Raw genomic sequence first — 144,179 nt, forward strand, 5'->3', positions numbered from 1 at the left:
TGAGTTAGTCACCGATCGGTTTAATTTGTTAGATGCCTCCAGACATCTAAAACATGAGACTTCCACCTTTGGCTACTTAATACCTAGCCAGGAAAACTCAACTATTAGTTTACAACATAAGGATATTTCAGTAACTGCCACATCACTAACAAACTCAACTTTGGCGAGTTCGTCTGTGTCTGTAAATACAAAACTCTATTCCCAGAATTCCAAACCCTCTTTATCTGACCTACACACTGATTTATCTGATGTCTATGCATCATTCTACCTAAGAGAAGAAGATAATTGGGACTTGGAATTTACTACTCCACAGGCTTTGGACATTGTTCGCCTGACTTCATCAAGCACTGAAACTGACACTGTTGATACATCTGACATGCATATGCAAAGAATAGAAAATTCATCTGTAGCGGACGGCACTTGGGTTGGTACTTTCTTTGCTTCATCTAATTTGATTGGACATGCAGAACAGGATTCTTTTTCAGCACAAACTACTCCTCACGCATCAGAAATTGATCAAACATCAGACCATAATAGAAGTTTAGATCAGCAAGGGGGCACATCTAGGACCTTTTCTACATACATTTTGCTACCTCAAAATATGAGCACTGCAAAGATGGGTGACTCTACCAGTTGGCAGCCTACTGTTAACACAGACTTTAATACTTTTTCAAGTGTTACTCAATCACCTTATCAGGTAAAGGATAAGGCATGTGTTCTGCAAATCCATGATCCAGCAAACACCCAAATGCCTAAATCATCAGAAACATTAAGTTTGCCCACTGTATACAAATCAATTGAGAATGAAAGCGATGCAACTGAACCATCGGCCAGCATTTCTGTAACTCCAAATGATGGAAGCACACGTGTAGAGACTACGTCTACAGATGCATACTCTGAGTTAGCTTACCAGAGCACAATGACTCCATTTGAGCATGATGTGTTTAATGATGTGATGAATGGAAATGATATAATAAACCAAAGTACCTTCAACCTGACAAGTAAACAAAATGCTACAATGTTGTCTACATGGGCCAAGAAATTTTTGACCACTGTCCCTTCTCTGTGGAAATCTAGAACTGCTCAGCTGTTAACTTCTACAGTTGAGCATGTGCAAAAAGTACACACCTCTCAGAGCACACTTTACAGTACAGATGTGCACAACGTGTCTAAAAGTCCTAATGCTACAGGAGGACAAGTTCATACTTTTCACAAACTCTCTAATGTATCACTGCCAGGTGGTACAAGAGCTTTATTTGATTCCACAACCATGCCAACTACATTGCAATGGAATATTTCAATCAAATCTGTGGCTGACATGGCGGTTGCATTGGTTAAAACATCTACTTATAAACCCTCAACAAATTTGGTCAGCAAATCTCTTAGCGATCGCAATTTTCAAAGGACCTATAATGGTACCAGGCAACCACAAACTGTAACAGCCACAATTACCAATCCTTATCCTAATCAAAATACTGTCACTAGTTCTTCTTATAGTACCCATCTGAAGACCCAAACTGCTTCCAACACAACTAAGAAACCGTTAATTACTTCTACTCCTACTTCTAGGCTGACATTATCCCAGTCAAGTAAAATCACTCCGACAAATACCCTTTCAACTAGTATTGTGACTCCTGCCCCAAAAGTTTGGATTCCCCAAGCAATTTTCCCTCTTAAACCTACTATTACAACACCTATAAAATACAGCAATGGCCAAAGCATCAGTTCAGCACCAACCACCACTGAGGCTGTGGTAACCATGCCACTAAATTTTCATCTTATTGGTGTCTCATTTAGTGAGCAACTTCTTAACCGCACAAGTGAAGAGTACAGAAAACTGCAAAGGGAAATAAAACTTGTGGTAAGTGTTGTATGAATATGTTGGCATTCTATACATAATGTGCGATTTGCTTTGATAGCATTAAAAAGATTTTCCTATGAATAAATATAAATTTACTTTGGTAGACCACAGAGCAGAATTTTTAATATGCTCCCATGTTTAGAAACTGTTCTATACTTGTTATGGCACCTTCCTGGTGGCTTGATTTCCTATTAATAATGTGCTCAGCATGGTGGTCACACTTGCTCAGCCAATAAGAATTGGTGCACTAGAAGCAGCTTCTCACCAGTGTTGGATACATTGGGTGGCTTTTCAGCAAGTGGCTCAAAAGAATACCAGGGGTGTCCTAACAAGTGTGTAACAGCAATATCCAGATACAATAACTCCATTAAAAAAAAAAAATCTTTGCTCAATTGAGATGTAATATTGTGGGACACGCTTTGAGTCTAGCTCCACTTTTCATAAAGCTCAGTAAGTGTCGTCAACGTTCTAGGTACGTGTTTGGGTTTGATATGGTAATCTGGAGTTTCTTTTATACTTTACTGAGAAGTAGGAGTTGGCCACTAAATACGTAAAGCTTAATTTAACTTTGATTTTAAGTATCAGTGATATAAACATGAATATAAAAATATGGCCGTAAGATTGGAGCTCTGACTACTAAAAAAAAAAAAAAAAATTCTGTATCTAAACCTGCTGCTAATTATAGGAAAAGGCTTATTTTTCTTTTTTGTCTTACAGATGGGCAAAATATTCTTTGCCAAATACCAGAGTGATTATCTTGAAACAGAGATAAAGGCGTTTTTGTGAGTTGTGTATTTTTTATAATGGTGATTTTATTATTTATTTATTTTTTTTTAAACCACCTCAATACATCAGCACCAGGCCAGTAGACTTTCTTCCACTAGGTGAAGAAACCTGTGGTTCTCAAGCACTGCTTCAGTGTTCTTTTGCCTCTTACATAATTGGGAAAAGATCAAGGTAGCTAATGTCAAAGATCAGCAGCAGGTGCTAGGTTTACTTAGGGCTAATTAGCTTGGCCAACTTGGAGATTGGCAGTTGGGACTCATGTATTATTGCAGTATCTTAATGCCCTTGGATATACAGAATGGGAGGAATTGATCTTAGTAGCACATGTGAAAGACTGGTTATACAAATAGATCATAGACTGAACATGAGTCAGTGTGGTGCAGTAGCAAAAAGGCAAATACAATTTTGGGATGTATTAAGAGAAGCATAGTCTAGATAACATGAGGTAGTTTTCACTCTACTCTTAGTCAGACCTCATCTGGAATACTGTCCCCCGTTCTGGACACCCCAATTTAAGACATCGGCATACTGGCGAAAGCTGGAGAAGAGTTACCAAGATGGTGAGCGGTCTGTAAATCATGTCCTTTGAGGAACAGTTAAAGGATCTGGGAATGTTTAGCTTGCAAAAAAGACTGAGGAGACTTAATAGCTGTCTGAAAATTTCTGAAGGGCTGTCACTGTGCAGAGGGATCAGCCTTATTCTTTGCACAAGGAAAGACTAAAAACAATGGGATAAATCTGAAAGGCAGGAGACAGACTAGATATTAGAGAAACATTTCTGACAGTGAGGGTGATCAATGAGTGGAACAGGCTGGCACAGGAGGTGGTGAGTTCTTTTAATGAAAGTCTTCAGAGGCTGGACAGACATTTGTCTGGGATAATTTAGTGAATCCTGCACTGAGCAGGGCGTTGGACCCGATGACCCTGGAGGTCCCTTCCAACTCTACCAGTCGACTGATTCTAAGTATTTTCAACTTTGTATATGAAAGCAGTCTGCTGGGCTTTTTCTACAAAGGGCCACCGTAAAAGTATACTGTACAACATGCTTAATTTTTAATTTATTTGTAAGTCTTAATGCGTACATATGAGACGGTAATACATTGTCTGGTGCTTGTCATATAACTACTTAAAGTATAACTTGTCTAACTTTGGTTGAAAACTATGCAAAATCTTGGCACCTCTTTATTTCCCTACAGTTTGTGCCTATAGCAATGTAGTGGTTATCTAGTGCTATGCTAGCAATGAAGCTATTGATTAGTGAGTGGGCACAATTTTTTTTATGCTATGAATTTAGAGACATTCATAGTTAAATTCCTCCCCCCCCCCCCCCCCCAAACACCAACACTAAACTCTTAAAATGTTTGTATATCTTTAGGTTTTCTATAAACTTTCTTTTCTCTTCTTAGGAAGGGCTCTGTAATGGTTAAGAGTGACATTGTGTTCCAGAGCAATAGCAACGTGCCAAGTGAATCAGACCTTATCCGAACTGTCCTGACTGATGGAACGAAAACCAATTATTTTGGGTGGTCTATTAATGGCTCAACGGTGGAATTAAATGGTTTGTTTCACTTTCTGCTGCTTAATCAAACTCATAGGTTATCTTCAACTGTGTTTGTAATGTAGTCTGAACCAGAAAGTTGTGTTTTATTCACCATAAATTTGAGATGCTGATGCATAAATGACTCTTAGTCAGGATCCATCATGGCATCTGCTTTTCTTAGGGTTTAGCCCATGCTACTTACTGTGTGACAGTTGTTGTCTGGCTTGCACAATAGCAGAAATCACTGCCACTGTGTACCAGAGGATCTGGATGGTGGGACTGAGGTACTGGTCATGTTTGTCTACACACTACCAAACATATTAGAATTCTGAGGGGGAGGGGGACACACAAAACGTAGCGAGTGCCATAACTAGTATGTAAGTGCAATATCTATTCATAGGCGCGTTAGTTAGCAAGTTCCTGATTGCCCATACACTAAATGGTCATGTGGCCCATGCCTGGTAAAGAACAGGGGAAGACTTCCTTTCAGGAAGTGGTTAAATGGCAATTGAGAAATTTTTGCTTGATCACCTAAAATGTGATATTTGAGACTATACTTAGTTATGACATCAGTTAATCTATGACTACTTGGGGTAATGTGACTATACTTATTCTAGTGTTTTTTTGTGTTTGGGGTGTTAGGCCAGAGTAAGGTTTGAAGCAGCGTCTTCAATAACATGATGGGCTATATGTAGAAAAACACTTTATCCTATGCTTAGAGGTTTTGTTTTTGGGTGTTACCTCAGTGTGTTCAACTAGCCACACAGTAATGTAGTAATTCTAGATCTGATAGAAATAAAGCCGTTCTACCAATATTTTTATTTTTTTTTTTTCTTATAGGATACACAAAGTCTAATTTAGAGTTGGAGATTCTACCAATATCCTTTTTGGTTCTGCATGTTGGGTATATTGCAGTAAGCCAGAAAAATCAGGAAAAGCAAGGTTTCTTAAACAATTTGCAGAAAGAGGTAGGTTGAAATGCACAATGGCCCAATTTACAGGTTCTATAATTTTAATAATGCGTGCGTTGGTTGACTTCGCCAACGTTTTTTGTACAGTGGTTTCTCAAATGTCAGTATTCCAGAATAGCCATTGTAAAGTGAAAATATTACTTGAGACTTGTGCTATGGCAAACTTTAAAATGGCTTCTGAAGCCCTCAGTGTCAACCAAAATGAGAAAAGATGAGACTTAAAAATGAGAACTGATAAAGCAAGTCCTCTTAAGTAAAAATCAGAAAGCTGCCACAAGCTAGAGAATCATTCTATATTGACAATCGCTTTATCAGCATCTGATACATTAATGGCTATCGAAAAAATTAATTGGAGCCTCCCTAACAGGATGTCCAAAGAACCAGCTGGTGCTGCTCTACATGGTACTGTAGATGTGCCACAATATAGCCAGTGCACATACCTCAGTAATGAGTCTTACCAGTAGTAATCACTTTTTTCATTGGATGGATCTGATTTATATAGGTGTACCATGTGCATGACCTGTTATGACAAGTCTAAACTGGAATATATTATGTATAATAATCAGCAGTATCTTTCATGTGGCACCCCCTTAAAATGCTTTATCATCTGTTTTTCTCACAGGTGTTTTATGCTGTTAATAAATCATTCCCAATTACAAACGTCTCAATTTTAGAAATTCGGTAAGATTTTACTGGTTATGGACATAAGTATACGAACACACTTGGGTGACTTTAGATTTAAAGCCATAAAATAGTTTTTTAAAAATACATTTTGCATGATTTGTTTTGCTGCTTGTCTGTGTGGTGGCTCAATTCTTTGAACATGGCTTATAAAATCCTGTTCACTAATACATGTCTGCCCATAAGCAGTAATTACTTCTGTGGTGCCCCATGTAAACCAAGACTAGGCCCACACCGAGGAACTGGCAGGGTAGAGTTGGCAATTGGCTGGGTAGAGTGGCTCTACCAGACTCCTCCCCGGAGGGATGCACGGAACCTCAGCCAAGGCACCACTAGGCCTCTTCCAGGCAATGCCGGGGTGATGGTTACCTGTATACATGTGGTAGACTTTAGATTGTCATGCATGACGCCACTGTTCCTTCACACCATAGCTTGTACCTGGTGGTTAAATTGGGAGTTTAAACCCAGTTGAACCTTGATAACTCGGTCACTGGGAACGGGCAATGACCGGTGAACTTGACAGGAAGCTTTACACAGCAGTGCAGGCAAGACAGAGGATGTGAGTTCAGGGAGGAGACACAGCATGATGCCGGTCCCATAAGTCAACTTATCTGTAAGGTATTGCTCCTGGAACGGAAACACTCTGGAGGAGTATGGAGGGTAGGAACACTGCAGACACTCACTTAGTATTTGAAGACTGCTCTGCATGTCAGACTCCTCGTTTCACTTGTTCTTAGAGGCAGTTCCTAACATGGAAGACCTCAGGAAACCTCTCCTTCCATCACTTCACCACATGAGGGTTGAAAGTACCCCCACGTGGCTGGCACTCCCACTCCTTTCACTACCATTGAAGCTGACAGAAGACCACAAAACAGATATCATACAACATCACATGACTACACAAACTTGTTAGTTTCCAGACATGTCCCAGCCACTTTCAGGCATTAACCTCTTGCATGCTGCAGCTGTGTAATATACATAATGGCAGACAAGACACTTTGCACAGTGCATCCACCTACAAGACCTGATATGTATGACCGTTATGGAGGGGCCAAAAATTGGTGTCTCGGGCCACTACACTAAAACACCCAAACTGTTTATAAACCCTAATGATGTAGACTCATTTTGGGTTGCAAAATCTATAATTTTTACGCTGACACATACAACAGATCACACAAAGTGGCATACACAACCTACAAGTATTACACCCTCTCGTAGCAAATCTTTAACCAGTTAAAATAGCTCAATCTTTATTTAAATATAATGTGAGACAAACCTTTAAAAAGCACAAACACCTGTAAGGTAAATCTCCAAAATATGCCACAAGACAAAATAGAAACAATAAATGATAAATCAGGGTGAAGTATATGACAAAAATACCCCCCAAAATACACTTAGAAATTAACCCCACTTCATATTATCTACATCGTAGGTGTTTGTGCTCTTTATGTGCGTAAATCTTTTTGACGCCTCTAAGTTTTAAAACAGGAGGGGGGTGTTCATTTTGAATTATCATAATTTTACTAACTTAGAATACAGTGAACATGTTTTTATCAGTGTAAAAACACAACCGAAAATAGTGTAGAATAAAAAAATTGCACCAAATTTTCAATACATTGGTACCATTTATAAACACGGCTCCTCCTGCAAAAAACAAGCCCATATATGGCTATTTTGACTGAAAGTTATGGGAAGACAAAGTCACTAATTGACTGATCCCTAAAGGATTAAAGCAACAGGTTCGCTAACCTTATGTACCCAGGATTAATGATTTTGTTACTTGCCTAGTGTTTTTGTTTTTTTTCCCCCTGTTCCAGTGATGTTTTTGGAGATCTGAAAGTAAGAGGCAACCTTTACTTGAACTCTACAGTCCATACAAATGTGCAGGCTTTGATGTCTTCCCTACTTTCCCTTGTGAACAGAAATGTGGACCTTAGTTCCATTATTGTGAATGGTCAGTATTGCAGTTTGAAAAGCTGTTTTGTTTTTTTTTAAACTGGTGTTTGTGCTGTAAAAACAATACTTGTGTGTTTTGCATCTTGTAAAATGTGTTCTCAGCAAGAGAAACCAAGTAATCTTGTAGATATTGATACCTTTTAATGGCTAACAGAAATACATGTTATAGCAAGCTTCTGTAAGCCTGAGGAAGAACCATACATAGGTTCGAAAGCAAGCTATAACATGTATTTTTGTTAGCCATTAAAAGGTATCATATCTACAAGATTACGTGGTTTATCTCGAACAATCACATTTTGCTCTACTGGCTAACATGGTACCAAACTTTTTTTTTTTTTTTCATTTTTAATCTTGTAGATATTGGCATTGAATTGAAAGTTTATTCTATAAATTTTCGAGTTACAAATAGAAATTTTGGGCTAAGTCTACTGGATATGTCCTCATCTGAATCCCAGCTGCTTAGCAAAGATCTCTCAGCAGTGGTGAGTGTGAACATGTAACATGGGAAGAACAGCAAAGCTTGTCCACACTCTTCACATTGAGACTTTGTATAGACCTAATACAAGAGATTTTTTTTTCCATAGGTTCAGTCTGTATTACAGGACAGTAAGCCCATTCAAGTGGTGATGCGGGAATTCAAGTAAGTTACCAAATGTCCAAGTAGCTTACTGGGGAAAGACTACTTTAGTTTTTCAAGAGTAATTGGATAATGTAATTCCAAGGTGGTAGGCCTTCTGCTTGCAGTCAGATGTTCTAGGCTTCTTGATTTATACTTATGTGAAACTGAGTATTGATTAGCCAAAATACAGATCTGTCCACCCTCTCCTTATCTCTAATCAGGTTAAAAACTGCAATTTCTCACAAAAGCACCTCAATGCTGTCATGCTAGCAAAAAACTCTGCATTTCAAAGCACAGCCATTGGGTGGCCTCAATACACATAGGTTACAGACCTTAAGAGGGATTATTGCAAAATATTGCTTTGAAAAGTAGGTTTTTGGCCACCCATCTGAATATATCCAGACAAGAGGAATGGTAAAGGACACATGTATCACCAGAACTAGCAGCTTAAGGCTTCTTTCCCACGAGCGTATATATTGGCCTGCCGTTTTCACTGTGATCTGATGCATTGGATTCCAATGCATCAGATCATATGGTCGTATTCTCGTGATGTAAAAGCGCCCAGCCAGCCAATAAAGTGTCAGTCGTTTTTACGTCGGGCCCAAAAGATAGTCCTGGAACTATCTTTTGGGCTGGAGTATGTCGGTTGGTGCATGGGCTCCTATGACAGCGGGTGGAGGTGGGAGGAAGTTTAGCAGCGTGGCTGCTAAACTCCCTTTGCTCTTCTCCCCGATCGCGTGTTACAATTGGAGGGGGTGGGACAGGGGTGGAGCTAAGCACCACCCTGTCCCGCCTCCCATTGTCTGTGGACAAGGGGCTAGGCTCTGCCCTGTCCACCCCTTGTCCACAGCAGCAGTGGAAGGAGGCGGGATGGGGTGGCATTTAGCTCCACCTCTGTCCCACCCTCTCCCATTGCAAAGAACGAACAGGGAGGAGAGCAGAGGTGAGCCTGTGAGGGGGATGAAGAAGGGGGGAAAGGAGCAACAGCATGGTATCCTCAACATGTATGCGCCGGGACCCATGTCGTGTAAACGAGCACACAAACGTTAGATTTGTGCGCCCATTCAAGAGCTTTAACACCACAGATGGTAGCGTATATCGGCCAACGGTGACAACGGCGGTTGATATACGATCGTGGGAAGGAAGCCTAAGTGACTAGAAGGCTGTAATATAAAGTAACCTCTCCTACGAAATTAAACAGTTCAGATGGCACCTAGCAGCCCTAGGTTTTTGGCTATTAAAGCAACCCTTTTTTTTGATACCCAACTTTATCTTTGGACAAGGGGAGGGGGTATATTACCCACAGTTATTTCCAGGTGTCTCTCCAATCTGCTAGTTTAGGCCTAGTTTTTGGCCTTCCAAGATGGCCACTGCAATTTTCTAACTTGCTAATGCACACTGTATACTGTTCTGGTTGGTCAGTGCTGATCACATGAGCAGCTCTGGATGGTCAAAGCAGGTTATAGTGCATTTGGAAGTGTTTAGACTATTAAGTAGTCTGAAGGCACTTGTTTTTGTAGGACTAGAAAAAAATCTGCTTCTCTTTAATTTTGTATTTTTGTTTCATGTCTGCTACTCCTTTATATGTAGATTTAAAATAAAGGGAAACTTCTGGCAAGTTTTTGAATTGAAATTGAGACTAACTATTCTTCCAGAATGCTCCATTTAGTTAACCTTTTTCATGTTTGATTAGGAGTGGCTCTGTAGTTTGCAGAGGAGACCTCTTGTATCGCCTTCCAGCACCTAGTAGTAAGGAGATTCTCGGACTCTTACTTAAAACACTTGGATCTGATGGCAGTTTAGCATTTTCAACATATAAAGTGGATTTTAAATCTATAACTATAGGAGGTAAGACTCAAACTGTTGCTCTAAAGAACTGCATGTAATTAGAAATATGTCCATTTTTTATTTGTCAGACAAATTCATAAAATGGTGATTTCCATCAAGTACTGAATATTAAATGTTTCAAACAATCTAATGGTAGCGCACATTGGCAATCTGCAATTTTTCATTTCGAAACAAACTTGCACAAACTCTTAAGCATTAAGGTTGTCAACTGATGCGTTATAGCAATGTTTTGTATACGTAGATCCACTTTAGTACTTAGTGTAAAATCATGTATGAGCGTCACCTTGCATAAAAAAGCATCTGAACCCTAGCCAATACTTTCCTATTCTAGTCTATTCGAATGATGGTAGAACTGACTGTTAAAATCAGATTTGTTTGTCATAACTGTTTTTGTCTTTAGACTCCAGTCCGGGGCTTCCTAATGAGTATGTGGACTTCCCTGGCTTTGGTGTAGCAATAATTGTAATGTGTGGACTCTGCATCCTTATCTTCCCCATCATTCTATTTGTGGTATGTATTTTTTAAGTGAAGGAAGCTTTTCTACGGTGTTTAGATCGGAGATACATTGCCGCATGGAGGGGAGTGAAGCACCGGAGTTGGAGTGAGGAGCTTCTTGACCAGTGTATTGCAAGTGTGGGCAGTGCTGCTCAATTGCAGTGGCAGGGCAGAAGGCAGAGGGCCCTTTGGTAATAGGGAGGGATGCACTGTCCCCATGCAATATTGTGATGGCATGACTCTTAAGGGCAGGAACTCTCTAACAGTGGGTAGTAGGAAGTTCACTATATGAATAATGTACTACATGTTCTACTCCAAACTCTGCTGGCAACTACAGTAGATAAGTTTAAAACATGTGAGCATGTCAGTTCTGCTTTTTTTAGTTTGTCTTGTCCTGTTGTAAGTTCTAGAAGACCGGATATTAGTACTTTCTCTCTAAAATGGTTCGGTGGAGACACAGCTACAGAAGATCATCAAAATACTTGTTGCATTTTGTTTATATTTAGAATATCTTAAGCTCACCTTCCCCATGCAAAACCCTTGTTTGGACCATTGGCTAACTAACAGATCTAGGCTACAGTATGTCTTAAAAGGGATTTGTCCTTCACATGCCAATCTGGATTGTCATTGCTAGACTCGTGCAGCTCACTTTCTGTACTTTTTCCCACCCATGGTGTGCACTAATTGTCCATTAATACAAATTGTCCATTAATACAAATTGAGTGGTGTCGGTCTAGGCTCTGAGAATACCTACTCGTAAATAAACCAGTTTCCTTTTGTATTTGTGTTGCTTTTTAAGTAAATCCTGTCTTCCCAATCTGTTGAAATTATTCCCAGTAAGGTCTACCTTCTGCTGGCACTGCAATATGGATTGGGAAGGGTGCTACATATTTTTGTGCTTGTGTAAAATAATCAGTTCTTGTGTGTGGTGCTTAACCCAAGAAGCTCAAGAACAGCAAGCAATTGAATTGGACACTAGTAGTACACTTTAATACTTTACACTGCAGGAGGCATAATGGTTATTATGTGCACAAGCTTGTTGGTTAGTCTATGCAAGGCACAGAGCTTAAAGGTTAGGGTAGTTAGAGGGCACTTTGGTTGTGTGGCGTAAGCCATGGTGGGATGCTGGTATCAACAGTGGCTAAACTCTTAAAATCCTACTTGGCTGCACAACACTGAAAGGTGGGGACTTGATGGCATATGCTGGTCTCTGCTCCCAGGGATCTTACAGTGTAGTGTGGTACAGGTCTCCCAAGTCGAAAGGAGCTCCAGAAATTGGGAAGGTAGAAATCAGCAAAACTTTCATTTTATTTAGGTGGTAGACTGGATGATATTTGGTACAGTCCACTTCCATATATACAAGCTCAGGAGATGGCGACTGGAGATATTCTGACAAAGTTCCTGTAGTGCTTATTCAGGCTTTTCACTTGGGCCCTGGAAAGACTCACATGGCAACTTGCTACTTCCTTTAGGGCGGTTTCACATGACCATGTTTATGCAAGTGAAATCTCCACGCACAAAACAGAATAAAACCCATTGATTTCAAGGAGTTAGTTGGCATGAGCATGCGCAAAAATGCAGCCTAGTCTATGGGAGATGTGCAAGGTGATGCGTGACACTGCAAAACGCAGGGGAAAATGCATCTGTACCTCATTGCAAAAAAAAGCTATTTAAGTTTGGTATCGTAGTAATCGTACTGACCCATAAAAGAAAGTATCAGGTCATTTTTGTTGCGGTTTGTGCGCCGTAAAAACAGGACACACTGAAAGATGGTGGAATGTCTTCCCCCCCCCCCCCCCCCACACTTCTCTCTGCTTTGACTTAACATTTTTCAGTACATTATATGGTATTAGTACCATTGAAAGATACAACTCATCCTGCAAAAAACAAGCCCTCATACAGCGACGTCGATGGATGGATAAATAAAGGAGCTACGATTTTTATTTTTTTTAAAGGGAGGAGGAAAAAATGAAAATGGGGGGGGGGGGGGGGGGGGAAGCAAAGCTCCGTCACTAAGGGGTACATAAAGAGCTACATAAAACACATACAATACAACAGACTACAATAAAACCACAGAGCCAATGGATATGGAATTAAAGTGCATAACAGGTCTCTGTGGTATTCTACATAATTTAAATGTGAATGGTGACAAAAATAACTAAATATACAGTGTCAAAACATGCAAAAGCAATACCCACCAATGGAACCCAAAAGCACCCTGAAGTGTTTTTGTTTTCTTCATAAAAGGGGTGACGAGCACTCCCACACCACCTTATATACCCCTCCAAGTAATCGTGTGACAAAAATGGCACTGGAAACAAAGAGCATGTGCTGGAATTCTTGAAGGAAAAAAACACAATACCCGGCACTCAACAGTCGGGCTATTCTTTACCTCCTGTGTCATTAAGAGGTTAAGGTTTTGTTTTTCACAGTACTAATTATAACAAAAAATCTTATAAAAAGAATAAGTTTCAGCACAGACTTGGCTTGCATGCATTTAAACAGCTTCTTTATTTCACCCAAGTAGTTCATTCATGAAGAGGAAAAAAAAGTCGTGTGCAATTCAATAATGGTTCAGAGCAAGGATGATTTTTCATTCGAGCAACGTTTAACTGTCCTTTTGCAAGCTACATGAAACAGAAAAAAACAAAGTAAAACTCACATCCAACAATCACAATAGAAAATAACACAGAATGATAAACACTAACTTTTTTTTTACACTGAAATATGAAAATTAAGCATATTCCTTCCAAGTACTAATTGTAATACCACAGACCCTGATGTACAATAAGAATTTACAGTGGCCCTTAGGCTCAAATACAATAGTTCATAATGTAAACAGATAAAACTATAATATGAAGGCAAGACTCCTTTCTTGAGATTCGCAGCCATGTATTTTCTTTGGTGCCTGGCTGCAGTTTGTTACAACATGGTGCAGAAGGTTTATAGTATGTTGTGTCCCAAAGATGGAACAATGTAATATAGGATATCCTAGTAAATGAATAAAGGCCCTTTTACATGGATGACTATCGTTCTGGTCGTTAAAAACCCTGCGCTCCATGTAAAGGCATGCAGAAACTGGCTGGACAGGAGTTGTTTAAAAGCCTAAGTAAAATCTTAATTTACTTCAGTTGATCATTTTAAGATTTGCAAACCTTCTTGGGGGGGTCTCATGTATTGACCTTTGCTTCTATAGTTGGCACCAAGACCGTTTCATGCAGAATGTTGTGGCTAAATACAGCTTTTTCCAACAAAATTATACTGCCAGATGTTGGCTATAGATCACTAAAACTGACACTACACTCCCTCCCCCTCTCCAAGCCTCAAAAAGAGGGATAAACCTGAAAACCTTTAATGTGACTGATGTGCTTTCTTCTATCATATCCTATATATTCGGCACAACAGAACTGTACATAACAAGCTTCTAATTTCACATTTCTATTGTAGTGCACAAAGACCAGTATGCTTGGCCATCGACAAAAGGCCACCATTCAGAGGCGACATGATCCTGTGGACCAAAGTCATCACTTTGAGATGGACAACCAAGCATTTAGAGCATCTATTGAGCAAGTAAGTAAAGGGATGAGCTGTGGCCCTCAATAAGTTGAGATAATCTTTCTTTTTTCTTTAGATTTCATCAAGTACAGAATAGTGTTTAGAAAGGGCACTGATAATTGTTTGAAGGGCTTTTTAAGGTTTAATATGGCTCAGTACAAACTTGTGTTGTACACAACCAAAATGACACATGGAAGACTGAGGCTATACTGTACCCCCATGTGCTTCAGAACTCATACAAGGGCAATTGCAGTTATCTTCTCAATCCTTCAAGCATTTTTTTGCACAAGTGGATGGACTTTGTTAAAGGTGAACCATTCGAGCAATTCTAAAATGTTTACAGCACAAAATAGAGAATGTATCAGGCTAGACCATGAGCTTATCTCTCTGCCTCCACAAATTTGTTTAGAAACTCCTCTATGCCAACTATTGAAGTTTTGAAAAGAAATATCTTGAATTTCAGTTTTTTATAGATCTAATTTCTCATAGATTTTTTTTTAAATTCCAATTAATTGACTTGGTAATCCAACCTCTTAAAAATATGTAAGATCACATGACGGACAAGCTACAGGGTGAGTAAGATGTAACAGCTGTAATGCGTAAACCAAGATGACTTTGCTTTGTGTGTAATGGTGGATCTACTCCATGCCAAGTTTTTTTTTTTATTCCACATTGCTCTTAGTGCTGGAAATATTCTTTCAGGATCAGCTTGATGCAGTGGTGTGTCCTCTGTAATATGGTGCTGTACTCTACAGTTGCTATAGCACTGTAGTATGGAGCTATAGGCTCTGTTGTACAGCCATTATAAACACTGCCATTTGCAAGACTCAGAGGATGTAATTTTCTAGCAATTACCTAAGTTGTTTTGTTTTTTGTTTTGTTTTTTTTAAATGGTTTGCACTTGTATAATCTTAAAGAAATCCTCAGTGACAGCCTGTCGAAATACAATACTTGGCCTCTGCTGTGGCAGATGTGGTTCAGAGCACTTTTTGCAAAAGGAGCATACTGAAATATGTAGCTGCTTTTTTATGAAGGAAAGTGCAGGTTTTATAATGTCTAACATTCTATTAAGAAAACCATTCCCCTTCCAAAAGGAGGGGTATAATGCCACTTTCACCTATCATGTACACTTCCTGCACTAACCCCACCCCATTTGTCCTAAAAACTGTTTATTGCATGTTATCGTCACATTGCTGTGTTGCCCCTTGCTCCACCGCCTGCCCATGCATTCCCCGTGTGCCTGGAAAGCACTGTAGAATAAGCTGGCGCTATACAAATAAAGAATATTAGAACAGGAAGGTTTTGTTGCATAAATGGCTATAGTATATCATATATTTCTTATTAATGCTATAATTTTCTCTTCCTGAATAGCCTTGATGTTGACTTCTTGCCCAGTGATTTTGGACTGGGACATAAATGACCAAGGATGTAGAAGCGGCCATGAGACTCGCTGCAAGTGGTAGTGAGATGGAGCTGTGCTTTTTACCAGGCAGTGTCAGCTGGCTCTGTATCTGTGTTGCACATGGTGAATGTGGTGCCTGGAAAGTGACTTTGTGTTTTAACTAAGAAGCAGCCCAAGCAGAAAATATTCTCAAAGGCAAGAGACCTGGAAGGAGAGACAACATCTGTTGATTGATCTTGCATTTTTGTTGAAGTGGTAAAGATGAAATGAAATTGTGATGTAGCTTTCTCAGGGCTGAAAATGTACCACTTGCTCCAAACACTTGGATAAACTTTTATGTCTATAAACTTTCTTCACCTGTTAGTGCTTGCTTTTTCTTTTTAAGCTGTTTTCATTATTTGTCAGTGTGTGCAGTTTTTTTGTTTGTCTCATGTCTAATCAAATTTAAAGTGGCATTTAATAAAAAAAGTAAAATGTATTGTGTTTTTGTTGCTTGACTGGGTGCACATTCTATAATGCTTTACTGTATAGAGATTGCATGAGAATATGGTAATGACATTCACTGTGAAAACAAATATAAATTTATTCCATATGGTAATGCTGTCATCTTATTGTAATGAGCCACTTCATCCTGATGTCCTGAAGAATGTCTTTCACAATAAATGTGTGATGCAAGTTTGCAGATTCCTAACTTTGTTAAACTTTGCACAAGGTAAGGGCAACTGGACTATTTGAATAAAAGTCCATACAACCTGATAAATTTTATACTCTGGCTAGCTTATAATCTTTGATTTGAAGCATTTTAGAAAAACACTGGGCATATTTTATCAACATCCTAAATTTAGACTAAATTAGATGTTGTGCAGAAAAGAGGCTGAATTTAGCACAGGGGTTCCCATGAATTCACAGCAGGACACAGAGTATCTTATCAGTGCAGCTGACTATAACAGCCTGCTCCGCTGATGACAGCTGATCGCTCAATTCTAGCAAGCTAGAATTCAGCGATCAGTGACTCTAAAACTGCATGATGTCAGTGCATTTAGACAGGGCAAGAGTCGCTCAAAATGGCTTTGAGCAATTCTCATTGTCTAAATGGGCCTTTAAAGTGTGTTCCTATGTAGCATATACACTGAATCTTCCACTGTGGATGTGTACAAAGTCTGTATGAGGCCTTAGTCAGACGGGCGTTTTTTCGCGCGATTTGCGGATCGCATGACAGATGCGCATCCGCAAATCGCGTGACTGGTGCCCAAAAATCTGCTCCTAGCCGCGTTTCATTAGAAACGGGCTGGAGCTGTCCAGCACATTGCATTCAATGGAGCCGGCAATACAGCCGACTCCATTGAAAGCAATGCGCTGTGGGCGAGTGTGGGATGAATTGTCGGGAAGGGCTTAAATATATAAGCCCTTTCCTGCAATTCATCCAGAAAAGTGTTAAAATAAAAAATATATACATACTCGCCTGCTCCTGGCAGCCAGAGTTCCACGCAGCCGGCCTGCAGTGAGTGTGAAGGGGGTGTGAGTCAGACCTGCCCCCTGATTGGCTCAGCGCTGAGCCAATCAGGGGGCAGGTCTGACTCACACCCACTGCAGGCTGGCCGCGCGGACCGTGTGTGTGTGTGTGTGTGTGTGTGTGTGTGTGTGTGTGTCCCCCCTTCCCTGCAATTCATCCCGCACGCCGGCAGCCCACTGCTTTCAATGGGCAAACATCGTTCTTCTCTGCCACAGCATGATTTGTTTTCTATATGTTCTCAATGGGGTCGGTGCTGCTGCCGCCGGCCCCATTGAGTGCATATAGAGAAGAGAACAGGAATCGCAGATAGGTGCGATTTCTGTTCTATAATTTATCGGACGAGCGCATAAAAAGCGCTCGTGTCCGATACCATTGCAAAGCAATGGTTTTAAAAAATCGCCAGGTGCATGCGCAAAAAAAACGCCTGTCTGACTAAGGCCTTATAGTAAGATTAACGCAAATTAGCTTATTTTTTTAAAATGATTTTACCCTTTTCAAAATCCACTAATCTGAACCTTGTTTAAAGTTGCTTTCTCCTAGAATGACGCATCCCACCTCAAGAAGGAAAAAATCCGTCTTTGGAAAACAAGGAAATGTTTACCAGTCTTATGAATCTAAATATAACCCCTACATAGAGCTATATTACAGAGGTGGAACTAAACCCATAATGGATTTTTAAATCCTCAATTACAGACTATTACTGGCATGTAGAGCTGTGCGTCACTGATTGCGTATGCCTGCGCATGATGGCTTATCTCATGCACGCTGACATGCACTGGCTTCCTTTTTTTTTAACTTGTTCCCTCACAACATATGCCACACATATGCATAAAATGCCTTTGAAAATGGCTTTGATGGGCTGGCGCTCAATCTAATCACAGATCGTTTACTGGAGATGGGGTATTCAAAGCCCTGTCACCAGAAAAGCATTCTGACAGCACTGAGGACTGGAGACCAGCATGAGGGACACAGACGTCGGCCGCTAGGTGAGTATTGTGCTCTTTTGGGGTTTTTTTTTTGCGGGGGTTCTTTTGTTTTCTTTAACCTAATCCTAATTGGGGATTCCCAAAGCTGGAACAGGCACAATTGCATCTTTTAGCTTTTAAAACTCATCTTTTCCCCAGTGTCATCCTGATGGCAGACATGGAGGTTGCACCTTGACCTTGTAGGGACAGGAAGCAAGCGCCTTCAAAAGTCTCCTGCCTCCCATTCACCAGTGCTTCCTGTCCCTACAGGGACATGCAAGAGGAGCTCCCTCCAGGGAGCCACAAGATGACAGCCGGGATAGACGGTCCACAGGGCTGCTTCCCCTCTCACCTTCCTTCCATTAGGAATCTGGCTGACAGCGGGGCTGACAGTCCACAGCGCTGCTTCCCCTCTCACCACCTCTGGAGAGTCAGCGTGGTCCGGGGGCACGGCGGGCCACAGGTCTGACCGCCGGGGAGATCACCACCGCAAGCGCATCGGAGCGGTGGACCAGAGGTCCCGGAGTCCCCTCCTGCTTCTTCCACGGGCTTCCGTGCAGCGTTCTCAACCGGGGAGAGTGGCGGGCCATATGCTCAGATGCCTCTCTCCTCCAGGCATGCCGGCACGGCCGCGCGCAGTGTTGGGGGCGGAGCCAATGACACGGCGTGACGCGGTGACGTCAGACGCCGTCAGCTGACCCGGAACAGTGGGAGATTTAAAATTGGAGTGTGACTTGCCGTAAGTGTGACTTGCTGCAGGGATGTTATGCTCAGGGATTTAGCATTGTGTAGGAGTTTCCCTTATGTGCATGTGTCTTAAGAAAAAAATACAGGAAATGCGCCCTGTGTCTTAAAAAAACTAGACGAGGCGTATAAAAAGCCGCTATGCCAGGACTGTACCTCCAAGATCCTTACGGATGAACAGGCCGCATTCAGGGAAGATACTAGATCCCTGGGCAGGGAGGAGGTCCGGGCATCTATCTCCATTCTCCCCCCAGCTCAGCGGGAAAGAAGGGCCACTAAAACAGCGAGCCACATACCGCTGATCAGACTCTGAGCAATCCCTGGGTGACCTGTCAGATGGCGAACTCTTGGACCGTCCCCCTGACACAAAGGATGAGAATAAAAAGTACTATTTCTCATCTGGGGACCTGGATGACCTGATCAAAGCCGTCAGGGATACAATGAAGGTAGAGGATGTGGTCGAGCCAAGGTCCGTACAGGACACAATGTTCTGTGGGCTCAGGCCAAGGAACCGCATCGGTTTTCCGGTTAATGATACCCTGAAAAAAGTAATCGTGCATGAATGGGCTTACGCAGACAAACATCTCTACTTGTCCCGCGAGTATAAAGAGAGACTCCACTTCGCGGAGGAAGATGAGAGCGTCTACGAGGAGGTCCCCAGGGTGGACGCACAAGTGGCCAGAATGGCCAAAAAGACAGCCCTACCATTCGAGGACTCCTCTCATCTTAAAGACCCGATGGACAACAGGGTTGATGCCTTGATGAAACGGGCCTGGCAAACAACGGCTTATACGCTCGAGTCCAATATTGCAGCGACTTCTGTGGCAAGGGTGATGTTCCTCTGGTTAGGGGAACTCGACGACCAGATTAAACAGAAGGCCCCCAGAGATGCATTACTGGAATGCATGCCTTTACTAAAATCAGCAACAGGCTTCCTGCCAGACGCAGCTGCCGAATCCATGAGGCTGGTGGCCAGAAGCGCCGCATTGTCTAACATGGCCAGGCGGGCAGTCTGGCTGAAAACGTGGAAGGCAGATACGGCCTCCAAAGGAAGGCTGTGTAACATCCCCTTCCATGGCCAGCACATCTTTGGCGCGGATTTGGAGGAGATCCTAAAAAGAGCTACCGACAAAACACAGTTTCCCGGACCAAGCAAGAACGGGATTTCCCCACAAACGTCAGCCATCCTTCAAGCCATACCGGGGCAAAGGAAAGATGGGGCACTGGTCCTACCCCACAGGAGGCAGGGGTAAAACAAAAACAACCCCTACCCCCATAGAAGAGTACCAGGTGGGGGGCAGGCTATTGAACTTTTCCAGAGAATGGCAGGAGATTACAGATAACCCGTGGGTCCTGCAGCTCATAGCCCAGGGGTACAGAATAGAATTCTTCACCCGGCCCCCCAATTTCTTCAGAGTCACCCCCACACAATCCCCTGCCTTGCAGGATATCTTTAAAAATAAAATCTCTAAGCTGCTGCAAATGGGGGCGGTAGTTCGGGTCCCCACAGTAGAGCAGGGCCAGGGATTCTACTCACCTCTATTTCTGATAAGAAAGCCAAACGGCAGTTTCCGGATGATTCTTAATCTGAAGGGCCTGAATAAATTTATTACCTACAAAAGGTTTAAAATGGAAACCGTCAGGTCAGCGGTAACTCTGATCGAAAGGGGGGACTTTGAGTACCGTCGATCTAAAGGACGCGTACTACCACGTCCCAGTCCTGCCAGAACATCACAAATACCTGAGGTTTGCCATCAGGATAGGGAGCCGGGTACGCCATTTTCAATTCCAGTGCCTACCCTTTGGCATTTCTACGGCACCCAGAATATTCTCTAAAATAGTGGCAGAGATGGTGGTGCATCTCCATGTAGCAGGTATAAATACCATCCCGTACCTGGACGACTTCCTGGTGATTGCTTCCTCATCCAAGATCCTCAGAGACAATATTAGCAGTCATCTCTCTGCTTCAGAGATTGGGGTGGATAGTTAATTTCCCCAAGTTTAGTCTTCTCCCCGAGACACGGAAAACCTTCCTGGGGGTGCAGATAGACTCAGTGTCGCAGACCTTGTCTTTGCCTCCACCCAGACAGGAAAGTCTTAGACTGGCAGCACAGGAGGGCGGCCAGAAGAGAAATAGCAATCAGGGACGCAATGAGGCTCCTGGGCCTCATGACCTCCTGTATTGGCATTATCCCTTGGGCCCAGGCACACTCTAGAATGCTACAGAGAGCCATCCTGGGTAACTGGGATGGGGCATCCATCTCTCTGGACAGGAGAATGCCCATGTCATCATACGTCTTAAGGTCCCTCCGCTGGTGGCGGTCAACCGACATCCTAGAAGCAGAGTCCCCATGGGTGGCAGAGCCCTTCATCTCTGTAGTAACCGATGCAAGCCAGTCTGGCTGGGGAGCGCAAGTGGGGCAGCGCCTGCTCCAGGACGAGTGGGGGCCGACGTTGCGTGCCCAGACATCGAATTTCAGAGAACTTAGGGCCATCTGGGAAGCGCTTCACAGAACTCAGGATATCCTAAAGAAGAGACATGTTAAAATCTTCTCTGATAATGTGACCGCCGTTTCACTTATTCGCCACCAGGAGGGCACCAGAAACTTTCACCTGCTGAAACTAACAGCCCGGATCTTCCGATGGGCCGTGACCACGGTACAATCCCTGACAGCGGTCCATCTCAAAGGGTCCCAGAACCGGACAGCCAACTTTCTCAGTTGAAGACGCCTGGACCCCGGGGAATGGTCCCTGAATCAAGAGGAGTTTCGTCTTATTACAGAAACCTGGGGCAGTCCACAGGTGGACCTGTTCGCGAGCAGCAAAAACTCAAAATGCCCCGCCTACTTTTCCCTAGATCCGAGGGACAGGGCCGAGGGGTTAGACGCCTTTTCCCAGAGTTGGGATTTCAGTCTGGCGTATGCCTCCCCCCCCCCCCCCCCACCCCTGATCCCGAGAGTTCTTCAGAAGGTCCAGCAGAGCAACATCACGCTGATCCTAATCGCTTCACACTGGGAAAAAAGGGCATGGTTTCCGGTACTCCTAAAACTCGCCATCACGGAGCCAATCCGCCTTCCATCCAGGAAGGATCTTCTAGCACAGGGCCCAGTTCTGTGCCCCAACTTAGAGAGACTGAACCTCGCGGTCTGGATATTGAGGAACAGACGCTACTAAGACAAGGTCTGTCCTCCAGAGTCATCGCAACGTTACGCCAGTCACGAAAACCCGTGACCTCAGCTATTTATAATAAAATCTGGAAAAGATTCTCCTCCTGGAGGGGGCTGGAAGTCTCCAATCTCGACACTTCAGTGGCGGAGATTTTGGATTTCCTCCAGGAGGGTCTAGACAAAAACCTGAGACCGGGAGCCCTGAAAGTGCAGGTATCAGCGCTCTCGGCCATTCTAGACCAACCCCTAGCAGATCATAGACTGATCCGCACGTTTATGAAAGCGGCAGAATGAATAAGGCCAGTTAGCCGTAGTATGGTCCCCCCATGGGACCTAAACTTAGTCCTCCAAAATCTGTGCAAAGATCCCTTTAAGCCTATCGATCAGATACCAATTAGGTTCCTCACGTTTAAAATTGTGTTCCTGGTAGCTATCACAACAGCGAGGCGCATAAGCGAGCCCTATCTTGTAAGACACCTTACCTATTAGTCCAGGACGATAGGGTCATACTAAAAACAGACCCCTTCTTTCTCCCAAAGGTAGCCTCAAAATTCCATAGACAGCAAGAAATTATTCTCCCATCCTTCTGTCAAAATCCCCAAAACGATAGGGAAAGAGACTACCATAGCCTGGATGTAAGGAGGGCCATTCTATGCTACTTAGAGCAGACATCATCCTTCAGGAAGGCTGACTGTCTTTTTGTTCAATTCCAGGGGACGGACAGAGGAAGAGCGGCTTCTAGGAGATCCATTAGCCGCTGGATAAAATCCACCATCCAGCAGGCCTACTCTTCCTGCAACAGAACTATCCCGGAAGGACTCAAGGCCCATTCAACCAGGGCAATATCCTGCTCCTGGGCAGAGAGGACTATGGCGACGCCGGACCAAATTTGTAAGGCAGCCACATGGTCCAACCTGCACCCTTTCGCAAAACATTACAGGCTGAATATGGACCTCTCCTCCGATTTCTCATTCGGGAGAAAGGTCCTGCAAGCAGTGGTCCCTCCCTAAAGAGTTAATCTGGTATACTCCATGTCTGCCGTCAGGATGACGCCGGGGAAAAGGAGTGAATTTCTTACTGGAAATTCCTTTTTTCCGAGTCATCCTGACGGCACATATTTCCCTCCCAAAATTCACACGATTATATCTACATCTATGCGGGCACGAACCAGTAGCCCAGAGGCTCCTATGGTGGACATTTCTGTTTATGCGGTAAATTTGTGCATATTTCCTTTGTTTAAATCCGGGTAAGCTACCCTCTTATTGTTTATGTTCAAATGGAACTAACCATGTTATTTTTTGTCTCGGAGCAAATAAATATCTTCCTTGGTTAACCACGACATGTCCATGTAAGTAATTTAGAAACACTCTTTTCTCCTTAGGGAGAGCAACTATATACTATAAACTAAGTGAGGAGACTCACTAGTAATTATTAGTAATTTAGAAGACACTGGTGAATGGGAGGCAGGAGGTGCCTTTTGAAGTCTCTTGCTTTCTGTCCCTACAAGGTCAAGGTGCAACCTCCATATCTGCCGTCAGGATGACTCGGAAAAAAGGAATTTTCGGTAAGAAATTCACTCCTTTTGATTCTGCTGTGAGGGCATTTGGCTGTCCTTTATTGCAGGCAACCAAAACATCAAATAATGGCTGCATCAAAGATGATGCGGATGCAATTCATTCAGCGCAATAACTGACTAAGGCCAGTTTTACATCTGTGTTTGAACCTCCGGTTGGAGGTTCCATCGCAGATCCGTCTGCAAATACCGGAAGAAAAGGGGCTGCATGCAGCGCTTTTTTTTTCTGTTCCAAAACCGGACAGCAGGGCAGAAAGCAGGTGTACCCCATTATAGTCGATGGGTTCCACCACAGATGGAACCGTTTGGTCGCTGGTAGCAGGAAAGCAGAATCCCCAGTGCAGGTGTGAAAGCACGCTAACCCACGAAAAGTTCTCAGTGCTTTTTATACTAGCTGCTTCGCTCGTGCAATTACTGCCTTTCTGTCATCAGTGATATGTTTCATCTGTGCTGAAATGCAGTGTCCTAACACTACTTTTGCTTTTTCAGTCTGTTATTCCTCTTTAGAGACCTTTCACCCTTCACTGCTCAAAAATATGAAATGATCGAGTCTCTATCAAGCACAATTCTCTAGTTGGAGTACAAATCATTAAAGGGGTTTAGTTATTAAAAAAAAAAAAATTATACTCACCTATTCTTTTCCCCCATCAGTTTCCTTACCACATCTTCTGGCTGAGCTTCTGCAGTGCCCCGAGGTCACCTCACGGCACGTCGGCAGCTTGTTATGAAGGCTGCATTCCTCGCATTCTCTTCCAGAGGGGTTAGTGAAGGTCACGTCCCTGTGCTGCAGCATCCACTGACAAGGATGGAATTGTAATCTATTTCAGAGACAGCTTGCATGAGCAATCTCTGAAGTAGATCGGCACTCCCCCTGCTGGCCTGTGAGCTGTGATGTAACAAACATTGGCTGACAGGAAGAAGACTGCCAGCCAATGTATATAACCTCACATGGAGGAGAAGAATTAGGCAGCTGGAGGTGAAGTGACGCTCAGAGTGCAGGAGACAGGAGAAGATAGGGGAGGTGAAGATCTGGTAAGTTGATTGACGGGGAAGCAATAGGTAAGTATAGAATTTTCTTTTTTAATGACAGAACCCCTTTAGATCATCAACGTATTGTAGCAGTTGTATCTGTTCATTTGGTGGATGCCAAGATGTTAATACATAAGCTAATGCTTTAGAAAAGGCTCATGGAGATGTTGCTCCTCCTTGTGGCAGCCTTGTTCAGCATAGCTGTCTATCATTACGGCTAAAGGCCAGCAATAGTTGACTCTGTTTCAGTTTCCACTGAAAAATAAGCATTGGCCAGGTCTCTATTGTTAAATAAATGGCACTTGAAAGAATTTGATTCACAATGTGTGTTTGGTTCAATGGGAGTATCTATTATCATTAGTTTGTTCATTTCCTGCAAATCATGTGCCATGCGGTATGTCTGCGATTTTGTCCAGGTACACATTTATTTTACCAGGAAAAGAGATGTATTAGAAGGGGATCGGCATTCCCCCAACACTCCTATTTTTTAAAGCAATCTTCAATCTGTGCTGAAATATTAGAGACCAGCTGAGACATATACCACTTTGTATTTTATAATATATTTCCAATCTCTTTTTAGTGCATGTGGGTGAGGTACAGCGTGATAAGGAATATTGACAAACAACTTGTTTTCTCTAATTGTACCCTTAAGATGTAATACTGACAGTTAGGGCCAGAAATATTTGGACAGTAACACAATTTTCGCGAGTTGGGCTCTGCGTGCCACCGCATTGGATTTGAAATGAAGCCTCTACAACAGAATTCAAGTGCAGATTGTAATGTTTAATTTAAAGGGTTGAACAAAAATATCTGATAGAAAATGTAGGAATTGTACACATTTCTTTACAAACACTCCACATTTTAGGAGCTCAAAAGTAATTGGACAAATAAACATAACCCAAACAAAATATTTTTTTTCCAATATTTTGTTGCGAATCCTTTGGAGGCAATCACTGCCTTAAGTCTGGAACCCATGGACATCACCAAACGCTGGGTTTCCTCCTTCTTAATGCTTTGCCAGGCCTTTACAGCCGCAGCCTTCAGGTCTTGCTTGTTTGTGGGTCTTTCCGTCTGAAGTCTGGATTTGAGCAAGTGAAATGCATGCTCAATTGAGTTAAGATCTGGTGATTAACTTGGCCATTGCAGAATGTTCCACTTTTTTGCACTCATGAACACCTGGGTAGCTTTGGCTGTATGCTTGGGGTCATTGTCCATCTGTACTGTGAAGCGCCGTCCGATCAACTTTGCAGCATTTGGCTGAATCTGGGCTGAAAGTATATCCCGGTACACTTCAGAATTCATCCGGCTACTCTTGTCTGCTGTTATGTCATCAATAAACACAAGTGACCCAGTGCCATTGAAAGCCATGCATGCCCATGCCATCACGTTGCCTCCACCATGTTTTACAGGGGATGTGGTGTGCCTTGGATCATGTGCCGTTCCCTTTCTTCTCCAAACTTTTTTCTTCCCATCATTCTGGTACAGGTTGATCTTTGTTTCATCTGTCCATAGAATACTTTTCCAGAACTGGGCTGGCTTCTTGAGGTGTTTTTCGGCAAATTTAACTCTGGCCTGTCTATTTTTGGAATTGATGAATGGTTTGCATCTAGATGTGAACCCTTTGTATTTACTTTCATGGAGTCTTCTCTTTACTGTTGACTTAGAGACAGATACACCTACTTCCCTGAGAGTGTTCTGGACTTCAGTTGATGTTGTGAACGGGTTCTTCTTCACCAAAGAAAGTATGCGGCGATCATCCACCACCGTTGTCTTCCGTGGACGCCCAGGCCTTTTTGAGTTCCCAAGCTCACCAGTGAATTCCTTTTTTCTCAGAATGTACCCGGCTGTTGATTTTGCTACTCCAAGCATGTCTGCTATCTCTCTGATGGATTTTTTCTTTTTTTTCAGCCTCAGGATGTTCTGCTTCACCTCAATTGAGAGTTCCTTTGACCGCATGTTGTCTGGTCACAGCAACAGCTTCCAAATCCAAAACCACACACCTGGAATCAACCCCAGACCTTTTAACTACTTAATTGATTACAGGTTAACGAGGGAGACGCCTTCTGAGTTAATTGCAGCCCTTAGAGTCCATTGTCCAATTACTTTTGGTCCCTTGAAAAAGAGGAGGCTATGCATTACAGAGCTATGATTCCTAAACCCTTTCTCCGATTTGGATGTGGAAACTCTCATATTGCAGCTGGGAGTGTGCACTTTCAGCCCATATCTATATATATAAAATTGAATGTATGCGTGCGTGTCTGTCTGTTTGTCCTTTATGCGCTACTACACCATTCATCCGATCGCCATGAAACTTTGGGAAGTTGTTGAGTACACTCCTGGGAAGATTATAGGCATAGTACAATTATGCTATGATAAATGGCGCGCGTGCGAGCGTCGTCGACAGTTACGCCCCCCCACGTAGATCGTTTGCTTTCCATCACTGCCACTAATTCTCTCACTTCGCGATGTCGTAGAAACATGAAATTTGGCATGAGCACTGATTATGTCATAAATAGGAAAAGTTAATGGGTCCCAACTCGATTATTCAATTCTAAGCGCCAAAGAATTAGCGTCCAAATTTTACGTACGGAATCTAATTTTCTCGCTTCCCAATGTCATAGAAACTTGAAATTTGGCATGAGCATTGATTATGTCATAAATAGGAAAAGTTAATAGGTCCCAACTCAATTATTCAATTCTAAGCGCCAAAGAATTAGCGTCCAATCTTTACGTATGGAATCTAATTCTCTCACTTCCCAATGTCATAGAAACTTGAAATATAGAACGAGCATTGATTATGTCATAATTAGGAAAAGATAGTGTGTCCCAACTCGATTATTCGATTCTAAGCGCAAAAGAATTAGCGTCCAAATTTTACGTACGGAAACTAATTTTCTCACTTCCTAATGTCATAGGAACATGAAATTTGGCACGGGCATTGATTATGTCATAAATAGCAAACGTTTAAGGGTCCCAGCTCGATTATTTAATTCTTAGCGCCAAAGAATTAGCGTCCAAATTTTACGTACGGAATCTAATTTTCTCCCTTTCCAATGTCATAGAAACTTGAAATTTGGAACGAGCATTGATTATGTCATAATTAGGAAAATATAATGGGTCCCAACTCGATTATTCAATTCTAAGCGCAAAAGAATTAGCGTCCAAATTTTACGTATGGAATCTAATTTTATCACTTCCTAATGTCATAGGAACATGAAATTTGGCACGAGAATTGATTGTGTCATAAATAGGAAAAGCTAATAGGTCCCAACTCGATTATTCAATTCTAAGCGCAAAAGAATTAGCGTCCAAATTTTACGCACGGAATCTAATTTTCTCACTTCCCAATGTCATAGAAACTTGTAATTTGGCATGAGCATTGATTATGTCATAAATAGGAAAAGTTAATGGTTCCTAACTTGATTATTCAATTCTAAGCGCCAAAGAATTTGCGCCCAAATTTTACGTACGGAATGTAATTTTCTCACTTCCCAATGTCATAGAAACTTGAAATTTGGCACACGCATTGATTATGTCATAAATAGGAAAAGGTAATAGGTCCCAACTCGATTATTCAATTCTAAGCGCAAAAGAATTAGCGTCCAAATTTTACGTACGGAATGTAATTCTCTCACTTCCTGATGTCATCTATTTATATAAAAAGGAATGTATGTCTCTGTCCTTTTTGCGCTACTACACCATTCATCTAATCGCCATGAAACTTTGGGAAGTTGTTGAGTACACTCCTGGGAAGATTACTGGCATAGTACAACTATCCTGCGAGCACCGTCGACAGTTATGCCCCCCAGACAAAGATCGTTTGATTTCCATCTCAAGCACAAAAGCAAAAGGCATTAGGAGCAACGGGATGCGTGTTCAACTACAAAATGATGCATCCGCCGAACGTTTCGCAAGACAATTGCTGGATATTGAGAATGCTGAGGTAAAATGAAAGCTGTGCTGTGATTGGTTGCAATTTCTTATACTGCTGAGGTAAAATGAAAGCTGTGCTCTGATTGGTTGCTATTTCTTATACTGCTGAGGTAACATGAAAGCTGTGCTGTGATTGGTTGCTATATATTATCCCGCTGAGGTAACATGAAAGCTGTGCTGTGATTGGTTGCTATATATTATACCGCTGAGGTAACTTGAAAGCTGCGCTGTGATTGGTTGTTATCTAGATATATAAAAACGAATGTATGTATGTATGTCTGTCTTCGCGGCAACGCGCGACGGGTACGCTAGTTATATATATAATTGTATTTCTGAACATGTTTTTGTAAACAGCTAAAATAACAAAACTTGTGTCACTGTCCAAATATTTCTGGCCCTAACTGTATATGCAATTCCTTAAGAAGCCAAGGGGCTCCTGTTCTCCTTTTAACTAGTGTCACAGAACATATATATGCAAGGCAAACCATGCAAAATATCTGCTAAAATCTAGCCATAGGCTACCATCTTTTCTGGTCATTGCACACTGGGTATGCTAATCACAATGCACTAAATCAATCTAGAGCAATATAATAATAAAACCTTCAGTATAGTACAAATTTATCCACTTCATAGGTGTTTTATAGACATTCACACTCTACTGTGTTAGATGGACATAGTGTGATAAAAAGCTTTTACTACTTGACCACGCACTGACTTCTGTACAACCACCTTTATCTTTTCATACATTACATGCATGTATATCACACTGTCCCACTAGGCACCCTATTATCTCCTTCACTGTGATTTAAATTTGCATAATATGTAATCCACCAAAAAATTCTGTGCATTGCTGGAACCATGCATACACATATGCTCATCTGAAATCTGTAGAACAAGGACCATTCCACAACATAGCTTGCCTGATTCACTAAGGAGATACACGCGGAGAACTATGCCTGACAAAATATGCATAACTAGAAAGGCGTTGGTGGCTCTCAAATGTCATATGTCTCATATTCAAAACAATACGAAACTGGTTATCAGTCATTCACTACATAATGGGCCACCCAGTTAATAACAGTGCAAACAGCCACAACTCAGTCAAATAGTAAGAAATTAGGAAGTCAAAAGAAAGAATTCAACTCTCCCTCAGGTCTCACTCTTACACCCTTTTAGTTTCCTTAAGCAGATTTAAGAACAGTATTATTAGCAGCAAGACATTTAGTAGCATTACAGAATAATGGCACAACACAATGAATACAAATAAAACAAAGTGATCTACCTTGAGATCTTTTTACTCATTTACTCCCTCTGAACTGACTCTGGGACCTTCCCTCAGCAGAAGGGAAAGCTGTAAGGCAAAAATTCCCACTTGCCCAGGATTTTGCTTCCCTTCTGATGGGTGGACATGCCTGCTCTTGTTCAGTGCAGAGAAAGTCAAATTGGTATCTCGTTGGGGCCTCCAAAATGTTAGACAAATTATGAATTAGCCACATCAAAAAGTTGCTGGGCTATATCTTAAAGAAACAGACAGATGTTTGCTGATTTTAATAAGAGTCTGCGCTGACCCATCCTCTTATAGTCTATTTATATAAGAGACTATTGAGATTACACTGGATATCAGATGTGAAGCAAACAGAATAATAATCAAGGCTTTGGCTTGTATATAATCTTCACATAAGTACTCTAGTTGTGAGAAATGACAATAGATGGCATGCTATAATACCATTAATCAAATGTGTTCATTGTTTGGCCTAACTTTGACATACTCCTAATAGCTATGATTTCCTATATGCTTGAGAGACGATAAGCCAAGAATAAAACTCCATTCTTTACTATAAATGCTATTTAATTCCAGCCAAACAAGAGTTCAACCAGAAAGTAGAGTAAAGATTATGGAGAACCACTCATAGATTAAAGGCTAGTCGACTTCACTATCATTACTATACCTCTGAAATAATGCACTCACCAAATAATGGTCAGAGACTAGTTCTACACCATGAAAAGGAATCACAGTGCAGTTACTTTCAGTGACTCAGGTGATGTCTCTAATTGTAGTTACCCACTTTCCTTTTTTTTATCTATGCCCATGATGATGTCTTTCAGCCATAACTTGTCTGTACAGTGAAACTCATCATTCTGCCACCCCAATGGACCCCCAGTGCTCCATATATAGTACTAGTGTCCCTCCTTTGTGACTCCGCAAAGTGATAATTGATAACGTTGTGCCCCCACAGTGTCCCATCTATTGTGACTGTACCTTAAAGGGGTTGTCCAGAGTTATAAAAATGTGGCTGCTTTCCTCCAAACACAGCACCATCCTTTTTAATAGGGTTGTATGTGGTATTGCAGCCCAGTTCTATTGAAGTAAATGGGAACTGCGTTGCAATTCCAGATACAACCCATGGACAAGGGTCACACTGTCTGGAAGAAAGCAGCTATATTTTTCTAACCCCTGAAAATGCCTTTAATGAAATCATTTTTTGCTTGGCCCACCATATGGCTGTGTGTATGTTGAATTCACCTCAGTAGTCTTATCTACTCCTGTACTTTAAAACATCAAAGGAACCAAACAGCAGGAGGAAGATTTAATTTAAGGACTAAGGGTGGTCACACCAAATAATGAATTGATTTAGATTTCTCTCTTGTTCATTCACTTTGCATTTTATTAATTGACAAAAATAAACTATTAACACTTCTATTTTTGAAAGCATTCGTACTTTGCATCATTTTCTCACACCTGCCTAAAACCTTTGCACACCACTGTACATTTAAGGTATAATGAAATACTCCAAAATGCATTCTTTATTAAAGAAAAATTACATTGTTGTGTGTATGTGTGTGTGTGTGTATGTATGTGTGTGTATATCTATCTATCTATCTATCTATCTATCTATCTATCTATCTATCTATATATATATATAATATATATATATCTGGTTGATATGTATTCATGGTAATACATGCAAGACTATGTTTACAGTTGCATTAGAGTCTCCTTCAAAAATGTCATTAGATTTGACAGGATTAATAGTGATGCATTCAAAACTATGAAAATCTGTTACAAATAATAATAATCTTTATTTATATAGGGCCAACATATTCCGCAGTGCTTACAAGACAGGGGAAATAAAAACAAAACCACGGTTACATGAAGTAATCAAGTGATGGAAACAGTAGGGGTGAGGGGTCCTGCTCCACCGAGCTTACATACTACAAATAGTGGGGTGATACAGAAGGTAAAGGGGCTGGAGATGTGCACGGTATGGCGAGATAGAGAATGAGGGGTGCTATACACATAGACAATAGTCAAATTAGGCCGTATAGTGGCTGAATGGGTATGACTGCAAGTGATGGTTGATTACGACTAGCAGGAATTGCAGCCGGTAGGACAGGGAGCATGTTGTCAGATGGAGTACTGAGGGGTTTGGTTTAGGGGATATGGTATGCCTCCCTGTAGAGGTGCGTTTTTAGAGCATGCCTGAAGTTTAGTGTGTCAGTCATTGCCCGGATAGCCATGTGGAAGCCACGACTCAGGGACTTGCAATATCTGGAAATGCTACAGTTTCTTTCTGCAGAAGAATATTCTTACATTTATTCTTTTAAAGTCAGAATTGAACACCGATTTAAATTAAAAAGTTCTATTTTTTCCTTGACTCCTTTCATTTTGATGTTCTCCGCTCCCTTTCTCTCGTTCCCTTTAACTACCAATGTCTTTGCGAAAACATCCTATTTTGCAGTGAAGTATCCTAATGCATGAAAATCCCAGTTTTCCTTTTTCTGGCCTTTCTTATTCCACAGCAGAACTCATGTACAGTAGACAGCACGGAGTCACTATGGCTCTTGGGATGCCAAGTGCTGTTCTATGTTTGACTAATTTTGCTGCTAGGGGAGAATATCTACAGAAGTCTGATTCAAATGGATTCTGACAGAAGCAACCTCTGCCTGATGTGAGGCATACAGAGGTACACTAGGGTCTCAAAGACTCCGAAGCTGTACAGATTCTTAATATAGCCATGTGAATGAGTCCTTAGCCTCTTTTACTTGCACAAAAGCCTTGTCAGCTGGGAACGTCAATATTCCATCCATTCTTTTTTGTGCTGTTTTGTTTTCTGTAATTCATTGCAATCTATATTGCCCCAGTTGGTGGTCTACTTTGTTTTTAAATAGTGAATTGATAACAAAAAGAAAAATACTGTATATAATAAATAGACATTTAGCTTAATAGAAATAATTTCTTAAGACCTCCTCATATTTCCTCAACTTTGACCTATCTGACCTTTCATTCGGTCGTCATATAGGGTGAGAAAACATGGTGGAGCAAGCTTGCAATTGTAAGTTTGCCATACAATGTTTTTGCTAAATGCAATAATTACAAAGTGCATGACATACTATCAAATACTTCTGATGATTGAAACACATACAAATTCAGAAATATGTCTTCCAGCATGTTCCAAGATCTCCTTGCTACTGATTGGGATGAGGGACCTATTATACTGGTGGTATTGATACTACAAGGTGGTCTAAGAATAGGAAATGAACCATTCACTACATATGAGAAGTGAGACGTCTGTGGAAAGCAAAGTCAAGGCAAGAAGTCCTTTTGGCTCAGTATGACTATTATAGCTATACTCCAAAGGTAACAGTATTTTCTAAAGCAGCAACTCCTTATGAGGATTTCCTGGAGCCTGACCAGGGGCTTCCAGGAGTCAAGCAGCAACAGGACTATTACTTTTGAAGTATGAATGCAAATCCTACTAACTCAAAGATGCTCGCCCTGAGAATTGCTAAAACAGCCAACAAACCACAGCCAAAATATAAAATTCTAAAATGCTTTATCCTCCTCTACACCAACCTTCTTTGAATTATGACAAGAAGTAAGGGTTGCATATGAGTGAAAACATACAAGGGATTCCACCTCGTTAAAAAAGTTGGGAGTCACTGAACTTAATCATGGAAGAAATATTTGTAATTGGTAGTGTTGTGTCCCTTAATATGCCAAAAACACAAGTGAATGAAAAAATGATCACAAAAACACACATTCTTTTTGTTGATGCAGAAAATGTCCTACTTTGGACACAAGTTGGATATTGTAACAAATAGCATCGTTAAGGCAAATAAGTCTTTTTTTTAAATTCTTCCATGAAAACATTTTTAGTGAGAAGAATCATTCTTGTGTACTCCAATGATTTATGAAGCTGGATGGATGTTGTACATAATCCAAATGTGTTGACAAATCATTGTACATCCTAAGGTTCGTCAAATTTGAGAAGATTAATTTGGTAAATCATAGGAGTGAGTCTAGAAAATGGAGAGAAAAAAGAATGAACATTTATATAAGTGTGGATTGAACAAAATGTTTTATATTTCATTTTGTACCTCATCTAAAATTGACGGTAAACAATACTGTGATGGGAGAGTCTGCAATATCTAGTTCGTTGGCCATACACATAGCATGGTGGTCAGCCATCTTCCCTGATCTCCTTGTAAACATGCATTTTTGTATTGGCTGGAACCTCTTATAGCACTTATCTCCCCTTGGAGGTGAACTGAAATCCAACATGCTCGAACCTTGTTTACCCTCAAAGCAGATGTTAGGGGAAATCAGGGTGACCCCATACACACTGAATTGTCAGATAATCCTACCTAAATCATGAGGGCATGGTGAGTTTAATTTATGCTATGTTCAAAGGCCATTAATTGTAGCCAGTGCAATTTACTGGATTCTATTGTAAGTTTATTGTTTGCAGAAGTCAGTTCATAAAAAAATAAATTGGAGTTGCAATCCACTAATTTCTACTCTCTACAGTGTTAAGATACATATTCTCTAAATGGAACTTCCTAGAATTTATATTAGGGTAACATATTATGGGAGGCTGAAAAAAGGCATATATCCATTCAGTTAAGCCTCTTATATATCTTTGTATGTAGCTTTATAACCTTGTATGCACTGTGTAGCCATGCATTAATCTGTATCTGGTGGCTAAACACGTGTGGCTAAAAAATAATGTGGAATATGTTGGCTTTACACATAAAAAATGCTTTATTTTGACTTTAATGTACAATTTACAAAACTATGACCCTTGTGTATCATAACATTTATTTTTCTCCAATTCTGATGTTTTGGAAAACCTAATCAAAAGGTTTATAATTAAAGGGCTTGTCCCACAAAAATATTGTTTGAAGCTTTTAATATTGTTCATATCCAGCCTATAAGTATATATATTTTTTTACACTTATCAGAAAATGTTTCTATCCCCAGATATTCCAGGACCAATTTTAGAATAGCTCCACCTGCTGCTTTATTGTGTGCACCTCAGTAATTGTTCCTAGGTGGTCACACCTACTCAGTCTTGTTTCTCTGCAGTAACACTGTCTAACGCTCTTATTGCTTGCTCAGCATCTGTTCTGATATCAGAGAAGACGCAGCAACTTCAGAAGTAGACGCTCACTTCACCAGGGATCCCTCCACTTACCCAGTGGAGAAGAGAGAGAAGCAAGACTCTTTAGGTGTGACCATCTTGGAAAAATTACTGAGGTGGGCACAGAATAGAAACAGAAGGTGTCGCTGTTCTAACATTAGTCCTGGAATATCTGCATATAGAAACCTTTTTAATACGTGTAAATACAAAACTGCTTTTAATTATGCGCCGGATGTAACTAGAAACAATATTTTGCGGGACAACCTCTTTAAAAACCTGAACCCTGGAAGAAGACTTGGAACTAGAAGGAAACATGTTCTTACCCTGTAATTAGTGAAGGCAGATCCAATATTAACTCCATGGTAATGCTCATATGGAGGCTTAAGAGAGCAAGCATTGGAAAGTTTCTGGCACAAATCTGTTTTTAAAGCCTAATAATAAGAAGGAACAGTTAACATTTTGACCAACAACTGAGTTTGCAGTCTGAAAGCATTCATATTTGTTGCCATAAAACAGCTATAGACTTTTTTTCTTGGACAACGTATTTTTAAGAAGGCAAATCCAAGCTAAGATTTAGTGTTTTGTTCTCTAAACATTACTAATTATTATACAGAAATGTGTGCCAAGAAACACTGTACATACTGCAATAGTCCTTAACTAGCCCGAAGGGTATCTAATAGAGATGAGCGAACGTACTCGGATAAGCACTACTCGTCCGAGAATTGTGCTTTATCCGAGTACCTCTCCGCTCGTCCTGAAAGATTCGGGACGCGCTGCGGAGCGGGGAGCTGCAGGGAGAGCGGGGAGGAACGGAGGGGAGATCTTTCTCTCCTTCTCTCCCGCCCGCTCTGCCCCGCTCCCCGCTGCGACTCACCTGTCAGCAGCGGAGCGCCCCGAATCTTTCAGGACGAGCGGGGAGGTACTCGGATAAAGCACATTACTCGGACAAGTAGTGCTTATCCGAGTACGTTCGCTCATCTCTAGTATCTATTCAAGATTCCTATTGCAGTAATGTTCATGACTGTGACGATGAGGAGTTCTTTTTAATAAAGTGACAAGCTTCAATTATTTGTAGAATAGAAAACATGATATGCATTTGCGTAATTGAATAGGGTTGTTCATGGAAGGTAAAAACCCAACCCAGGGGTCTCAGAATCTCCAATACCATCCTGGTGGCATAAAAGAAAAAAACCCATCTGGCCCAGCACTCAGGCGGGAAAGAAACAAGTGAGTAAGTGTAAGAGAAAGATAATATCCACTTACTTCAATGAGGGGTAGTGTATAAAAACACCATGTACCCTGGTCCCAAAAAACTTGTCAAATACCACCTGAGGCTGGTTTAGATGCAACGATAATCGCTCAAAAGATGTCGCTCAAGCGACTTCTAAGTGATTATCGTTGTGTCATTTACAGCGCAAGATGGTCGCTCAAGATGAGCGATCACCTGGCGCTGCCAGCGGAGGATGCAGAAGACAAGCGGGGTGTCCCTTGCTATGAATCCCTGATAAGACTCATCGTTGTCTTTCAGCATGCTGAAAGACAACGATGAGCGACGGGATACCGAAAACTGCAGTTACACACAACGATTATCGCTCAAAAGACGACTTTTGAGCGAATTTTTAGCAATAATCATTGTGTCTAAATGGGCCTTTACTTAGCCTTTAGTACATACAATGGACTCCAATGGAGAATGCAGCCAAGACTTTATTGTAATCAATAGAGTGGGGGACCATGATTGGCATAGCCACCTTTCTCAAGCAACTGGAGTGTTGGGACATATTTCTTTTTTTATGTCACTATACCATGTTGTGACCAAGACTGATTGGACTTGGGGTGGACTAAAACGTGGTCCACTTTGGGTGTCACTGGGTGGACAGGGTGATGGATCCTATTTGTTTAGATTGTTCAAGGCTTTTAGGGACTTACATTGTGACGGTTTGTCCATTCAGGACATTCCAGTTACACTAGGTAAGTCCTTTTATTGCCTACTGCTCCATTATAGCTCCTCAATGGTGTCAGAGGTTTATCTTTACACTGAATATTTGATTTCCAATTCCATCCCGGTTCCAACACCGAACCATCATCACAGGGGGATGGCTGCTTGGCTGATTTCAATAACTAAGCGAGTTGCTTTTTCTGCATCTGCATCAGCTGCCTTAGTTATTGAAATGGGTCGAACAGCCAGCTCACTGCAATAAAGTCACAGGCAATGAAAGAGATATACCACATGACCTTCGCTTTCATTAATAGTACCAGCACAATAGACGTGTTTTACAGTCACAAGCCTCTTCTTCATTAATGCTGGAGGTATACATACTGTGAGACCATTGTCTGCTGATTCCAAGTCCAAGAAAGCTTGCTGTCAGCCCTACAACACTCCTTGAGATCACCAGCAGTCAAAATCTTCCTTATAGCGGCTACGGCAGGACATCTCAGCTCAAGGAGAGTTGCAGAGCTGGCAATGGGCTTTCCTGAAGTCAGCAGACCATGCCTTACATCTATTGTGCTAGTACTATTATTAAAAGAGTGGTCAGGTTTATATTTCTGACAGTGTTTCTCTCCATATTTAGAAGGTTATGATGCACACCCAAAATATTTTTTTTCTTTTTCATCTTCTTGGTGTGGTGTAGTTCTGGCATGGCAGCACCTTCCAATATTCATTTTCTGCTCACTTTCACCCACAGAATTACCACTTATCTTTGGCCCACACCAAAACCATTTCCTGTGGTGAATTCTGCATCAAGTTCTGCATCAAAATCCGCACCAAATGGTGTGAATTGTGAAGTGGATTTTATGCAGCAGATTTGCTGCGGAATGTCAATGACAGGTACTTCAGAGCAAATTCCGGCCTTGTGAATACAGCCTTGGAGTGATCATGTAAATATTTTGCATTTCTCTACATTTTTCCAAATATGGCCCTTTTTACATTAGTGTTTTGCCTCCTATAAGCCTTTCTGTTTCTCTGTTTTGTTTTTGGAGTAGAAAAATGGAATTAAAACTGAAATACATGTTTCTGTTTTTTTCCCTCCTTGATTTCAACTGGTTTTCAAGAAAAGTGAATACTTTCCGTTTGTTTCAGTTTTTTTACTGAGTGCAACAGAATGCGTAAATGAAGCAGAACGGAAGCATTCAGTTTTTTTTAAAAACTCATTGAAATCAATCAGGAAAAAACGGAAAAGAGATGGAAATGCTTAATAGAGGCAAAATGCTAGTGTGAAAGAGGCTATGTGAGATGAATGCAGTTCAATATACAAAAGATTACTATACATATATTACTTATGAGACACAAAAGGCATCTCTAATACATTACATGAGGAAACTCACCAGGAGTATGACAACAGGTATAGCCAATATCAGCAGGATACACATGACAATAATTGCAACAGCATACCCTGGGAAGGTCCTTTCAGGAGGTGGAAAGCTTGGTGCTGGAGGACTTGTACCTGAAATAATAAAAGTTATTTGACAAGGATCAATTCATCTGCACATGTCAATGTGTGGTGTTCAGCACATTGGACAGCACATAGAAGAGATGTCTGAGTGCTTGGTGATACCAGTTACACCCAAGAACACATGGGCTCATGCCACTCATAGTGTAGAGTCTGTTACAATCCACACTATAGCTTCTGTTTATGACCTAAACCATAAAACGGCATGTTATAAGGACTTCATGAGGGTTCAGTTGAAGATTTCATACTTTGAAGGAAAGAATAGTGCTGCACACAGAGTATTTTTATATTCCTACTGTCAAAAGTGATAAAAAAACTCAACAAAACCCTAGGTAGAAGGACGAATCTAAAATATGAACATCTTGCACACTTGCAACACAGTTGTATTATAGGTTGGACTTGTATCTTCTTTCAGCCTTATCAACTAGGTTACTATATTAATGTTAAAATCAGCAATGCTAAAACCTTAAGACATCCATAAATGTGTCTGTCACTCACTCAGAGACTCAGGATCTAAATCGAGATTCAATCTGTTAAGCACATTTTTGTTGTTCAGTATCATCTGAGTAACTTCAGGATATGATGTAGTTTTCGAAGGAAAAGTTGTTTCTACTACACCAATCACTGATCCCTCTCTGTAAAAGAGAAGAAGGGAGTCATGATAAAAATGCAAGGCTTAACAAGACACAATATATATATTTTTTCAAATGTAGTCTATGGCCTCATGAGGGGGCAGTGGAAAAGCTGTAGAAAGCTGTATCGTTTTTGCCTTTAATCATTGTGCACAGTACATGTCAAGGCAGATGAACCAGGAGGAAGGGTAGGGGTCCAAATATAGCCATTCTGGTGTAACCTAATTGAATAGCTCCTTAAGGACACGGCCTATTTTGGCCCAAAGACTCCAATGATTTTTGGGTGATTTTCAACTAGAGATGAGCGAGCACCAAAATGCTCGGGTGCTCGTTACTCGGGACGAACTTTTCGCGATGCTCGAGGGTTCGTTTCGAGTAACGAACCCCATTGAAGTCAATGGGCGACCCGAGCATTTTTGTATTTCGCTGATGCTCGCTAAGGTTTCCTTGTGTGAAAATCTGGGCAATTCAAGAAAGTGAAGGCAACGACACAGCAACGGATAGGGCAGGCGAGGGGCTACATGTTGGGCTGCATCTCAAGTTCACAGGTCCCACTATTAAGCCACAATAGCGGCAAGAGTGGGGCCCCCCCCTCCCAAAAACTTTTACTTCTGAAAAGCCCTCATTAGCATGGCATACCTTTGCTAAGCACCACACTACCTCCAACAAAGCACAATCACTGCCTGCATGACACTCCACTGCCACTTCTCCTGGGTTACATGCTGCCCAACCGCCCCCCCTCCCCCCCACAGCGCACACCAAAGTGTCCCTGCGCAGCCTTCAGCTGCCCTCATGCCACACCACCCTCATGTCTATTTAGAAGTGCGTCTGCCATGACGAGGAACCGCAGGCACACACTGCAGAGGGTTGGCACGGCTAGGCAGCGACCCTCTTTAAAAGGGGCGGGGCGATAGCCCACAATGCTGTACAGAAGCAATGAGAAATAGAATCCTGTGCCACCGCCATCAGGAGCTGCACACGTGGGCATAGCAATGGGGAACCTATGTGCCACACACTATTCATTCTGTCAAGGTGTCTCTGCATGCCCCAGTCAGACCGGGCTTTTTAATTCATAGACACAGGCAGGTACAACTCCCTATTGTGAAGTCCCTGTCGACCGACAGCATGGGTGGCTCCCTGGAACCCACCGGCGATACACAAAAATATTCCATTGCATTGCCCAACACAGCTGAGGTAGTAATGTCGTGCTTAATGCAGGTGGGCTTCGGCCCACACTGCATGCCCCAGTCAGACTGGGGTTCTTTACAAGTGGACACATGTAGGTTAAACTCCGTGTGCACCTACAGCATGGGTGGCTCCCTGGAACCCACCGGCGATACACAAAAATATCCCATTGCATTGCCCAACACAGCTGAGGTAGTAATGTCGTGCTTAATGCAGGTGGGCTTCGGCCCACACTGCATGCCCCAGTCAGACTGGGGTTCTTTACAAGTGGAAACAGATGCATTTATAATTCCCTGTGGACCCACAGCATGGGTGGGTGCCAGGAAGCCACCGGCAGTACATAGAAATATCCCATTGCATTGCCCAACACAGCTGAGGTAGTAATGTCGTGCTTAATGCAGGTGGGCTTCGGCCCACACTGCATGCCCCAGTCAGACTGGGGTTCTTTACAAGTGGACACATGTAGGTTAAACTCCGTGTGCACCTACAGCATGGGTGGCTCCCTGGAACCCACCGGCGATACACAAAAATATCCCATTGCATTGCCCAACACAGCTGAGGTAGTAATGTCGTGCTTAATGCAGGTGGGCTTCGGCCCACACTGCATGCCCCAGTCAGACTGGGGTTCTTTACAAGTGGAAACAGATGCATTTATAATTCCCTGTGGACCCACAGCATGTGTGGGTGCCAGGAAGCCACCGGCGGTACATAGAAATATCCCATTGCATTGCCCAACACAGCTGAGGTAGTAATGTCGTGCTGAATGCAGGTGGGCTCCGGCCAACACTGCATGCCCCAGTCAGACTGGTAATATGTACCTTAACAGTAACCGCGTTGGTGGTAATGTGGTGGTGACTGCGGACCTAGTAGCGCGGTTTTATTTTGTTGGTTTTCGGAATGTGGCCAGGATTAAGTGGGCCGTGGCGGGGGATGTTTTGGAGGCACTACGTGTCCTCTCCACGTGTCCGTGGTTATATGCACCTTAACAGTAACAGCGTTGGTGGGAAATGGCCTCGCCGCCATCATGTCTTTGGGAAGCCTCTGTTTCCACACCCCAGAGACATACCATTAGCAGCGGTATAGGCAGAGCCCAGAATTAGTAACATTTCAGCCGTAGCATTAGCGACAGGCCCCACTAACATATCACTAGCAGCATTATAGGGGGAGCACAGTCTTAGTTCCATTTCAGTAATAGTAGCAGCCTACACAGGCCCCAGTAACAATTCCGAAGCAGCAGTATAGTGGGAGCGCAGTCTTCGTTCCATTTCAGTAATAGTAGCAGCCTACACAGGCCCCAGTAACAATTCCGAAGCAGCAGTATAGTGGGAGCGCAGTCTTCGTTCCATTTCAGTAATAGTAGCAGCCTACACAGGCCCCAGGAACAATTCCGAAGCAGCAGTATAGGAGGAGCATAGTCTTAGTTCCATTTAAGTCATTGTAGCAGCCTACACAGCCCCCAGGAACAATTCCGAAGCAGCAGTATAGTGGGAGCGCAGTCTTAGTTCCATTTCAGTAGCTGCAGTATAGCCAAGGCCCAAGTTACATTTATGTAGCTAAAGTGTAGGCCAACCCCACACACACTTCTGTACCATGAGTGCAGGCGAAGAACATACAAATTGCTATGATTACACTGTAGGTGAGGGCCCCAAAACATTGGTGTACCAACAGTACTAATGTACCTCAGTAAAAATTGGCCATACCCAACCAAGATGGCAGGTGAAACCCATTAATCGCTTTGGTTAATGTGGCTTAAGTGGTAACTAGGCCTGGAGGCAGCCCAGTTTAACGAAAAATTGGTTCAAGTTAAAGTTCCAACACTTCTAAGAGCATTGAAACGTATAAAAAATTTTTAGAAAAATTATATGAGTGAGCCTTGTGGCCCTAAGAAAAATTGCCCGTTCAGCGTGATTACGTGAGGTTTCAGGAGGAGGAGCAGGAGGAGGAGGAGGAATATTAGACACAGATTGATGAAGCAGAAATGTCCCCGTTTTGGATGGTGAGAGAGAACGTAGCTTCCATCCGCGGGTGCAGCCTACGTATTGCTTACGTATCACTGCTGTCCGCTGGTGGAGAAGAGAAGTCTGGGGAAATCCAGGCTTTGTTCATCTTGATGAGTGTTAGCCTGTCGGCACTGTCGGTTGACAGGCGGGTACGCTTATCTGTGATGATTCCCCCAGCCGCACTAAACACCCTTTCCGACAAGACGCTAGCCGCAGGACAAGCAAGCACCTCCAGGGCATACAGCGCTAGTTCAGGCCACGTGTCCAGCTTCGACACCCAGTAGTTGTAGGTGGCAGAGGCGTCACGGAGGACGGTCGTGCGATCGGCTACGTACTCCCTCACCATCCTTTTACAGTGCTCCCGCCGACTCAGCCGTGACTGGGGAGCGGTGACACAGTCTTGCTGGGGAGCCATAAAGCTGTCCAGGCCCTTAAAGACTGTTGCACTGCCTGGGCTGTACATGCTGCTCGATCTCCGCACCTCCCCTGCTACCTGGCCCTCGGAACTGCGCCTTCTGCCACTAGCGCTGTCGGATGGGAATTTTACCATCAGCTTGTCCGCCAGCTTGTCCTGTGGTATAGCAACACTCTCAAACCCCTTTCCTCTTCGGGAATGAGAGTGGGAAGGTTCTCCTTATAGCGTGGGTCGAGCAGTGTGTACATCCAGTAATCCGTAGTGGCCAGAATGCGTGTAACGCGAGGGTCACGAGAAAGGCATCCTAACATGAAGTCAGCCATGTGTGCCAGGGTACCAGTACGCAACACATGGCTGTCTTCACTAGGAAGATCACTTTCAGGATCCTCCTCCTCCTCCTCAGGCCATACGCGCTGAAATGATGACAGGCAAGCAGCATGGGTACCGTCAGCAGTGGGCCAAGCTGTCTCTTCCCCCTCCTCCTCATCCTCCTCATGCTCCTCCTCCTCCTCCTGAACGCGCTGAGATATAGACAGGAGGGTGCTCTGACTATCCAGCGACATACTGTCTTCCCCCGGCTCTGTTTCCGAGCGCAAAGCGGCTGCCTTTATGGTTTGCAGGGAACTTCTCAAGATGCATAGCAGAGGAATGGTGACGCTAATGATTGCAGCATCGCCGCTCACCACCTGGGTAGACTGCTCAAAGTTTCGAAGGACCTGGCAGATGTCTGCCAACCAGGCCCACTCTTCTGAAAAGAATTGAGGAGGCTGACTCCCACTGCGCCGCCCATGTTGGAGTTGGTATTCCACTATAGCTCTACGCTGCTCATAGAGCCTAGCCAACATGTGGAGCGTAGAGTTCCACCGCGTGGGCACGTCGCACAGCAGTCGGTGCACTGGCAGATTAAACCGATGTTGCAGGGTGCGCAGGGTGGCAGCGTCCGTGTGGGACTTGCGGAAATGTGCGCAGAGCCGGCGCACCTTTACGAGCAGGTCTGACAAGCGTGGGTAGCTTTTCAGAAAGCGCTGAACCACCAAATTAAAGACGTGGGCCAGGCATGGCACGTGCATGAGGCTGCCGAGCTGCAGAGCCGCCACCAGGTTACGGCCGTTGTCACACATGACCATGCCCGGTTGGAGGCTCAGCGGCGCAAGCCAACGGTCGGTCTGCTCTGTCAGACCCTGCAGCAGTTCGTGGGCCGTGTGCCTCCTATCTCCTAAGCTGAGTAGTTTCAGCACGGCCTGCTGACGCTTGCCCACCGCTGTGCTGCCACGCCGCGCGACACCGACTGCTGGCGACGTCCTGCTGCTGCTGACACATCTAGATTGCGAGACAGAGGTTGAGGAGGAGGAGGAGGGTGCTTTAGTGGAGGAAGCATACACCGCCGCAGATACCAGCACCGAGCTGGGGCCCGCAATTCTGGGGGTGGGTAGGACGTGAGCGGTCCCAGGCTCTGACTCTGTCCCAGCCTCCACTAAATTCACCCAATGTGCCGTCAGGGAGATGTAGTGGCCCTGCCCGCCTGTGCTTGTCCACGTGTCCGTAGTTAAGTGGACCTTGCCACTAACCGCATTGGTGAGGGCACGTACAATGTTGCGGGAGACGTGGTCGTGCAGGGCTGGGACGGCACATCGGGAAAAGTAGTGGCGACTGGGAACTGAGTAGCGCGGGGCCGCCGCCGCCATCATAGCTTTGAAAGCCTCCGTTTCCACAACCCTATACGGCAGCATCTCAAGGCTGATAAATTTGGCTATGTGGTCGGTTAACGATTGAGCGTGCGGGTGCGTGGCGGCGTAGTTGCGCTTGCGCTCCAACACTTGCGCTAGCGACGGCTGGACTGTGCGGTGCGAGACATTGGTGGATGGGGCCGAGGACAGCGGAGGTGAGGGTGTGGGTGCAGGCCATGAGACGGTAGTGCCTGTGTCCTGAGTCCTGGGTTGGATCTCAGTGGCAGGTTGGGGCACAGGGGGAGAGGCAGCGGTGCAAACCGGAGGCGGTGAACGGCCCTCGTCCCACCTTGTGGGGTGCTTGGCCATCATATGTCTGCGCATGCTGGTGGTGGTGAGGCTGTTGGTGGTGGCTCCCCGGCTGATCTTGGCGCGACAAAGGTTGCACACCACTGTTCATCGGTCGTCAGGCGTCTCTGTGAAAAACTGCCAGACCTTAGAGCACCTCGGCCTCTGCAAGGTGGCATGGCGCGAGGGTGCGCATTGGGAAACAGTTGGTGGATTATTCGGTCTGGCCCTGCCTCCACCCCTGGCCACTGCACTGCCTCTTGCAACCTGCCCTGCTGCTGCCCTTGCCTGCCCCTCTGAAGACCTGTTCTGATTAGGCGTTGCACACCAGGTGGGGTCAGTCACCTCATCGTCCTGCTGCTCTTCCTCCGAATCCTCTGTGCGCTCCTCCCTCGGACTTACTGCCCTTACTACTACCTCACTGCAAGACAACTGTGTCTCATCGTCATTGTCCTCCTCACCCACTGAAAGGTCTTGAGACAGTTGCCGGAAGTCCCCAGCCTCATCCCCCGGACCCCGGGAACTTTCCAATGGTTGTGCATCAGTGACGATAAACTCATCTGGTGGGAGAGGAACCACTGCTGCCCAATCTGAGCAGGGGCCCGAGAACAGTTCCTGGGAGTCTTCCCGCTCCTGAGCATGTGTCATTGTAGTGGAGTGAGGAGGCTGGGAGGAAGGAGGAGCAGCAGACAGAGGATTCGGATTTGCAGCACTGGACGGCGCAGAACTCTGGGTGGATGATAGCTTGCTCGAAGCACTTTCTGCCATCCACGACAGGACCTGCTCACACTGCTCATTTTCTAATAAAGGTCTCCCGCGTGGACCCATTAATTGGGCGATGAATGTGGGGACGCCAGAAACGTGCCTCTCTCCTAATCGCGCAGCAGTCGGCTGCGACACACCTGGATCAGGAGCTCGGCCTGTGCCCACACCCTCACTTGGGCCTACGCGTCCTCGGCCGCATCCACGTCCTCTCGGCCTACCCCTACCCCTCAGCATGCTGTATTACCAGTGATTTCCCAGGCAGGAAAGAAATTGGCGCAAGCCTGCAGCCAAAATAGAATTTTTTCCCTTGTTTTTCAAAGGACAAGCCACACTGCATGTATTCAATGAATACTACTAAGTTTAATAACTGTGTTGTGGCCCTGCAAATGTGTCAGAGAACTGCAGTGATGCAAAGTTATTCGCTCCAGCAGATCAGGGATTTCCCATGCAGGAAAAAAATTTGCGCAAGCCTGCAGTAAAACGTAGCTGGCTGCGTCTGATTTTTTTTAACGTTCTGCACGCAGCACACACGTACCCAGAGCCCTGAGGACTGTCAGAGGCAGGCGAAATAGAATTTTTTCCCTTGTTTTTCAAAGGACAAGCCACACTGCGTGTATTCAATGAATACTACTAAGTTTAATAACTGTGTTGTGGCCCTGCAAATGTGTCAGAGAACTGCAGTGATGCAAAGTTATTCGCTCCAGCAGATCAGGGATTTCCCATGCAGGAAAGAAATTGGCGCAAGCCTGCAGCCAAAATAGAATTTTTTCCCTTGTTTTTCAAAGGACAAGCCACACTGCGTGTATTCAATGAATACTACTAAGTTTAATAACTGTGTTGTGGCCCTGCAAATGTGTCAGAGAACTGCAGTGATGCAAAGTTATTCGCTCCAGCAGATCAGGGATTTCCCATGCAGGAAAGAAATTGGCGCAAGCCTGCAGCCAAAATAGAATTTTTTCCCTTGTTTTTCAAAGGACAAGCCACACTGCGTGTATTCAATGAATACTACTAAGTTTAATAACTGTGTTGTGGCCCTGCAAATGTGTCAGAGAACTGCAGTGATGCAAAGTTATTCGCTCCAGCAGATCAGGGATTTCCCATGCAAGAAAGAAATTGGCGCAAGCCTGCAGCCAAAATAGAATTTTTTCCCTTGTTTTTCAAAGGACAAGCCACACTGCGTGTATTCAATGAATACTACTAAGTTTAATAACTGTGTTGTGGCCCTGCAAATGTGTCAGAGAACTGCAGTGATGCAAAGTTATTCGCTCCAGCAGATCAGGGATTTCCCATGCAGGAAAAAAATTTGCGCAAGCCTGCAGTAAAACGTAGCTGGCTGCGTCTGATTTTTTTTAACGTTCTGCACGCAGCACACACGTACCCAGAGCCCTGAGGACTGTCAGAGGCAGGCGAAATAGAATTTTTTCCCTTGTTTTTCAAAGGAAAAGCCACACTGCATCTATTCAATGAATAATGTATGTCTTCTGGCCCTGCCTACACAATTCTATCCCTGTAGTATTAATGCCGGGTGCAATGGTCTGCACAGCCGGTTTTGAGAAAAAAAAAAAAAATGCAACACTGCTAACAGCAGCCTGGACAGTACTGCACACGGATAGATGTGGCCCTAGAAAGGACCGTTGGGGTTCTTGAAGCCTACACTCACTGCTAACACTCTCCCTGCCTAACCACCACTTCTGTCCCTATTGCAGGGCGCAATGCTCTGCAGATCCAATTTTGAAAAAAAAAAAAAAAGCCTTTTTGATAAGTGGCTATTCCAACTGTTGTGCTAAGCCCCACCATGGAACCAGCAGGGAGAAGGGAAAGGCGGAGAGGCCCTGGAAGTTCCGGGAACTCAGAGCACTACTAGCGCTGAAGAATAGGCACAATAAAGTGCTAGTAATTGCTGCAGAGAAGGCTCCTGGATGACGATAGCAGTGGCAGAGTGTTAGAGACCAGGTCCAAGGATGTAAAAGCTCAGTTTAATGGTTATGCTGCTTTTAAGTGAAGTATAATAGAGAGAAGCTTGGATAGTCATGTGCATTATACCGGGTAATGAAAGCAGCATAGGGTTACTGTCACTTTAGGAGGATAATAACAAAAGTTATGCTGCAACATTTAAATATACTAACCCTCCTAATGCAGCGTACATTAGCCATGATTGAGTGTGGTCTGCCGCACATGCAAAAGCCCCTCCTCAATAAGATGTCTGATCACGTCATGTGACTTACATGACGTGTGACGACGCGTCATTGGCCAAGATGATGTGTGCTGCATCAGGTACTGCCTCTGTTGTACTCTGCAGAGTGTAGGAGTCAGAGCTGTTACCTGCATGTTTGTGCTGCCTACCTATTAAGCTCGTAGCTGTCATTGCCTCATTGACGCCATTTTGATGAGGTTCCTATAGACTAAAAGTCTGGACACCATTTTTTTTTGGCACGTAGGCATGTTTAGAAGATAATAGATGGCATCTTTCTCAAAGTGATAGTGGGAACACGTAAGATTCATATATTTCTGGCGATGCATTCTTTTTCAAGAGAATGGTTCATTGTATCCTGTATTTAAAGGGACACTGCATGTTGTAAATAATTTTAGGGGTTACCATGTGTATTATAATTAAAGGGGTATTTCAAACTTTTACAAGTGATGATCTTTCCTCTGGGTAGGTCATCACTAGAGATGAGCGAACGTACTCGTCCGAGCTTGATATTCGTGCGAATATTAGGGTGTTCGGGATGCTCGTTACTCTTAACGAGCACCACGCGGTGTTCCGGTTACTTTCAGTTTCCTCTCTGAGACGTTAGCGCGCTTTTCTGGCCAATTGAAAGACAGGGAAGGCATTACAACTTCCCCCTGTGACGTTCAAGCCCTATACCACCCCCCTGCTGTGAGTGGCTGGGGAGATCTGATGTCACCCGAGTATAAAAATCGGCCCCTCCCGCGGCTCGCCACACATGCCTTGTGAGTTAGCTGAGGGAAAGTACTATCGTGCTGGTGCTGCTGTAGGGAGAGCGTTAGGAGTTAGTGTAGGCTTCAAGAACCCCAACGGTCCTTCTCAGGGCCACATCTACCTGTGTGCAGGCTGCTGCTAGCAGTGTTTTTTTTTTTTTTTCTCAAAATCGGCAGTGCAGAGCATTGCACCCGGTATTAGGGACAGAAGTGGTGCATAGGCAGGGAGAGTGTTAGGAGTGAGTGTAGCCTTCAAGAACCTCAACGGTCCTTTCTAGGGCCAAATTTAAGCGTGTGCAGTACTGTGCTGGCTGCTGTTAGCAGTGTTGCATATTTTTTTTTTCTAAAAATCGTCTGTGCAGAGCATTGCACCCTCCATTGATACTACAGGGACAGAATTGTGTAGGCAGGGCCACAACACAGTTATTGTTCATTGAATATACGCAGTGGGTCCTTCCCTTTGCAAAAAAGGAAAAGAAATTATATTTGGCCTGCCTGTGTCAGTCCTAAGGTCTCCGTGTACGTGTGTGCTGCGTGGAGAACGTACAAAAATCAGACGCAACCAGCTACGGTTTACTGCAGGCTTGCGCCATTGTCTTTCCTGACTGGCAAATACCTGCTCTGCCAGAGTTAATAACTCTGCTACACTAAAGTTGTGTGACACTTTTTCAGGGCCACACCACAGTTATTAAACGTATTGTTCATTGAATATCCGCAGTGGGGCCCTCCCTTTGCAAAAAAGCGAATTCAATTAATTATATTTGGCCTGCCTGTGTCAGTCCTAAGGTCTCCGTGTACGTGTGTGCTGCGTGGAGAACGTACAAAAATCAGACGCAACCAGCTACGGTTTACTGCAGGCTTGCGCCATTGTCTTTCCTGACTGGCAAATACCTGCTCTGCCAGAGTTAATAACTCTGCTACACTAAAGTTGTGTGACACTTTTTCAGGGCCACACCACAGTTATTAAACGTATTGTTCATTGAATATCCGCAGTGGGGCCCTCCCTTTGCAAAAAAGCGAATTCAATTAATTATATTTGGCCTGCCTGTGTCAGTCCTAAGGTCTCCGTGTACGTGTGTGCTGCGTGGAGAACATACAAAAATCAGACGCAACCAGCTACGGTTTACTGCAGGCTTGCGCCATTGTCTTTCCTGACTGGCAAATACCTGCTCTGCTAGAGTTAATAACTCTGCTACACTATAGTTGTGTGACACTTTTTGAGGGCCACACCACAGATATTAAACTTCTTGTTCATTGAATATACGCAGTGGGTCCTTCCCTTTGCAAAAAAGGAAAAGAAATTGTATTTGGCCTGCCTGTGTCAGTCCTAAGGTCTCCGTGTACGTGTGTGCTGCATGGAGAACGTACAAAAATCAGACGCAACCAGCTACGGTTTACTGCAGGCTTGCGCCATTGTCTTTCCTGACTGGCAAATACCTGCTCTGCTAGAGTTAATAACTCTGCTACACTATAGTTGTGTGACACTTTTTGAGGGCCACACCACAGATATTAAACTTCTTGTTCATTGAATATACGCAGTGGGTCCTTCCCTTTGCAAAAAAGGAAAAGAAATTGTATTTGGCCTGCCTGTGTCAGTCCTAAGGTCTCCGTGTACGTGTGTGCTGCGTGGAGAACGTACAAAAATCAGACGCAACCAGCTACGGTTTACTGCAGGCTTGCGCCATTGTCTTTCCTGACTGGCAAATACCTGCTCTGCTAGAGTTAATAACTCTGCTACACTATAGTTGTGTGACACTTATTGAGGGCCACACCACAGATATTAAACTTCTTGTTCATTGAATATACGCAGTGGGTCCTTCCCTTTGCAAAAAAGGAAAAGAAATTGTATTTGGCCTGCCTGTGTCAGTCCTAAGGTCTCCGTGTACGTGTGTGCTGCGTGGACAAAGTACAAAAATCAGACGCAACCAGCTACGGTTTACTGCAGGCTTGCGCCATTGTCTTTCCTGACTGGCAAATACCTGCTCTGCTAGAGTTAATAACTCTGCTACACTATAGTTGTGTGACACTTTTTGAGGGCCACACCACAGATATTAAACTTCTTGTTCATTGAATATACGCAGTGGGTCCTTCCCTTTGCAAAAAAGTAAAAGAAATTGTATTTGGCCTGCCTGTGTCAGTCCTAAGGTCTCCGTGTACATGTGTGCTGCGTGGACAACGTACAAAAATCAGACGCAACCAGCTACGGTTGAGTGCAGCCTTGCGCCAATTTCTTTCCTGCCTGGGAAATCAAATCACTGGTAATACAGCATGCTGAGGGGTAGGGGTAGGCCTAGAGGATGTGGACGCGGCCGAGGACGCGGAGGGCCAAGTGAGGGTGTGGGCACAGGCCGAGCCAGTGCGGTGGCCAGGGGTAGAGGCAGGGCCAGACCGAATAATCCACCAACTGTTTCCCAAAGCGCCCCCTCGCGCCATGCCACCCTGCACAGGTCAAGGTGCTCTACGGTGTGGCAGTTTTTCACAGAGACGCCTGACGACCGACGAACAGTGGTGTGCAACATTTGTCGCGCCAAGATCAGCTGGGGAGGCACCACCAACAGCATGCGCAGGCATATGATGGCCAAGCACCCCACAAGGTGGGACGATGCCCGTTCACCGCCTCCGGTTTGCACCACTGCCTCTCCCCCTGTGCCCCAACCTGCCACTGAGATCCAACCCCCCTCTGAGGACACAGGCACTACTGTCTCCTGGCCTGCACCCACACCATCACCTCCGCTGTCCTCGGCCCCATCCAGCAATGGCTCTCAGCGCAGCGTCCAGACGTCGCTAGTGCCACAGTTTGAGCGCAAGCGCAAGTACGACGCCACGCACCCGCACGCTCAAGCGTTAAACGTGCACATTGCAAAATTGATGAGCCTACAGATGCTGCCGTATAGGCTTGTGGAAACGGAGGCTTTCAAAAGCATGATGGCGGCGGCTGCCCCGCGCTACTCGGTTCCCAGTCGCCACTACTTTTCCCGATGTGCCGTCCCAGCCCTGCACGACCACGTCTCCCGCAACATTGTACGCGCCCTCACCAACGCGGTTACTAGCAAGGTCCACTTAACAACGGACACGTGGACAAGCACAGGCGGGCAGGGCCACTATATCTCCCTGACGGCACATTGGGTGAATTTAGTGGAGGCTGGGACAGAGTCAGAGCCTGGGACCGCTCACGTCCTACCCACCCCCAGAATTGCGGGCCACAGCTCGGTGGTGGTATCTGCGGCGGTGTATGCTTCCTCCACTAAAGCACCTTTCTCCTCCTCCTCCTCCAACGCAACCTCTGTCTCGCAATCAAGATGTGTCAGCAGTACGTCGCCAGCAGTCGGTGTCACGCGGCGTGGCAGCACAGCGGTGGGCAAGCGTCAGCAGGCCGTGCTGAAACTACTCAGCTTAGGAGAGAAGAGGCACACGGCCCACGAACTGCTGCAGGGTCTGACAGAGCAGACCGACCGCTGGCTTGCGCCGCTGAGCCTCCAACCGGGCATGGTCGTGTGTGACAACGGCCGTAAGCTGGTGGCGGCTCTGCAGCTCGGCAGCCTCACGCACGTGCCATGCCTGGCCCATGTCTTTAATTTGGTGGTTCAGCGCTTTCTGAAAAGCTACCCCCACTTGTCATACCTGCTCGGAAAGGTGCGCCAGCTCTGCGCACATTTCCGCAAATCCCACACGCACGCTGCCACCCTGCGGACACTGCAACATAGGTTTAATCTGCCAGTGCACCGACTGCTGTGCGACGTGCCCACACAGTGGAACTCTACGCTCCACATGTTGGCCAGACTCTATGAGCAGCGTAGAGCTATAGTGGAATACCAACTCCAACTTGCGCGGCGCAGTGGGAGTCAGCCTCCTCAATTCTTTACAGAAGAGTGGCCCTGGTTGGCAGCCATCTGTCAGGTCCTTGGAACATTTGAGGAGTCTACCCAGGTGGTGAGCGGCGATGCTGCAATCATTAGCGTCACCATTCCTCTGCTATGCATCTTGAAAAGTTCCCTGCAAAGCATAAAGGCAGACGCTTTGCGCTCGGAAACAGAGCCGGGGGAAGACAGTATGTCGCTGGATAGTCAGAGCACCCGCCTGTCTATATCTCAGCGCATTGAGGAGGAGGAGGAGGAGCATGAGGAGGATGAGGAGGAGGGGGAAGAGACAGCTTGGCCCACTGCTGAGGGTACAGATGCTGCTGGGCTGTCATCCTTTCAGCGTGTATGGCCTGAGGAGGAGGAAGAGGAGGAGGAGGAGGATCCTGAAAGTGATCTTCCTAGTGAGGACAGCCATGTGTTGCGTACAGGTACTCTGGCACACATGGCAGACTTCATGTTAGGATGCCTTTCTCGTGACCCTCGCGTTACACGCATTCTGGCCACTACAGATTACTGGGTGTACACATTGCTCGACCCACGGTATAAGGAGAACTTTTCCACTCTGATTCCCGAAGAGGAAAGGGGTTCGAGAGTGATGCTATACCACAGGGCGCTGGTGGACAAACTGATGGTAAACTTCCCATCCGACAGCGCTAGTGGCAGAAGGCGCAGTTCCGAGGGCCAGGTAGCAGGGGAGGCGCAGAGATCAGGCAGCATGTACAGCGCAGGAGGGGAACATTCTCCAAGGCCTTTGCCAGCATTATGGCTCCCCAGCAAGACTGTGTCACCACTCCCCAGTCAAGGCTGAGTCGGCGGGAGCACTGTAAAAGGATGGTGAGGGAGTACGTAGCCGATCGCACGACCGTCCTCCGTGACGCCTCTGCCCCCTACAACTACTGGGTGTCGAAGCTGGACACGTGGCCTGAACTCGCGCTGTATGCCCTGGAGGTGCTTGCTTGTCCTGCGGCTAGCGTCTTGTCAGAGAGTGTGTTTAGTGTGGCTGGGGGAATCATCACGGATAAGCGTACCCACCTGTCAACCGACAGTGCCGACAGGCTTACACTCATCAAGATGAACAAAGCCTGGATTTCCCCAGACTTCTCTTCTCCACCAGCGGACAGCAGCGATACGTAAGCAATACGTAGGCTGCACCCGCGGATGGAAGCTACGTTCTCTCTCACCATCCAAAACGGGGACATTTCTGCTTCATCAATCTGTGTCTAATATTCCTCCTCCTCCTCCTGCTCCTCCTCCTGAAACCTCACGTAATCACGCTGAACGGGCAATTTTTCTTAGGGCCACAAGGCTCAGTCATATAATTTTTCTAAACAATTTTTATATGTTTCAATGCTCTTAAAAGCGTTGAAACTTTAACTTGAACCAATTTTTCGTTAAACTGGGCTGCCTCCAGGCCTAGTTACCACTTAAGCCACATTAACCAAAGCGATTAATGGGTTTCACCTGCCCTCTTAGTTGGCCATGGCCAATTTTTTGGATGTACATTAGTACTGTTGATACAGCAATTTTTGTGGGCCCTCGCCTACAGTGTAATCAAATGAATTTTTAGCCCACCTGCATTACAGCTGATGTTACATCCGCTGTGTTGGGCAATGCAATGGGATATTTTTATGTACCGCCGGTGGGTTCCAGGGAGCCTCCCATGCTGTAGGTGCACACGGAGTTTAACCTACATCTGTCCACTTCTAAAGAACCCCAGTCTGACTGGGGCATGCAGTGTGGGCCGAAGCCCACCTGTATTAAGCACGACATTACTACCTCAGCTGTGTTGGGCAATGCAATGGGATATTTCTATGTACCACCGGTGGCTTCCTGGCACCCACCCATGCTGTGGGTCCACAGGGAATTATAAATGCATCTGTTTCCACTTGTAAAGAACCCCAGTCTGACTGGGGCATGCAGTGTGGGCCGAAGCCCACCTGTATTAAGCACGACATTACTACCTCAGCTGTGTTGGGCAATGCAATGGGATATTTCTATGTACTGCCGGTGGCTTCCTGGCACCCACCCATGCTGTGGGTCCACACAGGGAATTATAAATGCATCTGTTTCCACTTGTAAAGAACCCCAGTCTGACTGGGGCATGCAGTGTGGGCCGAAGCCCACCTGCATTAAACATGACATTACTACCTCAGCTGTGATGGGCACTGCAATGGGATATTTTTATGTACCGCCGGTGGGTTCCAGGGAGCCACCCATGCTGTAGGTGCACACGGAGTTTAACCTACATCTGTCCACTTGTAAAGAACCCCAGTCTGACTGGGGCATGCAGTGTGGGCCGAAGCCCACCTGCATTAAACATGACATTACTACCTCAGCTGTGATGGGCAATGCAATGGGATATTTTTATGTTCCGCCGGTGGGTTCCAGGGAGCCACCCATGCTGTCGGTCCACAGGGACTTCACAATAGGGAGTTGTACCTGCCTGTGTCTATGAATTAAAAACCGCGGTCTGACTGGGGCATGCAGACACCTTGACAGAATGAATAGTGTGTGGCACATAGGTTCCCCATTGCTATGCCCACGTGTGCAGCTCCTGATGGCGGTGGCACAGGATTCTATTTCTCATTGCTTCTGTACAGCATTGTGGGCTATCGCCCCGCCCCTTTTAAAGAGGGTCGCTGCCTAGCCGTGCCAACCCTCTGCAGTGTGTGCCTGCGGTTCCTCCTCATGGCAGACGCACTTCTAAATTGACATGAGTGTGGCGTGGCATGAGGGCAGCTGAAGGCTGCGCAGGGACACTTTGGTGTGCGCTGTGGGGGGGGGGGGGGGGCGGTTGGGCAGCATGTAAGCCAGGAGAAGTGGCAGTGGAGTGTCATGCAGGCAGTGATTGTGCTTTGTTGGAGGTAGTGTGGTGCTTAGCTAAGGTATGCATTGCTAATGAGGGCTTTTCAGAAGTAAAAGTTTTTGGGAGGGGGGGGGGCCCACTCTTGCCGCTATTGTGGCTTAATAGTGGGACCTGTGAACTTGAGATGCAGCCCAACATGTAGCCCCTCGCCTGCCCAGTCCATTGCTGTGTCGTTCCCATCACTTTCTTGAATTGCCCAGATTTTCACACAAGGAAACCTTAGCGAGCATCGGCGAAATACAAAAATGCTCGGGTCGCCCATTGACTTCAATGGGGTTCGTTACTCGAAACGAACCCTCGAGCATCGCGAAAAGTTCGTCCCGAATAACGAGCACCCGAGCATTTTGGTGCTCGCTCATCTCTAGTCATCACTAGTTCACTGGCAGCAATCCGTCGCCCAATTAACTGACCATCTGGTCTGCTGCAGTGGGCTATACATCATTATCGGTGGTCAGGGAAGGAATTGTATTAGGCAGTCTTCACTCCTATTGAAATCAATGGGAGTGCTGCGTCTTATTACACTTCCAGTATCTCACTGCAATCAAATGATTGGCGGAGATCCCAAACAGCAGATTAAGTCAGACAATAGGTCACCACTTGTAAAAACCTGAATCTCTGGAAAAAAAATTTTCATGTTTCTACCATGTGGTTTAAAATAAATAAATGATGTTTTTATTACTGGATGAGTGCTGGATCCTACCTTGTACTGAGGAGAGACACAGTTAAGTGACATACAATGTACTCTTTCTTGTTAGATTATTTATAGCTGTAAATAACTTTACAAAGTATGACAATGGTGTAAGCGAAAGCACAAGAGAGCTAGTAACTATCAAGTTAAATGGAATACTTGGAAAAGGTATATTTCTAATAGGCATTGGATTGATTTAGAAAGACCAGTAAACGTGCTAACCTGTATTTGAGGGTGGAAAGTTGTGGCATAATAAAGAATTTCGAACATTTCTTGTATTCATTATATTTGTACTATACTTATTGGGACAAAATGCAGTTATTTTTGCCACAATGTGATACATGTAATACGTTTTAATTATAAGGAGTCTAGTCTGTGAAGGCAATATTTGTACTATTTGATTCCCCTGCGACTGTGATACTTGATATATGTAATGATTTAGGAAATAAAATAAAATGAATAAAAAATAGGTCATGGGTACTCCCCTTCCCTTGCAAGCTTTAGTAGTCCTACTAGCAAAGAAACACCAAAGACTTCAGCCGAAAAGGCTGGAGAAATATCTGTCTGTGATGATTTAGTGAATCCTGCACTGAGCAGGGGGTTGGACCCGATGACCCTGAAGGTCTCTTCCAACTCCACCATTCTATGATTCTATGAAATGGCTGAAAAAATATTGACAATAGGTCTTAGGCCTCATGTCCATGGGCAAATTCAGATTTAAAATCCACAGTGTTTTTCCTGCATGCGGATCCGCGCCCCATAGGGATGCATTAGACACCCGCAGGTAGTTAAATACCTGTGGATGTCATTTTTCCCTGCAGGCGCAGGTCCCGCGTGCAGCAAAAAATACGGACATGCTCCATTCAGGCGCAGGTCTCCCGCGGGGACGGCTGCCGCAGGCTTCTATTGACACCTATGGAAGCCGTCCGGATTGGCGGGAGACCCGCGCCTGAATTAAACTCACCTGCTCCGGACGGTACGGGTCTTCCCTTGTTCGCGGCTTGATCTTCTGTCCGTCGCGGCCGGATCTTCTTTCTTCGGGCCGGTGGATGTGCCCGGCGCATGCGCGCGGCACACAGCCGGCGTGCCAAGCACATCCGCCGGGCCGAAGAAAGAAGATCCGGCGCGACAGAGAGAAGATCAAGCCGCGAAGAAGGGAAGATCCGTAGCGTGCGGAGAGGTGAGTAAATTGTTATTTTCAGCCCTCATGTCTGTGGGGCAGGAGGGACCCGCTACGGATTCTCCATGGAGAATCCGTAGCGGGCCTGATTTTCCCCGTGGACATGAGGCCTTACTGTTCATGGACTGATTTAAAAATATGAACAACAGGAGTCAGTAGCAATACATAAAACTAAACCAAACTTATTGAACCAAAGTATTAATTGATTAGTACTGAAAGTACTTACTGAAATAAAAGCAGAACTATCTGTTTCACATCGAGATTCTTTAAAATACTATTAAGCTGAAAAAAATAAAAAATATTGAAATTAGTAGAAATATATTATTGATTTAAAAGTCTTTTTATTTAGCCATATAGGAAAAATAATATACATTACACTATATCTAGGAGTCATTTTAATAAATTTCTAACTTTGAAAACTTTCTTTATGGTGTGCAGTACTTGGGAAAATCGCAACAATCTTAAGGTCTATGACCACTTATATTCAGATGTGGAGCTTATAAGGCCTTTCTCATACAGGCCGTTTTTACCGCGATTCATGTGGCATCTTGAACCCTGCGTTGAACACGATATAACGCTCCCATTGAAATCAATAGGGCCTCGCAGACATACACTCAAACGTAGTGCTGGACGGCGCTTTCTAGTGCCGTGATTTTTGAGCGAAATCTGCTCTACGTTTGGCCATTTAGTGCACCTCATCATCAATCAGAATTATGGGATGCGCTAACTCATGCTCTCGGCCGCAGGGAGTTCTGGCCGAAAGCAAAAATGGATGGAAAGCACCACATTTGAAATTGTGGCGCTTTGCCGTGTTCATGAGTGTGGCCTTACACACATACTATGGCATGGGCTATGGCATGGACTTCCATTCATTCAGCAGGCTGAACTAGATGGACGTTGTCTTCATTCAGCCTAGCATACTATGTTACTATGTAAATGTTTTAGGCAGATGTGGAAATGCTGCAAAGTAAGGATACATTCAAAAATAAAAGTGTTAATAGTTTCTTTTGTCAATTAGCAAAATACAAAGTGAATGAACAAAAGAGAAATGTAAATCAAAATCAATATTTGGTGTGACCGCCCTTTGTCTTCAAAACAGCATCAATTCCATTAGGTACATTTGCACACAGTTTTTGAAGGAACTCAGCAGGGAGGTTGTTCCAAACATCTTGGGAGAACTAGCCATAGATCTTTTGTGGATGTAGACTTGCTTACATCCTTTTGTCTCTACATGAAATCCCAGACAGACTCGTTTTTAAGATCAGAGCTCTGTGGGGGCCATATAATCACTTCCAAGACTCCTTGTTCTTTTTTATGCTGCAGATCATTTTTAATGACTGATGCAGTATAACTAATTTACATCTTGTTGTGTTAAGTTATGGTGTTTTACTTGTGACATGAAACTGTCTTCCACAACCTCACCTTTTAGCAGACTTTTCGGTTTCTCACCCAGTTTTAAGCCTTCTACACAGCTATTTTTGTTTCAGTTAAGGACTATGTGTCAACCTACTTGTTAAAATTATGATCAATATCACCTGTTTGGTGTAATTGGTTAGTCATACATCTGACTATCATCTTAAAAAATCCTTGACTTTGTGCAAGTGTACCTAGAAAAATTGATCCGGTTTTAAAAAGAAAGGATAGTCATATCAAATATTGATTTGAATTAGGTTTCCTTTTTGTTCATTCACTTTGCATTTTGTTAATTGACACAAATAAACTATGGTATGAACACTTCTATTTTTGAAAACTTTTACACATTGCTGTAGCTGATGCAGATTTGCAGTGGATTTCATCCATGATTAGTATGGATTGCGTGTGGATTTAGCATCAAATACACAGCAAAATCCAAATTGTGAACAGGGTTGAAAAATTGTTGAAAAAATAGCACAGCATGTAGGTACAAACACATAGAATGTATCAATTAAAAAAATAGACTGACATGCCAAAATGTCTGGAGGGTTGTTAAGCCATACCGTCTGGATAGCCCCCCACAGCTCTGTAATATTTGTAGGTGCAGGATCTTGGGTGCAAATGGACCGCTCCCCCACATACCATAAATGCTCAGTTGGGCTCATGTCAGGCAAACATATAAGCCACACCATTCATAGTGACTCTCTAACACACCCCACACTAGTATGGAACCACCACCAGCCTGTAGAGTGTCTTGTTGATAACTGGGGTCAATGGCTTTCTGGGAGCTGTCCCACACATGAACCCTAATATCAGCCCAAAACAATTAGTAGTGTGACTCATCAGACCACACCAAATGTTACCATTTTTCTAGGGTCCAGTTAGCAACCTCACAAGCCGAGATGATGCACACTGTCAGTGGTTGTAATGTTAACAGAAGCACTCGGGTGGGTCTTCTGCTCCACATCCCATGAAAACTTAAAGGGGTTGTCCCGCGCCGAAACGGGTTTTTTTTTTTTTTCAACCCCCCCCCCCCCCGTTCGGCGCGAGACAACCCCGATGCAGGGACCTAAAGAAAGCTTACCGGAGTGCTTACCTTAATCCCCGCGCTCCGGTGACTTCTATACTTACCGGTGAAGATGGCCGCCGGGATCCTCTTCCTCCGTGGACCGCAGCTCTTCTGTGCGGTCCATTGCCGATTCCAGCCTCCTGATTGGCTGGAATCGGCACGTGACGGGGCGGAGCTAGACGGAGCTACACGGAGCCCCATAGAGAACAGGAGAAGACCCGGACTGCGCAAGCGCGGCTAATTTGGCCATCGGAGGGCGAAAATTAGTCGGCACCATGGAGACGAGGACGCCAGCAACGGAGCAGGTAAGTATAAAACTTTTTATAACTTCTGTATGGCTCATAATTAATGCACAATGTATATTACAAAGTGCATTATTATGGCCATACAGAAGTGTATAGACCCACTTGCTGCCGCGGGACAACCCCTTTAAGAATTCTGCATTGACCTGCCGGTTATGTGTGTGGGGCCTTTTGCAAATTGAATGTAGATGTGATTTCTGTCAGTTCCATGTCTTTTCTCACTTACAATTCTACCCAGATGCCACTGGCTATGAATGTTAAGCACCCATGGGTGGCCACTGTACTACTCACTTTGCCTGGAAATGCTTTCAATGACGGTTTCCCAGTATACATGTGACACTGTGAATTGAGGAGTGTTAAATGCCTGCACAACTTTGGAAATGGAATGTCCCATCCATCTGGCACCCACTATCATGCCTCATTCAAACTCCGATAATTCACATTGCCTTGCCACGAGCACACTGGACAGTGTTCAACCTCACAAGAAAACACTTTACAACTAATATAGGCATGGGTGTTCCCAAGCCATTACTTCATAATCAATTTACATTCTGCTATCCCATGACCTTTGGCATGTCAGTGTATAATGGCTACAACAGCTTTTCATTGAAAATAGCCACCATAACTTCTCCTAGTGATATCAGTTGATCAAAAGAGGTTTTAGCATTTGATATCAGGTGGCTTGCTGTAAAAACAAATTGTAGAGTTGGAATAACAGGAAAATATACTTGAATTATTTAAAAATATCCGATTATATAACCGTATACACTAAATGGCCATTTGATTAGTGACACTTATCACTAGCATGTAGATCATTTGACCTCCATTGGTCTTCAGAACTGCAGCAGTTCTGTTGAAGTCAAACCTTAGGTATCAAAGGACTCAGGTGATGCCAAGAAAATATTCCCCACATGATTACCAGCCTGTTGATAGCTGACAGTAACATTAAATTGATTCATGCTGTTTTTGCTAAATTCTGACTCTCCTATCAGCATGGTGCAATAGAAAACTGAATTTATCTGACTGCTGTCTTTCCATTGCTCGGTGATTCAATTTTTGCAGTCTTTTGACAACTAGAGTTTTGCCTTTCTGCTTCTCTTAGATATCAATGGCACTTGAACTGGTCATCTACAGTTATAGCCCATCTATGCTACGGAACCATGAGTTGTGCATTCGGACATGTAAGTTGTAGCACCAACATTGTATTTGGCTGCAATTTGCTTGACTGTGCACCACCTGTTCATCAGAATGATTCTTGACTTTCTCCTCTGATCCCTTTAGTCCACAAGTTGTTTTCATCCACATGATTCCTTTTCAATCACACCATTCTCTGCCAAACCCATAAGGTTGGCAGTTTTTTAAATATTGGCCTCAGTTAGCCTAACATTGATTGCTGTGAACATGACTCATTCGGAGGGACTTGGATTGCTGAATTTTGCCATTCTAATGTGGAGTCACATTGAAATGGAAAACTTTCTAACTTGATCTAGAGCTTTGAGGTCATGTGTCTAATTTCCATACAGGGAAGCTCTAATCGTAAAGTGGCAGGGGTCTGTAATACAGTGGTAATACAGTGTATATTGTGGAAAAACTTTACTTTATACACTCTACTGGTGCTCCAGTGTACATTTTGTACAACTAGTAAACAATTGTTCATCTTACCCCCTGTGTAATATTGCTCTCCAATTCCTTGAACCTTGCATTATTCCTGTCCTCTAATTCTGAACTATAAACTTGATTGATGAATCTTGGCTTCAGGGTAAATACATCAAAAAGTGGCTTAACATCTGGAAAAGCAATAATGTTATTTATCCCACATATACCTCATTTGGGTGTAGTAGTATATTTGCAATTTTTACACTGTAGTCAGCATTAGGTTATGATCTATTTCCTTGTGGACATTCAATTAAATTACATAGTTCACCTTTTTATTGTCTCTTTATGATAAAATCATAATCATTTTTATAGCTTTTGCAGAGAACCAATTTCTAATAATGCCAATATCTTTTTTTTTTTTAAACATGTATATTTAATTTCTTTACTACTTCTAGTAAAACTTGTTCTTCATGTACAGAGTGATGATCATAATTAAACTAGACGTGCTCAGAGGTCTCTAGCAAAATGTTAGTGTGTATACTCAGTGGAGTATGGAGTTTAAACATTACCTACAAATGTTGGCACCAGAGGAATATGTAGTTTTTGCCCTGGAGGCCTCTGAACACTTCTAGTTTACTTAAGATCTCTCTGTACTTAAAAAGTATACAAAGCCTGTTGAATCAGACAGCCTTGGAAATGTTTTCCACCTAGAGAAAAACACAATGTTCTCGGTGTAGCCAAAACAATCAAATGTGGCTAAAACTGTGTTAATTATAATAACTCATCAATGACAGGTCAGTAATGGGCCAATAAGCATGTACTTGCTAACCAAAATCCTGCCTAAAAGCCCCCTCCGTAGGCTAAGAAGCAGATTCTCTTGCAACCTCTTGGCAACAAGTCTCTGGGTCTGTATTCTTTACTGCTTACTTTTTTTCTCTCTTTAATACTCTTATTGGTAACACACACTTATTCTAAATTTTAGTGTTTTAATTATTTGCTATGAGACAAGAGACTTTTGTTAGAAAAATTTCCTTATCACATTTTTTAGGTACTTTTATATTGAAGTGAAGGACCCTTTAGAGTTAGATTGTGTCTGAATCACTCCATAGGTTGGAGCTCAATGACGGCTCTGACCAATTAGATTCAGGATAGTATATCATGTGATGTGATTAACTGCCTAACAAAAATTAAAACAAGGGTTTAATAAGGATATAATACACACATTTTCATCAACAAATGTCTTATTAACATACCCAGATAAAATCTGGGACAGCTGCAATGTAATTCACTGAGAGAAATCCCTGTAATATAGAATAGAACTGCATACATGTATCATATAACTAGTAATTATTATGCAGATTTTATCTATTTTATATATGAAATTGTACATTGTTTAACACTTGCTTTGTGAGTGCAATATATAGTGTATTTTGTGTGCATTTAAAGGGTGAGGGCATAATCACAATGTAGCATAAAGAGCATATTAACCCTTTCCCCTTTATATAATTTCTGGGCCTTCTGGTAGAAATAAAAGAGTAATATTGACCATTATGCCTTATTTAAGCACTATAATATATTATCATATAACATATTTACAGGATTATCTAATACGCCTATTAAATGGAGATAATTCATTTTCTACTAGTGTAATTGTGTGGGCCCCCCATATAGGTAAGGCCAACAGGTGGCAAGCAAGAGTGGACTTCCTTTTGAATTCATTAGCCTGAGCCCTTACTATAGTACTAGCACTAACTGAAATGATATACATTGTGTAGTTATCCCAATAGATTTTAGCTATGCATGAGCTTTTAGTTCATGTACTGTAGAGTGCCATTATTATTATGGTGTGTTAAATGTTTATCCCAGTACCAAGTGGTAAGCTGGACAACGGTCAAGGCTGAGCGACCAAAGCAATGCAGAAATGACACCTGTGTGTTGTGTGTCCGCGTCTAGGAACTTCCCGACAACGTGATATTAATATGCTTGTGTTTAGATGTAAAGTTCCTATACTTTGTGCAGTGTCTGTGGTCCAACCCCAGTGGTAGAAGGGAGGACAGGTACAATAAGTACCCCTCCATCCTCCACAGGTGTCTCACCTCCTCACGAGGTTAGTGATTGTCTCAGTGTATGTATGGTGAATGTTGGGAGTGTTTGGGATGGAGAGGTCTATGATGGATGTGGTTGTGTCATGTTTGTCAGTGAGTGTGATGTCTGTTGTGGTGATTGTTTTGTCTCTGTCGTAGTACAATTTGTGCGTGTTGTATTCTAGGACTGTCTGTGGAGTGTATTAGTATGGCATGCGAGTGTCTGATAGTTTGTTCTTGTCTATGAGCTCTTGGTGGATTATATTTGCTATCTCATTATGTCTGTGTAAATAATCTGTCTGTGCCAATAATTTACAACTGGAGGTGAGGCGTTGTATTGTTTCTGCCACCATGTGGCATTTTCTGCACATGTCATCAGTAAGTGTGGTGTCTTTAGGATGTGTTTGCTATGTTTATAATAATAATAATCTTTATTTGTATAGCACCAACATATTCCGCAGCGCTTATAAAGACAGTGGGAATACAGAAAGCAAAAGTACAAAAATTACAGAACCACTGTTACTTAGTAATCAGTTGATGGAAACAATAGGGGTGAGGGCCCTGCTCCAAGAAGTTTACATACTACAAGTAATGGGGTGATACAGAAGGTAAAGGGGCTGGAGATGTGCACGGTATGGCGGGGTGGAGAGTGAGGGATGCTGTACACATAGACAATGGTCCGACATTTAGCCGAATGATGGCAGAATTGGTATTACTGCAGGGGCAGTTGATGGTGGCTAGCAGGGATTGCAGTCAATAAGTCAGGGAGCATGTTATCAGGCGGCGTACAGAGGGGTTTGTTTAGGGAATGTGGTATGCCTCCCTAAAGAGGTGCATTTTTAGAGCACGCCTGAAGTTCTGCGAGTCCTGGATTGCCCGAATAGCCTTTGGTAGTGCGTTCCAGAGGACAGGTGCTGCTCTGGAGATGTTTTGGAGGCGGGAATGAGAAGTTCAAATTAGAGGGGCACGCCAATCAGAGGCAGCCCTCACTCACCCATTCATGAATTCATGAATGGGTGTGAGTGAGGGATGCCTCTGATTGGTCAGGCTGTGACCAATCAGAGGCATCTCATTCAGCAGGCGGGGATTTTAAATCCCCGGCTGCTGAATACTACTCACAGCTGTTTAGAGCAGTTCAGGAGAACTGCAGCCTGCCGCGCTGAACTCCGTCTGCCGGGACCAGGTAAGTATATATATATTTTTTATTTTTACACATTTCTGGATGAATTGCAGGGAAGGGCTTATATATTTAACCCCTTCCCGACAATTCATCCCGTGATCGCCGGCAGTCCATTGCTTTCAATGGAGTCGGCTCTATTGCCGGCTCCATTGAATTCAATGGTCAGTGCTCGTTTAATCGAGACGAGTACCGCGTGGTGCTCGTCTCGAGTAATGAGCATCTCGAGCACCCTAATACTCGAACGAGCATCAAGCTCGGACGAGTATGCTCGCTCATCTCTATTAATAGCCATTAACATTTTATCATCTTCATTTGCATGTAAAATGGCCTGCATGAGTTGTTTGCAGAGCCCACTGTGTATTTAAACACACTCCCAGCTGTGCAAAGAGCTGCGCTGTTCTCCTCGCAGCTGCAGGCAGATTGCATTGTTCTCTTCCAGCTAGTGAAAACATGCTGTGTGGAGAAAAGCATGCGGTCTGTTGAAAGATAAATGTGTTTGCTTTATCTCTCAGTGGCTGAACAATGGATTTTAAGTTAACCTTAAAATCATCATTCAAACGAAAACTGCACAATGCCTACATTTACATGTAACAATTATCGCTCATTGTTGGCCGCTTGAACGAATTTTGAGCGATAATCGTTGCGTGTAAAAGGCCCTTAACGCTGTAAATACTATGCAATAATTAAGTTGCACTGGTTCTAGATACGGCCTATAAAATAGCCCTAAACTGCATTCAGAATTTTCACTTGAGCTGATTGCAATGGGAAGTCACCAATATTTTAACTAATTAAAACCAAATAGTGAAATATATTCCATGTTCCTAATATATTTTTATGTTTGATTGTAGATTTTTTCTGTTATCTTTACATGACTATGGGGGCTGCCAAATTGCCTGAACTGCGTTTAACAGTATTTAGAAACATGCTTTATAGCAGAACTCAGGGGCTATTCACACAATGGACAGGAGAGGACCCATTATCTTCTATGAGTGAATGTTCCAGGCATGATCTGTGAGATGTGCAGTGGTCATTGTGGGAGGGTGATAAGGAGCGGAGTTGTGACCATCGCCTATTGTGAATGACGGATCTTGCATTATCTATATTTAGGTTTCACCTTTCATTGTCATCCCGCCTGCAATCTAATCTAATATCACATAATATTATACATTACACAACATACCACCTTATTATATAGTATATTTCATATCACAAGTAAAGGCTTATTCACATAGCAATATTTGTTCAGTATTTTGCACCAGGATTTGTAATCCAAAATCAGAAGTGGATTCAAAATACAGAAGTAGAAAGCTTTCCATTGTACTTTCTCTCTGTTGGATCCATTCCTGGTTTTGGCTTACAAATACTTATAAAAATAGTGACCAAATACTGTTATATGAATGAGTCCTAAGTTAGATAGAAAATCAGGAAAGCTGCAGAGAAAATAAAGTCTTTGTTAGTATATAACAAACATCTACACAACTTTCAGAGAGAGGACAACAGTCTTCTAGGTTGACTTACCATTAACAGATAGACTTGCTATGCGTGTGATATTGGTTAAACCAGAATTTTTCAAAAGAGATGCTAGGACTACAGAACTGTCCACATTCGTTGTATAATTAAGCTTGTATTCAATAACCATAGCTGCTGATCCATCAACATTCCTAGGGAAAAAAAGAGTAGAAAGTGACAAAGGACATAAGTAAAACATCATGATGTATGTACTAATTTTCATGCTTAATGTGGGCCTGTCATATCCTCATGTCAGAGGGACTGCCAGCATAGCTTTGCAGCCACAGATCCACTGACTTCAGTGATATCTCTCTTTTCTCTTTACTGTTTTCCGTTCCCCTATATGGGCTCTTCTTAGTTTTAATGTGAATGTGTCAGGGAGGCAGTCCTCACTGCTCACTGTCAATCAAGCATGACATCATCCATTGACAGTGAGCAGTGGGGACCACCCACTGGACACATTTACAGCTCTGGGAACTAAAGGCACTTTTGCATGCAATGATTGTCACTAAAACGGCTGCTTACCTGAACAAACTGATTACATTTTTGCATAAAATTGCACATACAAATACTGGCTTTTAATCATCTCCATTTCCTCATTAGCTAAAGTGAACTTATTACGAGTTGTTTGCTCAGGTGGGCGTGTGTTTATGCAAGGAATTATCTGGCCAGCAGGATTTCACTGTCTTCTCCTGGCATAAGTAAACAATGTACTGATTATGTATGCAAGGCAAACACAATGAATACATTCAAGTCAGCAAGCCGCTCAAAAGACTGAACAAATTCCATTCAAATGGAATGTTTTTTGAGCGGTCAGACAATGTTTTTTATGCGGGCTAAAAAACAGCCCTAGACACCATTTGAACGAATAGTGCATGACTGCCCATGTTTACATCTAACGATTATCGCTCACGTTTGGCCATTTGAATGAATTTTGAGCGATAATCGTTGCATGTAAAAGGGCCTTAAAACTAAGGTCCATTTTACACTAAATGATATTTTTCCATGGATTGCGGGAATTGGAACTATAATAGTTCAATGTAAATGCTGGCAGTGACTGAACATCAAGCGATAATTCGTTTGTCATTCAAATTATGAAGTCATAAAAATCAAATGATGAAATGGAGCAAAACTTGAAAGACTTCATATTAACTCTTTCCAATCCAGTGTCATCCATATGGGATGGAACCACTAAAGATTTTGATATTGAGCCCTTCATTACCCTTAAAGTTACTAAATTCTCAGGAAATTACTCTCACCAAGGTGATCTTTTGGCTAATTGCTTTTAGATAGAAATGTTGGCATATTTTTGACAGTGATTTTTATAGTTTGGAATATACTGCTGACTATTCTCTAATGTCAGAAATGTAATAAGCATTCTAAATATGATAATTAATATTTTATACAATTGACTATATTGTAATTGGAAGGTCATACTTGAAGAACACTGCTGGTGGATCTTGTAAACTGTTGCTGTAGAACTTTCGTAGTTCTGGTGTTAGCTAAAAATAAATAATGGAAATCATATATCAGCAAAAATGATGACTGCGTTGATCTTTATACACTGTAATCACATTGTATTATTATTGTATCTAATGTGCATGTGAATTCATTGGTGCATGTAAAATGCAGATTAATTTTTAACTAGAGAAAACCAAATGCATTTTCAGTATGTTACATTCATTCAGAATGCAGGTAGATTAAGCCCTATGTTAAACTGGCTATACACCTGACAGAATGGTTGCCCGAAATGGATAATTTTGAACGTTATAGTAAACAATCATTCATGGAGGCTAATAGCAGACTATATATAATCTGCCAAATATTCAGTTTGGCCCCATGGACAATTTTGTCTGACCATGGCTAAAGGAGTAGATGTATAGCATGATGGGCCAAATCCGTCCGATCATGCAATTTTTTTTTAAAGAACAGGAATGGTGTTAAAATAAAGACATAAGTCATACCTATCTCCTTAAGTGTCCTCCATCCAGTGTAGGAGTTCTGGTCACCACCATTCCCAACCCAGAAGAAGATGGTAGGTCTTATGAGCCAATCATTGTTCACATGACTGCTAGGAGCTTCTTCCGGGTTTAACGGGGAGTGACTGGGAATCTTGCACTGGATGGGAGGAGTCCCAGTCACATAAGGAGATGAGTATAACTTATCTTTATTTTATCACCTTCAATACCATAGAATTTGTTTTAACTCAAAGTATCTGTAGTGAAGCTGGTGTGATTGTTTGTCTAAACAAACCCACAGATGATTATTTGACCACTTAGCGTCTACTTGCGTGGCAGACATAAAGGCTATGGAAACTATTGAGCATGAAAAATCAATACACATATATCTTATTAAGTCTCTGCAGCAAAAAACTGTTGGTTTGTTTGTTTTTTTGCATTGGGTTTTCTTTCTCATGCATTTAGAAAGCCTTATACTTGTTTCACAGACTCTCCTATATTCAAGTTTCTGGCTTGGGAGCATTCTCAGCACTGATCAGCTGGTCTTTCTCGTGAATGCACACAAGCTCAGTCCCCCCTGTCTTTTTTTCAGCGGCTGTGTAGCATAACCCCGCCCACTCAATACTACACAGTATCTTTCTTCTATCTCATCCTCTCTGAGTAGCTGCTTGTGGTTCCCGCTTACTCCTGATAAGGGCAGTTGTCCGAGTTGCAGGTTCTCAGTACAACCTCTCCCCGGTAATCCTGCTCAGTCCTCCATGCCTATGTTTATTTACAGGCTGCAGTCCTGTCCTTATTATGGGATGTGGCAGGGCTGCAGCCAATAACAGAGCTCAGGGATCGATCGCTGAGTTCTACCATTGGTTAAAGTCCCTGCGACATCCTGTAAACAGGCTGGGGCAGTTTATAAACCTGACATCAGAGGGGATACCTGTAGCAGCACCGCGGGACACTGTGGGGAGAGGTTAGTATGTCACTGTTTGTTATGTTACAGCATGAGGAATGGGTTGTACCGAGAATCTACAACTCAGACAACCTCTCTAATAAAAACAAATTTTATAGTAGTGCTGAATTTGCTTAAAAAATAACATAGATTATTTTTATTCCTAACCATAAGTTAAATATACTGTGTTGTACAGTACAGTACATACCAAGTCCAAGACTGTTTTTTGGAGTGAAGTGGCATCGGATGATGAAGCATTCGAAAGACTTGGTTTATAGTCTTGTATGAGTGTGGATGTCACTATAACGCCCACTGCAAAAATAACACACATATACACACACAATTCAAACATTATAGAATTCTTGACTGAAGAGGAATTTCACTTTTAATTAACATAACTTGTATTTGCCTTACTTATATTTACTTTATAGACTATTTTTTTTAAAACATGTTCCTTAGGCCTCATTCACATGGGTAACACGGCATTGCTATGAGAAAATCGCAGCGATATCTGTGATGACTTTGTAGCACCACATGCGAGGATTTTCGGGGAAGGGGAGGCTTCAAATATAAGCCCTACCCTGAAAATAAGCCATAGCTGAAGAATTAATTTTTTTTTTTAAAGTATACATCACCTTAGAAGCGCTGTCTGAGGCTCTTAGCCAATGACAGCCAGTACTCAAAGAATGGCTGTGATTGGTTCATCGAGCACTGGCTGTGATTGGCTGACGCTTAGCCAGTCACAGCCAGAGCTTCCAGGAGGCGGGGATTTTTCAATCCCCGGCCAGAAGATGATGAAGTAAATCAGTGCCGGGACCCGGGGAGAAGACGCGGCTGGGCTGACAGCGCTTCTAAGGTGATGTATATTGTTTTTTTAAATTTTTTCCCTGCAGCCAGGGCTTAGATTATAGCTTTGACAGTAGGATTTCCTATTGTTAAAGTTGCATCACACCGCACGAAAATTGCGCTTTCCTGTGATGCGATGCAACAGAGAGGAAGGCTCCATAGGGAAACATGGGCTACAAAACCTCAAGAGTCGCAGGCATATCGCCAAACCCGTGAGGTTTTCGTGTCGGGTTTTTGCATGCTACAAAACATCACATGTGTGAAGTAACCAATAGGAAAGCATGGGCTTTACATACATGCGATTTATAGCATTGTAGCAATGCAACAAAATCGACGACTTTGTCGCCTGTGTGAATGAGGCCTTATGCGAACAAATAACAAACAGTCATATATTCACTTCTCCCAGCTCTCCGCTATGTTCAGCAATGCCACTCTGGGTCTCCACATGATGTAATATTTACAGGCTGCAGCAGCCTGTTTATGGGATGACACAGGCTGCTGCAGCCAATGAGAGAGCTCAGTGCTTGATCGCTGAGCTTTGTCATTGGCTGCAGCAGCCTGTGATTTCCGGTACACAGGTTAACTGCAACCTGTAGGCAAACATATAGTGGTAGGTATATGACTGTCTATTATTTTGTTGCATGGGGAACATGGTTTAAAAACAAATCTCGGACAATCACTTTAAGTAGACTGTTTGCTGTTGTTACCATTATCAAACCTCCAAGTACAGTTTGTTTGGTTGTTCTCTCCTCAACAACATTCTTTAAGTATAGAATGGTGAAACCAGATTTGGACAGAGTATGTATGCAAACTGAAGATATGCTCTATTTATTAAACAAAGAAGTTTCCTTTAATTATTTGATACTGGAGTAGTTTAAGATCTTCTAAGTCATAGAAAGTGTGAAAATATTAGACAATTATTATACTTTACTATAATACGTTTATATTACCTGTAGGATCCAGTGGTATGAGATCCAGATTGAGGCCCCTCTTTTTGAATATTCCCTCATTATCTATCATCTGTTTAAATACAGTCTGCTTGTTTATTGCATCATTTTGAAAATAAAGGTCAGTTGAAGCCATGACAGAAAGGGGATCATTCCTGTGGATTATAAACACATGAGAGATCAGTATGAGTGTCTATACTAAGGTGATATAGATAGGAAATATGCAAACCACAGGAATGATTCTATGCCATTTTTCCTCAGATATCTTTGTCACAAGCATCATTGTTGAAGGACTGAAATGATCTGATACTTGCTGATGTACACTGTGGGTTATCTTTCATAACTTATTGAGTGATATCTTTGTATCATTGATAAAGAGAGTCTTGTTTCAATGGAGAAAGGGCATAGTTGGTGGTTGGAAAGATACCTGGGTTGCGTTGGGTGGTGCAGGGGGTGTGTTCAAAATACTGGCAGAACTGAGAGACAAACAGTACTGCAGGATTGGTCAGTGCTGAATCTTTACCCCATGGAAAAATGCTTGTGCTTCTGCGTAGATTGACAGTGACTAGTCTTATTTTGATTGGTTACCTTTTGTTCATATAAAGGGCCTGTCTTCTTCAGTCTACTTTCTTCTACTCCAGATGTCTGAGTCCAGTAACAGCACTGAGACATACAGTACAAATATGCCAAGTGCAATTGGTCTTGCATGCTTAGTGCCAGGGAGTACCAACAATTCAGCATGCTAAAGTCTTTAGTTATAGGGTTAAGGTGACTAAGTATATGAAGCACAAAACTTGCATTTGGCGATGGCTCAACTGGTCTATGTGGTGAGAAGCCAACTTCAGATGTGCACTCACTATTGTATGTCCCACACTAATTGTGTGACCTTCTTCGTTGGCTAGTATGACATTTTTCCTGGGCATCTTGTACAAAAATGTAATTAGCAGCACAAGCCCTGCACTGAGATCCAGGGAAGCGGTTAAATGCACACGCAAAAAAAGGATCCTGGCCCTGGATCCAACTGCACGTCCAATATAAAGAAAAGGTCATGGGCAGCATAGGTAGTGCAAAATTTCATATCAATACTGATGTATCCTTTAGTCCCCCAACAACATACAGCGATGTTTTAACCTTCTGCAAAAGGTCTTTCTCATTTTTCCTTTGCATGTCAGAGATGTAGCACTCATGACTAGACTTTCAACGCAACTAAAAAGTGAAATGTTTTATTGCCAATTCATATTTGCATTGGAGGTTTCGTTAGGGGCTTTTGTTGCAGCTACCAGCAAGATTACCAGAAAAAATAACACAGAATGTTGCGCTATTTTTTTCAGTATAATACCAGACCCTATGATGGTAACCTGATGGACCCCATTTGCAGTCAATGGGGTCCGTCTGGCACTGCTGGTGTCTGGCATATGATGGTAAGTGATAGTCCTTCTTCTGTTGCTAAAACAGAGCAAAAAACTTAAAAGTGTAACAGCGAGGTAAACAAGCCCGTTAATATTCAGTGTGGCAGAATTACTATTGGAAATACGCTGGTTTTCTGGAGCAAATTGCACCAGAAAACTTTCTTACATTTGTTGCACCACATTTATTATATGTTTTTAGACACTTCTGGATTTTTTTTATGACTCGTCTGACAAAAAGGCATGGCTTTGTGGAAAGAGAATATGGCGTATATGTAAAATTGTGTACCAAAAATTGCACTAAGTTTTGAAACTATTTTTGGAGGGAATTAAGGCAATTAATAGGTGTGGTAGACAGTCTAAAGATTACACAGATTTATTATCCATTAGTCATTGTGATATACTGTCAAGCTTTAAGACTGTCTAGTCCAAATTTGGACTGTCTAAATATTAGAGAGTATTAGTAAATCAGTCCCAGTGTGTCTTAAAAGTCTTGGTGGAATTTCAAATGATTATGTTGTGGGAATGAAACCTGACAGGCACATGAAACAGGTAGTAAATGAAAAACAGAGGCAGGCTATTTATACGAGGGGCTGCTGATAAGTCTTTGGCTTTGTGTTCTTTTTTTGTTTCTATGGTAACGAATGTTACATCACCTGAAAGCCTTATGTGTCTCATATATGTTTGCATAATTTTGTGTTTGTGGCAACAGTGATCTAGGCATGCGGGAAAACAAAATGGCGGAGTCTAAGGCGGTATTCACAGCAAATGAGAGCAGAGGAGTGATAAAATTCTTGTTTCTGCAAGGAAAGTCTGTGAAGGATATTCATGGTGATATGTCGCAGACATTGGGGGATTAATGCCCTTCATATTCTACAGTTAAGAACTGGGTTGCCAAATTTAAAACGGGCCACTTCAGCCCCAATGATGAGGAACGTCCTGGACGACCGAGAGAGGTTGTTGTTCCGGAGATCGTCGATGCTATGCACAACCTCATACTGGAGAATCGGCCAATTTCAGCTAAAGGAATAGCAGGCATCATGGGGATTTCTGGTTAACGTGTTTGTGTCATTATCCATGAACATTTGAACATAAAGAAGCTATCTGCAAAGTATCCAAGTTTTCCATTTGGTGGTTAATGGGAGTATGCATCGATGGTGACAAGAGTACACAAGATGGTGATGGTTTAAAGGAAACAGCAGTATTTTTTGTGGCTTGCAAAATTTGAATCTCTGCTTCATATGTGACTTGCATACAGTCATGTGTTCCACCGGAAGAATGTCCATTAGTAATCCAGAAACAGAAAAACTTTATCCAGCGCTCAAGCGGGGACAGGTGGAAACCGTTTCCACCTGTCCCCTGCTTGAGCGCTGAATAAAGTTTTTCTGTTTCTGGATTACTAATGGACATTCTTCCGGTGGAACACATGACTGTATGCAAGTCACATATGAAGCAGAGATTCAAATTTTGCAAGCCACAAAAAATACTGCTGTTTCCTTTAAACCATCACCATCTTGTGTACTCTTGTCACCATCGATGCATACTCCCATTAACCACCAAATGGAAAACTTGGATACTTTCTCTTTCATGTGACACCTATTTCATGTGTCTTTCATATTTTATTCAACAATTTGATCATTTAAAACCCCACCATGGTTTTTGGGACATACTGTACTACAAAACAACAATATTGCTTAAAAGGCAATATGTCAAAAATTATAATAAACAATTACATACACTTCGATAAACAGCTACTTACACGAATTTGGTTACTACTGGTTCTATCAGCTGCTGACCAAATATATCTTTAAACTGAAAAAAAACCAAGATAGAACAATTGAGACTTTTATATACATTTCAAACTAAACCTGGGATTTCTGCAAGGCAATTCCGAAGAGTAAGGGAAAGGGGGAAGGGACTTATTATTTGTATGGTGCTAACTTATTCTGCAACGCTTTCAGGTAATTCATTTATTTTACCGACCTCGGAAGGATGGAAGGCTGAGTCAACCTTGAGCTGGCTACCTGAACTAGCCAGGATTGAACTTAAGTAAGAACTTAGGACTGTATACTGCTGCCTTAACACTCTGCGACACATGAGACCCCAAGTAGAGTAGAAGAACTATTTACAGTATCAATCAACTAGGACTAGTGACATGAGAACAGTTAATGGTTAAAATTGGGAGCATTAAAAACAACCTAATGTGGCCCAGGTTATCTATATTCTAAAGGATAAGAAGGAGGAAACTGTGGAAAGTTTACTACTTTAGGCCCACACCACCATACTGACATATGCTGAAATGCCCATAGACTTTAATGAACAAATGTATGCCAAAAGGTGTCCAGTAGTCACAATGGTGACGGAAAGTGCAAAGTGGTTTTGCATAAATTATAAAAAAAATGACAACAATGTAAATGACAGGGTCTCTTTTTTTGGGACACATCCGCCTATGTCTTTTTTTTAACAAATAAAAGAGATTGGGGAGTGAGGTTCAGACAGTTCCTTTTGTTTTAACCCAATGTATGTGTATTTGAGGGTTATGTTACATACTATACTTATAAATATACTAGATTCAGCAGTGGAAAAGCCATACTTCCACTCATCAGCTGAAAGGTTCTTTGAACCAAATCTCTCCATCCTCAAAAAAAAAAACACAATTATTTTCTGTTTTAGGAAAATGCATCTGATTCCTAATAGTTATCAGTATCTACTCTGAACCCAGTATTTAGTAAAAGAGGGTCTTTTAAACACTAACCTTTAATTAGCTAAATTGTCTACAAGATCTATGTAAACCTACATTATTTCTAACTTTAATAATTGTGTTATTCTCAACATCATACCATTAAACAGCAATGGATGAAACTAGTTTTCCCTACTAGATATTAAAGAAAACTTACAGAGTCTTCAATTGCTTTACTGTATTTTTGGAAGGCAGGGCTGGATTTCATTGATAGGTCCAAGGATTGAGGTATGTTTAGAATCCTTACAGGGGGACTGATGGTGTTAAACGTGAGTGATTTTCCTGGAGGAGAGGCATCAAATAAAGTTTTTATATTTCATGGAAACTTGTATAAAAGTTATGCTATAATTTTATTAATAAACTAGAAAAAACAAGTTGAAAACGATTGATAGTATATGATTAAATGAGTTTCCTGATTAATACATACATTGGTGGTAGTGGGTGGGGAGGCATATTGAAGAAAATAACAATAATACTCACCTCTCCGCTGCCGCGATGCTTCCCCCGCCGATACTCCACTCCTCCGTTCTTTTGATTACGTTGCCTGCAGCAGTCATGCGGTTGTTTATCTATGTGACCACTGCAGACAATAGCATGAACCGACAGGGAAAGTCATCAGGGATGTCCTGCAAACCTGCCGGAGTTTCTACATTAGAAGCCCACATGACAGGTTTATGGAATGTCACCAGGCCAGAAGACTTGGTGACATTACCTATCAGATGTCATGGTGCTGAAGAGCCAAAACAGCACTCTCGCATTAAGGTGAGTACAACCCAAATGGCCAAAAAGTTGGGATGCAGTTTAAAATGGAAAGAAATATTAAGAAAAAATCTCATATAACCATATTTTATTCATAGAAAACATATCAGAAGTTAAAAGTGAGACATTTTTTCATTTCATTTAAAAAATATATATTTATTTAGAAATTTATAGCAGCAACACATCTCACAAAACTTTGGACAGGGTTAATAAATGACTGGAAAATTAAATGGTACTAATGAAAAAACAGCAGGAGGGTCAATTTTCTATTAGGTTACATGCTGAAATCACTGTATGGGCTCCAGAATACTTCCAGAAATCATTGTCTATGAACACGGTTCGCCATGCAGTCCTCAAATTCAAATTGAAGCTGTATCATGCAAAAAAGATATATTAGCAACACATTCCAGAAATGCCGGCGTCTTCTCTGGGCCAAAGGTAATTTACAATGGACTGAGGCAAAATTGAAAACTGTTCTGTGGTTGAATTCAGGTGAATCAAAATTTGAAATTATTTTTAGAAACCAACAACTCTGTGCCTTGTGGACTCAAGAGGAGGCAAAGCGTCCAGCTTGTTAGTAGCACACAGTTCAAAAGCCTGCACTCTAATGATATCGAGTTGCATTAGTACCTATGGCATGGGCAGCTTATAAATTCTGAAAGGCACTATGAATGCTAAGCAGTATATAGAGGTGATAGAACAACATAGGATCCCATCCAGACAGTGTGTCCTTCAGGGAAGGCCTTGCACAGAAGAAGAGTCTGGGTGCTGAGCTGGCCGCCTGCAGTCCAGATCTTTCACCAACAGAAAATATTTGGTGCCATATGAAATGAAAGATCTGACAAAGCCAACCCAGGACTGTTGAGAAGCTAGAATCCTACATCACATAAGAATGGGTCAACAATCCTCTCTCAAAACTCCAGCAATTGTTCTCCTTACTTCCCAGATGTTTACAAACTGTTGTAAAAAGGAGAGGGGATGCTACACAATGGCAGACATGTCTTTGGCCCAACTTTTGTTGAGATGTATTATTGCCATCATTTTCTCTCTATATATTTTTTTAAATGAAATGGAAAAATGTCTCACTTTCAACTTCCAATATGTGTTTTATGTTGTGTTCTGAATACAATGTGGTTATGGAATTTCTAAGTTATTACATTCTTTTTTATTTATATTTATTTACATTTTACACAGCGTCACAACTTTTTTGGAATTGGGGCTGTAGATTACTTTTATATAGTTTTGGGCGTGGATGGCCCAAAACTATATACAAATTAAGTCAGACAACCCCTTTATCTTCACTCTACGCAGGTTGATGGCTCTGAAAGGCGTATTCCCAAGATCACACTGGTTGCTCAGTGTGTTCTATATCTAAAATGATTAATCTTTGCAAGTACACCCATTTTTTTAAATGCACCACTCTTAACCTCTCATCCCCCTAAACAAAGTTTTGCTGCAAACTTTCTTTGCTCAAAAAGTTCAAAATTGTGTGCCAATGTGACCTTGGACATAGGGCTTATGCACACACATATATATAATAGCTCTGTACTACCCCCAAGTTGTACACAATCAGCAATATACTGTTAATAACTTACATGACTATATAAAATCTATATAAGTGCCATTGCTTCTGTAGCATTAGCTGAAAATAATTATTTCACTTACCTTCTACTGTAAGTGTGCTTGGTACTATGGAGAATCCAGCATTCTGTCTGAATGATATAAATTTATTGAGGGCTGCATCCGCATCAAATAAATTAATAGTGTTAATAGGAAAAATTACACTGGCACTAGTCCATCCACTAATGTTCCTGAAATATAGATAAGAAACAATGCTAAAGCTGTATGAAGCGTTTATATTCCTTCTACACATTTTAAATACTTATGCTAATGATACTTGACAGTCAATAATCTCTTAGCTATTGTTAATACAGTATAACTCTGCATTAACAATACATGAGGCTTCCACGTGATGCAGCAGAAATGCAGTCCTAAGCTCTCACTCATGACCTGAAGGTTGCACGTTCACTTCCCCCATGGTTCAGGTAGCTGGCTCACGGTTGACTCAGCCAGCCATCCTTCTGAGGTCGGTAAAATGAATACCCAGCTATGTGGGGGGGGGGGGGGGGGGGGAATAAATAAATTACTTGAAAGCATTACGGAATAAGTTGGAGCTATACAGATAACAAGATTTACCTTTTTAGTATAGAACTTAGAGGGTAGCTCCACCTGAAATGCATCATTTTTGTGTTACTTTATTATTCAGTATGTTTATTGTGAAAATAATGAATCATAGGCATAACCTCCTCGGTGGCGGCCATAACAGCTGCTATAGCGCCTGGCTATGAAGCTAATCTGGTGGGTTCACGTGGAAGTGTAACTTGAGGTTGTTTTTATCTCAAGCAAAATCTTTAATATACCCTTCTCTATCACATGTATAATACTGTTTTTCTCATATGGTAATGAAAGATAATTTTGGACCCCTTCAGCTCCACAGCCTGGTTGTATCTATAACCTCGGCATCCCCTATAATTACACCCCTATATTAAGATGTTTCTCTCATTTGATTCAAAAATGGACAAATATAGCCAGTCTATGTAGTCTGTCACCAACATATAATCTTATGTAACAAAGATGTAATTTAAAAATGGTAATAGAAATTGTTATGTCTAGCGTGATCCTGAAAAGGTATCGCATTACAATTTATAGTTGTAGCATAAATGTAATATCTCAGTACATTAAGCAAAAGGATATATACAGTGATACCTCAAGTTAGGGTGCATTCACACTTCAGTTAGGGCTTTCAGTTAAGTAAAGCCTTCTCACCAGGTCCCACATGCTGGATAATAACAAATTAGCTGATACTTAGGCCTCGTTCACATGAGCGCTGCTTGCACACATTAGAGGCGCATAGAAAGCGCATCTAGTAGAACCAATGGTTTCCTATAGGAACGTTCAGAAGGAATTTTAGACGTGCAAAAAGCTCACACCTATCAAAGATAGGACATGGAATGCAAACTCGCATCTAAGGTCCGTGCTGCTAGAAAAGATAGGACCTGACCTATCTTTGGTGTGTGCTGCGCAGAAGTTTCCATAGACTCCAATGGGAGCTGGATAACACGCACCACGCACTTGCAATCGTGTGAACGGGCTACTTTAAATAGCTGGAATTCATCCGTTCACGCAATCTTTACTGCAGTATAGTCGCAATCTTTTCATGCGCCTATACTGCACGCAAACAACACTCATGTGAACAAGGCCTTACCTCTCCCTGCTCCCTGCCTGTCCCCAGCTGCTGGCTCCAGTTTCTACCTTGTTTGTGTACCAGCTGCCCGTGACGTCCCGTAAACTTTCTGCTACAACCTATGACAGTGCAGTTTTGACACAAGCCACAGAAAACAGGGTGCGTAAAATTTAAAAAAGAACACAGTCAATATGGATGCTAATATTCACTGCATTTATTATGCACCATAGACTAATAGGCTATTTTGGTCCTATTCACAAACCAAAAATATGACGTGTTGCTAATTTTTTTTTTTTACATGTAACATTGGTTAGCATAAAAAAAACGCATTTCTGAATACACAAATGTAATAAAGTGGCTGTGTTTTTTTAAGATGAAGGTCAGTAAAAAAATACAGACGAAATAAGGACAGAAAATGAACCTGTGTGAATGGGACCCTATCTTCTTTATTAGTTGTCTGCTTAAAGGGGGTGTTCCAAAAGAAAAGCTATTGGTGACCTGTCCTCAGGATAGGTTAGCAGTAGCAGATCAATGGAGGTTCACTTCACTGGGAGAGAGCTGCAATACCAAACTGGATCACTGCTCTATGGATTGCAATGTGACAATTCCAACTGTGCTTAGCTGCTTCTCATCAGGTGATCATTGGGCGTCCCAAGCAGCGGAACCCTGTCGATCTCCTGAGGATAGGTCACTAAATATTTTTTCTCCTGGAAAACCCCCTTTTAATCTCAATGATTGTTATTGTCTTTTACTTTCGGCTGACATTTTAGGGGCTTCGGAATCAATTACCAGTTTTCCATAGAGTTATATTTTCAACATACAATATCTTCAACATACAATAATTGACGAGGAGCCAATATTATATGGTGAGACACTACTGTATGCAATTAGTGGCAGTTTGTATAATAGCTATAAATTGTAATGGGGGTATTGGTAACAATGTATCTGAGAAGAGATTATTTTTTGTTACTCAATAATTAGTATCTCTTCTAACGACTCACTTTGTCTACAAAGATGAATAAAGTAGCAACTATTATAACAAACCGTCTTCAAAGTATGCCTGACAGCTCTGTACTTACGTGAATGTGATGGTTGGATATGCTGCTGTTGTGGTGTTTGGAAGCGATAATAAGGTGTTGTTCACCTGGAAAGAAGAATTGAAATACAATTTGAAACAGGGAAAAGTCTAGAATACTATTTTCTAAAAAGTTCACTGAATCACAGTTCTGGTTATCATTGGCAAAAGTCTGATTAATGTGTGATTTCAATTTAAGAACATACCCAGTTGTTTGCCTGATTTTTTAGAATTCCTTGGGCTGAATCATTATAGGGTGTCTTAATGAGAAAGCTGACAGAAATATTGATTGGAGTTAGATTAGTCACAGTAGCGCCTATAAAACAAAGCAGAGTATTACTGTAAAGATAAGATTGATATTCTCTCAGTTTGTGTAAGTGCAGAACACGATAATATCCTAGCTGTCGTTTTTTAAATTCAGCATAGACAATTGTGATCAGATTAAAAAGCAGTGACTTGATTGGCTGTTATTCTCACTACCCATCCACTATTTAAATACGAGCTACAATGTAAAAAAAACAATAAGATATAAAAACGACTTCCTGCATATACATTGTATACTAAAATGAAACTTCAAAGTGTGAGTACATATATACGTTTCTGTAGCTCACAATGATTTCAGTGTAATGAAGCCACCTATCCAATGAAACTATGAAATAAGAGCAACCCGTTCTCAGGATCAACCTCAGACTCAGTTGAAATGCTTGATTGATTATGCAAGTTATAAAAGCCTAGTTGGCTTGATAATCTTAAAGGGGTTGTCCCGCGGCAGCAAGTGGGTCTATACACTTCTGTATGGCCATAATAATGCACTTTGTAATGTACATTGTGCATTAATTATGAGCCATACAGAAGTTATAAAAAGTTTTATACTTACCTGCTCCGTTGCTAGCGTCCTCGTCTCCATGGTGCCGACTAATTTTCGCCCTCCGATGGCCAAATTAGCCGCGCTTGCGCAGTCCAGGTCTTCTCCTGTTCTCTATGGGGCTCCGTGTAGCTCCGTGTAGCTCCGCCCCGTCACGTGCCGATTCCAGCCAATCAGGAGGCTGGAATCGGCAGTGGACCGCACAGAAGAGCTGCGGTCCACGGAGGCAGAGGATCCCGGCGGCCATCTTCACAGGTAAGTATAGAAGTCACCGGAGCGCGGGGATTAAGGTAAGCGCTCCGGTGAGCTTTCTGTACGTCCCTGCATCGGGGTTGTCTCGCGCCGAACGGGGGGGGGGGGGGTTGAAAAAAAAAAACCCCCGTTTCGGCGCGGGACAACCCCTTTAAGGCACTTTTACATGGTGAGATTATAGTCCGCATAATTGCTATAAAGAGTGATTGTGAGCAATAGTCATCCTGTGTACATGCAGTCGCCAACAGGGCACTGAACAAGAAATTACTCACTTGTCGGCCTCAAGTGGTTATTAGTTCACCTAAAAAAAACAAGCAAATATTGGCCCATGCAAACAGGCAGTCATTCAATTACGAACACCTGCCGGTTTGTAGTAGACCTATCTTTATTGCGCAAAGCGCAGAAGCCTTCATAGACTCATATGGAAGACTGCGCAAGCGGGCCGGCAAAGTGAGATGAAGGGATTTCCCTGCATTGGCGAGAGAGAGCGATGAAGGGGCTCCCTTCATCTCAGTGGGCTGGAAGGATTCCCCAGCAGGAAGAAAGTGGTTCCCCTGCAGGTGAGAAGGAGGAATTCCCCTGTAGTGGGGAGAGAGGGGTTCCCCTGCAGGGGAGCTGGAGGGATTTCCCCGCAGTGGGGAGAGAGGGGTTCCTCCTTCTCCCCTACAGGGGAATACCTCTCTCCCTGCTATGGAGGAATTTCTCATTCTCCTCTGCTAGGGAATCCCTCTATCCCCACTGAGATGAAGGGAGTCTCAGAGCAGCAGCACTTTTTTCCTGCAACACGCAGCTCCCAATCATGTGAATGGACTATTTCACCGCTATTTAAGCTCGGGACATGATAGCGGGAAATCATCCATTTACACAATTTTTAGTGCAGTTAGCTGCAATTGTTTTTGCGCGGCTAACTTCTGCGCGATTTTGACACCCGTATGAATGAGCCCTTAGGGTGTCTTTACACGGGTGATTTTTATGCATGATTTCTGTGCTTTGTGAGATGCACAGAAATAACAAATGAAAATAGCACATTATTTTAAATGACTGTATTTACGTGGGCAATTTTTCTCTGCATTGATATTGCGAGACAGAAAAATCATAGCATGTCCTATTTTTGGGTGATTCTTTTCCAGAACTGTCCATTATTCTTTATAAGAGCCAAAAAATTGCTATGTAGTTGTATGTGATTGAGATTTAATGCGATTGCAATGCGATTTTTCTATTTGGAACAAAATGCGATTTACAGATGGGTGAAAATCGCATGCTCAGCAATGCAATGTATTTTTTTCATAGAATGCATCACAATTGTGTGTAAAATCGTAGGTTTAAGAGTTTGATATCAGTCCGAATTTCTCGAACCGATATCGCCTGTGTAAATACAGTAACTATGAGTTATTCACTGGCAAGTTCTTGTCTTTCTCACCATTTGAGTTGATGCTTTCAGGTAAGAGCTGTAAGTTCCCAATGCTGTTATTGCTCTGAAGGCTGCTGTACAGGGCCCGGACAGTATTGTCATTAGACGGAGCGGGAATTGAAGAATTTTCAAATTGAAGAGTAGTTATAGCAATCACAGATCCTTGCCTGCAAAAAACAAGTTACCTACAATGAAAACAAGTCTACACTATTGGAGCCAACTGCTTGCATATACCTTGCTCTGTGTAATGGATCAGATCCAACTATCATCTGTGAATCCATGCACAAGATGCCAACATTTTTTGCTTTTTGAGACCTTTTACTGATGATATCCCTTGACTCCTTAAGCACGCTACCTATTTTCACCTTCAGGACACAACATTTAAAATTTTTTTTACATTTCTCTATTTCTTGCTGGTAATGTTGTATTTTTATTGATATCATCTTGGAGTAAAAAAAACATATTGTAAAGCTTTTAGAATATTTTTTAGGGGGGTAGAACAGGAATTTCACAACATTTTTTTAATGTGTTTTATTTTTAGGACATTCACTGTGCGGTACGAAGTGAAATGTAATCTTTTTTTATGAGCAAGTACAATACCAAATTTATATAGTTTTTTTAATGTTTTAATTTTTTTTAGAGATGAGCGAGCACCAAAATGCTCGGGTGCTCGTTACTCGGGACGAAATTATCGCGATGCTCGAGGGTTCGTTTCGAGTAACGAACCCCATTGAAGTCAATGGGCGACTCGAGCATTTTTGTATATCGCCGATGCTCGCTAAGGTTTCCATTTGTGAAAATCTGGGCAATTCAAGAAAGTGATGGGAACGACACAGTAACGGATAAGGCAGGCGAGGGGCTACATGCTGGGCCTAGTTACAAATTAAGCCACATTAACCAAAGCGATTAATGGGTTTCACCTGCCCTCTTGGTTGGGCATGGGCAATTTTTCTGAGGTACATTAGTACTGTTGGTACACCAATTTTTTGGGGCCCTCGCCTACAGTGTAATCCAATTAATTTTTTGCCCACCTGCATTTCAGCTGATGTTACATCAGCTGTGCTGGGCACTGCAATGGGATATATTTATGTACCGCCGGTGGGTTCCAGGGAGCCACCCATGCTGTCGGTCCACAAGGAGTTGTAACTACATGTGTCCACTTCTAAAGAACCCCAGTCTGACTGAGGCATGCAGTGTGGGCCGTAGCCCACCTGCATTAAACATGACATTATCTCAGCTGTGATGGGCAATGCTATGGGATATATTTATGTGCCGCCGGTGGCTTCCTGGCACCCACCCATGCTGTCGGTCCACAGGGACTTCACAATAGGGAGTTGTACCTGCCTGTGTCTATGAATTAAAAAGCCCGGTCAGGTTGGGGCATGCAGTGTGGGCCGAAGCCCACCTGCATTTAATCGGACGTTACCTCAGCTGTGATGGGCACTGCAATGGGATACATTAATGTACAGCCGGTGGGTTCCAGGGAGCCACCCATGCTGTGGGTGCACACGGAATTCCCATTGCGGAGTTGTACCTGCCTGTGACTATTTATAAAAAAACGCGGTCTGACTGGGGCATGCAGACACCTTGACAGAATGAATAGTGTGTGGCACATAGGTTCCCCATTGCTATGCCCACGTGTGCAGCTCCTGATGGCGGTGGCACAGGATTATATTTCTCATTGCTTCTGTACAGCATTGTGGGCTATCGCCCCGCCCCTTTTAAAGAGGGTCGCTGCCTAGCCGTGCCAACCCTCTGCAGTGTGTGCCTGCGGTTCCTCCTCATGGCAGACGCACTTATAAATAGACATGAGGGTGGTGTGGCATGAGGGCAGCTGAAGGCTGCGCAGGGACACTTTGGTGTGCGCTGTGGACACTGCGTCGTACGAGGGGGGGGGGGGGTGTTGGCAGCATGTAACCCAGGAGAAGTGGCAGCGGAGTGTCATGCAGGCAGTGATTGTGCTTTGTTGGAGGTAGTGTGGTGCTTAGCTAAGGTATGCATTGCTAATGAGGGCTTTTTAGAAGTAAAAGTTGTTGGGAGGGGGGGGGCCCACTCTTGCCGCTATTGTGGCTTAATAGTGGGACCTGGGAACTTGAGATGCAGCCCAACATGTAGCCCCTCGCCTGCCCTATCCGTTGCTGTGTCGTTCCCATCACTTTCTTGAATTGCCCAGATTTTCACAAATGAAAACCTTAGCGGAGCATAGGTCCCATACAAAAATGCTCGGGTCGCCCATTGACTTCAATGGGGTTCGTTACTCGAAATGAACCCTCGAGCATCGCGATAATTTCATCCCGAGTAACGAGCACCCGAGCATTTTGGTGCTCGCTCATCTCTAAACATCTCCAATCCAGTTTTCATACCTCTCAGCCCGCATACACGACATCTGCTCCAGCTCCACACAGCTGATCAGGCAGCACTCCCACTGTTATAATCTCTACCATCTTTTCACTATTGGTAATATCTCTGCCAATTGTCTTTTCTTCCTAATTTTATTATAAGTATGTATTTATTCATTTATTAATACATGATTGTCTTTTAATAATTGTGAAATCTCCTATTTTTATTGTCTATTTGGTATATTTTTATGCATACAGATTTTATTGTTGGCAGAATCCACTTGGACTTTTTAATGTATTGGCTCTGTTCTTTTCAATTGTTTAGGACTTATTGAGTATTCTTTATTTTTTTATATATTTTCCACTATTACTGTGCCCTATCAATACTGGTCATGCTGATATCACTATTACTACTAATTATTTTACTATTATTGCTATCACAATAGTAGGCAATATCACTACTATTCATCATGTATAAAATGTTTCTGATGCTGTTCTTTATATTATTTTCTATATATATTTTGCCAATATGCAAATTCTGTTGTTTATGTTTCGTTATAATTTTTTTGTTAAAATTTTTATGTTAAAATTTTTCTTATGACTAGAGATGAGCGAACCTACTCGGCCACACCCCTTTTTCGCCCGAGCGCCGCGATTTTCGAATACTTCCATACACGGGTGAAAAGATTCGGGGAGCGCCGTGGGTGAGTGGGGGGTTCCAGCGGGGAGTGGGGGGGGAGAGGGAGAGGGCTCCCCCCTGTTCCCCGCTGCTACCCCCCGCTCCGCCATGCCTCCCCCCACCCCCCGGCGCCCCCCGAATCTTTTCACCCGAGTACGGAAGTACTCGAAAATCGTGGTGCTCGATCGAGGAATTACTCGGAACGAGTATATTCGCTCATCTCTAGTTATGACCTTTATGCTATCTTTTTGCTTCCTCTATTTAATCCTGACATTATCTGTCCCTCAATTCATGTCCTATCCCCCATGTAATATATCCCCAGCTCTACTGGCGGAGAAACATCCACTCAGGACAAGGTTAAACCCATTTATACCTCACCTACTTTTATTGGGAGAACACTCCTTTTTTTCTGTCCTGCATCATCTGTTCAACATGATTGAGTCAGTCTGGGATTACATGAAGAGATGGAAGGATATGAGCAAGCCTACATCCACAGAAGATCTGTGCTGAGTTCTCCAAGATGATGTTAGAACACCCTCCCTGCCGAGTTCCTGCAAAAACTGTATACCCAGAAGGACTGATGCTGCTTTGAAGGCAAAGGGTGGTCACCCCAAATATTGGTTTGATTTCTCTCTTGTGCATTCCCTTTTCAAAATTATGAATATAATCTATCAGTTATTTTACTAAATGAAATAATTAAAAACGATTTACTTACTTAAAATCTGTTACAGTAACATTCTTAAAATTATGAAATTTTGCTTTGTAAACTTTTGTCAGCTGAAATAAAAGACACAGTACAAATGATGGTATAGTTACGGTTATCTACAGCAATAAAAAGACAGGAAAATCTTTTTTTTAGAAGAACATGGCTTTCTTATGCAGAAGAACAGGACAGAAATTGTAATACAGTTATATTAGAATGTACCTACTTTCACATTAAAATGCTTTATTTTGATTTGTTTTTGAAATCTCTATTTGAACAATTGCAAGAGTCTGTTCACAATACTGATATGGCTTTTACTCTCAAGATAGCCAAGACCCATATAATAAATCCAAAAAATCCCCATGAATCCCATTCACTTACTTTGGGGTCCATAAGGGTTCAGATGATTTTGACTGCAATAATAGTGCTGCAGACTACAGCTTTTACACTGGAACCCTTTCTAAATCATCACTAATTATATACTATTGGATTTGCTTACTGGAATTTTATCAACTTTTCTAAAGCTTTAAAAAACTTCTTACTTAAATTGAAACTCCAGGCAAAGTTTTATATTTCAGTCTTTAAAGGTGTTTTGCGAAGATAGAATGTTATCCTCTATTCACAGGATCTGGATAACTTTAGATTGATGGGAATCAACCACTGGAAACCCTACAGAACCCGAGAATGGGAATCTTGAACATCTGCATGATACACATGAAGGGAGTGGCAGTTGATCATACGCACCGCCACTTTAATCACTTCAGTGGGAGCACTGGAGATAGCCAAGAGCTTGAAAGAGGCCTGAAGCATCCCAAAGTGAAGGCAACCAGTGACATCCCTGTATTGAATGGGTCCAAACATCACCCAAAAACTAATGATGTACATGTACAGGAAAAGTTGTCAAAATAACACTCTTTTTCTCTCTCAATCACTAAGAGCTCCTCAGCTTTTGGTTGCCACTACACAAGCTTTCTGCTCTGCATGACCTCTGTACTTGGGCTGGTAATATAGAAAGCTTTCTGTTCCACTTCAGGTAAATCGCTTGGCCTTCTAGTTCAAATGCAGGAAGAGGTACATAAAATAAAGCAGAGAGCTCTCAATATTACCATAAGTATGTGCAGATGCATGCAGGAAGTGCACTCTGATTGTTTTGTCTGACTTATGGAAATATTTATATGGAACATGTAAGGAAAGTTATGCTTACCAGACAAAATCCCTTTAATAGGGCTGTCTCTAGTAAAATAATAAACAGAGTATTACTTACCCATCTGCCACCACTGGAATACAGAAGTGCAGCCCAGCCATGGTTCTGGCGTTTGTTGTGACAGCAGCCATCAACTGAAGTAAGGTGACTGTTGCAGCCAATCAGAGGCGTGTATCATGGCAGTCAAGGATGTAAGCAGCAATGCCAGGAGAACACAAGATGATGCTGCAGCCTCTACTTGGTTGCAGCGCTCACCTAACTTCAAGTGATGACTGCTGTCCCAACAAACGCCAGGAGCACAGTGAGACTGCAGTGCTTGATCCTGGCTACAACGGAGGGATAAGAAATTGTGTTTCTTATTTTACTGGAGACAGACCTATTTAAGGGATGTTATCCAGTAATCGGACAGCTTCTTTATTGGTAGCTAATCAGGGAATTCTAGGGGATACTCAGAGCAAGAAGTCTGTGACAAAAAGCTTCATCCAATAGGTGATGTCAAAGAGGGAATGCTGTTTTGTCAACTTATTCTGTACAACCCACTAATATGCAGCCATTTTGTTATTCCCTTTGTTTTTAAGGGGCTATAGTGTACAGAGCACTTTAAAAACCTGCTTTTGAGGGACTAGAGCAAAACAAGAAAAATATGTTTCATGACCCAAGTAGTTCCATTTCATTAACCATGAAAATTTTCCTAGAGTTAAAATAAAGAAAATGACCCCTATTCAAGAGGAATTTAAAAGGGTTTTCCTACAACATGCATTTATGGCATATTGATTGGATAGCCCATAAATTTATGATGCTGAGCTCTTACAACTGAAGCCTCCATTAATTCTCAGAAAGGTTTTCAAGGGGTTTTTTAAACTTTTAAAAAACTTGCCCCAGGGTAGGGAATGGCACTTGAAAATAAAATAGCCATTGCTGACCCTTCAGTTGTGCCTCTGCTCCAGTATCACTGGCTTGGTCCCCTCCACTCCAGTCCCCACTGAAGCAGGAAACTATGATGTCATGTTCATTGTTCACATGTCTACTGCAGCCAATCCTTGGCCTCAGTAGTTCAAGGCCATTCATGCAGACATGACTGCTGAGACCAAAGATTAGCTGCAGTGGTCATGTGAGCATTGAACATGACATCATTGCTTTTTATTTCAGCAGGGACCAGAGCAGAGGGAACGGGGTCAGCAATGCCAGACCAGAGGCAGAGTAGAAGGTAGAGTAATAACTATTTTATACTATTACCTAACTTGTGGCAAGTTCCTCTGAATTAAACTAAAATGAGATCTAGAAATAGTTGAGTGGCCATGCTTAAATTATTCCATATCTTTTGGATAGTCATGTAAAGACGATTTCTTACAATATAAGTAACTATATGATGATAAAATTGTGGGAGCAATTACCACTATATCTTCAAGTTCCAAAATGGTTAACACATTATTCAAACTTTCTTACCTGATTCTCCACATCAGCCTTAAGTTTCATAAATCCAGGTGATGATGTGTTCTTTAGATCAGCGGTGAACTTTTCATTAATAATCTTAAACTCCAAAGGGACGGCAGATAAAACAGTGATTGCTTGATGGGTAGTTGTAATGATTGAGCTCAGTTTGGCTATTGTTGTATTGTTGGGTGTTACTGTAGTTAGTGATGAAGCTGAGTTGGTGGATGGTAATGTAATTGAAGATGAAATTGATGAGGATATAACTGTTGAACCTGAAATGTTGTTTGTTGATTTAAATGGTGACGATGTTGTGTTGGAAGTTTTGGTTGATTGTGACAAAGTTGAGTTGACAGATGGCGATGTAACTTGTGATGAACTTGAGGTTGTGGATAATAATGAAGTTGAAGATAAGGTTGTAGTATTAGAAGTCAATATATTCATTAATTGAGTTGAACTATTGGAGGATGATGAAGTTAGCAGTTGTGATGTAACATAGGAAGTTGTTGATGTAATGTGGGATGACGTTGATATGTTAGGCTGCACTGCATGTGATGTTGACAGAGTTGAATTTGGTGATAATGTTGTAGTATTGAAAGGTGATGAAGTTGACAAGGATGTAATGTTTAATGTTGTTGATGTAACTTGGGATAATGTTGATATGTTGGAAGGCTGCATTGCATATGATGTTGATAGATTTAAACTAGGTGATAATGTTGAAGTATTGAAGGATGATGAAGTTGACAATTGTGTAGTAAGGTTGGATGTTGGTGATGTAACTTGAGATGAAGTTGAAATGTTCGCAGGTTGCATCTCATTTGAAGTTAAACTTGTTGATAATGTTGAAGCATTGAAGAGTGATGAAGTCGACAGAGATGTAATGTTTGATGTTGTTGATGTAATATGGGACAATGTTGATGCATTGGATGGTTGCATTGTTTGTAATGTTGACGTATTTGATTGTGAAGAAGTTTGCAGTTGTGTTGTAATGTTGTACGTGACTTGAGATGATAATGTATTCAAAGGTTGTATTGCTTGTAATGTTGATAGATTTGAAATATTGGAGGGTGCTGAAATTGGTAGTTGTGTTGTAATGTTAGATGTTATTGATGTAACTTGTGTTGATGTGGACATGATGGAAGTTTGCAATGGATACGATGTTGAAAGAGTCAAACTTGTTGATAATGTTGAAGTATTGGAGGGTGACAGAGTTGTAATGTTTGATGTTGATGTAACTTGTGATGATGCTGGTATGTTGGAAGACTGCATTGCATGTGGTGTTGATGGAGTTGAACTTGTTGATAATGTTGAAGTATTGGAGGGTGACAGAGTTGTAATGTTTGACGTTGATGTAACTTGAGATGATGCTGATATGTTGGAAGGCTGCATTGCATGGGATGTTGATGGAGTTGAACTTGTTAATGTTGAATTGTTGAAGTTTGATGCAGTTGGCAGTTGTGTTGTAAGCTTGAATGTTGTTGATGTAACTTGGTATAATGCTGATGTGTTGGAAGGCTGAATTGCATGTGATGATGACATAGTTATACTTGGTGATACTGTGGAAGTATTGAAGGGTGAAGTTGAGAAAGATGTAATGTGTGATGTTGGGATACTTTGGAATGATGTTGACATATTTGAAAGTTGTGTTGCTTGTAATGCTGATAGAGTTGACGTATTGAAGGGTGATGAAGTTGACAGTTGCATTGTAATGTTGGATGTTGTTGATGTAACTTGGGATGATGCTGACATGTTGGAAGGTTGAATTGCATGTGATGTTGAAAAAGTTGAATTTGTTGATATACTGAAGGGTAAGGTTGTGAGAGAAGTATTGCTTGATATTATGGGTGTAATTTGGAATGATGTTGATGTGTTTGAAGGTTGCATTGTTTGTAATGTTGATGATGTTGAAGTATTGAAGGGTGATGAAGTTGGCATCTGTGTTGGAACATTAAATGCTGTTGTTCTAACTTGGAATGATGTTGATGTGTTAGAAGATTCAATTGCATGTAATGTTGATAGAGTTGAATTTGTTGACAATGTTGAAGTCTTAATGGGTGACAAAGTTGGCAAAAATGAAATGTTTGATGTTGTTGATGTAACTTGGAACAATGTTGATGTGTCAGAAGGTGGCATTGTTTGTGATGTTGATACAGTTGAACTTGTTTCCAATATTGATGTATTGGAGTTTGATGAAGTTGGCAGAGATGCTGTAATGTTGAATGTTGATAGTAATTTAACTTGAGATGATGTTGACATGTTGGAAGGCAGTACTGCATGTGATGATGATACACTTGAACTTGTTGATAATGTTGCCATAGTGGAGGGTGATGAAGCTGGCACTTGTGTTGTAATGTGAGATGTTGCTGGTATAACTTGGGACAATGTTGATGTGTTAGAAGGCTGTATTGCTTGTGATGTTGGCATAGTTGAAATTGCTGATAATGTTGACACACTGGAGGGTGATGGAGTTGTAGCATATACTGCAACACTGAATGTTGTTGATGTAACTTGGGACAGTGTTGATATATTCGAAGATTGCAATGCTTCTGATGTTGGTAGAATTGAACTTTTTGATTGAGTTAAACTACTGGAGGATGATGAAGTTGACAACAGTGTGATATTGGATATTGTTAATAAAACTGATGATATTGTTGACATGTTGGAGGGTTGACTTGCTTGTAATGAACTTGAGATTGTGGATGGCAATGTGCCTAATAAGGTTGTAGCATTAGATGTTAATATAGCTGTTGATAGTGTTGAAGTATTGGAGTGCGAGGAAGTTGATATTGGAGTTAATGTAACTGGTGATGATGTTGACAAGATGGAGGATTCCATTGCTTGTGATGACGTTGAGATGTTGGGTGATGACACAATTGTCAATGAATTCGAGCTTTGAGTGTGTAATGATTTGACTGTTGTAGTCAAACATGAACTTGATATTGTGGGTGGTAATGTATTGGACGTAGAGGTATCTGTACTATTGCCATCTGTGGATACTGTAATTACAATGAATACAACATTAAGGCATTCTGAAGCTGAGGTTCTAAGGTTTTCACTATGATCTATGCTAATCTAAACAAATTACAAAAAACTGCCATAGTCTACATCAGTTCTTCAATCAGTTACTCATTTTGAACTCAATATTTAAGAAGCAGAAAAACTGATCATGACAACATGTAAAAACAGTGACCATGATGGAACTGATAAAAATGAACATATCTGTTGGCATATCCATCATAAATATTTTACAACTAAAAAATATAGCATTTCATACAGAATTTTAAAAAAGAATAATGCTGCTTGCATAAGTATTCAACCTCCTATAGTACAAGTCCTTGGTAGAACCTTATGCTGCAATAACAGCTTAGAAAGGTTTTACTGGAAGTCAAATATTGAACAAACATGTGATCAGTGGTGGTCTGGCCCCAAGGACCTTCCCTGGTCAGAGGTATATAAGGAACACAGCACTCCAACAGTTGCTACAGCCCCTTTATTGTTTACACAATCACAACTGCTGGTCCGTAAAAGCTCCTGAGCCTGGTACTGCAGCTTATTGGAGCACCATAGCCTCAGCATTGATTCATGGGCTAGACTTCTTTGAATTAAAAATTATGGAGGACAGGTCCTCAAAGATCCCTTTAAATTCGCTGACTGATACACCTTCACTCCAGTCTGAGCCATTAATTCTGTAGCTCCATCAAAGTGTTTGTTGATCTCTTTGCATTTTCCTGCTCAAGTCCCCTAATTGCCCTAACACTATGCTTTAAAGGATGGCCTTGTCTTGGCATTGCCTAGATGGTATGTTGCTGTTTACAACTGATCAAATAGTGCTCATTGGGATATCCAAAAACTTCAGTGAAAAGAACTTTAGCATAAAGGCAAAAATGGAATACATTCAAGCTTTATTTCCAATTCAGCACACAAAATTCAATATATGGACCACAGCTTCTAATTTCTACATGTTTTGGCTAAACAGCCTTAGTCATAGCCTCTAAGTAACATGTATTTCACCTTTTTAAAATGACAAGTCAGATCACATGACCTAGAATATAAAAGACATCAATATGTACTTTAAAACCAGATAAAAGAACAGAACATTACTCACTAATATTGATAAATAAAATCCTGCTGCAGATTTAGAACTCCAGGCTGTCAGCTTTATAGTATAAATATCCTATAGGACTCCTTATTGAGGAGCTTCCTCCTATGATCACTACTCTCTCTATAGTGCATACTTATAGACTGCCAAACTGGAATATTAAAGTTAATTTCAGTGTATTCAATAAGCCAGCAAAGAAACCAGAAAGAAGGTTCTCAGCCTGATACCAAAACCAAAGTGTAGAGGATAATGACCTACCAAGGCCAATGGAGCATTCGAGAGGCAGTCCACAAGTAGAAAAAGATTCCACCCAAGAAGAAGCATCCTTGAAAGTAAACCTAAAATGTTTACAGTTAGTAAAGTTGTTTGAGAATTTATAAAGACTAGTAGTGCTGTTTATCTACTAACTTTGGGTGTTTAAGGTTAACAAGGATAAGGAATTAGCCATAAAATTGCTTAGAGAAAAATTCCGGAGGAAGTCCTCCCTCTTGCAGAGTTTCCCTGTGAGATCCTGGACCCCTCAGACAGTCCCAACAAGATTTTGTCTATTTCTTTTCTGGAAAGGGAGGCAGCCACCCACAGCTGATAGCTCTTGGTAGGTGGCTGTCCTTTATAACAAAATACATTTGTAAGTCAGAGAGTCCTGCAAACTGTAGGCTTTTTTCAAAATTGTTAATGTCTGTGAATTTATGGTAATTGTTTCCTTAATGTTCCTTCATCTTTAGATTTATAGTCTGAACAATGGAACTTGAATTCTAGAAAACCTTTTTTAATGAACCCTTTAGTGGAAGCCATTTTTAGCCACTTTTTTGGGGCAATATCTTTCAACATATGAATACTTATGCAAAAAGCATTTTTCCGACTCTAGATTTAGTTTGAAAGGTTTAAAAATACCTGTTTTACTCACCAGCCATTAGCAGCAGCACCAAAAGAGATGCCTTCCACAAATTCATTACTGAAGATACAATCTTCCATTTGTAGTGTCTAACAATAAGCATAGAATATGTTTAAAGCATGTTTTTTAATAAATGACCAGTTATATTTGCAATGCAGCCAGTAAAAATAATATAGAAACTGTAATATTTGGGAGGGCGCCATACAACCCCCATTGGTATTTAGAAAAAATGTACACTGTAGTTTTTCACAAGATATAAAATTGTGCAGCGTATTAACGATTTCCCAACCTCATAACGTAAATTTAAATTATGCGTTCATAAAGGGTGTATGGAGCCGAATCCGCTCCATAACCAGTAACTATTAACGGTTTTTATAGCTGACAGCCACCAGCAACTGTCGCTATCAGAGTTAGCTTTGATTTTGTCAGTTAACTGTTGAGATACCATCGGTCAAAACTGACCACAGTCAGTGGGAGGGGAACACCCTCTGAACACAATCAAGGGATGTTGGTAGGCTAGTATGGTAGCCTGGAGCCTATTGAAGTCTTCCAGGCCTGCAATGTAGAGATGACTATCAATACTGCCTGTGGCAGGGTTGCATAGACATTAAAAAAACATACAAGCGATCAAATGATTGCTTACTTTTCTTTTTATTTTTCCACTTTAAAAGATTTCAGCTTGTTTTGCAATGGAATTGTGTAGATAATGGGTCACATTGAAGGTGGAAATAAATCTGAAATGATTCATCTTTGTTGGATTTCTTTAACATGAGAAAAACATGGCATTTTAACAGGGGTGAGTAGACCTTTTATATACATCGTATTTAGTATCTCCATGTACACAAAAGTTCCAATTATCAAAATATCACAATATTTATACCACACAGTGAAGGCTGTAAAAAAAAGAGGATGGAATGCCAGAATTGTGTTTTTTTTTATCCTGGCTACAAAGAATTAAATTAAAAAAGTGATCAAAAGACATGTTTTCCAAAATGGTACTAATAAAATATATAGCTCTTTCGACATGAAACAAGTCCTCACACAGTCCAATTGCAAAAAAAAATAAAAAAAGGTACGAGTCTCAGAATATGGCAACAGAATCAATTTTTACTGACTAATGCAGCGTCCCATAGGGAGACCCCAGACACCTGGCATACGTGGGAAGCTGGGAGGGTAGAGTGCTGACTTGCCATGGTGGCACTCACTATGCTCCATCCCGGAGGGACAAACGCAGCCAAGGCTAGAGTAGCACTGCAGCCCACCTCGGACACCCCTAGGATAAGGAATGCCCAACAAACTGGATACCAGGGGGGTAATTGTTAGATATGACGCCACCATTTCTGCACATGCCGGTATGACCATCGGTGGATAAGAAATGCAGCCACAGACAGTTCTTTAGTACCATTGGTCTTGGGGAACGATCAGAGCCCGGTAAAAACTTTACGTAAATAAAGAGTAACACAATACAAGGCAGTTCAATCAAAGACTTCACAGTGCAGGTAAATGAACAGACTTCAGAGATTATTAACTTGCACTACCTCCACACGGGCCTTCCAGACTTAGACGCACTTGTGTAAACAGAAATTTATGACTCGCAGTACCTCCACCCAGCCTTAGAGATGCATGGGTGTGACAAAAGGGGTGTACCTCTACGCGGTGATCCAGACTTCAGACGGCCGCATAGGAAAATAATAAACCAGATAGTACCTCTGCACTGGGCCTTGTGGAAGCAAGTTAGACTTACTGACACTCTCTCTTCCTTGGGTCTCACTCAATTAACATCCAATCACATGCAGAACGGAAAATCTCTCCTTTTCCTCCATGCTTCAGCACATGAGGACTGAAGTTGTCCCTATGTGCCCGGACCTCTTGTACCACCAAACTCCTGAAGACATGAACTCTCTCTCTCCACTCACAATTACTCATATTTATACCCTCCTCTCATACCACATGACATAATATAACTTGATACATTTACATGCAGGCTTTGGATTTTGCAGACATTAACCTCTCAAGTGCAGCAGCTGTGCAAAACACATACTGGAAATGACAACACAGCTTTGCACAGTGCATCAACATAAGACAAATATGTATGACATTTATGGAGGGGAGAGACCAGGATGAAGTACTGGGTCACTACACTAAGGACACGATGCATGGCCATGTCATATGCAGTGAATGGAGTCAATGAAAGTACATGGACTTGTGATATGTAAAAAAGATCGCAGCTGCTCTATTTCACCGCATATCACACAGTGTGAGACCTATTCTTTTCCAACGCTGTGAATATGCAATACATACACAACCCCACTATAAGACAAAGCGGGGAATTTATTTTATAAAAAAGACAAAAATCACACTGTGCATGGCAGTATGTGTGAGACTCGCTATCATGCGCAGTGCACTCTCTGCCATATGCAGCGATAGCCGGCTCTCCGCCAGCTCACACAGTCTTACTAAAATGTGCTGTTAAAAAGCAGTTTTGTGCTAGTTACTTGTAATATACATTTTGTCCACTAGTTTGTGCTGTTTAGCCTTTATGATGCCTGTGCTCTGCATTTCTGCACTGTTTAACTACCTGGTCTTAGAACCCCAAGTAATGTATTCATGTGATTGGTGGTGATGTCCTGCTTATATGTAAGTAAGATTCAGTTACCACCTCGTGGACTTATCTCCTCCTACAGTCATTGAGCAGGTGAGTAGATGTTTCAATAAAAATATATTTAATTTGTTATCCAAAACTACAGCTTTAGTGATGTATACATAAGCGCTTGTTCACACGCTGCATTTTGTTGTAATCTTTCCATGCTTTTTTGTTTTTAGCCTGAACCAGAAGTAAATCCTAAGCAAAACATGAGTATAAGAAGACTTTTACTTGTTATTTCTTTTAATTCTAATTTCAGTCTTCGTTAAAACAAAAAATTGTGTCAAAGTGGCACTACTTGAATGCGGCTGGGTAAGTTTAAGGCCCAATGTTCACGGGCGGCTTTTAATGATAAAATCCACGTGTCTCCTGCGTGGGAGATCCGCACCTCTTGCCGCCCATAGGGATGCATTAGCATCCGCATGACAAGTAAAAGCATGTGGATATGATTTTTTTCCCAGGGTGCAGATCAAACGTGCAGGAAGAAATTACAGCATGCTCCATTTTCCTGCGAATCCCGCAGGTACAAATTTCATTGCAGACAATGGAAGCTGGCCCATGCACGGCACACCTGCAGCTGTCACTGTGGCTGTGTCGTGGATCCGCGGGTAAACAGGAGATTCAAAAACAAAAAAGAAAGCACTGCGCATGCACCAGGCGCTTCGGCCGGCACTCTCGGATGCATCCGCCGTGCTGAAGAAAGAAGATTCGGCCGTCTCAGAGGAGACCCGCGCTGGATCCGGGTCTTCTTTGTAACAGCTGTGGCAGGTGAACTCTTCAGCCTCGCGGGGAGGCCCCTTGTCACTGAACACTGTGATAGTGCTGTCACAGTATTCAGTGACAAGGGGACTCCCCACGGAGATGAAGAAATCCTCTTCTGCCACAGCTGTCACAGCTGTGGCAGGGGATTCTTTACTCCCTGCAGGGATTATTTTCACGGCAGTGGTGGAGAGGCGAATATATACACATATATATATATATATATATATATATATATATATATATATATATATTGTAGGCAGTTAAAGGGTGAAGTTGTGGATGGAGTATATCTCCCTCCCAGGCTCTTAGTCTGGACAGGGTGGAGATCCAGTCCATAACTTCACCCTAGCTCTCAACTCAGCTGTGGGCACTGACCCCGTTACTGGAGCATAAAAGACTGCAGCTCCAGGGAGTCAGTATTTGACAAGCTGAGGAGAGAGCAACAGCCTGACAAGCTGAGGAGAGTGCAACAGCCTGACAGCCTGAGGAGGAAGCCTCTGAGCACCCTGCATGGTGCAGCATTTCATTTCTGTTATACCGCATGGACTTTGTGTTGCTGTTTTGTGTGACCTGGAGCATATGCCAAAATAAAGACTAAAAGTGAGTTTTGATGCACTTTGGAGTCCAGTGTGTCGTTTCTGCCCCCACCGCTTGGATAACACTCCTACATTTGGTGCTCAGATGCGGGCAGCAATCCGGACTGCTTAGGGCAACAGCACCTTGTGAATGTCCTGGGTGAGGTCTGCAGTTGCAATGCAGGCACCAAACCCAGCCATGGAGGAACTGCTGGCGCAGGTGGACAGGCTGACAGATGTCCTCCTAAAGCATCTGACCTTAAGAAAGGAAGGAGCTCCGACTACCCGTGCCCTGCCGGCAGATCTGCAACGCTGGGTCGGCCATGGAGGACCCAAGGATGCTAACTACCTGGTAGATCTGGTCGACCGCTATACTGCAACTGAGAACTATCTCCGTGACATCCATTCTGTCCTGACCACCGCTACAACTTCCAGGCCTATATGGGGTAAGAGACCATAAGATGCGGGAGGAAAGCTGTGGCCTGGAATGAAGGAGGTTGGGCTACTGGAAGGGTACCATTGGAGTTAAAAGCCTCTGATTGCCCCAACCCATTTGCTAAGCAGAGGAAACCAGTGCCTTTGATGTGCTGGAGATGCCAGGGGCTCGGGCATGTGTTGGCTCGGTGCCCTATGAACAATGAGCCTATGGAGTGTGACGGTGCTTGGCACCAGTCTTTGTTCACACGCCCTATTTGCAATGCCTCACAGAGACTAGAGACTGAGCCACAACTGTGTTGCATAAGTGTAAACCACCATTCTGTGGAGGCTCTACTGGACTCGGGTAGCCTGGTCACCTTAGTGCATGCTAGCCTGATAGCAGAAGGCTTCATACCAGGTAAGCACATAAGTGTGGTATGTATACACAGTGACACAAGGGTGTATCCTATGGCACAGTGTAACTTTGAAACGCATGTCGGAACTGTGACCTACGATGTAGGTGTTGTCAAAGGATTGATGCACAGCGTGATATTGGGGTGCAATTTTCCTGTATTCTGTGACTTGTGGGGAAAAATAATAATCCCTTCTCAAGAGACTGATGCAAACCCAGCTGACCTTACACCTCCGCAGGACAGCGGGGAAAATATGGACGTTGAACCAGAGAATGTAACTTTTCCTTAACAGGTCTTGGCTGGAGATGACGCTGAGGAGGAAGTCTACCCCTCGGTTCAGGATGTGTCCAATCTAGAGGATGCGCCTGGGAACTTTGGGACAGCCCATTTAAGGGACCCCACTCTTCTCAATGCCAAAGAAAATGTCGTAGTGAAAAATGGTGTGTCACAGGAACCGGGTTCTGACCAACTCTTCCCCCATTTTGCCATGAATAATAACTTGTTGTATAGAGTAACAAAAACAAGCGGGGAAGTGGTGGAACAGTTGGTCGTGCCGAAGCCATACAGGCGCAAGGTGCTAGACTTAGCACATAATCATGTATTAGGAGGACATTTAGGAACTGATAAAACGCAGGATAGAATTCTTCAAAGGTTCTTCTGGCCAGGGGTATACAAGGACATAAAGGAGTACTGTGAGTCATGCCCCACCTGTCAGATCACCGCTCCTGTGTCGCACTTCCTCAGTTCCTTAGTGCCTCTCCCGATTATAGAGGTTCCCTTTGAAAGAATTGGAATGGATTTAGTGGGTCCCATAGTCAAGTCGGCTAGAGGACATCAATACATTTTGGTTGTGTTAGATTATGCCACTCGATACCCTGAGGCAATCTCTTTAAAAAGCCCTACTGCCAAAAACATTGCACGAGAGTTGTCCCTGATGTTCTCCAGAACAGGTCTTCCCAAGGAAATCCTCATGGACCAAGGGACCTCGTTCATGTCCAAAGTAACCAAAGAATTGTGCCAACTCTTTAAAATTGATCACATACGAACCTCGGTATACCACCCTCAGACGGATGGGTTGGTGGAGAGGTTCAATAAGACCCTGAAGCAAATGCTAAAGCGAGTAGTAGAGAAAGATAGTCGGGACTGGGACTGTCTGTTACCTTATCTCAGGTTCTCCATACGAGTAGTACCACAGGTTTCCACAGGCTTCTCGCCACTTCAGTTGCTATACGGTCGCCCCCCCGAGGGTTGTTGGACATAGCCAGAGAAACCTGGGAGGCTGAGTCTACTCCCTATAGGAGCGTCATAGAGCACGTGGCTCAGATGCAGGATCGCATTAATACTGTAATGCCCATTGTCAGTGAACACTTGCTGAGGGCACAGGAGGCCCAAAGCAGAGTGTACAATCGTTCTGCTCGGGTGAGAAATTGTAGTCCCAGTGACCGAGTTCTCATCTTGGTGCCTACTGTAGAGAGTAAATTCCTCGCTAGATGGCAGGGTCCCTACAAAATCGTTGAGAAGGTAGGCGACGTAAACTATAGAATGCACCAGCCGGAGAAAAGGAAGCCATATCAGGTGTACCATGTTAATTTAATAAAACCCTGGAAGGATAGAGAAGCTTTGGCTACCTCAAGCATCAGGAGAGGTGGGCCGAAGCCCTCCCTGCCCCATGTTAGAGTAGGTGAGGCCCTCTCGGTGTGCCAATGGCAAGAGGCAAAAGAGTTCCTGCAAAGAAATAGAGACAAATTCTCTGACCTGCCAGGTCGTACACACATCATAAAACATGATATCACAACTGAACTTGGGATGAAGGTAAACTTTAAACCGTATAAGATTCCAGAAGCACGTAGGGAAGCAGTTTCTGCTGAGGTTAAGCGCATGCTAGAATTAGGGGTGATAGAAGAATCAAAAAGCGAGTGGTCAAGTCCCATTGTGTTAGTTCCCAAACCAGACGGTACTTGGAGGTTTTGCAATGATTTTAGGAAATTAAACGAAATCTCCAAATTTGATGCATATCCTATGCCCTGGGTTGATGAATTAATTGAGAGACAAGGTAATGCCAGATATATCACCACACTTGACCTTACCAAAGGGTACTGGCAAATACCTCTGACTGACAAGGCCAAAAAGAAAACTGCCTTCTCAACCCCAGAGGGCTTGTTTCAGTACAAAGACATGCCGTTTGGACTACATGGCGCACCTGCTACCTTTCAAAGGTTAATGGATCAGATTTTGAGGTCTCACTGTAACTATTCTGCCGTGTACCTAAACGATGTCATAGTCTATAGTACCGATTGGGAGCGTCACCTTGGGAAGGTACAGGCGGTTATGGATGCCATAAAAGGAGCAGGTTTAACCTTAAACCCTGGAAAATGTGCACTAGCCCTGGAGGAAGCCAAGTACCTTGGCTATGTTATTGGCCATGGCGTCATTAAACCCCAGGTCAACAAGGTAGCAACCATACATGCATGGCCTAGACCTTTAACAAAAAAACAGGTCAGAGCTTTCTTAGGAATGACCGGATACTACCGTAGGTTTGTGCCTAATTTTGCGTCCATTGCAGCACCACTTACAGACTTGACGAAAGGGGGCAAGTCAGTAATGTTGGCATGGATAACCGAGGCTGATCAGGCCTTTCAAAATTTAAAGTCGGCCCTTTGCCAACAGCCAGTATTGATAACGTCTAACTTCTCGAAAGAGTTTATTGTGCAGACGGATGCTTCTAATGTAGGGTTGGGTGGAGTGTTGTCCCAGTCCATAAATGGGGAAGAACATCCAGTACTATATTTAAGCCAAAAACTATCTCCTGCGGAGAAGAATTATGCTATTGTTGAACATGAGTGTTTAGCAGTAAAATGGGCACTGGTTTCTCTCGCTTCAGAATTTCAAGTTCACCCTTGAATATAGACCAGGCAAATCACAGGGTAATGCTGATGCCTTGTCTAGGGTGCATTGTCTGGCCACCAAAAAGGTCCAGCTCTCTGGTCTGGAGAAGAAGGGGGGGGGGGGGTATATAGGCAGTTAAAGGGTGAAGTTGTGCATGGAGTATATCTCCCTCCCAGGCTCTTAGTCTGGACAGGGAGGAGATCCAGTCCATAGCTTCACCCTAGCTCTCAACTCAGCTGTGGGCACTGACCCCGTTACTGGAGCATAAAAGACTGCAGCTCCAGGGAGTCAGTGTCTGACAAGCTGAGGAGAGAGCAAAAGTCTGACAAGATGAGGAGAGAGCAACAGCCTGACAGCCTGAGGATATATATATCTTCAGATCTATTTCATTCATCCTGAGGAAGGACCCAGAGTATGTTCGAAAGCTCGCTATAACATCATGTATTATTGTTAGCCATTAAAAGATATCATATCTGCAAGATTATTTGGTTTCTCTTATTGAGAACAGTCACATTTAACTTTCTTGTTGTACATCCAACCTATTTCAGTTACCTTATGGAAAGCGTTCATTGCGTTACCCACGTGCGGATTATCGCCGCGGGTAACACAGTGAAATATCGCCTGTGGACAGGAGGCCTAAATGCATGTTTGAATATCATAAGTACATGAACTATCATAGTAATTAAATTTCTCTGTGGTACGTGTGTATTAAAATGCCTTGCCTCTTCTCTTTCTCTTCTCTAACACGGGCGTATTTGCACTGTGGGATTAGGAGCGGTCGTTCGCCTCCGGACCCCTCAGCAAATACTGCCCAACAACATGTTTTGCAAAACACTTTTCCATGCCTACGAGCGGAAATCAACTGCAATTGCAGTCAATGGAAGCCATCGGTCCCATGGCGAGTTGCTGCGGATCCACGTCATCGTGGGCCGACTGTTCGTCATTCTATGCACTGCACACGTGCGGCAGCGTGCCAGCCGGCACATACGCTGAGCAGGGAGAAGAGGTACGCGGGGGTCACTGCCAGGGCACAGGGTCTGATTCCGCTGCAAGATGAAGGATTCCCAAAACTTGTTTGGCATCCTTAATATATCCAGCCACTCTCTAAAACAAGGGTTGCAACAAAGTATCTACCCAGGCACACAAATTTTCTTTTAGTGAACCTAAATCAGCAATAATAGGATGCAATGGATGTCTTATAATTGATTTGTGTATCTTTGGTTGACTATGAAAAACTGGTGTGATAGGAGATTCAATACATAAATAACTTGCTTGTTTCTCATTAAAAAAATGCCAAAAGTTAAGCCCTCACTAATCAGATCTCTTAAGTTGTTCTGAAAGGTCAAAATACCAGTTATTTTTTTTGTAAGTTTTATCATCATCACGAATTTCCAGTGCAGGTTTCTTTTATAATTCTTTATCTGTAACAATGACGGCTGCCATTTATCTGTTTTCCTGATAACGATTGCATTATTATAATTCAATTCTAACATAGCTGTCTGCTGTTTAAAGAAAAGATTGCAATTTATTTGTCCAGATCTAGATGCATCATATAACATAATCAGGTCTCTTTCCATCGCAGATTGAAAATGATCAATTGCTTTCACCCTTGAATTTACTGAGTAAGGCTTCGGTCAGACAAGTGTCTGTTTTGACGCATCCGTGCTGCGCAAAACAATGCGCTGCACAGATGTGCAAAATACGCGTGACTGAAGCTCCGTGCCCATTACTTTCAATTTTCACTTTGAAAGCACATGCAGTGATTTTCAGGGAAGGGCTTGAGATATAAGCTCTTAAAATCCCCGCCTGCTGAAAGGGCTGTATCTGATTGGCTGAGTGCTCAGCCAATCACGGTCAGCATCCAGCCATTCATTGAATGACAGCGAGTGCTGCCTGTGATTGGTCACAGCACTCAGCCAATCACAGGCAGCGCTTGGCCATTCATTAAATTCAGTTCAAGTAGAAGACACAGCTGGACGCTCCTGGGCCCTGGCAGCTGCGGAGAGGTGAGTATATATTTTTTTTCATTTTTAACACATTCTAGGGATGATTTTCAGGGAAGGGCTTATATATAAAGCCCTTTCCTGAAAATCCCTGCAGAGCTTGCCGGCAGCCCATTGCTTTCAATGGGGCTGCAGCAGTGTCGGTCCCAATAAAAGCAATGGGAGAACATCATGATCCTCTGCCAAGGCTGTCGCAGCATGATCCATTCTCCTGCAGATTAAATTGTGATTACAATGTCCATTTGGATTAAATTATACGACCAATTTGCTATATGTATATTAATATGTCAATAATGGGGGATTAGTAATAGTTTGTTAGCTTAAGGGCTCTTTTACACGAGTGTAGCAATTTTCAATCGGCCATGTCATGGCCACAACACGACCGAAAATCGCTTGAACAAGCACACAAATCTGTGGGTTTTTTGCGCCCTTTCAGACAGCCCAGGTCCGGTGCATCTACGCCAAGCCTGGAATGTTATCAAGCGGGGGGGAGACAGTTTAGCTCTGCTAAACTGCCTCCCCCTTTCTGCCTCCTCTGGGTAAAGGGAGGGGGCGGGACAGGGCAGGGTGGGGTGGGAGCTAGTGTGCTAAGCTCCCGCCACCTCCAATTGCAAGCAGCCGTCAAGGGGCAGAGAGGAGGAGGGAAGGGGGTGGGAGTTTAACAGAATTGCTGCTAAACTCCCTCCCACCTCCCTTCTCTGGCAGCTACCACAGGCTCCCATAAGAGTCTATGGAAGCCACTGCCATATTCTGCCCAGTGAGATAGTTCCTGAACTGTCTTTCCTGGCTGGTGTAAATGTGCTATCTTGGCCGGGCGCTTTTACACCACGGGAATACAGCCATCTGAACTGATGCATTGTAAACCAATGCATCAGATGGGCAGCGAATATTGGCTCGTGTGAATGAAGCCAAAGGCAGAAAAAAACGCTAACGAGCAGCAAATGAAGGCAGCTGCATTAAAGGCCAGGCAAAGCATCTCAATGAGAAAGCTTAGCAATTGGCAATGGCCAGGCATTCCAGTCATTGACTACAAAGTACAGAATTTGCAATCATATATTCAAAGTAATCCTTATATTTATAATTATGCTAGTTCGTATAATTACTTTTGTGAAAATAATGAAACTACAATTGCAATGAAAAATAAGTGAACCCTTATTTCTGCAATAATTACTAATATTGTACTAATTCCTGTACTTTTATACAGGAAGATCACCACTCAGTGAATTAAGGCAGAGCGGGCTGGGGATTGTTCCTGTCCACCCGCCTCCATTGACCATAAACAGGCAGTCAGTCAATGATTTTATGGTCTGTATGAAAGATCTAATCAGTGATTTATCACTGATCGGTCTTTCATTGTATGCGTTCAAACAGCACAATTATCGTGCAAACCGCTCAATCTAGTTAGGCCCCCTGTCCACGGCCGTGACAGAATATTGCTAGCGATATTCCACCGCGGGGGTGAAGGGCGGGCCACTGTCAGCCTATCTGACAGATAGGCTCACTGCGGAGAATCGCAGCATGCCGCGATTTGAATCCCGCGAGCGGAGAATTGCTATGACTCTCCGCTTGTGGACAGCGGGGCTGCGCTTTCCATAGCAACACTATGGAAAGCATTCACTGCGTTACTCACGGCCGGATTATCCCTGGACAGGAGCAGTTAGCGATTTGCACGATAATTGATGTCTTTATTAAGCATAAATCCATAGCGCATGGAGAAAAAGTATGTGAACTTTTAAGTATAATAACCTGTAGATTCCTCGTTAGCAGCAGTTACCTTCACCAAATGTTTCCTGTAGCTGAAAATAAAATTTGCACAACGCTGAGAACCATTCATCCCTGCAAATATTTCAGTCCATCAATATTTCTGAAATGCCTTGTGTGCACAGCCCTCTTCCAGTAATGCCATAGTATCCTGATAATAGATAAAATCAGGACTGTGACTTAGCCATTCTAAAACACAATTCATCTTTTACCTCCAAATATAGAGTTGTGTAACAGAGGTTTTTGCAGTTTGTAGAGTTGTCCATATGTCTTACACACCTCTTTTAGGATTTCCCATTGTGCATTGAAGTGATTTTAACAGGAATCCCACTCCTTGGAAAATTAACAGCAGTCCTGAATTTTCTCCATTTATAGATATTTGTCACCCATGGATTGATGTACAGCCATGTGTTTAGCAATGATTTTGCTGCCTTTTCCAGCTTCATGAGTAAGCTAGTTGCCACGCTCCGCCCCGTCCCACCCCCTCCTATTGATGGCAGCCTCTATGTAGGCACTGGAAGGCATCCCAAAGATTTTGCCAGAGCAAGGGTTTTCTGTGGTGCAACATATTTTTTTTGCTAAAAATTGCGGTCGTGATCATGGAAAAATGCCCATTCAGGCGCTTATACGGAGCGAGCGTGAAATCGTAAAAATGCCGTTGATGTATATCCACTTGTGGGAAAGAGCCCTAAAGTTCACCTTGATGCCTTTGTTTCACATTTATTGTGGTGGTAAATTATGAAAATACTGACACTATTCAACTGGGCCCAACTGTATAATACTCTATTTTTGCTAAAACCTCTTTTTGGGCATGTACCACATTAATAAAGTACTATATGCTGTTATACATTTCCTAAATTGGAATCTAATGCATCAGATGGTAGTGTATATCGCCCGGCCGATATATGCTCGTGTGAATAAGTTCTTATTCTTATGTAGAAATATTTTCTCAGGTCACAAAATTTCTGCAACAAACGTGTCACATGGGAAGATTTTTGTTCCATGTTTTTGTTATCTTGCTCCACGGAACATAGGGTTCCATAGGAGACCAGCTTTATGTTTTTCATTTTCATAGGCGTAGTAATATACTGTATTAAGTAATAACCGGGTGGTTATCTAGCTAGCTTTTAGACTTTTGTCTGCAATTCACTTACATTGAAGTGAATAAGTTGCAATATACAGGCGGTGTACAAAAATATGAAAAAACATGATATGCATACGATTTTAACCATTAGCAATAAGCTGCCCTGTTGACCCTGGCTTACTGAGAGCTTTCCTGTCAAATTTATCTTTACATCACTTCTTGCCCTGCTCTGGTTGGTTTTGGGAGCCAGCTAATAACAGCAGATTAGTAGCTCAAACCCCAGACTAATGGAACCTTGTTGCTTGGGCAGATGTTCACTTCTGTCTGTCAGCATTTATGCCATATTATCTCCATTTAAGCTGCATGGGATTATAAATCATATTTCAATAAGACATGTAGAGACCAATTTTAAGGCATGCATTTCATACAGTGTTTCCATATTTTTATCCACCCCCTGTAAGTCATAGCCTCTTGCCGCCATATTATTGACCATACCATTGAGCCTTCCAGACAAAGACAGGCTAGGGCTACATGGGGAGTTTTGTCTGTAGTTTACTTATATTGAAGTGAATGGAGTCATAGCTTCTTGCCTCTGTGGGTCAAAGGTCACAAAAAGTCCAACTTCAATGGATTTTTTGTAACCTGCGGCTGTAGCAAGCACTGCATGCTCCTTCATTTCAATGTGAGTGAGAGCTCGCAGGAGTATACAGCAATTTTTGGTTACACAACCCCAGTTGTGGTCAAAAGTCACCGTGTAGCCATAACTTGACTTACAACATTCTTACAGCTGCATAGCAGTGTCCTGAAAATGATTCCTATCACATGCCAGTGACCACAGGGCAGTCATTTCTATAACTGTGCCATTAGAAATGTTCAAGGAGAGCATTAGGCTGCATTCACACGAGTGAGTCACACCCAAAATTTTTGGGCATGGCTTGCATTGCATAGTACATGGACACTCTGTCCATGTGCTGTGCTATACTCAGGACACCGCACATCTGCGTGTTCTATTCTCGTGTGAGACTCATGAAACCAGAACATGCTGCAACTCTTTCGTCTTGCAGCGTGGCTGTGAGAGAAATTTCAACAATGTAGCTACACCCATTACAGATGATGGGTTGTATTTTTGCGCTGGTTTTGTATGTCTTGCAATGCACAATACTCACCCATGTGAATGCACCCCCAGGCCTCGTTCACATGAGTGTAGTTTTCGTGCAGAATATGCACGTGAAAAAATAGCACATAACTGCCCAAAAAAACATGTGAACAGGCGATTTTTTTAATGTGCAGAAGCTTCATGTGATTAAAAAGCGCACATTCGCGATCCCCTGCTGTGACTGTGACAGCTTCAGCAGGGAATTCCTTCACACCACAGGGAAGTGACGCTATTGCATCCAGGGGCTTCCACATGTTTTTAATGGGGCAGACGGCAGCAGCATCGGCTCCATTCAAGACAGTGGGAGAACATTGCGATCCCCTGCTGCGACTGTGACAGCCACAGCAAGGATGAAGGGAACCCCCAAAGAGATGTGAGACTGTTTCCATGTTAAAACGCTTCAAATCCAGGTGTTTTCAGAAGGATGGTGAGGGTGATATTAGGCTGTGAATCACGGCTTGATGTCACTTTCGCAAGTATGAAGAAGCGCAGAGAGATGGAGCCCCGCAGGGCTTCGGGATTTCCCCATAGCAGTGAGAGAGAGAGCAGGGCTCTGGGGGATTAAGCCATAGCCCCACTCTCTCTCTCCCTGCTATCGGGATCCCTGAGGGATATTCCCATAGTGCAGAGAGAGGGGTGGGGCTATAGGACTTCTCACAGGGATTCCACATAGCAAAGAGAGAGGGCGGGGCTACAGGGTGGATTCCTATAGCCCCACCCTCTCCCATGCTCTCGGGGAAGCCCTGTAACCCCGCCTCCCTCTCTCCACGCTATTGGGAAATCCCTTGGGGAACCCACTGCTGGGGAGACAGGTGTAGAAAGTCCCATAGTGCCAGGCTGGAAGAATTCCCAGCTGCTTACAGCAGGACTTTTAAACACTGTAAATTTCTGTTAGTCCCCGCGGGGGTTAAGGGAGCCCTCTGGGCTTTCCCTCATAGGAGTCTATGGAAACTCCTGCACAGCACACACCAAAGATAGATCAGATCCTGTCTTTTCACACAGCATGGACCGTAGATGCGTGCATTGTAGCCACGCATATCCTATCTTTGGAAGATGTGAGTTTTTCGCGTGCCTAAAATTCCTTTATCTAAACGCTTCTATAGGAAAACATTGGTTCTAATAGATGCAATTTTTTCACTCGTCTATTCTGCGTGAAAACCACGCTCGTATGAACGAGGCCTTATAATTACAAGTGCAACGCCCGCAGTAATCTGGCCCCGTAATGCAGCACACATCTCCTCCGTGGTCCTGCATTGCTTTCTACTCTTCTGACAGGAGCTTTTATGTCAGCAGCTAATAGACTGTTGAATGTCGTCAGCACTGGCGAAGCCAAGAACTGCCTCTCTGAATGCTGGATACATATTTGGATACATATTGGGAATGGGGTTAGGTAGCCATTCATTTACATTGTCAGGGTTTCACGGACAAAAATGTACATGATGAAAAGGTCCATTATGTAAGGGCGGCTTCAGATGAGTACACTTGCACAAGCACACTCGCCTCAGTACAACATTTTAGCGCAATGAATGAGGTTGATTTGTGTATGTGTCTGTTCATAGTACTGTACATTTTTGCCCATGCAGGGCATGTACATATGTGCGCGCAAGATTGCCTGTCCTGATTTAAAAGCAAATTTAGCTTAATTAGGTCTAGAGGTGCTCTTTTCCCCGCGTTTTTTTGCAGCCCTTGCGTATTGAGCGCACATTTGTGAGAATCCCATAGACTTATATGCGGCCCTTTGATTTGCAAATGCACAGGAAAATAGAGCACATCCTATTTTTTGCACGCATATGAAATACACGCAAAAAAGTGTTAATGTGAACAAATCCAATGACATCAATGGGTTCTATTCACTGCGTATTACATGCGCTAATTCCAGGCGTGGAATACACGATGCAAATACGTCTGTCTGAAACCGCCCTAAGGGTGAATTCACACGAACATATATCGGCTCGGTTTTCACGCCGAGCCGATATACGTTGTCTCTCTCTGCAGGGGGGGAGGATGGAAGAGCCAGAAGCAGGAACTGAGCTCCCACCCCCTCTCTGACTCCTCTCCGCCGCTCTGCACTATTTGCAATGAGAGGAGGCGGGGCAGGGGTGGGGCTAAGGCCCGCGAATTAGCCCCACCCCCGCCCCGCCTCTCCCCATTGCAAATAGTGCAGAGGGGCGGAGAGGAGGCAGAGAGGGGGCGGGAGCTCAGTTCCTGCTCCTGGCTCTTCCATCCTTCCCCCTCTGCAACGTATATCGGCTCGGCGTGAAAACCGAGCCGATATACGTTCGTATGAATCCACCCTGAATGGTATAACTATACATGTGTCTGGCCAATGGATTGCTAGTTATTCTACTGATGATTATTGTTTCTGCAAATGTTTATTGGCAAATCCACGAATCGCATGACCTCTTAATACACCTGCAGAACACAACATTATCCCCGAATGGTGACTGCTGGGTAGTAGTCAGTAAGAAAAAGGAATTGACAATAGGAGAAAGTCTCATGTCTGACTAAGTACAGATAAGAGTATCATAACTACAAAACAGAAATCCTGTCTTTCTAATCCGGTCTCATTTCTATTTATTTAAGGATTAACCACTTTCATGCTCCGTTTCCAGTTTCTGTGGTGAAGTCCTTCTGTAAACCACATTACAAGGACCTGTATTACAAGGTAAGTGGATCGTATTTCTTTATTAATTACTATTATTTTTATTACACTGTATTACACTATGAGAAAGTTGACATTTTTTCAAGCAAACAATGATGACTAGAGAGGACTTTAAATGCTGCAATCTTTCTGCAAAGTCTTGGGGGTTCTCATTAATATCTCATGAAATGGGGAATAGAATGTTATTGCTAATTATAATGACAATAATTAATTCATGGAATATGTACATGCATCTGGAACATCTTTGCTAATAGGGGTCACAGTGGTTGCAGTTGTGACTGAGCATATAAACCTCCATAAGTACTGCAAACCAATATTGCACTCGTAAACCTGTGATTTGTTTTTTTCTGTGATTGGATACATTTTGGCTGTAAAAGTGCATTGCATCTGCGTGAAAGAAAATCACATGTTGTTCAAATACTGAAAATCAAACTGCATAGAATGTGAATGCAATGCGATTTTTTTTTTTCATGCACCCATAGGAACTAATGGGCGGTTCTTGAACAGAATTGCCAAAGAGTAGGACATGCTGCAGTTTTTTTTATCTCTGTCAGAGAGAAAAATCACCTACTTGTATAAACCCATTGAAAATAATCGATTCTTTACTCGTGCAAGTTCCATCCATATGGCATCAAATAGAACTCGCACATGTTTCTCACCTGTATAAATACTGCCTACAATCTATGTTTCGGGCTTTGTGTTTTCTAAGGATCGGATCTCCAGACAAAAGAGAGGAAACATTCACAAGGAAATATTGGACTTGCAACAAACCTGCTGTGCGTGAACATAATCTAAAACTTTGTTTTATACTTTTTTCATTTGCTTTCTACTCCTAGCTTCGTCTTCCTGCTAAGGTCTTCCACCAGATTCACATATAGCAGTTTGACATTCTTTTTTCCAACTATGAGTGGAACTTAAAGAGTGGAAAAGCATAAAAAAGACCCACTCTTCTTCTCCTTTTCCAATCCAGAGATATTGCCATCAATGTTTGATTATAGGTTTCGGACCACTTGTACCCCTAGATTGAGGGGCTGGTTTCTTTCTCAAGCGATGCCACTCCTGACCCAGTGTTGTGTCAGAATTGCTATGAAGCCTTTTGAATGGGTCTTAGAAGGTACCTGATCCTTCATTACAGGTTTTAGAATGGGAGGTCACGGCAATCAGAAATTCACAACAGGATCTTCATGGCATATTTTGCAAGAATAAAAAAGCTAATTTATTTCTGCACATATTGTGGGATGTAGATTTCATCTGTAATTTCTACCAGTTTCTGAAATAAATTGTAGTAAATTGAACGGGCCTATGAAGCCTTTAGCAAAGCACTGCCCACTTTTAGAAATGTGGTAAATAAGCCACAAAAAAGGCCAAAACTTACAGGGACTTGCAAAAAAAAGCAACTATTTCATACCGGAAAGCTGGCATAGAGGGTCTCTTTAATTTCCCCATTGTCTTTTTTTTTTACAAGAGGGTCCTTAGGTATCTTATGTTTAATTATGCTGACGTCACAATTTTACGTTAAACACTATAAAAGTACAATATGATTAACATTAAGCATACCAAGTAGCTTTTAGATTTCTGTGTTATATAAAATAAAATGCAACCAGAATCCTGAAAATGAAATACAAATGTAAGCAAGGTGACTAGTACAAATCAATTAATTTACCCAAAATTATGTTTTTGTGCTGAAAAATCATTGTAAAGTGCTGGCTACTAGGGATCTCGCTTCCTACTAATTTTCTGGCCACTGCCTTTTGTCATGTGAAATTTGTCTCTAGTAACAGAGACATTGAAATGAATCTCATGCTGCCCATAGTCTATAGTGAGGTGAGGAGGAAGAGGAGGGAGCTGATGGATAGAGACAGAAACAGAGAGATTTAAACAGAAACTGCTGCAGTTAATAGTGATTTACTTTTTCACTGCTACAAAAATAACATCTACACTGCTCAGTACTATTATAAAATGTCCTTCATATTGCTATTACTTATGATGGTTTGCTGCAGAGAAATAGAGAGGAAGCCATTCTTTTCTGCTGTGTGTGCAGGGTAGGGGAGCCATCATAGCAGGTAAGTATACATCCATCCACTCATTCAAGGAAGGCTGAGAATTTGAGATATAGCCTTCAGAAAGAAAAGTGGTCAAAATGCCATATAGAAGCCCCATAATGGGCAACAATAGTGTTATTTCTTTGTACACATACATAGTGCAACTTATTCTGAAAGTGCTGGTGTGCATAATTAAAATAAGGAGAATACATTCTGAAAGATGAACGATCATGGTCTAATTTATAATGATGCTGATTTATAATGAATGATCTAAGCATTTAACCGCACTGTGAATCCTGTTAATGGCATTTCTAGCATACAAATTAACTTGACTTTTCCTTATACTTTATTGGATTGAATTCACTCTAAGTAGAGGTCCAGTTTACCTTTCCATAAATGCTACACTGTAATTAGTCAGCCTGTGGTATGCTTGCTGAAAGGCTATGATATCAAGGAAATACTGACAGTACAAAGTAAATACACAGTTAAATATACCTATGGTCATAAATGACAAACCATGAACTAACAAAAACTTAAAACTTTAAAAAAGTGAAAACTATGAAATACAAAAATATGACATCTCTCTCAATAACCACAAATGATATAATACTGGAATATTATTAATGAATAATAATGAAGTTCACGTTCCATCTCTGTTCAGGTCATTCTAAAATCACAGTTTTATACCTTGTTTACACATAATAGATTAATGGTGTCTTGTTACATAATGTCTTACCTTTTATTATGGCCAGTGACTTTTCTGTCTACCATGACCTCCTTTGTATTCCACTAAAAGTTGCACCTGTACATACAAGGCACTGGATTGTAGGCCTGCAGGTTTCCAAATGTTCAGTATGCTAGACAGGTGTACCAAGTATCTGAAATGCTTAAAGGCAGGCGTGGCTCTGTGACAACTGTTTCCACCTCCGATGTCTTCAGAATTACATTCAGAAAAAATGTTACCTTGTGTCACTGAAACTCTCGTCATAGCGGGAGAAGAATTTGTACAAATCATGTCAAAGTAAACTTTATGTAAGGTTGTAAACGTGGGACCTGTCAACCATTTATAAACACAGGTAACACAATTCTCGGACTACTTCTGCTATCACAAATGTAGCAAGTGCCAAATGAACAATCATAATGTTCCATATGTTTTGTGTGACAAAATAAAATTAGCAATTTGTGCAACTTGGCTGCTACAATACATAAAATTATCATGATGCAAATGTTCATTTGGCGCTTGCTACAAGTGTATCCTAATCTTTTATTAGAGGTAAAAGTCACTAGTAATGACCCATATGTACTTAGAGCACAAGGCAAGGCTGGATTCACGCTAGTAATTACCGTTTGCCAACTTTATTAAAAAATACAAGACCTCCTACTCTTCCCTCTTTGTCTGCTTCTCACATAACTATTTCCCAAATTTCTCCTAAACCCCCATACTTTACCCCAAACACATCAGACTCTCTCCTCCTTTCAAAACCTTCAACATCACCCTGAACATTCACCTCCTCAGAAAAGCCTATAATAACTCTAGTGCCACTACACTACTGTGAGCAGCTTCTACCTTTGCCTATTGTCTCTTTCCGCCTTGTGGATTGTAAGCTCTTGTTGGAAGAGTTCTTGCTTTCTCTCTGTACCAGTCTGTCACTTATGTAGCTTGTTTGTTGTTCTTGTTTTTGGTCTTATGTTATATGCTTAAAAGGGGTTACTGACGACATATCATTAGGATACGGTATTTGATTGATGAGGGTCTGACAGCCTTCTCAGTCTGTGAAGCCAGTGTGTTACAGGAAATACACAGCTTTGTTTTCTGTAGTGTAATGGGTTGGTATTGCCGGTAAAGTTCCCATTCACTTCAGTGGAAACTTTGCCGGGTGTGAATGGTGAATTTGCCAAACGTGGGCATCTACAAAGGAAAATGGTTGATGCCAAAAATGATGATACAGGTACAGAAAAAAGAATACGTAACCTGGTGGTTTCAGGGGCAGCAAACATATTGAAAGGATTATGATTTTTTGAAATTGTGCCGATTCAGACTCCACTGGAGTACAGACAATCTTTCATTGACCAAGCCCTCCATATACTTTTATGATTCTTGACAGCACATCCCATTTACACTGGCTTTAATGGCTACACCTCCAGTACAAGGCTGGAATTTCGCTTGATCACCGATCTTATATGTGGCTATTCTCTCACTTCACTAGACTGTCTCTGATTCTGTTACTAATCTTGAGGAGGACCTTCATGAAAGAGGGGCAATGTACACAGGGCTCTCCAGTTTTAGATGCTCCTACTTTGGAGTTTTCTCTTCTGCAGCTTGTCATAGCCTGAGTCATACACTTGTCCTTGTGGTTCAATACTTGCAGGAGCAGTTGCACCAACTAGGGAGTTGCCTTTTCTTCAGACCTGGAAGCACTAACCACATCTGTGCTGACTTTCCACTTCTCCTGGCTCCGATATGAAAAACTCTGGTCTGCAGCTTGGTCATCAGGTCAGCCATTGTCATCTGGTCATGGTCTATGGCCTGGTCATTACTGCAGCCTCTGAGTAGTAGATGCTTGGAACAAACTTCCATCAAATGTGGTTGATAAATCAACTATAAATAAATTCAAGTATGCCAGGGATAAGCATATGTCTGTACTAAGAGAGAACAGGACCACGTGGTCTTTTTCTGCCATCCATTTTCTAATTGTTCTGCTTCTTTCTTAAATGAACTTCCTTTTGTAAATTAGTTCTTGGAGTTTTAAACAAAGAGATTCATTTACTTTTTTACCCTGCACTGTGGATGTTTACTCAATGTGCTCAATAAAAGACATGAATAGTACAACTGATTGTGTTATCGAGTTACTTAGATTGTGTTTGTCTATAATTTTTACTTAGATGATATAATCAAACTACATTTTATTAGTCATCAATGCAGAAATCTACGTAATTCCGAAGAGTTCATTTACTGTAAATTTAAGTGTAAATACCAAAGTATAAGCCTAGTTGATAGTGAACAGCTATGACCTTGTGGCATTTATCCACAATGATTTGTCTTGCTTGTTTTTGGTGGTATAACTGTTGACCATTTATGCAGCTTAGGACAGCTTTACACCAGGTTTATTGGCTGCATCTAAAAGATATAACATAGTAACATAGTATGTTAGGCTGAAAAAAGACAAATGCCCATCCAGTTCAGCCTGTTTCCATCCCTCCTTGTTGATCCAGACAAAGGCAAAACAAAAACCTCAATAAGGCAGAAGATCATTTACCTATTATTTTTGGGGAAAAAATTCCTTCCAGACTCCATAATGGCAGTCAGAATAATCCTTGGATCAATATTTGAAAAGTTCCTACCTGACTCCAAGACTGTCAGTCGGAAGATACCCAGGACATCAACTCTTCTAGTTATTTAATATCTATGTCCTATAATGTCATGGTGCTCTAAAAAGACATCTAGTCCCCTCTTAAACTCCTCTATCAATTTTGCCATCACCACGTCCTCAGGCAAAGAGTTCCATAGTCTCACTGCTGTTACAGTAAAAAAAAACCTTCTGTGTTGGTGATGAAACCTGCTTTCGTCTAGACGTAGAGGATGCCCCCTTGTTACCGTCACAGTCCTGGATATAAACAGGTCATGGGAAAGATCCTTGTATTGTCCCCTAATATATTTATACATAGTTATTTGGTCAACCCCTTAACCGTCTTTTTCTAGGGTGAATAATCCCGAATTTGATAGCCTCTCTGGGTATTCCAGTCCTCCCATTCCGTTTTTTAATTTAGTTGCCCTTATTTGAACCTCCTCAAGCACTGTAATGTCTTTCCTAAGAACAGGTGTCCAGAACTGTACACAGTATTTTATATGTTGGCCTGACAAGTGCTTTATATAGTGGAAGAATAATGTTCTCGTCCTTCGCCCCTATATCTCTTTTAATGCACACCAAAACTTTATTTGCCTTTGCAGCAGCTGACTGTCATTGATTACTCCAGTTAAGTCTACAGTCAACTAGTGCCCCCACATCTTTTTCCATATCCCTTTTCCCTAGCAGTACCCCATTTAGTGTATATTGGTGACATCCATTTCTCCTGCCCATGTGCATAACCTTACATTTATCAATGTTGAACTTCATTTGCCATTTTTTTGCCCAAGCCCCCCAGTTTATCTAGATCCATTCGCTTTCGTACATTGTCCTTCGTCGTATTAATCATCTTGTATAATTTTGTATTGTCTGCAAATATCAATATTTTACTGTGCAATCCCTCTATCAGGTCATTGATAAATATATTGAACAGAATGGGGCCTAGTACTGAGCCCTGTGGCACTCCACTAGCGATGGTGGCCCAATCAGAGTATGATCCATTACCACCCTCTGCCTTCTATCTCTGAGCCAGTTTTTTACCCAGATACAGATGTTTACGCCCAGACCACTCATTTCATTTTATATATGAACCTATTATGCGGCATGGTGTCAAATGCTTAAGAAAAATCCAAATATACGAGATCAATAGACTCTCCCAGATCTAGCCTAGAACTTACTTTGTTGTAGAAGCTGATCAGGCTGGTTTGACATGATCATGCCCTCATGAAGCCGGGCTGATGAGGAGTTATTCCATTGTTCTCCTTGATCTATTCTAGGATGGCGTTTCTCAGAAACCCCTTGAATATTTTTCCAATTACTGAAATGAGACTTACCGGCCTGTAGTTACCAGGTTCTCTTCTTGAATCCTGTTTGTAAATTGGGACCACATTGGCAATGTACCAATCCAGTGGTAAAACACCGGTCTCTCTATAGTCCCTGAATATTAGAAATAGCATCCAGTCTATGACGTCACTTAGTTCCCTTAGGACCCTTGGGTGTATTCCATCTGGGCCTGGCAATTTGTCAATTTTAATCTTTTTTAGCAGGCTCTGCACTTCCTCTTGCATTAGGCAGGTGATATTTAATGGGGGAGTTAATTTTAACCCCTTTTATCTTGTGTGACATTTCTTTTTTTCTTGTGAATATGCTTGAGAAAAAACTATTTAATAGATTTCCCTTTTATATTAATTAACTAATTCTGATTAATTAATTTATGAACTATATGGTTTTAATATTTGACATATAGAACTTTAATATTGGTAATAGTATTTAATTTTACCTACAACTGAGATATTATTCAATATTAATATATATATATATATATATTTTTTTTTTTTTATTTTTTTATTTTTATTTTTTTTATTTTATTTTGTATTTTACTATATATATTTTCCATATATTACGTTGTATATATTTACTGTTTCGTTTACTGTGTATAATCCATTCTTAACTATGTTAAAGTAACATCTGTTTGCTGAAGCTAAAAATGCGTATCTGTAACAAGGAGACTGCTCAATTGGCTTATTATATTGGCTTTGTGCTCTCTAGCCAACCTAAGATGGAATTGTTCTGATTGATAGTTGTTTCTGCTTAAGAGAGGCCTTGCCAGCGTCTTGACATCATCTAACTAGCGAGTGGACCGCATGTTTGCGTTTCACTCTCCTCAAGTGGAATAATACCACATACGCCCAACAGGTAATGCCAGTCAATAGCTTTAGTGAGAAGCTGATTGATGCTTCTAACATGTAAACATCATTACGATCCCCATTGGAACGCACGTTTGCATTTCAACTTCTCTTATGCAGTCACGTTGCACGCGGCCAGTACACTACATGCCCCGATCACGGAGAATTGGCGGACGTGAGAGAGAGACACTTACCAGGTATCTAATCATTTTATTTATAATTTTCTATATGTACTCCTAGAATTTTATGTTTTTGTATGCTTGAAGAAGGCTCGCCTACAGAGCCGAAATGCATAGCATGTACTTTTACTTGTATGAATAAAGTACCTGACACTATACGGTGGCACCTTTAACTCTTTACCCACTGGATCTGGGTTGGATATTATTTTGGCTCTTCTTGATTAGGGGTGCACTCATCTGAGGCGCAAAGTGAGTTCATAGTTTACTTAATTAAATTTGACTACCTGGAGCACTGTTTTTTTTATAGGTTTTTGACCTCCTTGTACCTTGTTGTTTAATTTTCCAATACTTCCTAAATCGGTTCCCCATTGATGCTCTCTAGTACTGGATGTCCTGTGGACCAGTGTACATGAAATTTGTTCTGCACGTCAGGATCTTGGACATACTAGAGCATCCTACCAAGGGTGACTCTGGTATGCCAGGTGAGTTAATATCATCCTGCTATCTGATATTACATCCTCTGTGAGCATTCTTATTCCACCTTCCCTCTGGGGTGCTCCCATACTGATCTATCACTTCTGCATATGATATGATGGAAAAACTATCCAAACTTATGCTGTGATATACACAGATTTCTAAGGAACAATTGTGTGACAAAAGAACGCTTTTTTACAGTTGTTATTTCCAGGATATTTTCTATTCTTTTGCTGTATTAAATATGGTTTATCGCCCACAGTGTCCTGTAATAAGGTGTGAGCACAGCAATGTGTAAGTTGCTAACAGCTATAAGGGTGTAGTCTTCTGCTAAACTTACAAGATAAACTATTGGTATGACTATTGTGTCTAATTTTAGCACTCATTCCTAGGATTCCTTTATAACATGCCATTCTGAAAATATTTTTCTACTAATTCACATGTTCTCTTTACCAGTTGTATGTTTCTGTGCTTTGCAAACAAGACAACCATCAGCTCCATTTTACTATTGAAAGCTTGCAACACTGGTTTCATGTATCAGCTCAAATATTTGGAAAATAACTTGGGAGGCAGTTATGGGAAAATGAGAAATTTTTAAGCACATGCACCCCTCAATGCTTTTAATGTTTAGCAATAAAATACATTTAAATCATTTTCTATTATGTTACTATTTAAAATATAGTAGTAATATACTACAGATTCCGCCCCCATATTGCGCTCGCCATCCCTGTGAAATTCCCATGGATGTGAGACTTTTTCATGCGAAAACCCCCCCACATCACTGCGGGGATTCAGGAATCCTCTGGCACAGCTGTCACAGCTGCGGCAGAGGATCGCAGAGTTTCTCCATTACTTTTAATGTGGCTGGTGCTGCTGACAACGGCCCCATTGAAAACAATGAGCAGTGCATTGCGAGATCACGCACAAGATAGAACATGCCGTGATTTGTTTCCTGCATAGCATCGCCTCACAGTGCCATGCAGTAAAAAAAAAAAAAAATCGCTCAAGTGTATGATCCCATTTAAAAAAATGGGGTTCATATTTGTGCATTCCAGATTTTCTCAGCTGTGTAAAAATTATTTCAAGATTTACTTGCCATTCTCTCTTCCTTATTCACTTTGTTTCTATGTTTTTTGAAAACCAGAACAAGTCCACTTTTTCCTTCCATCATGAGGCTGTTACGGAACTTGCAGTTCTTTTAAAATAAAGCCAGAAATGGATCCGACAGGAAGGAGAAAGTATAAGTCCCTCCTATATAGTTCTCATTCTTTTTTTAATCCACTTCTGGCTTTGGCTGAAAGAACTGCAAAATATGCTGCAGAAGTTCTGCATAATTTGTGCGGCATGTAAAACCATCCACATGGCCAATAGCAAGTTGAGTGCAAGACTATCAGGTGCAACTCACATCGCACAGAACAGACACCACACATTTGCATGTGGTTAAGTGAAGGAAGCGGAGGAGAGGTATCCTGATGTCTACCATTCCAGGTACCCCCTTTGAGGAGTGAGATTTAGAGAAGAAAGGAGTCCGCCGTGCAGTTGTTAATCTACTGAGTTCAAGTGAGTGTCTGCGGAGTGTTGTGTCCCCCTCCGGTGTTACCCTGCATCCCGGAGTGTGTGTGTCCAGGAGCAGAGCATTACAGATAACGAGACTGTAGGCCCGATATAATCCTGTGTCCTTCCTCCCTGACCATCAGCTTAAAACTGTATTTTCCTGCATGAGTGAATAAAGATGTAATCTGCCAAGTACGAAGTAAAGTTTGCCAGTCACTGCCCATTCCCAGTGATTGAGTTTCCAAGTTACATCATGTCTGGACTGTCTTATTTCTACCGCCGGGTAATCAACAGTGTGAAAGGAACAGTGGCGTCACGAGTGACAACTTCTATGGTCCGCTGCACATCCCTATACAGGTAACCGCTGTCCCAGCATTGCCTGGTAGAGGTCTAGCAGTGCCTTGGCCAAGGTCCCATGCGTCTCTCTGGGGAGCAGTCTGGTAGACCCGCCATGACAAGTGCCATCTCTACCCCTGCCAGCTTCTCAGCGTAGGCCTCATGTCTCAGTCGCTGCACTATCCACCATAAATTGATTGATTAGTTACTTGGTGCTTCTGTTTATGAGGATCACTGGTGTAACCATTGGTGATTTAGGGGATGCGGTTGTACCCGGGCCCAGGAGCCCAAGGGGGCCCATAAGGCCTCTCTTCTCCATATAGGGAGCCCAGTAGTATGAATAAACCATTATAGTTGGAGGCCCTGTTACAGGTTTTGCATTGAGGCCCAGGAGCTTCAAGTTACACCTCTGATTAGGATGCTTTCACATATGCTGTTTTGATGCTGGTATTTTTGCAGTGTTTGAAAGACTGCATTGAAAAAAAGAAAAGGTGTAGAAGAGGTGTAAAATCTTTCCTACATACATCCCTTCCTTTTATGATGCACTCCTGACATTGGTTTCAAAAACTGCATACAAAAACCGCATCAAGAGAGCAAGTAAGAAAGTACCCTCAACTTGTCCCTTCTAATTCTATCCTGTGAGAAACTATAACCTGATGGTGTGCTGAAATAGCATCAGTAAAAAATACATTTATTTGCACAATGATTGCGCCCCCCGCTGTTGCAGCCGACTCCCGCTGCGGGATAGTGTGAGATCTGCTATGATCTTGCGCTATCCCTATGAGGAAAGGGTGCGTCATTTTGCGGGAAGTACCCCACTGCCAGGATGTACCCTTATGTCATGGGGAGGGAAGGGGTTAAATAACCAACTTGTCATGCAAAAACAAGTCCTCAAAACAAACATGCCAACAAGAAAGAAGAAAGTTCTGACCCTTGGAATGTACAAAAATAAAGACGTAAAAATTGGTTGCTCTTTAGTGCTTGAAACAGGCCGGTCATGAAGGAGTTAACAGCAGGCATTCACTGCTGGTCAGTGAGGTTAGAGATGGAGGGTTATTGTATGAACTCCATGTAAATCTCCTTACCTCTGTAACTCCACTAGTTTGTGGGACTCCCAGCAGACGAAGGGGTCCTCCTCCCAGGAGCCGGAGGCACATGGTTAACTACCTGTGTCGGGTGCAGGTGGGTGCGGTCTGTCAAGGACCTCTAATGATGTCACAATCATGTGGCCAGTCATGTGACCAGCCTGTGGGAGGAGCCAATCTGGAGTTTACTACAGCAAAGAAGGTTTCTGGAAGCAGATAGCAGCCTCTTGGTTCCCTGGACATACCACTGGTGGTTGCCGACGCCCTGCAGGAAGAGGGCCACCCGAGAGGAGCCACAGCTGCAGTGTTCTCTGCTTGAGTATGTCAGCCTCGCCTCCCCTCCCTTCCAGCAGCCACACACCCCAGCCGTACCAATCACACGGCTGCCAGTGTAATGCCGGTCACACTGCTCCGCCTTCTACAGAATGCACAAGTGTGCATTTTGAATATGGCGGGGCTTCTAGGCACCCGCAGACCAAGGGCCGGGTCGCAACGGCGACCTCTGCTCCCCCTCATGATATGCCTATTAATGGCCCTTTAAAACAACTTTGACCTGTATCAGTTTTAAAATGATTTACTGTTCTACATACTCTGCATATTTGTCATTGTCATATTCACCCTTTCCAAGCATGTAAAGTGAGTGCAGCTGTAAGGGGTTAATATATTACCACTCACTCAATCTTGCAAATTGAGCATAAATTGCATCCCAAAACAAACCTAGTTACACAACTCACTGCCACCACCCACCGAACTCTAATCCAATAGGTACCCAACGCTCACACACTGCTCTCTAGAAGCCAAAGGGTTAAAAGACAGTAAGGGACCTTTCACACATGCAGAATATTACTAGGGACTCTTCAGATGGACGCATTTGTACCATGCATTTCACTTGCGGAATTAGCGCACACAATAAGCAGAGAATAGAATCTATTAATGTCAATGGGTTCATTGCCAGTAATGACCATTTTGCGCACATTTTGTGTGCACGCAAAAAAATAGGACCTGCTCCATCTTACTGCGTGTTTGTGCAGCAAAGGTCCCTATAGAACTCTATGAGAGGTGCACAAAAGCGCAATATGTTGCTCAATTCTGTGAAAATTAGAAAACATCTGGACCTCATTCGGCTAAATAGCCTTTCAAATCACAGAAGGTCTGGAAGGTTCATGACAGTGAAAAAGGTGCATAAAAATGTACAAAAGCACAACAATCACTAGGCAAATATGTTGCGCTGACACGTTTGCCTTGTGAGTCCGCCCTAAGTTAAATCTTTAGGTGCGTCTTGCAGAAATATTCTGTGCATGTGATAGGTTTAGCACACAAGGACCAAACTTATTTAGGTTTTAAACTGCCGGCGGGGGGTGGGGAGAGCGGGGAGGAACAGAGGGGAGATCTCTCTCTCACTCTTTCCCACCAACTCCACCCTGCTTACTCCCGCAACTCACCGCTCACCCGCGCCGGCAGCCGAATCTTTAGAGACAAGCGGGCAGGTACTTGAATAAGACACTACTCGCTCGAGTAGTTTGCCTTAGTGAGTATGCTCGCTCATCTCTAAATAGAACCCATTGATGTCAATGGTTTCATACATCTCTCCCTTTTTTGCACGTACATTTTGTGCATGCGAAAAAAGACGCATTATGCTCTACTTTTGTGCGCATTTGCACAACAAAGTTCCCCATAGAAACCAATAGGTGTGCGCAAATGTGCGCAATATGCAAGGGAATGCGCAATACATTGCACAATTTTGAGGAAAAAATGAGCACAACTGGAACTCATTAGGCTAAATAGCCATTTAAATCGGGACGTGGAGCCTCATGTGCAATAAAACATGCCATACATTTTAAAATACATTTTCCTGTTCCACTACTGTAGGAGTACATTTTCAAGGATGTAAGAAAGGCAGTGGAAATAGAACAGACCTTCATAAAGGCTGCCTGCCACTTATTGTTTATGGAACCTGAATGTCTGCCTTGTCACTTTGTACACAGGAATTTAAAGAACCTGAGGTGTGAACTATAGGTACTGATATTATCTGCCCAATGATCAGTATTTTGCTAAACATATCAGTACTAGGAGCTCTTACAGTTCATTGTACATCCTTTACATAGACTGCAAGTATGAACAACTAGTGCAAAGCTAGCAAAAGTGTGAAATCAATCAGATAAATAAATGAAAATCAAAGAACTAAATAAAAAACACAATATAAATAAAATATAAAACACACATTACAATAATTATACAAGGCAAAGTAAGGCAAATAGGGTGTACAAGTAATATCCGCAAATTATTCTAGCTGTTTACTACCTGTGTTTCCTGCACTAATCAGTCACTGTAAATTCACTGCTAAAACCAGTCTTCATTGAGGACAAGTAAAGCTCTATTTATACTCTCGTTAAAAATGTATCTTTTTCTGCCCTGTCGTTTGAACAGAGAAAAAAGGAAAATAGAGATGTTCTGAATCCATCATATGATGGGTACTGTGAAGGCTGTAGGCCTAGAGACTCCATGATGTGTCATTTTTGCTTATGTATTAAAAGACTTATCTACACATATATATTTGTACATTTTTGATTTTCAACTTTCACCTAGATATATGCTAGACATCACCTTCAATTTCCAACTGCGGCCCACCACAAAGTTTCCTGTCTTGTTATCTGATCTTAAGATGTTTGTTGCCAGAATGTACTAATGAAGGGTAGTTAGGAAGTATCTCAAGGACCAATATTTCCAGAAAGGAAGACAACTGATAAAAAAAACTGCTATGTATGCTTTTTAATTGTCTTGGGCATATAGCCACTCGCTTTTCGAAATACTATAAAATGCAGCACATAGCGTAATAAATCTAGAATGCTTTTGCACATAGCATCATCTCTCTGTGTGTCTGCATCCTCCTGACTGGTCAGTACCCCTTTAATTTCAAGCCCGACAGCATATGAAGGAAACCGTTGAATTTCCCTCACAGTACCAATAACACCTTAAGGACCCCATTAGCCACAACAGGTTATATCCTGTTACAGTCATGGTTTCCATCATTTCACCAGGGAAAATAGCGCTGCCATGTATCATTGCTTTTTCCAGCATTTATAACGGAATCCCTTGATGGAACCGCCAAATGGCAACCCTTGCCCCTGCTGCCCATAGAGGTGTATGGAGAGAGAAGGGGATGAGGAAGGATCACATAGAAAGAGAGATAAAAACAGAGAGGCATCCAGAACTGCTGCTACTTCTAGTTGCTCATTGTGCTGCAGAGGAGAAAAAAAGGAAAATAATAAAAGCAAAGAAAACAAACACTCCATCAAGATGTTGCTCTTGCTTAGAATCAAGAACTCCAGTTCTGTAAGGAAACAGTGCTAGCAACTGAGCTACTACACTTTTCTTCCTTATCTAGAGGAGAAGAAGGAGAAATACAAAGAGAAGATGTAAAGTCCATGCAGATCTTGGTCTGAACCTAGGACCCTAGGGTTGCAAGGCAACAGTGCTAATGACTAAGCCACAATGCTTGTACTTCCAGAAAAGAAGATTGGAATGAAGAACAGGGGGAAAAAAAGAAGGAGGGGAGAAGGAGAAGAAGAAGGAGCATCAGGTGATATTTTTCTTCTCCTTCTCCTCTGGAGAAACAAGAAGATGGAGGAGGCTGAAGTAAGAGGCTTGGTGGTTCAATGGCTAGCACTGTTGCATTGTTATGCTGGGGTTTTAGGTTCACATCTGACTATGGACAACATCTGCATAGAGTTTATATGTTCTCTTTGTGTTTGTTCTTCTTTTTTATCCTTCTCCTGCTCCTCTAGAGAAGGGAGAAAAAAGGACAAATGTGTTGGCTCACTTTTTAGCACTACTGTTTTGTAGTGCTAGAATTCAAGGTTCAAATCTGACAAAGGGCAACATCTATTTGGAGTTTTTATGTTCTCTTTGTGTTTATTCTTCTGCTTCTTCTCCTTCTCCTCTGGAGAAAAAGGAGCAAGTGTGGTGGTTCAGTTGTTAGCCCTGCTGCCTTGCAGAGGTCAATTTCTAGGCTCTAATCTTACTTAAGGGCAACATCTGCATGAAGTGTTCATGTTCTCTTTGTGTATATTCATCTGCTTCCTCACCTTCTCTGGAGAAAAAAAGAGCAAGTTTGGTTTGTATGTTCTCTTTTTATTTATTCTTCTGCTTCTTCTCCTTTAGAGGAAATCTAGGTTCAAATCTAACCAAGAGCAAATTCAAAGTCTGTGCAGATGTTGTCCTTGATAAAATTGGAACCTATGGGTGTTTAATTCTAGCCCATAAGTACTGTATAATCGTTAATTGTAGGATTATTTAAAACATGTTTCAATTAATTTCTATGTAAAAACACATGTCCCAGATATGTAAAAACTTTAAAAAAACAGATTAAATTAGGTATTTTTAAAAAATACATAATTATGTTAATTAGGGCTTATTCCAATGAGCGTATATTAGCCGGGTTTTCACGCCTGGCAGATATACGCTGTTTCTCTCTGCAGGGGGAGGAGGCGGCTCGGGCGGGGAGAAGTGCACTGAGCTCCCGCCCCTCACCACTATTTGCAATGGGAGGGGGCAGTACAGGGGCAGAACTTAGCTCCGCCCCATCCCTTCATTGCAAACAGTGGCGAGGGGTGGAGAGGGGGCAGGAGCTCAGTGCACTGCTCCTGGCCTGGCCCGCCTCTTACTCCTGCAGAGAGGGACAACGTATATCTGCCGGGCGTGAAAACCCGTCCGATATATGCACGTTGGAATAAGCCTTAAGATGCATAATACTTTATGAACCTATTAAAAACATGATTATAAATAACTAATAAATATAAATATTTTATTTATCAAATTGATTTTGGAGTGAACTAACACATGAAAGAGCAGATGATAGCGATAAAATTACTTAGATTTTATTTTTTTTTGGTTCAATAATATTTTATTAGGACAAACAATGTATTGGTACAGTCAGGTCATAGATGGAAACTTTACAATAGTTATAATACAGTTTGACAAGTGTACGTCTGCTTGATCCGCCCATCTTTCACCAGGATAGTGAGGTGAGTCAAGTTGTCCTCGGTTTTGTAGGTAACAGTACTTAACTAAGCACGAGTTTGTAGTCAACTTAAACTGTAGAACGGACAGTAGAAAAGGGAAGACAAGACTTAAAGAGAGAGAGAGAATAAGAGGGGTGTGTGGGGGGTGGGGTAGAACGGGCTGCCATACCATTCTTGTTCGGCTATCATGTCGTTTTGGTCTGTTGACATTGGGGGGTCTCGGTGTACAGGTCTCCCCGCGTCCTCACATGGTGGGTAAGCCGTTCATCCTCGGGCTCCGATCAAGCAGCTCCCTGGTCCCGAGGTTTCAGGTGGGAGAAAAGGCGAGCTGGCGGAGTGACCGAGGAGATGGCGAGCCCCGTGCCACCCACTCTGTGGCCTCAGTGGTGGTTCTAAACTCCAACCAGGGGCGCCAGAGCGCAAAGTAACCTTCCGGTTTCATAACCTCGCCCGCTCTCATCTCCTCGTATCTAGCCAGTTCTTTGATGGCTTCGACCCAGTGAGCTCTGGAGGGAGCGGCATCAGACCGCCAGAACCTAGGAATGGTCTGTCTGACGGCTTGTACAAAGAAGCGCAAGAGGCTTTTCTTCGTCTTGGATATAGAATCCGGGAACATGGACAGCACCCCTAGCTAGAGGGTGGGTTGTACATTTCCACCACTCAGTTTGTTGTATAGGCTAAATACATCTTTCCACAAAGAAGCTATCAGCGGGCAGCTCCACCAGATGTGAGACATACTTCCCGTAGTGTTTGGGCATCTCCAGCACGCTCTGTTGAGTTGTGGGAGCATTTTGTGTAGCCTGACCGGGTTTCTATACCAACGAGAGATTATTTTAAAGTTTAGTTCTTGGAGCCTGGAGTATACCGACCCCTTGTGCGTCAGTGCGAAGGCTTTTACCTATTCAGTCGGCGGCAAACGCCTACCCAGTTCCTCCTCCCACGCATTCACGAAGTCTGGAGGGTTGTCCCCCATCTCCCGATCAAGCATCATCTTATATAACACTGAAATTGGGTGGCTGATAGGGGCCGTGAACATGCATAGTTTCTTGAAGTCGGTGGACTCTCTCGCCACCCGGGGCTCAGGGATCAGGGTGTCTATTGCGCTCCTCAGCTGGAAGTATTCCAACCATTCCCCCGGGGGGACGGTTCCCACTAAATTTGTCAAATTCCTGCAGTAGGACCGTGATTCCCACCCTTGGGCAGGATAGGTATAGCAGGAGGTCGTCTGCAAATAAGGAGAGTTTAAGCTCCCTCTGTCCCAACCTCACACCTCTTATGGCGTCGTTTTTTCTTATGGCGCTGGCCAGGGACTCCACCATCAGTATGTATAGGAAAGTGGACAACGGACAGCCCTGGCGCGTTCCGTTTCGTATGAGGATGTTATCTAACAGGGCGCCGTTGATTCTAACCCAAGCCGAGGGATCCCTCTACAGCGCCATTATCCAATCCCTCATGCGGGGTCCCAGTCCCACTCTCCTCAGTGTGCCCTCTAAAAACCTCCATTCGACTCTGTCGAAGGCCTTTTCAGCGTCGACCGCCATGAGGCATAGCGGGGACCCCTCCTGTTGGGCACGCAAGATCAATGACATGGTTTTTATTATGTTATCCCTTCTTTCTCTTCCTGGGAAAGAAATCCCACCTGATCTCTATAGATTAGTTTCGGGATGCATGGCTGGAGGCGGGTGGCGATTAGTTTGGCGAAGAGTTTGACGTCTACGTTTAGGAGTGAGATAGGTCTGTAACTACCGCACTCCATAATGTCTTTTCCTGGTTTAGGTATTACAACCAGGTGCACCTGCAGGGCTTGAGTCGGGAAGGGGCAACCTCTATTTATCGCATTGAAGGAGTTGGTTAGCAACGGTGCTATGTCATTTTTAAAGAGTTTGTAGAATTTTGAGGACAATCCGTCCGGGCCCGGACTCTTGCCCACTTTTAGCTCCTTGATTAGGGCTAAGACCTCCAGGAGAGAGAAATCCTCTTCCATCGGAAGGGGTCCTCTCTGTGTGACTCTATGAACGTCTCTATTGTTTTTTTGATGTCCCCGACGCAGACAGTATCATTAAGTAGGTTGTCATTGAGTTTCCACTGAAATATTTGGGGGGGCCCTCCTATTCTAGAGAATCCCCCATAGACTGGGGCATGGTCTGACCATAGGAAAGGACCTATGGAGCACGACGAGCCATGGTCTAGTAGTTTGTGGGAGATGAAGAGATGGTCTATCCGGCTGTGGCTGTTATGTACAGCCGAGTCGAAGCTATAGTCTCTGTCCCCAGGGTGCAAGATCCTCCACAAGTCCACCAGCCTCAGCCTGTCTAGTTCTCTTTTAAGTGTGCGACTAGCTGTGTGGGAGATGGGGGACTTACCGACCGATGAGTCCAGCACGGGGTCCATTACCAGATTGATGTCACCACCCAGGATCACGTCAGAGCCATCAGCGAAGTCAGCTAGCTTTCTCAGGGTGGTCAGCCCGAAGGAGATCTGGCCCTGATTGGGGAAGTAAATATTAGCAAATGAGATTACTGAGTTCATGACCTCTAGTTTTAAGAAAATGTAGCGACCTTGTGGGTCGACCATTTGATCAAACATCACATGTTGGAAGGACTTATGTAGTGCCACTGAGACCCCCCCGCCTTTTTCGTTGGGTGTGGGCTGTGGGCCCATGTGGTGTAGAATTTGGATGAAAAGCGTGGGATGTTATCGGCCTTGAAGTGGGTCTCTTGTAGCATGGCCACCATTATTCCTTTGTTATGTAAGTGGTATAGGAATTGATTTCTCTTCTCTGGTGCATTCAGTCCTTTAACATTATATGTGCAGACTGATACATTAGCCATATCTCTGAGAGTGGAAAGAGCGTGTTTCTGGATGGTTGGTGTCCATTCTTGGGGTGTGGGGGAGGGGAGAAAACATCGGGAGGGGGGAAAGGGGAAGAAGGGATGAACAGAAATAGACAGAAAAAAAACAAATATGGGGTGAGGCCCCATTAAACTTTCCTCAATGCAATCTAAGGAAAAAACCTTAAGCAGCAGCACCCTGGCTGCACCTTCTGCAGGGGAATGAACAAAACCTGGCACCGGAGCTGCGCCCCATTGCGGCTACGGCTGAAACAAATGGAACAGTAAAGCATTTTAACATTTTCAAGGCTGTGGCTTAATGACACATTTTCCAGGTGTGTAAGTTATATCTCAGCAGATCCCAGGAGTGGGAGAGCGAGTAGGAACATAAGCATGCGTTTATGCTAGCATCTCAACAGTTGGTGGGCAAAACAGGAGAAAAGATCCGGGCTGTCAGCGTTTGGTTTTGTCTCTGACTCTTTGCCATGAGGAGCCCACAGCAGGGGCTAGCACCCCCTCTCGCCGGGGCCAGTCTGGTAGGTTGATCATCGGGAGTTCAAATGTGCTCAAGAAATTGGGCAGGTCCCCCAGAGACTTAAAGGTTGCCCTTTTGTTCCCTTTGCGTGCCTGCAGCTGGAAGCGGTAGCCCCATTGATATAGGACGTCCTTGTCTTTCATTGCCATCAGTAGTGGTTTAAGTGCTCTTCTTTGTTGTAGCGTGCGGCGAGACAGATCTTGCAAAATGAGGATAGGGGACCCCTTATGTGTCAAGTTCCCGGCCTCTCTGGCGCTTCGCATAATCTGTTCCTTCTCCTGGAAAAAATGCACTCTGCACACGACGTCTCGTGGCCTTGCGGGGTCTGCGGAGCGTGGGCCCAGGGTGCAATGTATTCTATCACTCTCAATTAGGTCATCTGGTGGGCGTTTAAGCAGATCGTTAAAGAATTTTTGTGCCCAAGTCGCAAGCTGGTGTTGTTCAACACTTTCGTCTAGGCCTCTTATGCGTAAATTGTTTCGCCTGTGACGGTTTTCAAGATCGTCTAGGTGGAGGAAGAGCTCTGAGATTTGGGCAGACTGGGCGTGGATGACCTTTCTGTGTGAATCAACAGTGTCTATTACCTTTTCTTGTATTTCCTCCACTTCTACTAGGCGTTGACCTACGTGCAAGATATCTTTTTGTAGGCTGTCTCTTTTATGTGATTTCTCAAGTTTGTGCAGAGATTCGTCCAGATCTCTTTTGGTGGGGAGTGCATGCAGGTGTGAGTGCCAATCCCATTGCTCCTCGTCGAGGTATGGGTCTGTTGGGGGTTGTTGGCGTGGACCCCTTATGTTTGCTCCAGGGGTTTGTAAATAGAGGGAGCCTGGGGGGCTTCGGGGCCCTTGAGGTAGCTCTTGTTTTTTTGCAGTGTTTGTGGGCCGCCCCTCCTCCGCTGCTGTTACTGTGGATGGTGGTGAAGAATATAGCACTGGCTGGGATATTGTTATGTCGGGATAGCCCCTGTCTGACCTGGCTGATGCTCCTTCTGGAGACTGAGAGGCTTCTGGCTCTGGGCTCCCGGTTTTGACTGCCAGTGCTGTCTCCTGAGTCGTCCGATTCAGTGGCTCTCTCCCTCTGTATACTGCTGCTGCTGGGGCGCGCCAGACCTCCCGCTGGCGCCATCTTGGTTTCTCCCCGCGCCTGGCTGCCTCAGTTTCCGGTCTCAGGAACTGCTCCAGACTGCCTTTATCTTGCTCCTGAATTGCTCTGGGCTCTCCTGCGCCCCATGATGTCGCTCTGCATCGCTGGTTGTGCCTATGAAGCCCTGGATTCGCCGCTACCGCCGGAGCTCTTCACACAAGCGTCTCACTCCTGCATTAGGTAGCTCCGCCCCCTGTTGTTTTTTTTTTAATGTATCTCCACTTTAGTGATCCACTGACAGGTCGGCGTTTCCCTGCACCTTAGATCTGCACTGGTTTCAGCCACTCGGGAGAAAAGGGGGTGTGACCAAACATGGCTGGGCTACCTCTAAGGGCGCCATTGCATCCGCATGATCTGCCTCTATAGTGTCTGCACCCTCATAAGTGTTCTCTTTCACCCAACTAGTGGATTCGCAGCTGCTTTATTTTTTTTCTTTCTTCCAATAATTTTATTTAAGTTTCCAGAACAAAAACAAAATGTCTTGAAGAGTACATACATCCAGAAATGATAAAGGCAATACCAATCGCAAGACACCAATAACATTTTGCATAATGATTCAGTTCTCTTGAATCAATCCCATGTAGCCGAACTAAGAATGGACATGCGCTAGAAGAAACACACAGTATTCAGGCTCTAAACCTGATTTAAACAAACAAGAAACAAAAAGCAGAAGACAAGACAGACATGGGAGAGGAGGGGGGAGAAGAAGAAAAGCCACTTTGGTGACAGTACAAAGGTCAAGACCTCGTAAAGTGCTACAAGGTGCCAGTAATATTACCTACATATGAAAGCTAAGGTTGCCAAATGCATCATATTTGGGCATTGAGTCAATCAGCATAATAGACAGACGGTCGCTGACCATAATCCAACCCAATTTGTTTTTAGCCTGTCTTTAGGTATGGAGCCAATTTTCCAACTGCATGCAATAGCCATTCTGAGAACCAAAAAAATAGAGTGGATCGATTTCCTAGCACTCTGGGGGTACTCTGGATTGGCGCGTTCAATAGAGCACGTATTGGCTCTGTGAACGAAGTTTGATGAGGTAGATTTGCGCACTTATTGGCTCATAGTAATGTACTTTTTCGCATGCAGGACCTGTTCACATGCGTGTGCGACACACCATGTCGTGATTTAAAAGACTATTTACGATAACGGAGTTCAGATGTGTTCTTTTTTTCACAGAATTGAGTGGTGGATTGTGCATTAGCACACTTTCTAAAGATGTCTATGGGGCTACAAAAATAGAGCAGGTCCTAAATTTTTACATGGCGCACAAAACATGGTTATGAGAAGGAACTAGAGATGAGCGAGAACCCAAATGCTCGGGTCCTCGTTATTCAAGTCAAGCTTTTCGTAAAATTCAAGAGCTCTACTCGAGTAACGAACTCCATTGACTACAATGGGAGACTCGAGCATTTTTTGTATTAAAAAAACTTCTAAACCTTTCATTATACAGTACAACAAATACACATTATTTGCTAAAACCCAAACAACCCTTTACCTGCATGTAATCAATCAAATTAATTCTCAGTTGACTTGTATATAGTCTTACATTTCCTAGTTTAGTTATTTGCATACACATATATTTGCTTCCATAAATATACTTTGTACTGAGATCTGCAGTGTAATTGTTCTACTTGTATTCACGTTGGTATGCCATCTTGCTCGGGAAATCCTAGTATTTGCTCAGCCACATACAAGTACGTCAGTGACCCTCGTCCTCTATTTTATGGAACCTAGATTAACAGATTAGAAGATTGAAACTGGCTTGAGGCAAAGGAGGAGACTGTTTCTTTCGACAAGAACTACAGTATGTTATTTGTGATAAGGACATGTGTCCTGGATTTACTAAAATAGAACAAGAACTCAAAACATTTTAGGCTGTTTTCAGACGAGTGCATTTTAACTCCGTATTTGGTCTGTGATTTGTGGTAATGCAGAGCCAATGTACAGCTATTCACATGGCCATATTTTTCATTGCCATTTTAAAAAAAATGCTACGTTTTTGCCCCCATATTGGTATTATTTTCTACTGGGCAAATACAGATCAGTATATGCCCAGTAGAAAACATAGCCAATCGCTCAACTGAAACTGGCCTCATTTATGAATAAAAGCAAACATAAATATAACATCTGATATTAAATGGGTGGTCTGAGTTGTAGGTTTTACTAAAAAGAATTTGCCATGACAGAAAATAACAAACCGGGATATGCTCACCTCTCCGGACTCCCACTGTGACCCGCGCTGCTGCTTGGTTCTCAGCTGCAGTCCCGCCCAGTTTACAGGATGTCACAGGCACTGCGGCCAATAACAGAGCTCAGTGATCGATGAGCTCTGTTATTGGCTGCTACACCTGTAATGATCCATAAATGGGACGGGACTGCAACCTGTAAATGTGATGTCAAAAGGGAGACCTACAGCAGTGGCGTGGGACACAGCCCGGAGAGGTTAGTATATCTCAGTTAGTTATTTTACTGCATGGCAAAGGCTCTTTAGTAAAAACCTAGAACTCAAACCACCTTTTGAAGTCAACTAGTAAGCCTTTGTTTACATATGCGTTGGAGGTTCTGTTTGGTTCCTCTGGTGCAGATCTGGCACCAAATGCCATATAGAATGGTGCAACATTCTACGCCATTTTGTCCAGGATGATGCTTTAGGGCATGCCAGAAGCCAAACAGACTCCATTATACGCAATGAAGTCCATTAGGCACCATTTGTTCCCATGATGGGACGGATAAAGCACTGCATTTTCCTGCTCCTATGATCGAACAAGATCCTGGTGAAGACAGGTTCCCTTTAATAACTGCAGCTTGTGCTAACTCAGGGCAAAAGCACATAAGCGTGTTTTCCTTCTCTTCTATGGCTGTGATAATCACGGCCACATAACGGGACAAAACTAAACCCCCGATTTCAATAGTGTTTCAGTGGTTTCGTTTTCACTATCTGAATTTCTCAGCCATGAATACTATAGGTGAAAAAAGATAGGACCTGTCCTATCCTCCCTGCACATAGTGAATACATCGTGCGGAGAAGATCAGGCAACCGCTATCTTCGGCTGCCTGTCCACGGGCGATGATCCGCTGGCGATTTCATGGTATGTGAAGCTCTCCATGGAAAGCGCAGCGCTGGTGTCCACGAGCGAAGAATCATAGCGATTCTCCACTTGCAGGATCTAAATCGCATGCTGCAATTTGCTGCGAATTTTCGTGGTAAGCCTATCTGTTAGATAGGCTCACCGCTGAGACCTGTCAGCGCTTCCCCCTTGTCCCCCGAGGCGGAATATCGCTAGCGATATTCAGCCTCGCCCGTAGGTAGGGGGCCTTACTGCGGCATTTTTCAAACCCCTGCCCTCTGCCGCGGAGTTTGAAAAGTCGGCGAAGAGGACAAAATTTCTCTCGTTCAGAGGCAACTATGCCCCATACTGCCAAGCGTGCTTGCGCCTACAGCCGCGTGTTTTTGCCCTTATGCTTTATTTTTCTTGTATTCAATTTTCTTTGCACACGTATACATGTAATATCAATATATAGTTCAATTAAAAAGCAGTGATTGGTTTCCTGAATGACTACAAATGTCATCGCCAATCTTTTTGTTCAGTTGTATGTGACGTTTTCATGTTTGCATAGTGTTTAGAAGGCTTACTACTAAGTAGTACACAACTGCGAGTGTATCATTGTCGCGCAGTAACATATCCTTTATTTGTTAGCATGTGGTTGCGCAGGTCCAACTAATTTACATTCCTTTGAACAAAGAATACATGCCTAATGTTTTAGTAAGATTAAAGAAGCTTCTTAGCAGACAAAGCTGTTCTCCTGAGTTCTCTAACGCTTATTTTATATGATGACAACAGACTTTTCCGGGTTTTTGAAGCAGATTATTTTCAAAGCTACTAGACCTGGCATATGTATGATCGGTAAGCTCTTCCTGTGTGCTGACCCTGCTGTATGACTCAGGGTGCATTTACACGGGCGACAGCGAGTCGCGCCTGACATTCTTGGGCGCAACTCGCATCGCACAGCAAATGGACACTCTGCATGTTGTTGCACGACAATAGAACATGCTGTAATCTTCCTGTCGCACTGCTTGGATGGATGGATAGATAGATCAACAATAAAAAATGTATAAAGTACAAGTCATGTGAAGGAGATTTAAAAAATCTCCTTTATATGCTATGGAAAATTACTGTAATAAATCCATGGTGTTTTAAAGTGACTGTGAATTCTATATCTGCAGTATGTCTATTTATGCTGCGGATTAAGTGTATGTTCATCTGTAGTGGAAATGCTGTGGGTTTTCCATGGCAGAAAATTCCATTGCAAAATCCAAAGCATTTCTGCATCAAAACAGTCAAAATCTGCATTGGTGCCTGCTGCATACTTCCGCATCACCGGGCTGGCAGCTGTAGCGCTTAGTAGCAGTGTGGGGGCTGCTCTGTATGCTGCAGTGAGGGGCCGATGATTGCGAGATGAAAGGAGTGGCAGCCCGAAATCGGCTGCCGGATCTGCAGTTTATTTCAAATCAAAAACTGCACCAATGCGGATTTTGACTCTATTTGACGTAGAAATGCTGCTGATTTTGACACGGAATTTTCCACTGGGTAAAATCCGCAGCATTTCCTCTAGTGTGAACATTCCTCTTTTATTCTACAAATTTCAACCCTTGAAATACTAGGTTTGAATCCTGCATCATTTTCACAATTAAAAATGTGTAGAAATCTGCACCATTTAGGTGTAGATTTAGCCACTGGGGATTTAAAGCATATTTGCTGCAGGTTTTCTGCTGCTAAAAGCTCACTGGAGATGCGTTTTGTGTGAAGGTATTCGTAAGGTTAGAAAAAATCTAGACCATCCTATAAATTACATGCTGTGAAAGAAAAAGCAAAAACATGCTTTACAGCATATACTATAATCTTGTAGTCATAAAAAGAGGTAAAAAATAATCCTGTTGATCCTACGCAAACAGAGAGGACCTTATCTATTTCAGCTTTAGATTAACCAGAAAAGACCATAAACCAGTTTAAAGTTGTTAAATATGTTGCTGGTCTGTTTCCTGACAGGTTTAGCTACATAGTTTAAACATACGTCAGTCAAAAGGGAAAAGAAAGTAAGAAAAATGACCTCCAGATAGAGATGAGCGAGCGTACTCGGAAAAGCACTACTCGCTCGAGTAATGTGCTTTATCCGAGTATCGCTGTGCTCGGGTCTGAAGATTCGGGTGCCGCTGCGGCTGACAGGTGAGTCGCAGCGGGGAGCAGGGGAGAGCGGGCGGGAGAGAGGGAGAGAAAGATCTTACCTCCGTTCCTCCCCGCTCTCCCCTGCAGCTCCCCGCTCCGTGCCGGCACCCGAATCTTCAGACCCGAGCACAGCGATACTCGGATAAAGCAAATTACTCGAGCGAGTAGTGCTTTTCCGAGTACGCTCGCTCGTCTCTACCTCCAGACTATCCACTGACACTGTACCTTATATGCAATGAATAAGGAGGGAACATGGAAAAAAGGAAACTTGTCAGAGATATTTAAAAAGAATGTATGTCTTTATTATATCCTAAATAATCAATTAAATCACTGTGTTAGAGATGGGGTTACCACTCGGGGCGCCGGGGTCCGGTTGGTGTTGGCTGCTCGTCCTGGCGTGGCTGGGGCCCAGGCTGGCAGCTCTGTCCAGGGTTCCCCCACTCTGGTGGTTGGTCGCGGCTGCCGGTGGCGCGTCCTGCCAGTCCGCTGGTCGGCCGCGCGGTGCTCGGGTGGGTGCGCACTGCCAGGGGGAGGTGGCTTTATGAATCCCTCCAGTCATCATGTGACTTATCCCCGGGCGGGAAGGTCTGCACATAAACCCTGCTGGCCCAGACTCCAGTGCCAGTATTTGTTTTGATTTGTCTGACTACACCTGCAATCATTGACCTGACTATAGTGTGTATGACCTCTGCTTGCATTTGACTCTGCTTCGCCCTCCTGTACCCCGAATGTGTCTTTTGGTTTGACCTTGGCTTGCATTTGACTCTGCTTCTGTTTTTGCCCTCCTGTACTCCGCTCGTGACTTTTTGGTTTGACCTTGCCTGTTTTCTTGACTACTCTCTGGTCGGCTCAACATTGTCCTAGTCAGCTCACAGTTCCAAAACTGTCTGTCTCCCAGTCCCTCCTTCTTGGGGTCCCTGTCACTAGTGCAGCGCAAGGACCATCGCCCAGTTGTCGCCCTGGGGCCTAGCCCAGGGGGGCAAGTAGGTAGGGACATGGGAGAGGGCTGGCATAGGGATCCCCTGTCCATCTGCCCTGGCCAGCCCTCACACTGATCATGAACTCCTCTCAGCTAAGATCAAGATTAAATTCTGTAGCATTAAGAAAGGTGCTCCATTGAGAAAATTCGACACCTCATAAAATCCCCCAATCATAGACTATTGAGGTAGCAAACCGATTCGAACTGCTTGACACATCAGAAAAGCATCCAGAGGAACTATGGCATGATATATAGTGCACAGTTATGGAAACAGCCAGTAAGCATCTCACCTATAAAAAGCAGGAAAAATGAAGCTATTGGTTGTCTGAGCAAACCCTTAGAACAGCTGATAAAAGAAGAGCAGCAAAGGCGACTGGCAACAAAGATGAAGTTCGACAACTAAATGCCAATTTTCAGCGAGCGGCAAGAAAAGACAAGGAAATGGACTCTAATGAGAGTTGCAAACAATTCGAAGCAGAAGCCATGAAAGGCCATATGCGAGGCCTATTTTTACAGGTCAAGATGGCCCGAAAACCTTTCATGGCACTCAACGGGATAGCCAAAGGGAAAAACGAGAAGCAACTGAATGACTAACAGAGTATAAAGGATAGGTGAAAGGAATACTCAGAGGAACTATATGCCTGCAACCACATACCTGGACCATTGCATGAGGTGGAGCCTGTGGACTTTGAGCCCTTAATTATGGAGTCAAAAGTGGTTATGGCAATGAAATAACTAGCCAAAAATAAAGCACCAGGCATTTATAACATAACGGCAGAGCTATTGCTGTCAGTACCAGTGAAAACCATCACAGTGCTATGCCAGGGAATATGGGCATCCACACAATGGCCACAGGACTGGAAAAGATCTGTCTTCATTTCTCTACCAAAGAAAGGCGATTCCCAGAAATGCTCCAACTACCGAACAATAGCCCTCATTGCACCTGCAAGCAAGATTCTTCTTAAGATTATAGAGGAAAGACTGAGATCAGTAGTTGAAGCAGCACTCCCTGATGCGCAGGCAGGATTCCAACAAGGACGTGGCACCCACAACCATATTGCAAACCTGCGATGGACCATGGAAAAAGCTTGAGAATACCAAAAGAATATCTACATGTCTTCAATGGACTACATCAAGGTCTTTGACTGCGTCAACCATGACAAGCTATGGCACGCCCTACAATAGCTGCGCGTATTGGCACAACTAGTTAAGCTGATAAAATCACTTTATACCAATTAAGAAGCCACTGTGAGAAACATCAACAATCTCCATTATGCGGATAACACAGCTCTGCTTGCAGAAACAGAAGCAGGTCTGAAGCAGCTGATATGGAAGATTAAAACTGAAAGTGAAAAAAAAGCCTCTACCTGAATTTTAAAAAATCTAAAATCATGACAACTGCAAAAAATGGCCAAATTCAAATCAAAATTGACAACAAGGCCATAGAATGTGTGCAAGACTTCATCTCCATGTATGGATGTGAAAGCTGGACTGCAAAAAAAGCTGATAGAAGGAGGATTGATGCGTTTGAGCTGTGGTGCTGGCGAAAGCTGCTGCGTATGCCCTGGACGGCGAGAGTAACAAACAGAGAAGTCCTGAATTGTATAAGACTGGCTATATCACTGGAGGGCAAGATGACCAGACTCAGACTCACTGATTTTGGCCTTGCAATGCGAGCAGAGCTGCTAGAAAGTGTAAGTTTATTGCACAGCTTTTTTGTGAAAATTGTTTAGTCCCATTAAAGGTGTTTTCCGGGACATTTAAAAATAAATAATAAAAGGTTAGAATGAGGAGAAAGTGAACATTCATTTATTCTGGCCGCTCCCCGTACAGTGCTGTAGTCCCGGGGCATACTGCACAGAACTTAGAAGAAGTAGGCTTCAGCGGCCATAGAAGAATCACTGCTGAAGCCTGTGAAGGGCTGAGGGGTCACTGCACAATGAACGGCACATGACTGCTTGCTGGTTCTTCCACGCGGAAGGCACCCGGTCTGCAGTGCTGGACAGAGTGGACAAATGAGTCTCTGTGCCTGTTTGGGAGTTTAGTGCTTCTTTCATTATTAGCTCTCTAGTTATCTAACATGATACACCACAGTACCTTAATATGATAGCCAATAGAACAGTTTTAGTAACACTACAGGTTCTTAAAGTAAATATAATTTTGTTTCTACATACATGCACCAGCACTGCAATTAATGACAAGCTAGTGTGGCAGTCAAGCGCAGGCCTTAAGGAAGAGACAGATGTTGTTGTCAACGGTAGCTCTACTGTCCCTCCCTAGAGCACCCTGGCATGGCCCAGCCCGGCAGCCCACAGTGGTAAAAAAAATGATAGCAGGATGATAACAGTCTAAGTTGAAAATGTTCACGTGACGCCAGTACCCCTTTAAGGTAATAAAACAGACAAATCAAATAAAGAGTCAATTATCCAACCGTAGGTTAAACCGAAGACACACAGTTTACTTAACATTTGTAACATGGGTCTCTTCAGCACATACGGTAACAGTCTTAAGTAACAACAGCTCTGAATCATCTTCTCCATGACAGTCACCAACCATTTCCAGTTTGCTAACACTCCGGCCCAAAAACACACTTGCCATCAGTTTCAGTTATCTGACGGTGGATTGCCTGAATGAATGCTGTCAGTGCGGCAAGAAAAATAAAGAGACAGTCTCTTTGTTTTTAGTTTCTCTCATCTCGAATCAACGAGCACTTTATACACTCACTCTCAGCTTCTACTCCGATCAACAGACATGCAGCTGGACCCATCGCACTCCTCTGTGGATAAGCAGAGGAAGAGATTTCTTTTGGCCCTCTCCTGTACCATGGCTGTGTCGGGGTCTGAGCCATCCTACATATGTCCTTCCTTCCCAACTACATGTTGTCTTCTTTTTTCTCTCTCTCACTCACACCATGCTCGCTAACTCGCCCACTCACTAATCTGCCAACCATGAGCAAGTTAGGGTGACAAGGATACAGACACATTAAAGTTAATGACATGGACCCCAAACACAGACAACACACAGGAAACACAAATGCGCCTTGTGGGGTCCCTACTCTACTCTACTCTGGGACACTACACTAGAACTAGTACCAGCTATGCCTACTGATAAGATTTCAATCTGTATTCACCTAAATAAGCTAAAGACCAAAAATATGCAGTCAAAGTAAATGAACTGGGATCCTCTTCACTATAACTATGTGATAGGAGCTGTATAATCATTAGTAACAGTTTATGTTCCTCTTATGAAAAGCTTGTGTGGTACAGTCCATACAGTTTCATCATACAGGATGTTGTGGTGACTGTAATGGTCACTTCTTCAGAGAGCACAATGCCCAATAAAGTGGTCACAATAAAATCACACGACCCAACTGTAGAGAAGGACTGCTAGAATTTTCAGACAGAAAGGAATAACTAACCAAGTTAATACTAGCAACTGTTATATTTACTAGGGCCTAGTTATATAATGAATGAAAATTATTTTTGAGTAAAGTGAATATTTTATTGAAGGTACACTATTAGAGATGAGCGAGCACCCAAATGCTCAGGTCCGCGTTAATCAAGTCGAGCTTTTTGTAAAATTCGAGAGCTCTACTCGAGTAACAAACCCCATTGACTACAATGGGAGACTCAAGCATTTTTGTATGTGGTACGCTAATACTCGAACGAGCATCAAGCTTGGCAGAGTACGTTCGCTCAACTCTATACACTATACTAAACATATTCAGTAAATTTGTTTTGGGGCATATAATTGTCTATACAGAACAGAATTTAATGAGAACTAGTCAGTGTCATACTGTGGTGTATTGGCGTAACTATGGTGGATGCAGGGGATGCAGTTGCCCCCGGGCCCAGGAACCTAAGGGGGGCCCTAAGGCCTCTCTTCTCCATATAGGGAGCCGAGAAATATGAATAAAGCATTATAGTTGGGAGCCCTGTTACAGTTTTTGCATTGGGGCCCAGGAGCTTCAAGTTACGTCTCTGCTGGGGTGCCTAGGGCTCACCTGTAAACTTTATTCTGGGTGTGGGTATAGAAGATGCACTTCAAAAACTACAATAGTGAAGCTTAGACTACTGAAACTATGACCACATTATCTCCATATCGTTCCCTGAAGATACTGAACTTGATATTCCTGCAGGTATTTGTACAATAAAATTTCTCTACATCATTGTAAACTACAGTCACATACTTTCCATTTTATTGGCATTGCTAAATGCTGAATGCCACTGCTACATTGTCTTTCTGACACCGTTTTTCATTCAATGGAAACTTAATCCTCGGAGAGTCCTTCACATATCTAGTACAGTGATTCCTAACCATTTGCAGGGGTGTAACTATAGGGGATGCAGGTGCGTAACTATAGGGGATGCCACTGCACCCAGGTCCAGGAGCCTTAGGGGGCCCATAAGGTTTCTCTTCTCCATATAGGGAGCCCAGTACTCTAAATAAAGCATTATAGTTGGGGGCCCTTTTACAGATTTTGCATTGAGGCCCAGAAGCTTCAAGTCACGCCTCTGCTTTTCAGCATTGGGTAATCCTTGGAAAAAACAATTTGGGTTCAGGAAAACCATACTAATTTCCACCATGGATTTACTGCAAATCTACAACATTATATGTGCAGAATGAGGATAGCAGGGACTTTAAAATCCCCAGCATGCTCTGATTTACGTAAGGTAATACATGTGGATGGGGTTTTGATAATCCCATTCACTTGTATTGTACAGTAAATTGCTGCAGGTTTGTGGTGCTCAAAATTTTACATAAATCAGTACTTACATGGAATTACCTGCTATTTATGTTTCTCTAGACTTGCTTATTAGTTGTTTTTTGTTCACTTCTACTAAGGTATAGTTGTGATCTATGACTACAAAGTTTATTTACACTGACTACAAGGAGTCTGGAATAGTCTGAGACACACTCCCTGTCTCATCATTGGTTCATGCTGCTGCTCTGCCCCTCCCCTTTAGCTCTGCATCTCCTGATTGGCTGCTGTGTGTGTACACAAGGAAATTTCGTGGGTGGATGGTATCACGACGCAGATTAGGTTGTAATGCAGCAAATAGAGTAACAAAACAATACAGTATTTTTTTGCGAACAAAGACATGAATATGAATAATTTTATAATAACAAGAAAGCAGTTTAACTTTTACTGTTGATTTTCATAGAGCTAACTACAGCTAACTAGATCCTAGAATTATTAATACATTATACGCAATGCAGAACAGTGCCAACTCTAGGCAATACTTTGCAAGAATTAGTCCTGTAAAATAGGGATAGAACCCATACAACGTAGTGCACAGTTTCTCTATAAAACATTAACAATTCACTTTCCTATAAAACAGCAAATCGAAAACGCAACAAAAATGAACCCTGAGAGCAGTCCTGTCTCTTGTAAATAGGAACATTAGCTTACTCCTGGGTGTTTGATTCCAATAATAGTAATCACAGTTTGAATGCTTGTTAATGTTTCTCTATATAGCAGGCCTGCTTACTATTTGGTTCGCAGTGGTTTGCACACCTAAGGACTTTACTGAGGCTAGCCTCACAAATTGTTCCAGACAAACTTCATAATGCCCTCCTTTGTCTCAATGTGTCACTTCACAGTGCATTCAGTTCTTTCCCTGGCCTCACATAGCTACTGTGCCCAGGTCTCAGTACTCACTCAGCCAGTCCAGCAAAAGCTCCATTACACAGCCTCCTAGGCAGACTCTAGCACCTTGTAGGCTATTGCATCTTTCCAGTAGCTCCTCAGTAGCCTGTTGCACTTCTGCTACTACAACTATCCCTGTGCTCTCCTTAGTTGCTGCTCTGCTCTTACTTCTTTGCTCTGATTCCCCCTTATGGCACAGGCTTCTGCTTTTTATATGGCACCCTGCTGTTCCTGGAACCTTTGTGCTACTTCTTGCTAGGGGCGGGCTTAATTGCTCAGGGCTGACCTGCGCTAAGAGCTTCTGGTGCTTCATGCAGCATAATGCACTGCTGTGTGCCTAATTCTGGCAAAAAGTTCCAGCTCTACTCTCCTTTGCCTCCCCTTGCCCCTCTGATAGGAGGTGGAGCCTAACACAACCAGGACGGCCGCTCGTCAGAGTGGCTGGGAGTCATTGTAGTCAGAGTAGGTGAATGGACCATCACTCCCCCTCTTACATAATCACAAGTTCGTCAGGATCCAATGCACAGACACTGGTTTCCATAGTTGCAAGGACACAATGATTATAAAATACAGACTACTACACTACCAGTGAGCAAAATTGGCGCATATGTTCTGAAGCCAATTAAGTTTTGAAAGGGGAAGCCTTGAGAGTTGCTTTAATCTTAAAGGGGTTGTCTCGCAAAAGCAAGTGGGGTTAAGCACTTCTGTATTGCCATATTAATGCACTTTGTAATATACATCGTGCATTAAATATGTGCCATACAGAAGTTATTCACTTACCTGGCGTCCCCGTCTCCATGGCTCCATCTAACTTCAGCGTCTAATCGCCCGATTAGACGCGCTTGCGCAGAAGGGTCTTCTGCCTTCGGGTCTGTCCAGCAGCAGCGGCGTTCTGGCTCCGCCCCCTTCTACGCATCATCGCGTAGCTCCGCCCCGCCACGTGTGCCGATTCCAGCCTCCTGATTGGCTGGAATCGGCACACGTGACGGGGCGGAGCTACGCGATGACGCCTAGAAGGGGGCGGGGCCAGAACGCCGCTCGTGTCAGACCGAGCCGAAGGCAGAAGACCCTTCTGCGCAAGCGCGTCTAATCAGGCGATTAAACGCTGAAGATAGACGGAGCCATGGAGACGGGGACGCCAGCGCAGGGAAGGTAAGTGAATAACTTCTGTATGGCTCATATTTAATGCACGATGTATATTACAAAGTGCATTAATATG

At 42.8% G+C, this 144,179-nt stretch overlaps 2 protein-coding genes across 2 annotated transcripts in view; one reads left to right on the forward strand and one right to left on the reverse strand.

The window, feature by feature from the left end:
* LOC136610069 (mucin-2-like) overlaps positions 1 to 16,210 on the forward strand; it is a 17,166-nt gene extending 956 nt beyond the window's left edge. Inside the window, exons 1-12 of the mRNA XM_066589336.1 lie at positions 1 to 1,861; positions 2,579 to 2,643; positions 4,054 to 4,205; positions 5,028 to 5,155; positions 5,781 to 5,839; positions 7,657 to 7,793; positions 8,153 to 8,277; positions 8,380 to 8,435; positions 10,108 to 10,262; positions 10,663 to 10,772; positions 14,205 to 14,327; positions 15,684 to 16,210. The exon at positions 1 to 1,861 is cut by the window's left edge and continues 956 nt beyond it. Of these exons, the coding sequence (XP_066445433.1) occupies positions 1 to 1,861; positions 2,579 to 2,643; positions 4,054 to 4,205; positions 5,028 to 5,155; positions 5,781 to 5,839; positions 7,657 to 7,793; positions 8,153 to 8,277; positions 8,380 to 8,435; positions 10,108 to 10,262; positions 10,663 to 10,772; positions 14,205 to 14,327; positions 15,684 to 15,689 (2,977 nt within the window). The 3' untranslated portion in view covers positions 15,690 to 16,210. The remainder of the gene's footprint in view (positions 1,862 to 2,578; positions 2,644 to 4,053; positions 4,206 to 5,027; positions 5,156 to 5,780; positions 5,840 to 7,656; positions 7,794 to 8,152; positions 8,278 to 8,379; positions 8,436 to 10,107; positions 10,263 to 10,662; positions 10,773 to 14,204; positions 14,328 to 15,683) is intronic.
* Positions 16,211 to 31,695: 15,485 nt separating this feature from the next.
* Positions 31,696 to 113,255, reverse strand: LOC136612240 (uncharacterized). The gene is made up of 20 exons (XM_066592453.1): positions 113,149 to 113,255; positions 94,020 to 94,096; positions 89,029 to 92,009; positions 86,391 to 86,452; positions 82,667 to 82,824; positions 80,336 to 80,445; positions 80,134 to 80,198; positions 77,476 to 77,621; positions 75,209 to 75,333; positions 74,071 to 74,123; positions 70,909 to 71,060; positions 69,321 to 69,424; positions 67,649 to 67,713; positions 66,221 to 66,363; positions 61,505 to 61,629; positions 57,285 to 57,340; positions 39,008 to 39,144; positions 38,385 to 38,503; positions 35,384 to 35,491; positions 31,696 to 33,939 (listed from the first exon to the last, which is right to left on the reverse strand). The coding sequence occupies exons 1-20, from the start codon at positions 113,181 to 113,183 to the stop codon at positions 33,913 to 33,915; spliced, it is 4,848 nt and encodes a 1,615-aa protein (XP_066448550.1). The 5' UTR covers positions 113,184 to 113,255; the 3' UTR covers positions 31,696 to 33,912.
* Between the last annotated feature and the right edge of the window lie 30,924 nt (positions 113,256 to 144,179).

This window comes from Eleutherodactylus coqui, chromosome 2 (genome assembly GCF_035609145.1).
Source record: "Eleutherodactylus coqui strain aEleCoq1 chromosome 2, aEleCoq1.hap1, whole genome shotgun sequence".
Taxonomy (NCBI): Eukaryota; Metazoa; Chordata; class Amphibia; order Anura; family Eleutherodactylidae; genus Eleutherodactylus; species Eleutherodactylus coqui.

Excerpts from the sequence above, each read along its gene's own strand:
- LOC136612240 (XM_066592453.1), bottom strand. The coding sequence starts at position 113,183 with ATGGTAGACAGAAAAGTCACTGGCCATAATAAAAG. Across the intron at positions 77,622-80,133 it reads TATCCAACCATCACATTCAC|GAACATTAGTGGATGGACTA; the intron begins GTAAGTACAGAG and ends TCTATATTTCAG. Across the intron at positions 33,940-35,383 it reads CTGCCTTCACTAATTACAGG|ACTCACTCCTATGATTTACC; the intron begins GTAAGAACATGT and ends TCCATTTTCTAG.